At 41.6% G+C, this 107,103-nt stretch overlaps 3 protein-coding genes across 4 annotated transcripts; 1 reads left to right on the top strand and 2 right to left on the bottom strand.

The window, feature by feature from the left end:
• Window positions 1-8,005: 8,005 nt before the first annotated feature.
• Window positions 8,006-25,034, bottom strand: LOC119656156 (autophagy-related protein 9A). The gene is made up of 13 exons (XM_038062492.1): window positions 24,555-25,034; window positions 24,316-24,493; window positions 24,046-24,259; window positions 23,866-23,990; window positions 17,981-18,108; window positions 17,734-17,918; window positions 17,496-17,674; window positions 17,306-17,437; window positions 10,502-10,655; window positions 9,967-10,443; window positions 9,536-9,906; window positions 9,376-9,478; window positions 8,006-8,415 (listed from the first exon to the last, which is right to left on the bottom strand). The coding sequence occupies exons 1-13, from the start codon at window positions 24,706-24,708 to the stop codon at window positions 8,266-8,268; spliced, it is 2,550 nt and encodes an 849-aa protein (XP_037918420.1). The 5' UTR covers window positions 24,709-25,034; the 3' UTR covers window positions 8,006-8,265.
• Window positions 25,035-25,473: 439 nt separating this feature from the next.
• On the top strand, window positions 25,474-62,756 carry LOC119656157 (ceramide synthase 5). 2 transcript variants are annotated; one of them, XM_038062493.1, is made up of 7 exons: window positions 25,474-25,806; window positions 53,161-53,281; window positions 53,345-53,566; window positions 53,634-53,855; window positions 53,915-54,030; window positions 54,094-54,238; window positions 62,187-62,756. In XM_038062493.1, the coding sequence occupies exons 1-7, from the start codon at window positions 25,622-25,624 to the stop codon at window positions 62,343-62,345; spliced, it is 1,170 nt and encodes a 389-aa protein (XP_037918421.1). In that variant the 5' UTR covers window positions 25,474-25,621; the 3' UTR covers window positions 62,346-62,756. The 2 variants fall into 2 exon arrangements, with proteins under 2 accessions (XP_037918421.1, XP_037918422.1); XM_038062494.1 differs by lacking the exon at window positions 25,474-25,806 and adding an exon at window positions 53,042-53,061.
• A 9,079-nt stretch (window positions 62,757-71,835) lies between these two features.
• Window positions 71,836-72,916, bottom strand: LOC119653938. The gene is made up of 3 exons (XM_038059097.1): window positions 72,660-72,916; window positions 72,482-72,542; window positions 71,836-72,284 (listed from the first exon to the last, which is right to left on the bottom strand). The coding sequence occupies exons 1-3, from the start codon at window positions 72,684-72,686 to the stop codon at window positions 71,836-71,838; spliced, it is 537 nt and encodes a 178-aa protein (XP_037915025.1). The 5' UTR covers window positions 72,687-72,916.
• Window positions 72,917-107,103: the final 34,187 nt, after the last annotated feature.

The following is a 107,103-nucleotide window of genomic DNA, read 5'->3' as shown; positions in this document are numbered from 1 at the left end:
GGAGTTGAACCATCTTTGGTTAGGGCAGCTGAGATTTAATTTCCCTCTACACCATAGTGATAAAGTACAAGAAAAGTTCCACCGTATTGAATTTAGAAATAGAATTTGATCGCCTCCTACTTCCCTAAACAATTTTCGGTGTAATCAAAGGATTACCAAACGTCCTAGTCGCTACAGATTGCGATGCCTTTCAACCGCTCGTGAATCACCCAGGTTGCCGCCCTGAGGATACAATTCAGCCTGGAAAACTATTGCATATTTTCCCAAACGAAAAGCCCACTTCTCGTTTTTACTCGTCGGGTAAACTTCGGCTACAGACCTCTGTTCCATTTTTGAGGCGTCGTTGTAGAAGACTTCCATATATCCGGCCACACATTCCTCTGGGACTTCCCAGTTCTCTCTATGTTTCAGGGTAAATTCATACCAAGCAGATGTATGGGGATGCGATAATCGAAAGGCATTGTAAGAACTGCTCTCATTCTGGTGCTTTGAATAAATACCTGGGGCTGCAAGTGGCACCGGTAATATCCAGCGACACAGTTCCTTGCAGCGTGGCTAGTTTACAGAGAAAACTCTTGTGTTTCATCTTAACCCACAACACCAGGAATGCATAGGCGAACACCGGCCTAATGTGTGAGACCTCGTTCCATCTTTACCTGTACAAGAAACTTCTTGTTAGAATAACTCCCAGATATTTTACTTCTTGAGAAAGTTGAAGGGTTGTACCCCTCATCTCTGGAAGGCGAAAACCATTCAGTTTCCTCCTTTTTGTACATAATACCTCCTTTTGTACATAATGGTTTTATTTGGCTTTACTGAAAGTCCATGCCTGAGGCACCAATTGTCAATCAAATCAACAGGGCGTTGTATATTTCTCCACGTCATCCGCATAAGCGATCAACACCCACGTCAGCACACAAAGTTCATCAATACCATGCTCTCTGGTGGCATCACAAAGCTTTTGGAAGGGCGCACAGTCAAGCGTCCCTTCAATGTCCATCGCGTACTCGCCTTTCAGAGTTGCGTGCTCTATCTTTGAAACCAAAGAGTAAAAGCAGACTCACAAGACTTTCCACGCTGGTATGCTTGTTGGTTTTCATTTAGTGGGTGCAACTTTACCGTTTTCTCGCAGATGTCAAGCTCAACCAGTCTCTCCAGACATTTCAGCGAAAATAATGTTAAGCTGATTTGTCTGAAGTTCTTTGGATTTGAATAGTCATCTTTCCCAATCTTAGGTATGAAGACTATAAGTTGTAAAAAAGAACTAAGTTTTTTTTTTTATCCTGTAAATATTTTTATTTTTTCCCGCATACAATCGTTTCGGAGACCACGTGCCTCCTTCTTCAGTGCCAATACCTAATTATTAGGAAAAAACCTAGTTCTTTTTTCAACTTATATACCAACTGTAAAAAAAACATGGACACTAATTTCAACTTATGAAACGGCTCGTAAATTTATTCCAAGATTTTCGAAATAAATGTACGTAGGCTTTTTCATATACTTATCCATGATATAAATATAAACGGTCAACAACAATTTCTGTTTAACACCCGCCAATTTATTTCTGGACAGAAATGTGAAATGTAAACGCACCTTAATTCTCCAATAGAATTACAGAGGATGACATCTATATATATAAAAGAAAGTGGTGTTAGTTACACTATTTATAACTCATGAATGGCTGAACCGATTTGGCTGAAAATTGGTGGAAAGGTAGCTTAGAAGCAGGAGACGGACATACGATACTTTTTATCCCGCCCGACCGCGTTTCCATGAAGTCCCTATAAAACGTGGTATAACAAAGACGCATCTGACATGGAATAGCAAAACGCAATTAACAGTTAAACGTAATTTTGTCTATGGTTAAGTAGAAATAATAAAAATTGATAATATAAATTTTGTCAGAAATATATAATCATCAGTAATTTGTATTCTCTTTGAATCATTATTAACAATACCGCGATCAAGACGGTCGAATCTTTCCCGACAACGCCGTAATGCAAGAAGGATATGAAACATTGCAAATAAAGTGACTGAAGAAGCACAAGGAATTGCCCTGAAGAGCGCCGCGTTAGTATGGCTCGACTTCGTGCTTCTCCATCACAAGAGCAAAGCGAGGCAGCCCGTGAAACAGCTCGGTTGGCAATGTGAAATCGTCGAGCGAATAACAGAGTAGATACTTTTGACCCACAAGAAGAGATTTATCAAGTGCTAATTTGAATCGAGCAGCATTTCGACATGATCGACGGCAAGTGTTCCAAACGATAACCACGGAAATTAACGGCGGAGACCGTCACTGGTAACGATGGTTATCCACTGCATCGCCGTCGATCACCCGATGATAACGGTCGAACTGTCATAACAAAAGTGAAAAGAATCGATTTCGTTGTCGACAACAGTTGGATTGTTCCATATTCGCCACTTATTTCCAAAACGATCAAGACACATTGCAACGTTGAGTATTGCAATTCAGTAAAGTCCATAAAATACATTTGCAAATATGTCACGAAAGACAACGATATGGCAATTTTTGGCATCCAATCCTCCAATACCAACGATGAAATTGCGCGCTATCAAGTTGGCCGTTGTGCGAACTGCAATGAAACGATTTGGCGTATATTCGCATTCCCTATTCACGAACGTCATCCTATTGTTGTGCATTTGGCGGTGCATCTGGAGAATGGTCAACGAGTATATTTCACGCCTTCGAATGTTGTTCAACGTGCTGAAACACCTCCAGCGACAACATTGACCAGTTTCTTTGCGATCCGCCAAAGCGATCCGTTTGCACGAACGTAGCTTTACTGGGAGGTGCCACGTTATTACACTTGGAATTCTTCATCGAGGAATTTTCAACGACGGAAGCAAGGCTATACGGCTCCTGGTTATCCGGATGTGCGTTCTACTGATGCTCTTGGTCGTATGTATACAGTTGATCCAAAGAATGATGAATGCTTCTATTTGCAGTCGTTGCTGGTAAATGTGAGTGGGCCAACGTCATCTGAGTGACTACGGACTGTTAATGGTAGAATATTCCCAATATATCGTGCTGCAAGTGAAAAATTCAATTTACTAGAAAACGATGCCCATTGGGATACGACAATCGTTGAAGCCATTATCTCTGCATCTTCAAGTCAGATAGGCACATTGTTTGCAATCATCATTTCGACAAGCTTTCCATCGAACCCATCTAACCTGTGGCATAAATACAAGGATAATATGTCAGAAGATATTTGACATCAAATACGTGTCAGTTCCAGAAATCCCGATCTTGAGATGAATGAGGAGATACATATTCGGACTTTACTCTTGATCGAAGACATGTGTTACCTTATGTGTGGTAATTTATTAGTCAGGTTAGAAATGCCAGCGCCAAATCGCGAAATGAATGACGCATTTAATCGAGAATTGGAACGAGAACGTGAATATGATCACCAGGAATTAGATTTAGTAGCTCAAACGAATGTACCACTGGTGAATCCCCAACAAAAGGAAGTTTATGAGACATTAATGAAGGCAATTGATGATGGAAATGATAGTTTATATTTCCTGGATGCCCCTGGTGGAACTGGCAAGATATTCCTCATGTCAGTAGTTTTAGCGACTGTTACAACATTGCGCTTGCAGTTGCTTCTTCTGGAATAGCAGCCACATTGTTAGAAGGACGCCGTACCGTTCATTCAGCATTAAAATTGCCGTTAAATCTTCAAACTATTGAAGAACGAAAATGTAATATTTCAAAAAACTCCGCAATGGCCAAAGTTTAATCAGCATCGAAAAACATCATCTGGGACGAATGCATAATGGCGCATAAACGTGCATTAGAAGCCACCTAATGTGCTGAAGATTTCTCTGACCAATTGCTGATTATCGGTAATGGTCGAATCGAGCGGATTGACTTTATTTCCTCAGAATTTCTGTAACTTTGCCTCATCGAAAGACGAACTTATTAACAAAGTATTCCCAAACATCATTACTAACTACAAAAATAATGAATCGTTGAGTTAGCGAGCAATTTTAGTGGCTAAGAATAAAGATGTATCATAGATGACCTTAACTACATATTTCAGAATGATATCATTGGAACAATGCATCCATTCAAATCCATTGACTTTGTAACAAATAAAGATGAAGCCACACACTCCAATTGAATTTTTAAACTCCTTGGATGTGCCTAGCTTGCCACCGCACAATTTACGCCTAAAGGTTGGCTCCGTAGTAATCATGATTCGAAACATAAACCCACCAAAACTTTGCAATGGTACGCGTTTGGTGGTGAGTAAATTGTTGAACAATGTGATTTACGCGACGATACTCAAAGAAAAATTCGAAGTTGAGGAAGTTCTCATTCCGAGGATCCCGATGATCTCAACCGATATGCCGTTTGAGTTTAAAAGACTGCAATTTCTGATCCGTCTTGCATTCGCCATGACCATTAACAAATCACAAGGTAAATCTGCAAAATCAATGTTTTTCACCTGGTCAATTGCGGCATGTTCATGGATCGGAAGACCATCTGCGTTGTTTGTTCTTGCGCCTGATAACAGAACAAAAAATGTCGTGTATCACAAGGTGCTTAACTAAAGAGTGCAACCTATTAAAACATCATTGAAATACTTGATAAATAAAAAAATTAACTTAATAAAATCAAAAATGTGGTTAGTTTTTGCCTCTAAGGCGGAGCAAAGTTCGCAGTGTCAGCTAGTACATATATAAAGGAGGCTGCAAAACTGCGACGGGCGTTATTCACATGTTGCAGCAGTGTAAACTTGCAATCAATAATGAGCTTGGCCCTTTCAAGTGGCAAATGTTGGATTGCTGTGACGGTTTCAACTTCCCTGCATGAAATGCAGTGTAATTAAAAGGCACGTACATAAGTATATGTATTTTATTGATGATTGGGGAACTTGCCAAGCAGGGCATGTTGCATGTTCGTCATAGGTATGCCAAAAAATTAGATAGTGTTAATGTGTATCCTTCGCAATGACAACAAAATTTACTCTGATAGCGGCGAAGATAAAGAAACCAGTAATCAAAACATTTGATAACATGAAATACATACAGTGGACGAACTAAGGTTAGCCACACTTACATTTTCAGATTTCAGATTTTCAGATTTTCAGATTTTCAGATTTTTATGTTTTCTTTTTTTATAATTTTATTAGAGACTATTTCAATTCATATTGCAAAAAGATTTGTCCAAAAAAAATTCTAGGTGTTGATTTTTTGCAGGTTTGTCGATTTTTTACATGCTGCAAGTGCGAACTAAGGTTAACCGCACTTACTATTTTGGATCAAAAATATTAATTTTCGTATTGGTTTTTAATCAATACTTGGTCCATTTGCCTCTGGCATCATGTAAAGCGATGATTCGGGGCGGAAGACTGCCATGTAGTGATCGGATTTTGTCATGAGGAATGTTTGCCCAGGCCACTCTGATAGCTTCTTTGAGTTTATCTTTATTGCTGTATTGCCGGCCATTTTCATAAACTTTTCGTGCCAAAATCTACCATACGTTCTCGATAATGTTCATATCTGGTGACTTCGATGGCCAATTGTCAAAACGCCGTATGCCACGTTGCTAAAAATAACCCAAAGTTGATCTGGCCACATGTATTGGTGCATTGTCTTGCTGAAATTGTCTGTCCATCACACGCATTTTTCTCGGAGATAGTTGTAGCGATTGGCACCAAACTTGGTAGAAAGGTGGGAACTGTGAACGCTCACGCATATAGTGAGTTACATCCTGTTACGTTGAATTTAAGGGGGGCTCCCCATACATGCAAAAGGGGGGTGTACAATTTTTTTTCATCAAATATAGTCATGTGGGGTATCAAATTAAAGGTCTCGGTTAGTACTTCCGGTTTTAGTTTTGACATTTGGTGGAGAGGTGGGGAGTGCGGGGGGTTGAAAGTGATCATTTCTTTAACGAACCCATTCTCAGAAACTACCAAACCGAAAAATCTGAAAAGAAATCTGAAAAAAATCAGGGGGCTGCTACTTTATGGTGCCTAGGCTCCGAAATACCCTCCATACCGATAATTGTTCAAATAAAGTTAATAATAGTACATTACTATAATTTTTAGTAATTGACAGAAAAACCCACCTTAAGTTCACCCTAGAATTACAAAATTTTGCAGCGATGTAGACTACAGTATAGAGCATGATCCTGCCAAATTTGGTGAAAAACGCACAATTACTAACAAAGTTATGCTGGGTCGAAACTGTCGCTTCTCTGCAAATTCGAGGCTATGATGTCAATATCACTTGAAAGTGGAAATTTTCACATAATATATGCATATTTTACGTGCTACATGCTAATGGGACAAATGCACATTCAAATCTCTCTATAAAAGAAATACACAAAACCTTTCATATCTGAAGAGTCTAGCTTCCGGTTTCCCGACTTGTTTTGTATTTCAAGTAGCTGCAACCGCTTAAAATCTTTTGTGTACGTCGAACACCAATGGGTAAATTATTATTCAAATTGATATCACGAGCAGACTTGTTGTTGTTGCCTGCAGATCATCTCTAATGCCGTTTTTGTGCTGGAGATATCATCGATGGCCGGTCTGCCACATAAGTTTTGCCGTAATTTTCACGATTTCGAACAACTTTTTCACTCCGATTAATTTCCTTTGCAATTTTCCGGTTTGACATGTTCATGTAGTCTTTAAGTGTCGCAATTTTCCCTTTTTCCGTTTCGGTCAGTGATTTTCCATGACCCATGGTGATTCGCTTGAATTACAAACGACAACTGCATGTGAAATCACACAAAGTGTTAAGAGAATGTGCATAACGGTAAATCAAGTCAAAACAAAACATAAACATTGCATAGCATTGTTTATTTTGCTCAAAACAGTGAGTGCGGCTAACCTTAGTTCGCACTTGCAGCATGTAAAAAATCAACACCCAGAATTTTTTTGAATAAATCTTTTTCTAATATGACTTGAAATAGTCTCTAATACAATTATAAACAAGTCGGGAAACCAGAAGCTGGGCGCTTCAGGTAAGAAAGGTTTTGTTTGCTTTTTCTGTGAGTATATTTGAGTGTAGAACTACCCCATTCGTACGTAGTCCGTTATTAACATGTCTGACTATCCACTTTAGTGTGATATTGATATTTAGTTGCAGTAAATTTACACGGTAAAGACAACTTTGAGCTACTGTAACTTTGTTACTAATAGCATGATTTCGATCAAACTTAGGGATAATATGCTTCATACTATGTTTTATACTGCTACCAACTTTTATAACTCTGGAATAAACTTAAGGGGGGTTTTACTCAATTTTTCCAAAAATATGGTAATGTACTATATATGGAGAGCATTTTTACGCCTGGGCACCATATAGAGGCAGCTTCATGATTTTCTTCAGATTTTTCGGTTGGGTACCAATCGAGACCTTTCATTTGATACCCCACATGACTATATTCGGTGAAAAAAATGTTTACACTCCCATTTTACATGTATGGAGGCCGTCCCTAAATCTCAACATAGAAGGATATCACTCACTGCATATCTGGGAGTTCTCAGTTCCCACCTTCTCACCGCATTTCGTGTCAATCGGTACAGCAGTTTCTGAGAAAAGTGCGTATGACAGACAGACAGACAGACAGACAGGCAGACTGAACATTGAACTGATTTTAATAAGGTTTTGTTTTGCAAACAAAACCTTAAAAAGTAAACATAAAACTCTTTTTTTTTTCTCAAAATCTTGGAAAATGTAAGTACGGCTAACCTTAGTTCGTGCACTGTATACAAATGGATATGTTTGATAAAATTTACACCCACTGCGATGTAACACGTAATCGTGGCCGGTTCTCTATTTAAGGCAAATGTACGATTCTATTGTGATCTAAGCAAAAACTACTACTACTTTCCAAAAACAAGGTGATAATATTGTGCCTAACAACAGGTAACAAATCGGATTGACAAATTCTTCCCACGCAATTGCTTTATTTTCTATTTATGAGGAATTTATAAGTGAAAAAAAATACAAAACATTTCAGATTAATGTCGATAATAATGTCTCACTTTTATTTCACTTTCACAATTTGTTTTAAATCCTATTTTTTACATCTTTCTTTATATTCATTTATAAAGTATGAAAATTATATTTAAGACAAATACAATTAAAAGTTATCTGAACTAAAAGGACTAGAATCTTATATTACATTTTTACAGTTGGCGGAGTTTCGTTTGAACCTGCATTCTTGTCCACGCAGCGTATTTTTTCCATTAACTACACCCACTCCGCTCTTTGCTATGACCGCTTCTGGCCGAGCAGGGGTGTACTTTCCGCAATATTAGTAGTAACTGTCCGAGTTGGCGCTGAGGCTTGTAAGTCTTGTTGATGAGGGCGCTGCCATAGTTGCCGTTGACTTTGTTCTAAACGTATACCTCTTCGTTGCATCTGAAAGAAGTACAGCATGAGGATCATAGAAAACAAGGCCTGTCCATAAAGGTAATGCTCATACGTAAAGCAAAGGTCTAAATTTCTAAACTTTTAGCAGTGGAGAGGTCTAGTAAATAGTTGCACGACCGAGTTGAGGGCCCAAGGTGCCAGGTGGTGTGTACTAGACCCCTTTGGCCTCCAAGGTACATGTTTCCTAGGTTTTTAAAAGACAGCATACCAGTTGAGCTATTCAGGAATGATGGGGAAAAACTAATTGAACCACTCCATGAGTTGCGTACAAAAACTTAACGTCAATCGGCGAAATGGAATCGTATCCCGATAAAATCATTGAAGATTATCAAGCTGGTTTTAGTAGGGCTTGTTTTGAAAAAGCTAGGAGTTTAATAAATTCAAACCTCTACCAACTATTTGAAGACTAAAAACAATGCGGTGAAGAAAGCTGCGTACCTTGTAGAAAACCCAAGGTCAGTCTTATAAGAATGGTAATGTGTTATGATAGTGAAGATATAACACTAAGACACCTTCAAAAAAGTTTTTGAGAAAAATATATGGTAATGGTGAAATACACTGATCCACTTGACAGAACCACAAACATATCAGCATATCAGCACATTTGAAAACTAATGCGAATAAGAGGAGTTGTTCACGTATAAAGATGTAACCAGAGTGGAATCGCGAATCACGATTTAGATGAAAAGAAAAAATGTCAGACAAGAACTAGCGGGAAGATGTCGAAAATTGAGTTCGAGTTGAGGAAGGCAATGCCTAGATATGAGCTGTAGCCATCGAGAAGAAGACCAATCTAAAGTTCACTTAAACGAGGACTTCTATCTTGTAAGTTGAAAACATATTGTAGTAAACTAGTAAAGTGAATACGACCTTGATCAACAGAATCTTCTTGGTTCATTGTTTCAAATAGAGAAGATATCCTCATTCAATGCCAAATATAACTCTTACCTTTCTGTGATGTACTTCATGCAAGAATAATGCACTAAAGCACATATCTGCTGTTGTAGTCTCATGAGGATCCCCAGGCATTTGTGGGTGTTGTCCATAAAGGCTGGAAGTAAGGAAAGATATTACATTCAATCAAAATTGAACAATCTCATCCACTTACCTATACAAAAGTCCTTCGGTAGATCCTTCAATTTTTCCCTCGATCTTTGAAGCACCTTTCCGTATACTTTTCTCCATGCTGCGAGTCATAGAAGTGCTCATTGGGTGAGCATATTGCATATTGTCTGAGTCCCTAGCATCGTCTTCCACTTCCCCTTCTTGAATATTATGTAAAATACTCGGTGTTGGCATCGTAGATACATCATACAAATTCTGATGTAGCATCTGTTCGAAGCCATATGGATGATTGCTTGCATGACCTAGTGGTAGGTCGGTAACTTGATTGATATTAACGCGTCTCTGTTGCATGGTCGCTTGTGCTGGCAAACCGAAACTATGGTTTTGCAACACTGAATGAACAATCGAAGTGTACTGTGGGAAGGCAGATAGTCGAATTAAAAACACTTCATTCAATTTAGTCTCATCAAATACCTCATTATTCATATTTCCAAAGGAGAGAAGGCTTTGCTCCATAACCGTGGCATTTGTTGCGGCTCCCATTCCAAACTTCAATTTGTTCAGGTCTTGTAATGCATGCCTGCGAATACTTTGTAGGTAATGCTTCGTCTGCGCTGGCATTTTCCACTCAGGATTTGTCAATGTGAAATGAATTAATGACAATTCAGTTTTTCCGTGTTCTCCCTGTGTGTATTGATTGGTATCGCAAGTGAATTTGGCTTCCTTTTCTGCAGGAATTTCATCGTCCTCTGAGCTTTGTGTTATTTGCCAGTCCGGATTGCCATGTTTACGAACATCTAATTGAGCAAATGAGCAGACATCGCCAACTCCAACAACTGAAACTGTGAAATTACGGAAAAAGTCGACAATGTCTATAGCTCTTGGTCGAAAAGAGTACATAAGTATAAAAGGAGTTACGAATGGACTGAGAAGTTCTGTTAGCAGATATACCTACATAGGAAGAAATTATTTAAAGGGTTATCTTCTTTGGTTGAAATGATTTGCTTACCGCTTTCAGTTGGAAGAAACGTTCAAACTCAGAACGAACATTTTCGGTATGTGCGAGTCCTCGCCAAGCTACTGGTAAGTAGTGAACATGGGCCAAGACGGTCGTTAAAAGTTGCTCTGGGCACCATATCATGTTTTCATTAGGAATAAAAATTCTGGAACAGAGAAAATATTTATTTTCGCTCATTTTTCTTTCTTTTCGGTAAAAAGAGTATAAGACTTTATTTATTTCGTGTTAACTTTGAAATTATTAAATGAAAGGGTTTCGCTCAAAGCTCCAAAGGCTGGCTTACGTGTGTATCAGTGGGGCAATGAGGACACGCCCAACGGCATCCCTGGAGGTCCTTCTGGGATTAACCCCTCTCCATCTGCACATACAGGTGCAGGCAAGACGGGCAATATTCAGGATGGCCGCGAGTATCAGTGAGGCGGGGGCTGCCTCAGCCGAATTCTTATATATATTTTTTCTAGGCGGTATCCGGAATTACTGATACCAAGGGATAACATGACAACGAGGTTTCACTTCAATAAGAAGTTTGAAACACGTTGGAGTAACAAGGCAAACTGGGAGAGCGTGGCTGCGACATACGGCTTAAACCAGCAACTGATTACTTGGTACACTGGCGGATTCCTCACAATAGAGAGAGCGGGTGCCGGTGTCATTAGTCCAAGGAAAAGGTACTTTGAGCCTATGGGCAGGTACACTAGCATATTCCAGGTTGAACTATATACCATAGACAAAGGTGTCTCCTTTAATCTGCAAAGGAACTGCAGGGTGCAGAACATATCTATTCTCACCGATAGCCAAGCAGCGATCAAGGCACTTAAGTCCAACTAGGTATACTCTAAACTGGAATGCCTTGAGAGACTGAATTCACTCGGCTCGTTCAACAAAGTCTGGATACTTTGGGTTCCAGGCCATGCTGCCAAGAAGGGAGCAGGGACGCCTTTACACGGGCCAGAACTCTTCTGTGGAATCGCAAACGGTTTCATGACTATGACTCTAAGAACTGATGAGGAACGGTTGAGGGAACTATGCTGTGCGGGCCTACCAGGGATGTAGCAGTCCAGGATGCTTATTGGAAGGCACGAACCCATGCGCACAAAGGATTGCTTAAACCTCACCAAAAAACCTCCGAATCATAGGGGGAATTCTCACTGGCCATTGTCGGGTGAACTATCACCTAGAGAAGCTAGGGATATCTACGGACACTGCCTGCAGGTTTTGTGAGGAGTATGACGAAACCTCTATACGCGTCCTGGGACAGTGTCCGGCACTTGTGTAAAGTAGGTCGAGGCATCTGGGAGAACACTTAATACCAGATGCAAAGCTGAAAGATTTGGAAGTTAGGAACATACTAAAGTTCCTGATGGTTATAGGCCTGCTTGAGATACTATGATCAATAGGTACACTATACCCAGTAAAAGGGCACAATAGTTCTTTAAGGACGCGGTGCGACTTTCCATGAACAGAATAATAATAATTCGATCAACTACATTATGCGTACGCCGCCGATTATATATTAAATTTTGAATGAAATGAATGCACATATAAAGATAACATTGCAATCTTAATAAAGAATCTGAATGCGTCTGTTTGACAATATCTTTATGAGATGAGATACCGCGATAATGCCGAATAGACCAAACAGTGACAATTAAACCTTGGTTTCCGCTGAACCTCTTCCTCAAATTATCTAGTAATTGCTTTTGAACAAACTTTTTCTATCCATTTTTTATTTTACTATTTTGTCTTCGATGCACTGAAGCTCTACTCTTAATTAGACACTGGCGTCGTCTATCAGGACCCAAGCAGAAATGCATAGATGGTCCCAAGCCTGTTTGAAAGAGAAAATTCACCCTGAATGGCCCTCCAACACCAAGGTGCCTTAGGAAGCAGATGAGGTACACTACACCCGGGCTAATAGTATTTACTATTAAGTTGGAAAGTCAGCACTTCGATAAGATGTGACTCTCCTGTGAGATGGGGGATTTAGAATTCATTTAAAGTATTCCCTGCTTCTCGTAAAAAGCTGCTTAAAGAAATAGAGATAACTAGCAACCTGCAATCCTTGAATTTCATTATGCTTCGGGAAAAGCTACCATGCAGATTCATTCATTTAAGCAGAGTCTTCCTAAAGATAACATTGCGGAATGATCCGAATGTCAAGGTGGGCTCTGACAACACCTTGCTTCAACATGTGGAAATACGGTCTTGTGAATCTTAATGACAATGTTCAGAGGTTTCCGGGTTTCTGCCGCTTTCACTACTTCGTCATTGGCGGCATATTGTTCGAGCATTGAGCCTGCGAAACCAATTGCCATTTTTAATCAAATCTGCAAGACATCAGTTTGACCACATTGCGATGGAGCTAACAAGAGAGGTGCTGACATTGGCCTCGAAACAAATCATTATTTATCGTTTACATTTTGCGTCTGGCAAACAGCTGCGACCCCGCAAGTTCAACGTCGACCACATATATGATCCGGCTGTCGTTCGCCGCGTTGCTTAACTGACGGCAAATACCTTGAATAGTTCACCTGAGAATATTAATGAACATTGGCCACCATTAAAAAGGCTCATTTTTCGGGTGCGATTCAGGTCGTTGACCACAACAAATGGAAGAGATTGAAGGCTTTATTATTCGCCCCGAGTGATGACGAGCGTGACCGCCTTGAGCTCCGATATCGCGCGAAATCCCGTAATTTGTTATTGTGCTGATCAAGGAAGCAGAAACTGCCCCAAAAAGAAATATTTCAGAACCGAATAAGGTATCACAAAACATCTGGTATGTGGTCGCGAACTTTTCGATGGTTCTGTATGGAACGTTAACGTTCGACTTCTCATTCACAATGATCAGTACTTGACGAGTTGGAAGGGGCATTTCATCACGATTCTCAACCGTATCATATCCGATGAAATTCCGATTGTCGTGGGTAAAGTGGCTAATCATCGTAATATGCGAATATGGACTGATCCTCCAAACAAAAGTAAAATCATCTCGTCCATTAATTCACTTTAACGTTTGACGGTCTCCTCGTAGAGCTATCCATTGGTGTTTCTCGAGTTTATGCAGAGCTACTACTTTCACTTATACGGAAATCTTGGGAATCGGAAACCTTTCCCAGAGAATGTAATGAATATTAAGATTCCGAAAAAGAACATGCGTTTGGAGTGCAACAATTGAAGGAGATTTTGCGTGCATTCTGCTATCGCATCACATAGAATTATAGCTAGCTGGGTCCCGCTCTAAATCCTCCTAAACTGATTTCGGATCATTTTTGAATAGGGAACATAGTTCGGAGTCCAGAACACCGCTCCATTTGCCGTTCATCGATGGCGAGAAGCCTTTCGATATCATAAACAGGAAGTATATATGGAATGCTCTATGAAAGATTGCAATTCCAGTGAAACTAAAAACTGTTGTCGGAGCGACATATAAGAACCCGAAATGTCACGTGATGCATTGAGGTAAAATTTCGGAGGAATTTTAAACCAAAGTGAAGTCCGACAAGGTTTCATACTATCGCCGATAATATTCCTTCTTGTTATCAATGGCGTTGTCTACATTACCTTGCCTGGAGGATGTGGAGGGGCTTATTGCATCATGATATCTGTTGGATCTTTTATTGAGGCATAGAAAACTCTAAGACTTCGCTAACAACTGTCTCTGCTATGAGATTGATGCACTCTATCCGACACAATCTCAAATGAAGAGCTACTGGGGTAACGATAGAGGTTTCAATTAGAAGGGGGGAAGGAGGCGAGTGAATAGCGCGCGAACCGTGCTATAAGCTGAAGCTGTCTTCAGACTACTCGCCCGTCATTATAAAACTTTCGACCTTACTTCCTGTAACAGGCGATGCAAATAGGAAATTAACAACGAAATCAACGAACTGATTAAATTTCCGTAAGTATATAAGTAATAATGATCGTTGGCGCAACAATCCATATTGGATCAGGGCCCTGAAGTATGTTAGAGCACTTCATTCAGGACCGTAACGGTGCACTATAGGATTACAGTATCCTACAAGAGGCAATGTGATCAGCATTGGGCTCGCCCTAAGTATATAAGTACTAACCTTCAAATAAATACTTCCGTGAAGACCAGAGGTGGAATAGACAAAGTCCTGTTTAAATTCAATGAAATAACAACCCTGCTTGCACATCTCTCTACAGCTGGTCCAAGTAAAGTGGAAGTTGAGAAGACAATGGTAGGCTAACAAATCTCCAGGTCTAAAAAACAATTGGCCAGAGCAAGTCGATCGTTCCATGAAGCCATTAAGGATCAACGGGAAATAGAGCTACAAAGTTACTTACGAGGTTTATCACTTACTGCATCAACTGATTTTTCCTGTGGAAAGCAATAAGAAAGAGACCTGCTCAATGCCAGTCGGTACTGACATCAGCAGATGGCATCTGGGCAAGAAGCGATACCGAAAAAGGGCCGGATTTTTTGCAAAACAAATTAAAAAAATTGTTCCTGCCCCATTTACCAGAGATGAACCCAAGACTTCCAAAAATATTCACAGCTACATCGAAGGGAAGTTTCTTATTTAGAGCCAAACAAGTCTTTAGAGAATAAATGGAACCAAAGAAAGCTCCAGGATATGACATAATCACGTGAAAAACGTGGAAGGAACTTTCAGGTATCATAATCACTCACGTGACTCACATATTCAACGCAATTCTACGGCTCACCTATTTCCCTCAAGGCTTACAAGGTTTCTGAAAATACAACGATTCCTAAATATGTTAAGGACCAAAAGCAAGTTGCATCCTACAGGCCCATAAGTCTGTTACCTATTCTCTCAAATATGTTCCAAAAACGACTACTTTAAAAAATCTCACTTCTAGCGGAAAGCAAAATAATTCTTCATCCATCATCCATCCATCCATCCATCATTCATCAAAGTAATCCTTCGAGAGAAGGATGGTACAATCAAAGAATAGAAAGTATTGATCAGCGGTCTTTTTGGATATTGCATAAGGTGTGGCACGAGGGACCGTTTTTAAAAATAAAGCAGCTGCTTCCAGTACATTTTCTTAGAATTTTCAAATCTTTTCTTTTTGGAACGCAAATTCAGGGTGAAATACAAAGGCTTTGGGTCTCATGAGAATAACATCCAAGCTTGTGTCCCGCAAAGTAGCCTCTTTGGACACTCTGCCTCATCTACACCTCGGATCTACCAACTGATCCTAACCTGTTAACCTCAACGTTTGTGGATGAGACTGCAATTTTAAGTATTTACACCGCTTCTAAATAAAACTCCGAGCTGGGACTCTTGTAAAAAGTTTGATCTAGTAAATCGTAATAATGTCAATACGAACTTGGGGAATTTAGCTGTTAGGTTCAGCGTGCATATCTAATATCAAATAACTACAGAGAACCATGTCACAGGATACTACGGATGACCACTGAGGCATCTAGAAATATCAAACATCCGCAAAGACTTAAGGTAACGAGGTACAAAGGAAGGTTAGCTTTCCATCCTAACCTCTTAGTCAGGAGACCCCAGCCTAGTGTCAATGAATAACACATGGCACATCAAAGTAATTCTATTTGAAAGCAGCTGTAGTAAGTAACAAGAAAGAAAAAGGATATGAGCGCAATGGAAAAAAACGGGCATTTTTATTCCTTTAAGAGGGACATAATGAAGATAAACTAGGGAAAAGTCTACGAAATTAGATTATTAAGTAATGAGACTGATTTTATTGCCGCGCTTGTGGAAATCCTGCAACATTCAAATTCCCTTCCCCTCTCCATTGATATATTCACCATCGCTCTAGCTTGTTTAGTTCGCCTGCTGTGTCGTGTTGAGTAGACGTGTGTTGATGGTGCTCGTCACGAAAATGGAGAAACGCGTTGCGATAAAAATTTGCGCTAGATTGAGCGAAACAGCTTCGGAAACGTACGCTAACATTGTAAAAGTGCATGATGATAGTGCTCTTAGTCGTGCCCAGGTGTTTCGATGGCATAAAGAGTTTAAGGAGGGGCGTGAAAGCGAGGAAGCCGGGCGCGGAGCGAGAGACCAGTCGAGGTGCGGACTAACGTGAATGCGCAGCGTGTGTGCGCGCTAATCCGTGAAGATTGAGGTTTAGCAGTTCGAATATTGGCGTCGGAACTGGGTATGAACCGTGAAACAGTCAGACAAATTTTAACAGATGATTTCGGGATGAAAAAATTGTGCGCGAAGATGGTTCCAAAGAACCTTTCTGAGGAGCAAAAGCAGAATCGAATGATAGTCGCAGAAAACTGTTCGGAACAAGTGGAAAACGATCCCACGCTGCTTGATCGATATGATATGTCACCCTGTGACTTTTTTTGTTCCCTAGAACAAAATCGGTGGTCAAAGGAAGCCACTTTGAGTCAATTATGGACATCCAAGCGACCGTGATGAGAGTACTCGCGGACATCCCAGTCGAAGCGTTCCAGAAATGTTACGAAGGGTGGAAAACGCGCTGGAATCGCTATATAGCTGCCCAAGGGGACTACTTTGAAGGGGATGGCAGAGTTGTAGAATAATTTTTAAAAATACGATTTTTATGGAATCAGTCTCCTTGTCTAACCTCGTGCGATCTTGCGGCTACAGTCTGTCGCATGCGAAAAGTTTGTAGCCTGGAGCAGCGAACACTTTTTAGTGGATAAAAATCCCTCACGTAGAGTGTACAGGAAAGAATCTTTTGAAGATTTCCACCTCTTTTGAAAATTTCCTTCATTTTTTTTTCAGTTTCAAAAGAAATGTAGCAAGGAATGCTACAAATTTGACATGAAATAAAGTAAAATGACAATGCAATACATACCTGGCTCCAACACCAACTACAGTAAGAACTGAAGCTATTGTAAGTACATGTTCCACCTGCATAACATGTTCGCTATAAATAGTTAATCCGATAATCAATGCTAAGATTCCACCGCATATAAAGAGAATATTCCTAAAAGAAGTAAACATGTTAGAACTATTGAAGTTTGCTCTTAGGACACTGAACTTACTTAGCTATCACTGTCATTATTGGCGATGAAAATGAACTTATATATCTATCAGCTGGTTCGTAAGCTCTATTCAGTCGTGCGTCCAATTCATGATCCAATTCGTTGAAATGTCGTAAATACAACCTGCCGTATTGTGACCAACAGCGACTACCCAGAACTCCAGGCTCTTTTCTTAGCAGCTGGTAGAAAACGAGACAGTTGTAAATTATGTTGAAATCAAATAGCATTTAATACGTACCGCCGCATAGCTAAACGAAATATAGGTGACTTGCCAGAAAAATATAAACGGAGCTAGAATTAAGTTTGCTATTGCCACCCACATTATCTGCCTGGATAATTGTCGAGCCAGTTCAATCCTTTTATTTGTCCGTTTGAATTCTTCGCGTAGATGCCAGTTGTTTTCAAAAGGTGACCATGGGCCGTCTAGAAAGTAATAACGTTTCAGTTTGCCAATGTCCACAGTCAAATATTGAGTTGTAACTCACGAAATAAAATTAATTCAATATTGAAGCGCAGCCCACGGCTAAGGCATCCACACGAGCCTATAATTGGTAGCGACATTCTTGTTGGAAGCACATTTTTATTCATCATTGCTACTGTGTAATTCTTAAATCTGAAATTAAACAAAAATATTGGAAAAAATTAATCTTTTGCTCGTTGAAATTCATAATTCGCTTTGAGTGAGTGGTGAGTGTCGAATTAGGAACATATTGCTTCGATGTGGGTATATAACAATAACCTGCATAGTTATTTTTGTCTCGTGGATAGTCAAAGGTGTTATTAGCAAGATTAAAGACCCTGCACATGTGAAGAATAATGACAGAATATCAGATTATATTTTATCAATGTTGTCAATTCTATTGCTGGCTTAAAAATCTAAGCCGATGGAATTACAGCCGAATTAGTTAAATATGGAGGCGACAAATTACACCAAGTGATTCATCAACTTGTGCTCAAGGTGTGGTACAGCGAATCAATGCCTCACGACTGGCAAAGAGGCATTATCTATCTCATACATAAAAAGGGAGATATCACACAGTGCAGCAATTATAGAGGTATCACGTTGCTGAGTACCATCTATAAGATATTCTCCTCTATCTTGCTAGCCGGGATAGCCCCATATGCCCAGAACACCATTGGCCCATACCAAAGAAGCTTCACTCCAGGCAAATCAGCAACACATCAGATTTTCTCTGTGCGCGATGGAAAAACTGTTGAAATATGGAAATCAATTGCACCATCTCTTCATCGACTTTAAAGCCGCTTATGATAGCGTAGCCAGAGTAAAAGTGTACACGGCCATGAGAGAATTCGGTATCCCGACGAAATTAATAAAACTACTAGGCTGACCCTGACCAAAGTGCGAGGCCAGATAAAAGCAGCAGGATCACTCTCAAGACCATTCGACATCAACAACCGTCTACGACAAGGGGATGCCCTATCATGCCTCCTATTTAACCTGGCCCTGGAGAAAGTGATCCGTCATGCTGAGGTAAATGCAAGAGGTACGATCCTCTTTAAGTCCACCCAACTACTGGCCTATGCTGGCGATATTGACAGCATGGGAAGAACCACCCGAGACGTATAGACTGCCTTTATCCAGATCGAGCAGGCGACAATCGGCGCGAGATCTTGGGCTGCACATCAATGAGGGCAAGACAAAGTATATGATGGCAACGTCAGCACCAAAAACCAACAACATCAAACCGCACTGGTCAAACGGAAAGAATAAAGATAGGAGACTACAACTTTGAGACCGTTGATAGTTTCTCCTATCTACGGTCGAAAATCACAACCGACAACAGCTACGATGATGAAATCCGCGCACGGTTGTTGGCAGCCAACAGAGCCGATTTTAGCTTACAAAACCTGTTCCACTCGAAACGTCTCACCATAGGGTTAAAGCTCTTGCTGTATAAGACTATAATCTTGCCATCCTCATGTATACCTCGGAAACTTGGGTTCTTAGCAAGAAAAATTGGGAACTCTTGGCCGCGTTCGAGACAACAATCCTCTGTAGAATTTTTGGCCCCCTACATGAGGATGGACGATTCCGTAGCCTACATAACGACTAAATCTATAAGCGATACCATGACCCTCAGGTGATGGTATCCGGCTCTATAGGTTACGGTGGGCGGGTCACTTAATCCGTATGGATGAGGATGATCCAGCCCGGGAAGTCTATAAGGGTAATATCTACGGTAGAGAAAGATGAGGCAGACCCTGCTTGAGATGGAGCGATGAAGTAGGTCAGGACGGCAGACAGCTTTTAGGGATATCGAATTAGTGGACTTCGACGCAAAACCGGGATGTCTGGAGTTCCTCATTAAGGCAGGCCTAGACCGGATTCCGGTTGTTGCGCCGTTGATGATAATTATGCGAACGATTATCATAAAAAGAATGACAGTCTCGTGGTATGGTTGTCTTCAAGTCCTGCAAATCCGAGAACTTTTTCGAAATGATTGGCAGTCATTGTGCTATGGCTCTAATAAGTAACATTTCACGCTTTTCATAAATTCTACTTCTTTGAAACTTTAAAAAAAAAATATGTCTAAAGTATGGTTGGGACTATCGTGCGTATTTACAGATATCATGGAGTCTGCTTCCATTTGAGAATGTCCATCTTCTAAATAATTTTGCTGAATTATGTTTTGAGTCATGGAAAGATTTAGCAATGAATTCGCCAATGTGACATTCCTATTTTGAGCTGTACAACCATCACTATAGATAATGGCTTCCCGATTTTCAAATGAAGAGAGCGAAAGGATTTCGGTAATCAAAGAGTTGACTAAAATGTAGCGAGGCATTCAATACAGCGTGCATATCAACGCAGAAAACAATAGTGTTCCCTGACTTGTTTTTGCCTTTCTCTGGACAAGCTTCTTTTTTCCTTTGGATACGAGTTTATAAATTGTCATCTATATACCCAAGATAATGAGGATGACAAAGATTACATTTATCCTTTTATGGTCGAAATAACACAAGGTTTTAGTTATTCATGGTATTATCATGTGTAGCTGTTGAGAGTGGGGACAAATTTCGCAATGAGCATCAATCAAAAACGTAAAATCTTTTTGTTTTGTTTGCAGCGGATTTCCAACTTAACATGGATGATTTTCCAATGCCGAAGGTGTTCAGAAAAATAGTTTTACATAACGTCGTTTTACAGGCAGTACAGTAACTAGACTGTCAATACAAGTTCGTTCTTTGGCCAGTTTCTTGATTTTATTCTTCCAAAATATCGCCTTTCTTTTTAAAAGATTTGCAAAATTTTTAACTGTCCCAAGCACTTTTGTCAACGTATGTCATGGCCTTTGTTACTTTGGTTTATTAGTTACATTTTTATCAATCTCATTTAAAGCAGAAACATTTTTGCATACGTTTGCTTCTTCTGAATCAGAATGATGGAAACAGGGAACCAATTGCACCATTACGGGGCCAATCATTTGATTAAGCGTAAGATAGTTCAATTTGATCCGCATCTTCGTCAGTAGATGCCTGTTCGGAGCTTAGTGGTAGTCATGAATAAATTGCAGGATTATCGTACTACTGCGCTTACAAAAGTTGGTAGCTCGCTTGTTGGTTTCCTAGAAACTAGCATCACCATTGTCTGAGCTCGAGAAGATTTATTTATCTACGAGTTAGGTGGCGTTAATTAACCACCCAAACGCTCCTTTACGTTGGAATAGTTGTATCGGTAAGGGGTTATATCTGTTTAGGATCCCCCCCAAATAGGGTTTTTCTAGATCTCATGGAACGTGGGCACCCTGTACAGAGCCATCTCTGCCAAGCAGCTAGCCGATACCCCAACCGATGTCCCAATATAAGGCTGACGTAACAGCATTGCAGGAGATGCGTTGGACAGGGACCGGTTTCCTGGAGAAGAGCCACTACACCATATATTATAGCGGTCATCCAGTAAATCATGTGCTCGGAGTAGGTTTCTTAGTCAAAAAATGAAACCTGCTGTTATCGGCTTTGAAAAGATAAGCGAACGGCTATGCACTCCGCACTTGCGAGGCAAGTTTAGAAATATAAGCCTCATTAACGTTCACGCCCCTACAGAGGAGACTGCAGAGTCGGAGAAGGATACCATAGCTTAGATAGGGATACCAATGATAACGGACTGCGGATTATTCAGTTAGCAGTATCGCACGAAATGGTTGTTGCAGGTACTTGCGTGGGCCTCTCCAGACTGGATCACTTTCAACCAAATTGACCACGTGCTGATTGAACGCCGCCACCTCTCAGCCCTAATGAATGTCAGAACATATAGAGGGGCCAATATATTATAGACTCGGATCACTATCTCGTTGGCAGCCATTCACAACACAGCCCTCCGTAACACCTATAAGGGGGAAATGGATGCCGCAATAACTGCAGTTAACAGATGTGCTGGAGATGAAGCATCAACAAATGATCTTCACAACCACCTCAAGAGCGTTATCATTGATACGGCCCCAGCCGCAAAAAAAGTCGGAACGGCTGGCTTGACAATGAATATGATATAAGCTACTATCGGAAGGGAAGAATGCTGCATACCGAGTAATGTTGCATTCTCAAAAAACGCGGGCATGAGATATTCATCAGAATCCGATATCAGAGATATCAGAGTCAATGAGACATTATCTGTCCCCTACATCAAAAGAGGGATATCACGCAGTGCAGCAATTATAGAGGTATCACTTTGCTGAGTACCATCTATAAGATATTCTCCTCTACCTTGCTAGGCCGGATAGCTCCATACGCCCAGAACATCATTGGCCCATACCAAAGTGGCTTCATTCCAGGCAAATCAGCAACAGTTAAGGATTTTTCTCTGCGGCAAGCGATGGAAAACCTGTTGGAATATGGACAACAGTTGCACCATCTATTCAACGACTTTAAAGCCGCCTATGATAGCATAGCCATGGTAAAACTGTACACGGCCATGAGAGAATTCGGTATCCCAACGAAATTGATAAGACTGACTATGCAAACCCTGACTAATGTGCGAGGCCAAATAAAAGCAGCAGGATCACTCTCGAAATCATTCAATATCAACAACGGTCTAAAACAAGGGGATGCCCTATCAGGCGTCCTCTTCAACCTTGCTCTGGAGAAAGTGATTCGCGATGCAGACGTAAATGCGGGAGGCACCATCCTCTGTCTGCCTTCATCCAGATTGAGCAGGCGGCGCGAGATATCGGGCTGCACATTAATGAAAGCAAGGCGAAGTACATAGTGCCAACCTCATCGCCAAAAACCAAAGAACCAACAACGAATCGCACTGGTCAAACGAAAACAATGAAGATAGGGGACTACAACTTTGAGACCGTTGAAAATATCTCCGATCTAGGGTCGAAAATCACAACCAATATCAGCTGTGACGATGAAAACCGCACACGGTTGTTGGCAGAAAACAGCCTATTTCACCTTACAAAAACTGTTTCGCTCGAAACTCGAAACCTCGCCATAGGGTTAAATCTCTTGCTATACAAGACTATGATCTTGCCAGTCCTTATGTATTCGTCGAAAACTTTTGGCCCCCTACATGAGGATGGACGATTCGGTAGCCTACATAACGACAAAATCTATGTGCGATACCACGACCGTCTGGTTGTGGATAAAATCCGGCTCAATAGGTTGTGGTCACTTAATCCGCATGGATGAGGATGATCCAGCCTGGAAAGTCTATAAGGGCAATGGCAATGGTAGAAAAAGAAGACAAGGCAGATCCTGCCCGAGATGGAGCGATGGCGTAGACCAGGATACCAGACAGTTTTTAGGGATATCAAATTGATGGACCTCGACGCAAACCCGTGATGTCGGGAGTTCCTTATTAAGGCAGGACTAGACCGGATATCGGTTGTTACGCCTTTGATGATGTAATGTTGCGTCCAGACTCTTGACCATTTTGAAAAGTGAATGTTTCGCGGCTTTAATGTTTGCTTTCTTCTTACGAGTTACTGGGATGTTTTAGCGTATTTTAAGTCAATAAAAAATTCCAAACAGATATAACCCCTTAAAGTTATCAGGTATTTGTGGTTGGTTCAATGCGTCTTTGAGTTTTCTTTCATAATCATATAAAAAATGTATTTTGTCAAAAAGGGGTGTTAGCCAGTCTGCAAATTAGGCCGACGATATGTTCAGTGAAATACAATCCAGAGTACTTTGTTTTGTGAGGCACAGCTGAGCTGCGCTCTGAGTATTACACAAAAAGGGCTTTTTGAAATCAGGCGGATTCGTTGCGAATCCAGGTCATGCGTAGTACTGACGCTCGATGCAACTAGCTGAACTTAGGAAACTGATAAAATTTCAGCATAGAAGCTCTACTGGCCATACAACTGAGATGGACGAACGCATTTAGGAGAAATTAAAGATAACTTACCGTAAAATCCTATGATAGATATCCAATTCAGTTAACTGTTCCTTGTGAATGCACATTTGTTGCTCGGATTGCACTTCCCGCACCCTTTTCTGCACTTCATGCCATGTGAGGTTATCCAGCTCAGCCTGAAACTATAACAATAAGAGATCTTTCGCTCTAACTACCGCAAATCGTCCTTACGTCCTCAATTTTGAGTGCAGTGTTGAAGAACTTTTTGATGTCCCAGAACTGCGCGATGTGGTAGCAGACCCGGACCAATCTGAAGAAGAGCAAGATCCCCGTCATGATCAGAGTGAACCAGGTCAAGGCACCGAAGCTCCTCATGCACTCGCCGCCCGGTACGATCACGTCAGGTATCGTGACTTTCGAGGAATTCGTAATGGGCGGAACGTCCCTGCAAGCAAAGAAAGGCTTAAAGTGAGGCCGGCTGCGATGATCGCTACAACTTACCCGAATAACACTGGATAACGGATGCAGTGCGTCGCGAAGATCACAAGCCACACGACGAAGGCGAACTGTCCAAGCTGGAACACCTCGTCCAGCGTAATCACATAGAACCCATGCTTCTGGTGGTACGCGTACATCCGCGTGAAGAACGAATCGAGGTCCTCGATGTGGTTCCAGCGGGCTGGGTGGAAGATCAACGCAACTAGTCAGTGAGCGGCCCAGATCGGATGCGTAATACTCACCTTTGCTCGTCTCCGGGACGATGTGAATCATGACGCCGCTGTTGCGCGGGGTGTCCTCATTGTCCTCGTTGTCCGTGGAGTGCGCCTCCTCGCGGAACGGGTTCTTCTCGTTCACCAACGCGCTGTAATTCGGTTCGGGCCTTGGCGCCGACATTGCTCGTCTCAGTGTTTTTCTCGCGGCCTCACCGTGCTCTGCTTTCCAACGTACACAAGCAAACCAGCTGATAGTCAATGACAGCAGCAGACATCAACCTGCTACCAAACAAAGAGCTATTTGTGTCGCAAAATTCCCGTCTCCTAGCTCACTTTCGGCGCACATTCCATGCTGCCACCCTCCCGCGAATTAGCGATCTTCGGCGTCAACGCACTACGAGACAAATTAAACTAGACTAGTCGAACGCAATACAGGATTACTAATGAATTTTCGGAAGGACCTGACGCGAGAGGTACGCAGAACTCTTTACTCGGAACCAGTTTTCATTTCGACGTTTGTGATTGTGTCAATCGTTGAAGTGGGTGTTCACAATGGTGTTTTGATTACGAATGGCCGGTCGAGATCTTCGAAAAATGACAATCTGAAGAAACGGCAGAACGGATTCATGATTTACTTAAAATTATTTATCATTGTAGCTATGGGTAGAGGTGTGTATTATTCTTCATTAGGGAGCAGAACAAAAAAAAATTGCATCTGTATAATTTGAGAAACTTCGAAACATTTTTATCCTCACAAAGTTAACATTATGGCACTTTATATTTTCATATAGAAAAGGGTTGCATCTCGTCATTCTTTCCAGCAGTTTGATCTGCGAACAGTTAAGACCGAACGAAACCCACCTTCTAGACATTGAACGCATCGGGTCATGATTGGCATGTGGGTCTCATGCAGGTGCAACAAATGACAGTTGTTGCGAGTAGGTCGCGCGATCGGTCGGTGTTCGTATTGGACGGTGCGGTGGATTCTTATTCGTGCGTTAAAATATGATCGGAGGAACCTAGACTAGAGGCGGACTGTACTTTTTACTACGACATAGTGATATTAGTGTTTTGAGTTGAACGCCGCGCGGACAATGGGTCTCCTGCAGAGCATTACGCAGACCTTCTGGACTCCGCTGGTGTGGTTGCCGCCGAACACCACCTGGGATGACATAGCTCCCGGCTCTAGACCGGACGTGAATCACGCCGATTACAGGGACCTGATATGGCCTTTGCCCATGGCCGTCGCGGTGATTTTGCTGCGATATACGTTGGAAAGGTGAGCAGGAATAGAATAAAATAAAGCGACACATAACCTCACACCCACCAACGCCCTACAGCGCTGGATTGCAGGCTGCATGGTGCAATCTGAGTTGGGAAACAACTTTCATTAGAATTCATAGCGAGTGTGTCAGGGACGGTGATTGTCGGGTTCAAATCCGAGATTTCGTGAGGTGCCGTGGGCTCGAAAATATAGTTGACAGGTGGGCCGGTCAGCGGGTACGGGTGCAAGCCGTCCGCTGACTTTTGGTTGCGGGTCGAGTGCAAGTGGCTGCCGCTAAGTGGGCAGTGGGCGGCGAGTGACACTTACGCGTGACATAAAATTCTCAACAGCGCGCTCAGCGTATTACTGCGCAATTTAATTGACCACGAGTGAGGTCTCCCTAGAAGTAAATTGTCGAAGTGTGCCCGGAGCGGAGCTAATGGCCCCGAAGCAATGAACAATGTGAAATTGCCTCCCGCTGCGGCGAGTGAATGCAGTGCGCTACGTCTGTGGTCCGGCGCATCGGATGCTAGTCAAGTTTCGCATTAACCTTGAGATGAGCGTGCAACATTCCATCCGCTTTGTTTGGTCTACGCGATCTTATCAGCAATGATTAGCGCGAACGTGAAATAGACGCCCTGGGCCTATGCGGATCCATCCCGTTTCGCGGGAACACATCAGATTGATGCGCTTGAATGACTGACTGCGGGGGCAAAGGGCTCGTGGGCTATCGCCCCTGGTTTATTTGCGGTTTGAGTCAGAACACCAATTAAATTTTGCCTGAAAATGATCGTTTGAATGTTGTCTCGTCTCAGATTTTCTGAAGCTACACGGTAATTAGTGGTTGCATTTTTTGTGAGAATCTACTAAGCCCCCCGGCAAACAGCGAGAACGTGTACACATATTGCGACTGTGAAGGTTGAAATCATTGAGAATTGCTTTTCGCGCCTAGTCTAGTTATGACCATAGTTTACGAAACCTTGAAAGGCTTTTAGGCATGATCAATTGACCCCCTTTCTGCAACTTGAGTCATAAAGCACTAAAATCATTTAGTACGCTAAGTGTCAATCATGGACAACGAAACGAAACAATGTCACCATTTTTTTTTAGGAGAAAATTTAGAGAAACTTTGCTTGGCTTACGAATTTTAGTTAAATAATTAGCAGAAAACCTTGGAGTACACTTTTACAAGAAGTAAAATTTCAAACGACTCTAACTCTTATGAAAATTAACTCTATTTGCCAAAATAAGCACCACCACATTAGAGACACTTCTCCTAAAGAGATACAAGAGCACTTATGCCAGTTTCCGGCTTTCTAGCGTGACGAAGTTCTTCGCAGACAACTTTAGTGGTTGGTTCGTTGCTAAATTGTTTCCCTTCCAGTTTTTTGTAATCCAAATGGTTAAAAAAATGAAAGTCAGTTGACGAAATGTCGGCTGAATAATTCAAGCCATTATTCTAGATATTTTACTGTGTTCAAAAGGTAAAGTGAATTTTGCTAGAAAATGAAAAACCTTTATTTATTCATCAGAATCAATTAGATAGATAGATAGACACTCATTGGAAAGACCGAGGAAGCTCGTAAGAACCCTTCGAAAAGGCGCGTTGATATCTTTGCAAGAAACTCGATGGTCTGGGGCCAAAAGATGCCACATAAAACGCGAATTCGGTAAAAATGGCTGTAAACGTCTATTCTTTGGTAGCCTACATACTCAATACGCTGTTGACATTGCCATCTTAGAGGGTTTCCGTGATGCCATTGCAGAAGTCGAATGATTTGAAGACCGGCGATGAAGCTCATCATTATATCAGCTGATCGCACTATTCACTGCTTTACCGCGTACGCAACACATGCAAGTCTAGTCGAGAAAAAAACCTATAACGTGCTCGCTGATGACTATATCATCATTGCAGGCGACCTTAATTGTCATGCTGGTGAAAAGACAGACGGCCGTAGGTGCCATGGGGGAAAAGGACTTGGAGCCCGCAATGAGGCTGGCAAGCGTATAGTCGATTTTGGGCTGGCCATGACCTTGTAATTATGAATACATGTTTCATCAAACGATTATCACATCTTCCTATAGTTTATAGTGGGGACAGTAAAATAGAAATCGACTATCTCCTCATAAGACGTAGACGTTCGCTATGAAACCATCGCACCTCAACATCAACCGTTTATTGCCGTCTTGCGAATCGAGCCAAAGATAAAATAGCGTGAGGAACGCAATAGTCCGCGGTGCACTAAATGATGGCGATTTCGTGGGAAGAAAGAAGTAATGATCTCACTCACGCAATTATTAACTATTACGAATCTGAACGAATCGTAGATCCAAGTTAAAGACACGATCTCCAAGGCGGCCTATGCAGTCGTCGGGGTTACTAAGCAAGATAAGCGGTTCATTAACCGAGATACCTATCTAAGTAGTTTTAAGTTTATCAGCGATAAAACGCTGGCCAATTGGCAACTCTACAAGAATGCCAACTGAGAAGCCAAAAAACAATCGCTGCCACCAGAGCGGTCAATTACCAAGATCTATACGATAAACTGGACACTCGGGATGGCGAGAGACATTTGTACCGACACGAACGCACACAGGATATCGTACACTTCTGTTGCATTATTGACAAGAACGGCGGTTTGCTTACGCGCCATCTCACCCCTTTTTAAGGTTTTGTGTAAACACGAAACATTATTAAAATCAGTTTGTTGTCTGTCTGTCTGTCCGTCACACGCATTTTTCTCAGAGACGGCTATAGCGATTATCTTCAAATTTGGTGAAAAGGTGGAAATTGTGAACGCACGCACATATAAGCTATATTCTCCTATGTAGAATTTAATTTCACCAAATATATTCATGTGTATCAAATGTATCAAATGAAAGGTCTCGGTTCGTACTTTCCGAAGCCGGTGACAGTTTTGACATTTATTGAAAGGATGAGGAGTACACCCCCCATTCTCAGAAACTACTCAACCGGGAAATCTGAAAAAATCAAGACGATGCCACTATATGGTGCCTAGGCTTCGAAATACCCTCCGTACCGATACCTGTTCAAATAAAGTTAGTAATAGTATGTTACTATAATTTGTAGTAATTGGCTGCGAAACCCTCCTTAAGTTCTTTGTAGAATCACACAATTTTGCAGCAATGCAGGCTATAGTATGGACCATGATCTTGCCACTATTAATAACAAAGTTGTAACAGGTCAAAGTTACCGCTTCTGTGCAAATTTAATACTTTGAATGTAAATATCACACGAAAGTGGATATTCTCACATAATATATGCATATATTACGTGCTAGGTTCTAATGCGACAAATGCACACTCAAATCTCTTTATAAAAGAAATACACAAAACCTTTCATACCTGAAGCGTCCAGCTTCCGGTTTCCCGACTTGTTTCTTGTTATGGACACCGTCGCACGAGACATCCATCGTCCAGCGCCCCATACACTGCTTTATCCAGATGATGTTTTACTAACGTCTAATAGCAAAAATGATGTGGAGTATCTTGTCCAAAAATGGAATGATCCCTCCTACAATATGATTTCAGATTGAATCTGAATAAAAGTTAATTATTGACGACCGATCCCCGTGAAAAAATCACTACCAGCAGCATCCGAAATTAGGATATTCGGATGCAATATGAGGTTGCACCGATCGTGGAAAAATTGCGAGATAGTCGTCCCCGATGGTATGATCATATAATTCGCGCTAACGAAAATTCACTTGCCAAGATTGGTGTGAACATCGAAGTCAATGGTGATGGAAACAACGATGGCTTGATACCCTGGGTAGTGATTTGAAAGCCACAACTGCATCCAAATCAGGCCTTGGATAAAATAAAATGGCGCAACCGATCCCGTTTGTGAACGGGGCAAAGGCTAAAGGAAAAGAAGAATAAATTCCATTCTATTGAAAATAATCCTCCTACGTTTCCATATCAGAGGGTGTTAATAAATTGTTTCTCGATATAGTCTTCAAAGTGCACAGCGATTCACGTTGAATTTCTTCAATAGTTTCAAAGCGGTGATCCCAGAACAGCCAGAAGTCAAGTGAAAAAGACGGTTGCGGAACGATATTAGTGAAGAGAAAAATAATCAATGGCGTGTGATGCGGGGCATTATGTTGATGCGAAAACCACAACTTGTCTTTCCATAAATCCGGCCTCTTCTTGCGAATAACTTTACGAAGGCTTTCCTTGTAGACAGTTTGGTCCAGTTGAAAATCAGAATGCACAACACCACAATAGACGAAGAAAACCGTGAGCATAACCTTCGTTTTTAAGCGATTACTTTGCTGTTGCCTCGCCTTTGATACTATATCCACTCGATAGGTTATCATGGGATCATGGGTTTTTTTTCGAGCAAATTGTTACTTTTTGGGATCGAACCAGAAGCAAATGACTTATAAACGCTTTTTTGCGACATAGTCGGAAGGCCTTTTGAAACATTCCGCAGCCGAAAATTCATTTGCTAAACAACATTTCATTGTATTTCTTTACTTTACAAAATTAAACTTTACAGTGCCCAACAAAAAATAGTTCGCACTGCTAGTGTGAAAGAAAATCCCATTCAAAGGGGGTTTTTCGGGTTTATCATGAAAAAATCATTGGCGCAACAATCCACATTGGATCAGAGCCTTGAAGTGTATTAGAGCACTTCATTCAAGACCATACCGTACACTACAGTACACTGTAGGAGGCAATGTGGCATTGCGCTCGCCCGAGATTATTACCCTGATTTGACTCAGTTACTCATTCACAGTTGGGTCGACTGGTAGCCGACATCCAGTCACTATAACAAACCCCTCTGCCACTAGTGAGATTTAAACCGAGACCTTCCAATACGGCAGCCCTGCGCTCTAATCACTTGAGCCATCCAAGGACTTACAAGTAGAGTACAAAAAAATGTCGAAAATAAACATATACACAAACAATTTGTCAAACGTTGTTTTTTCATGAAAGTACACTGACACTCATACTTATAAACGCGCTGCATTATTCGTGCGCGAATCGCATCTGTATAGCTATTATCGGTTGTAATTTCGACCTTAGATAAGAGAAATTATCAACGGTTTCAATGTTGTATTCTCCTATCTTTATTGATTTCACTTGACCAGTCCTATTTGATGTTGTTGTTGCTTTGCTTTTTTTACGCTGGCTTTTCGAACATTTCTTATTACTAGTGTAAGAAACTTCCAATTACCTTGCACTTGTTAACCCATTTATCCTGAAATTTTTCCTTAAATCGGGTAATTGTATCACCTACAGCATTTATTTGTTTCAAGTTAGTTTTTGGTCGTTTCTATGATTTTAGAGCGAAGATTTTGGGAAGAAAAAGTGCGGTAAATGAATATGAAAGGGGCCTCTCCAGCTGTGAAAGTGCTGATCATTTGACCTTAAGCCATGATATTATCAAAAATTATCTAAAGCGGAATATTTTTAATTTCGCGTCAAATACAAGAAAGGACTGTCCAGGCTCCGTAGCGAATTTGCGCCTAACGTTGACGTGACAGTTTGGAAATCGCTTGGCGAACCTCTATCACATGCGAAAGCTTAATAAAGAGGTGTTAAAACCGTACTATCACTTTATATGCTTCGACTGGTCGGATGAAAAAAGGTTGGCACCAGCATGCCGACAATAAAGTACTTAGTTTACATTGACCTTCCTGACTTGAATCTAATAGAAAGGCTATAGGATATCATGGTTCAGGATATTCACGACGATTGTCACCATTTTAACAACATTGAAAAATTGAAAAGGCAATCAAGGATGCCTAGGTCAAAATTGAGCCTTGGCGTTGGTGTTTTTTTGTACCAATTAGTTAAAAGGAACGTTGGCAACCAATTCAATATTAAAATGGTTTATTATTGCTTTCCTCATAATTTCAATAAAACTTAAAAAAGGCATCGTATATGAACGAAAGAAACTAATGCTATAAGTGATAGGATTAACAGATTAAAAACAAATCGGAATAGATGCGTTATCTATGTCAGTACTTTCGGAAAAAAATTCAAGACAATTGAACAGTTCTAACAGTAATTATAAGAAGTGTTCAAAAAAAATACAGTGGGTCTATCATTTATGAACGCACTGTATCTAACCTTGCCTTCATTAATGTGCAACTTAAAGCCTCGCGCCGCTTGCTCGACCTGGTAGTTTGTACAGGTTATTCTTCCCATTATGTCGATATTGTTAGCATAGCATAGCACCGGTTGCGTGGACTTGATTCTGGCCTCTCGCATTTACATCAGAACCACGAATCACGTTTTCCAAGGCCAAGCTAATATAGAATCTCCCTGTTTACACAGTTGTTGATGGTGAAAAGTCTCGAGAGTGATGCCCTTATTTTTATCCGTCCTCGCACGTTGGCCAGGGTCAGCCTAGTTAGTCTTGTCAATTTAGTCGAAATTCCGAATTCCCCCATGGCTATGCGCAGTTTTACCCTGCCATGCTATCATATTTGGCCTTGAAACGGCCAGATGAATCCTCAGTTTGAAAAAAATGTAAATTGGAGAAAAACGCGTTTAAAGTTTTTTTTACCCTTTATTGAGTGTCCGAATGGCGCAAGTGGTCAGGAGAACCGAACCACACACTGCATTGCCGCCAGTGCGTCGCATTGAACGCACTCTCCATCGATGCACTAAACCACAGGCGACACATCTGTTCTTCACCACCGGTTGAAGTAAACCTGGCAACTGTTGAGCTTCTTTTCTAAACAGTTAAATCCAGCTCACGGCAACTACAGCGTCTACGATGGTGGGCTTACCGCGTACCTCTCCACTAAATATTTCCGTTTCTCCCTTGAGGGCAGGCCGGTCACTGTGTTCACGGGCCGCAAGTCCCTTACGTTCGTGCTTAAACAAGATCCCGACAAAGCGTATTCTCGCCAACTTCGGCGACTGAGCTTCATCAGCCAGTTCACTTCCGATATCAAACACTTTTTGAAAAGGACAAGGTAGTTTCAGACGCTTTGTCATGAATCTCGGACGTTACAGGCCCCGCGGTTTATTATACGCCAATCGCCGAGGCGCATAAGGATGACGTAGAGCCTGAGGGCAAACTCAAAGTTCAAGGAGTTTCCTATCTTCGGCTCAAACGAATACTTATTCTGCGAGACCTTTCACAAGGGACCTTGGCCATTTATTCCCACTGAATTTTGAAAAGAAGAAAGGCGTAAACTTCTAGGCCAGACAGTGCATCGCACGCCAGAAGTGTGAGATCAACAAGCTCGTAAAAAAGGAAGGCGTATTTCCTCAGTCGACCAAGTGCTTTCATATCATCCACCTGGACATCATTGGCCCTTTGCGAGACTCGCACGGTGATAAGTATTGTCTCAAAATTATCGACAGGTTTACTCAGTAGCCTGAAGCAATACCTCTGGTTGACATTACTGCACAATCATGTGTCAGGGCCAGCCATAATTATCACGAACCAGGGAATGCAATTTGAATCTTTCCTTTTCTCGGAGTTAGGCAAGCTACTGGGTTTCAAAAGCACAGGACCACTGCACATCAGCCGTATTCTAATGGGATGCTGGAACGATGGCAACGGACGCTGAAAGTTGTCCTAATGGCTCGCGTCGACACCGCCAGGGACCTTGAGACATGCTCCATCCTCTTCACTAGGGTGGATACTTCTCGGAAGCCGCTGCACCCACCATATGAGGACGCCTTTAAAGTCTTGGAACGACGGGAGCACTCCTACAAGCTCGATGTCCAAGGCGGGCCCAAATGGGTATCCTTGTAGAGACTGTAACAGTTCGCCAAACTGAGAGACGCTTCGACAAAGCGTCCGCGAAGCGTCAGATTCCCCGGCAACGCAGTTGCCAGGTTTTAGCTGGGACAGAGTAATGTGGCGTCACAGCGGAGATACAAACCACGCACTTCATTTTTGGCAGTGCGTCACATTGGGCGCACCCTCCGCCGATGCACTGAAGCATAGTCGACAAATCTTGCGGTCTAACATGCGGCCGGCGCAGAGCGGTACTTTCTTTTCTTGCCGTAACTGCCGCCGGGAGCAGCCGCATGTAGACAAAAGCTGCTTTACCGCCATACGCATTTGATAAATTGCATATTCAAACCAAATCGGTTGATTTGTTTTCGTTATCGGTTGCGCAGCTTTGTTTTCATAGAACCTGAATAAACCCTATAAAAACCAGGAAAATTAAGTTCAAATAAAAGAAAAGTGACGTGCATAGTTTCAAGTTTATATGCCATGCATTTGTAGAACCCATATCGCACACCTGAACGTTGCGATTGACCATCTTCACGACTCTCTTTTAGGCGAACAGATATCACTGTTTTATTGTAAACCATAGTCGTCGTTTTATATTTTATATTTGTTCTGTCTTGAACCCTTAGAACAAAGGTGTGATATTGTTGAAGATAAAATAAGGGCCATGTACCTTTCTTTTAGTCGATGCCTGAAACTTACGAGGTACCTCTTCTTTGTTTTTTTTTCATAATATGGAAAGCTATCAATAAGGCCGGGCCTACCGATATCGACCATATCGTATCAGGAAAATAGTCGGTTTTTAGAATATGAATGCTCGTTCTCTACAACTTAAGCGTGAGTTTCAACGTTAACAGCTGGACATTCTGGAGTTAAAGTTAACCTAGGGAGATCGAGTAATCGTTTGAGTAAATTTTATTGAGATTGAGTGGTGTTCGTTTGTAATCTAAGGAGTATTCAGAAGTTTTGCAAGCCTTTAGGGGGTTTGTCAACCACCCCTATTCGTAATCGTTGTCGTGTGTGTTTCTCCCCCTACTAGAACTACTTGGGAAGCGTGCTGTTCTCCTTTATAACCAAGATGGTTTCAAATTCATTTGGAAGGGAAGTCTTTATCAGCATGTCACGGTGGCTTGCCATTTCATCCATCAGGGGAGCTTTGCCCGCTTTTATGCAATTGATTATTATGTGTCCTTCCTGCCTCATACCGTTTCTCAGTATTTCAATTTCTATTTTGCTCTAATTTTTCACAGTCCACATTTATATATATGACCCATATCGGGGGGAGTCAGCTTTTCATTAGAAACGGGTTACTTCGCACTCTACTTTTAGTGAAGAGCGATTGATAGATCCTTATAAGATGTTTAATCCTGAATTTGTCATAGCAGCTACTAGACTAACAGTCTTCAATTTTCTAGTCAGGTATCGACTATTTTTCGTTTCGCTGTACAGGGGCAATAAACACTTTACGAGGACAACAGCATCAAATTGTTTCATTAAATCTTGTTAACAATTAAAAACCCTTGAATAACCGAATCGAGAAGGATGGTTTCACTATGGCCGAGCCTGGACTGTGCTTGTTAGCCAATCTTTTAAATTCAAACAATTGAAGATTATTGTTGCCAAAACAATACTAAATAATTGAAGAACATTGCTACAAAATATGGCGATCAAAAAAATGATTATTTCGAGGTTTCTCATTTCTTTGTTGCTCTTTTTTTTTTTGAGGACTTCAATCACCATAATTTTACAATGCAGATTATGTTTTTAGCTAGACAGAGTAGTATTTTCTTCCCACGGTTTGCGTGCCCCATTGATAGATTATGTAAGTAGATTTGTTGGCCCACCAAAGTGTAAAATGTATTTGCTGCAGGTGAATGGACGGGTTTAGGATTGGAATGAGATTCCATGACGTCTACATAGGCTATTTGCGTTTAGAAGGCCTTTAAAAGTTGGTTTATGTATTCGACTAATAATGAATGTTTTTATTACTAAAATATCTCGTTTTCATGAAAAAATGGCATTGAGGCCGGCATACTTAACTGCTATTATTCTCTTTTGTTTTCCTTCTTCGTTTTTATATTTCGTTGTTGAAGGGTATAGTCCTAATACGAAGCACTTTTCCATTCAAATTAAACATCAATCCTCAGACTTTCCTATATCTTGTTCTCAGAGCTAGGAAGTAGCGTCTATTAATTATTTTCAAAATCTCGGACATTCTGGTATGAAGTCTTGCTGATATGGGCTAATCATATTCTGGCCATATGCTACTCCTGTCTCCTTTCATATGCCTATGCACCAATTGTCGGGCGTTGATTCGTTGCTCTACTTTCAAGATTAATTGATAAATCGCCTGATCAAATTGGTATATTGCTATTGGTCATTTGCGGTTTTTGAATATATGGTTTGCATGAATGGTTTGCTCTGTAGTTTGATGGCAATATTAGTAGTCCATCGATTCGGTTAGCAGGATCTCTAACTCAGCAGGCTGATTGTCAAGTATTTCAATAAGATGTTCTATACATCTCCGGAAATTCGCTGGGATATTAGATTGCCTTCTTATCACGACAAGAAGCGCAATCTGGCCTATACTGTCACGTCTTGTTTACGCTTTGCTAAAACATCCGCGTCTGAAACGGCTGCTTTCTGTGTTTATTGGATTCATAGATTGATCGATTTTTCAAAGCCCTCTTCCGCTGTCAGTGAAGTTGCTTTCCAGCACGTCGAAGTTCTCGAGGAGAAAAATCCATAAAGGATTTTTATGGGTTTTTCTCCTTTTTTTCTGGCTTTAGTCCCAGGGTAAATTGTGATTGCTGCATCCAATGCGTTTCTGTGGTTATTGCGTTGTTCGTAATGTGCCCCGTCTGTATTAACCCTAATCTAGCTTGAAATCTCACATCAATAGGATAATGACCCGAGTGAATATTGACTTCCTACATTTTTTTATGTTCAAGAGGTTTGAGACGGGGCGGCGTGGACATCAATGTTTCGTTTGGGCTCCTTGAGAGCAGGGTGTCCGTGTGGGAATCCAGCTGTCATGAAGAGACTTAAGTCTTGACAATGGCATGCGCAACTTTGGGATTTTGTCGATTATCATTGTGGATTTTTTGTTGGTTGGTAGAAGAGTGAGAGGTTGACTCTTCGATCGAAAAATCTGAAAAAACATGGAGATGGAGAATCTAGATTTTAAAACACATCTCATAACGATTCCTCTTCAAATAAAGTTAATAATAGTATATTGCTAATATAAAAAGCGAATATGGCTTCACCGTTTCGTACCAGGGCAGAGGCAAGTGGTCAGATGCTCTCTCACCTCTGCCCTGAGAGCAGCGTGACCGAAGCGTTTCGCAGATGTTAATTGCTCCAATATATTGGGTTGGGGAAAAAGAAATGTCGTATTTTTTTCAATAGATGGCGACACTTAAAGATATCTTGTGTTGTACTTATCGGATCGGGTCATATATATACCATTTGAAGACGACAACCTGCGTTACAAGTGTCTCTGACAGTGTTGTGATCGTACATTTCAGTCTCAAGTTATAGTGCGTCAAAAATGCAGTCCAGCAATCAAGAAATTCGTCATATTTTACGTTTTTATTACCTGAGAGGCAAAAATGCAACGAAGGCGGCCGAAAAAATTTGTGAGGGTTATGGGCCTAACACTGTAACGATTCCCACAGCGCAGCGTTGGTTCGATCGATTTCGTTCTGGTGCAGTGGATGTCAAAGATACACCCCGTACTGGTAGGCCAATCGTCGTAGAAACCGATAAAATCGTCGAAATCATCCAAGTAGACCGGCATGTGAGTATTCGCTCGATTGGCCTGGAACTGGGTATGGACCATAAAACCGTTTGGAACCATTTGCACACGAGTTGACGCAAAAAAATCTCTTGGACCGAATCAACGCCTGCGATGCACTGCTGAAACGGAACGAATTTGACCCATTTTTGAAGCGGATGGTGACTGATGATGAAAAGTATAATAGATCACGTACGAGAATCTCAAGCGAAAAAGATCGTGGTCAATGCGCGGCGAGCCGGCCCAAACCATCGCCAAGCCCGGATTGAGGGCCAGGAAGGTTTTGCTGTGTGTTTGGTGGAATTGGAAGGGAATCATCCACTATGAGCTGTTCAACTATGGCCAGACCCCCAATTCGGTCCTCTAATGTGAGCAACTCGACCGTTTGAAGCAGGCGATTGACCAGAAGCGGCCAGAATTGGTCAATAGGAATGGTGTTGTGTTCCACCAGGACAACGCTCGGCCTCACACATCTTTGATGACCCGCCAGGAGCTACGGGAGCTCGGATGGGATGTCCTATCGCACCTACCGTGTAGTCCGGACCTGGCACCAAGTGATTACCATCTCTTTCGGTCCATACAAAACGCTCTTGGTGCTAATAAGTTGGCCTCAAAAGAGGCTTGTGAAAACTGGCTGAGTTTTTTGCAAATAAGGAGAGGGGGGGGGGGGGCTATAAGAGGGGCATAATGAAGTTTGCGAACAAAACGGCCCATATTTGACTTAAATCGGATAATTCTAAGTATGTTAAATGAAGCGTCAATCGTTCGATCACAAATATGACATTACTTTTTCCCCAACCCAATATAATTCGCAGAGTATGACATGACTACGAATGTGTGTAGATCCGTCCATACTTTGGGCGAAAGCTTGGCCAGAGCTGAAATATTTTGTTTGAGGATTGAGGGATCCTAAGTCCGCATCCACTCGATGTCCGCCCCAACCAAATGAGGAGCAACTTACTCTCACTTTTTTTAGTCCACGGATCTCTCAATCCTCAAACAAAATATTTCAGCTTTGGCTTACAGTTTTTGAAATTTCTATCTGGGACATTATTTGAGAAGCGTGCACTTCTCTCCCATTGTTCTCTTCGCATAGTTCTAGAGAGATCCACTTATCGATCATTGTACGATTTGATGCCAACTTTTCTGGTATCGTTATTTCAGAGCGCTTAAAATTGAAAATTTCTGTATTTAAGTAAGAGAAAGTGCCTAGGATGCCGTCGTCTCAGTTTATTTTGACGGTCTTTATTATTTATAGCATTTTCACCTGAAATGAACGACATTCCAGATGAAATTAACAATTTTCCAAATCTAATTTACGGTTCTCACGATGAAGCAAACATTTTTCCGAATGAAATTCACGACTTTTCAAGTGAAATTGACATTTTTCTCAAACAAATTAAAGACTTTCCAAATGAAATTTTTCAAATCAATTTAACGTCTTCAAATTATTACGCAATCTAAAAAATATGATTAGAAGGTGACTTCATTCGAATTGCAACATACTTTATGTTATATGAAACGTGTGAGACTTATTAATGTAATTCTTCTCCAGTCGGTGCAGATATAAATAATTAGATGCAGCATAATTTCAAATTTAGTCCTGCAAGTTTTAATATCTTTCTGATTTCGTTGCCTCAGTGAATTTAAGCATTCTCCATTATGATTAATGCTTCTTCCCATGACGAATCTAATTTGGAATTTGGATCCAACTCTGGTAAAAATATATTGTTGGAATTGCAACTAGCGTCCAGGTGTTTCGCGCAAAATTACAATCTAACTAGTATTTCCTACGCAGATTTAAAATGAGGAGGAGCCGAGCAGTAATAATAAACTACGAGTTGCTAACTCAATGCTGTTTTAATTTGGCCTTATAAGTATCTAGAATTGATCCAACTAGACTTCCCTAAAAACACTTTTAATTGAAGAAATCTTTAACTTTTTATTATTTGCTGGTGTCGTTGCCAAGTTAACTAGTTTGGTATCATTCTAGATTCTAGTAGGGCACATGTGGAATTAAATTTGACCCACTATATCTTTCTTAATAACATTACACTTTCCAGTATGTTGCTCCATATTAACCTATATTACCACAAACTTTTACGGATCTAGGATGAACTTAAGGCGGTATTCTCAGTAAATTCAATTAAAAAAAATCAATTTCATTTGAGCAGATATAATGGAGTATCGGGTGGGTATTTTCTGAGAAGTAATTGACCTTTTCGGATCCTTGCACTCCTCCCATTTGTAACAAAAGTCAAAACTAATATCTTTTCGGAATGTACTAATCGAGACCTTTCATTTGATACCTTACAAAGCTATATTTAATGAAAAAAAATTACATTCCTCTTGTATGGTGTATTTAATAATATAATTATAAATTCCAGAATATTTTTGACATTCTTGCTTCGGAAAGAGGCCACAATTTGAATGATATTTGCAATGACTTCATTCGGAGATTTGAAGCAGTTCTTTATGGTGTTGATAAATGAAAGTGAAAAAAATATCAACCGAAAAATCCGGTTCGATTATAAAATTGGTGACAGTCTGATGCTTTTTATTACTTGGCAAAAAAAACTAACCAAAACAGATCCATTAAAATAACAAGAGCTGCTACGCTGGGAATTAAATTCTGCTGGAAATTTGCTATCAATTAATCAAAGATGTTGCCAAGGAATTTTAATAGCAAATGTAACATTATTTAGGTCATGCGTTGGGTTCATTTGTACAAAGTCTCACCGACAATAATTTGCTGATTTTAAAATCTAATCACGAAATCAACAATTAGAGCATTGGAGTTAACTGAAGTATTTATAAATTACGATTGAAGTGCTTTTTGGTTACATGCGTTCGATTGGGAATCAGATAAAAATCATAAAATTTGTTGAGTATTTGAAGGTGTTTCTGAACACCAGGTGCTTGGAAGCAATGGTAAACGTAGCACTCATTCTCTTAGCTGTTATCAAATACTGATAATACTTTGGGAGAGATAAGAACTAAATCGCAAGTTGGAATTACAACAAAAAGGAAGATTACTGGCAACAACGGTGAAATGAGATGGGGCGAATAGTATAATGCGTAGGTTGTGAAGACATTGACCGCGTAAATTATGAGGTAATTTTAATGCGAGTCACAAAAGCAAACAGGAAAAAATAATTTGATAATTTGAATATAGAATCTGAACCATAGGCATCAGACGATCATTCACATTTTCTTTTAAATTGCATCGTGGTCGCTACGATTTATTTTGAAAAGTAGAGATTGGGTATTTGGTCGAAAGCTTACACAGAAAGTATTCTCTACCAAATTGTTTTTTCGATAATTTGATGGGAATATGAGAAGTGCGCGTCAAAAATAAGCTATCCATTTTTTACGACGAAATCAAAAATTCAGAGAAAGGTAGGATTATTTGGCTGGGATGGGGATTTTCGTCCAACGGAATTATTTCATTTTTATGGCATTCAAATAATTCAGGAGAACTTTAATGTTTGTCTTAAGACTTTATCTAATTGGGTAATTAGTTTATCTTTTTCTCTTCTCTGATAATTTCACATTCAAAAAAATTCTGGTATTTCTGTGATTATTATTGCTGAAATTTTGATCGTACACAGAGTTTTACAATGAATGGGACGGATAACAATCTGGTTGTACATGATGCGGGGACCTGAGCAATACGGGATTTTCTTTTTAAAGGTTTTGTGAGAAACAAAACGAGAATTCACGAAAGTCACGAAAATTGGTAAGAGTGTATAATCTGTTGTTTCCTTTATATACAGCAAGTGGCGCCATTTTGTGTTAAGTTTAAGGGGGCCTCCCCATACATGTGAATGGAGGGTGCAAATTTTTTTTTCATAAAATGTGGCCATGTGGGGTATCAAATGAAAGGGCTCAATTAGTACTTTCCGAAACTAGTTCCATATTTGATATCGGGTGAAACGTAGAGGAGTGGGGGCTCAAAATATGACCCCCAAAAAGTGAAACGGGTCTCGTTCTTAGAACCTATCCAACCGAAAAATCTGAAAAAAATCACAGTGGTGTACGAAATCTAGGCTTCAAATAGACCCGGTTCCGATATCTGCACAAATAAAGTTGATAACAGTATATTTCCACATTTTAGAAATTTGCCCGGCAGCCCTCTTTATGTCTATCCTAGAAGTACATAGCATGGGTGTAAGGGATAATATAATGCATAATTTGGTCAAGTTTGAAGAAAATCCAACTATTATTAACAAAGTTATAGGGGGTGAAACTTTGCCATTTTTTGTGAATTTCGTGCATTCTACAACCTGTATGACGTCATCATCACATATCAATTCATCAATACACAACGAAATGAGTTCTTATGAATGGAGTCATATGTATATGCGTGCTAATGAAGTTTACGGCTAGTGTCTAATTCATTCAGATAGATATATTTGTACATTAAACCATATACGTACTATACGTACTATATGTGTACATATGTATGCTTTTGATCACGAAGTAAATCGGAAATATGGATACGACCAATTTATATACGAGCATATATATGTCCAGTATTCGGAAATAGGCAGTTCGTTTGTTTAAGGTGAGGATAATATCTGTGGCTGTAATATGTACGTATGTCTTGTAGTTTGGAAAAATATGAAGGATTATGTTGGATTTGTGGCTATATACAGATAGAAAAATGTGCGTTGAAGTTTCTTACATAACATGACCACAAAACCTTTCTACCCAAAGCCCGAGCTTCCGGTATTCCAACTTGTTTCACTTTTCCCAAAGCCTCAATTTAGCTGCCAGTCTTCTGGAGCAGGCTTATCTGACTGCCTGGTATTTGCCCAATTGTTTACGATCACTTCTGGACGATCACCGAATCTAGTCGGCTAGTCTATGTTTTTATACAGTCGACGTTGTCATAAAACTTTTCTTATTACTGGTTATGAGTCTTTTCATTCAATGCAGTGCGTCTGATAAATTTCTTTTAGATTATAAGGAACCTAGAATTGAATTATTTTCATAGCTGACTTACGTTTATGTTGAACCCATGCGTATCCTTCTTCCTTTTATCTTACATATAGTTTTAATTTGATTATCTAATTTATTAGTTCGCACACTCAATTTGATGACTTTGAAGAAGTCAAAGGACTTGATGACCGGCTGACCATTTCAACTGATACTTTCTGGCAATTACTCGTCGGAAAGATTTGTAATATGCCTCCCAATGGTTATTTCATTTTTGCACTTGCAAAAACAACCTGCCTTATGGAAAGCTTTACACCAATATTACCCGTTGATTGTTGTCTTGCGCCTCAAATATCTGTTGAAATTACTTGAGGTGCGCACCAATTAAATAATATCGAAGTGAAACCGTTCATGGTAATTATCGAACATCATGAGGTTCGAAAAAACATGGAAGTCAGCTAGGAATACTATCAAAAAAGTGGGATTCATATGCAACCTTCGGAGTCATCAGGCCTCTCAAACGGTTAATCAAGCGGGGAACTTGGTTTTGGAATGACAATGTCCAAATTAAGACTCGTGAAAATTTAAATGAGGTGGTATTCTATAATTGACGTCGTTTGCGATCGATATATTAATGAATGTTTCAAATGCAAAGTCTACTGATGTTGGTTGATTATGAAACAGTGTACGTCGCTTCGCGATTATTGAGATGAAGATGTACTGGATTAGGGAAATGAGGACATTGGCGATGGATATGGCGTTGCATTTATCGTGGAGAAAATACGAAAAGATGCCTTCTATGATGTGGCTGTGTTATCCGCGCCACAATAGCTCAATATGAAATTTTATTTAACAATTGAGGGAGTTTATTGTTGAGTATGCTGGAAGTCCCGAGTCCATTTGGTGACGGACCGGACCACTTGCGAAGCTACTTACTTCCCCTTAACCCAAAAAAGAGGAGCCCGTGGACAACAAAATAGGAAGTAAGTTGCTTCCCAAGTGGTCCGGGCCGTCACTAAGTGGGTGCGGACTCAGGACTCCCAGGATGCTGGTTGTTTAGGTTCTGAACTTATGACGGGTTTCACTTAAATATAATTCGTACCCATTACGTGTTTCCGATTGTATTTAAATGGAACGATTACCATCAGTCATTACTTTCGGTCACGTTGCTCCTAGGGCAGAGGTGAGGCAGCGTGTTATGAGTTGTCTCTGTCCTGGACGAAACCGTCAGTCAGTTGGTTCGTTCTTAATGGATGGAGCCCTAAATAATTAAATAAATAAACTTGATGATAAATCGGCCCAATTGGAGAGAAACTGTTTCCCACATTTTGGTTCGCGGATTCCCGGTTTTGAGCAGCGCATTTTTTCTTCCTTCCAAGAATGAAAACTAACAGTTTCGTCCAGAGCACGGGGAACCCATCTGATGCTGCCTCACCTCTGCCAGTGCGAACCAAAATGGTTTCCAAGCATTGTTCACCCCCTCATATGTATTCACCACCACAATAACCTGGACGAAAACCTAGCTCAAGCCAAAGTAGAAATATCGATATGCTCGACTTGTTTAGCATCGATTAGTATTTATCGATATTCTTTCAAACTGAAGTCGTTAACCTAAATAGAATGTAACCCAGATCTTTTGAAATTTTATCATAATCTTTTTCTCCGATAATGTTCCCCAATGGATAATTTATTAATATGAGCTATACATTTTTATTGTGCAATAATTGCCAAGGACTAATTTGATCTGTTGAGTCATTGAAAAACAAAATACAATCAATGCGCTCCGGTTAATATTTCGGTATCGTGTTTCACGTGTGTTTATGTCTCTTCAACACGCTTTCCTAGTTTTTTTGTGAGAAGTGGCATTTTGTCTAAAAGAATGCAAGGAGAACTTTTCAAAGTTCTAATAGTTTTTACTAAGTAAAAATAGAAAAGGGCAAATAAGCGCGAAAAGAGTCCTGAAACTGATATTAAGTAGAGCTATCATTTTCTCAACATAGGGATCGTGAGGATAACGTTGAAGCAATTCAACTTTCGAAATGAAATAGAAACAAGTCGAAAAACAGAAACTCGGTAATTCAAGTATGAACGCTTTTGTGTATTTCCCGTATAAGAATATTTGGGAGTAAATCTGCTCCATTTGTATACTTAGCTCCTATTTTTTATGCATTTAGTATGTCAGATTATTCACTTTAATGTAATACAGTTGAACCTTGATAATTCGAACTCGGATAATTTGAACTTTTCTTTTGCTCCCTTGCTATAGCAATTATGTTAAAGAATCGTGGATAATTCGAAAGCTTTTTGAATAATTCTAAGTATGTTAGAAAATATTTCAACTTTGAATTTTATTTGGAGTTTGTATGAAAAGGATTCCAAAAAATTCGAAAAACTGGATTTTCTTGAGATCTTTTCGTTCAAATGTTTAGCTTATTTTAAATTTTTTTAGGTTGTGCATTTGTCCATAGCCCAAAGCGATTAGGTTATAGAATGCCAACTTTAGAGGAAAAGTCGCATATGCCTTCTCCCTGCGGCAACGTGAAAACTATTCGACGTTTTCTGCTTAAAATCAAATTGAAATTTAAGCGCGATGGAACAGGTGAAAATATACGATAAAGTAAAGTATGCAAAGTGTTATGCCATTAGATAAATTATCTACTATGAGTAATCTTTATAGTACGTAAACTTATCTATTATCAGTATATCTAAATATATCCATATACAGTCGTTGAAACGCATAAGTGGACAAAGAGTGGTTCACGTTTTGAGCATGTTTTCTTGTACCAATTTATCAATTTTTTTTAAATTTATATGCATCTTTTAGATAATGAACAGATCTTTCAAGAGAAGTATATAACATAATATATATTTACTAAAATTCCCTATAAAAAACGTAACAAAACATAAGTAAAAATTTAAGTCAAACAAATAATCGAACAAACGCTTCAAAAACGGGATTCTTATATTTTGAAGCATTTCTTTTTGCTTTTATCACTACTTCTAAGCGCCGGGGTAGCGAGCGAATGAGATTTGCACAAAATTTTGAAGAAATATTCCTTAACAGCCTCCTTAAACTTCTCTACTTTTTTAAATCTTAATTTCGGTGTCAATTTTTCCCAAGCGTGTTCAATAACCTTCAGAACTGGGGACGGCGAAGATGTTTTCAGAAATTTCGGGCAATTATAGATGAGCAACATTTCAGGAACATAGGAAATGTGCCTCGGATCATCGTCCTGATAGAAGGCTCCTCAGCACTTTGCCTCACATTTGGTTATAAAGTGTGTACATATTGAAATCTATCCATTTTACCGTCTATAAAATATTAGGTTGTTGCACATCAAATGGCCGATTTGGCAATCAAGTGAAGTTAGTTGCGATTTTGCTGTATCAAACCACCACCAGTTGGTGCTGTTGGTGTCGGATAATGAAATATAAATACTGCTACATTTAATCAAGGAGTCATTTCAGTTTTGACCATCGTTGTGATAACAGTGAATAAAAACGAACAAGTCGGGAAACCGGAAGCTGGATGCTTCAGGTACGAAAGGTTTTGTGTATTTCTTAGTACGTAGCACGTAATATATCCGTATATTATGTGAGAGTATCCACTTTCGGGTGATATTGACATTCATAATCTTCAATTTTCAAAGAAGCAACAAATTTGAGGTATTATAACTTTGTTAGTAATAGTGCGATTTCCACCAAACTTGGCAAGATCATGCTCTATATTATAGCCTATATCACTGCAAAATTTCATGGTACTAGGATGAACATAAGGGAGGTTTCTAACCAATTACAAAAAAATTCTAGTAATATACTATTATTAACTTTATTTAAACAGATATCGGCATGGAAGGTATTTCGGAGCTCAGGTACCATATAGTGGCACCCTCCTGATTTTTTTCAGATTTTTCGGTACGGTAGTTTCTGAGAATGGCCCCCTTAAAGAAGTGATCACTTTCAAGCCCCCGCGCTCCCCACTCTTCCAACGAATGTCAAAACTAAGGTCGGCTTTGAAAAGTACTAATCAAGACCTTTAATTTGATACCCGACATGACTATATTTGATGAAAAAAAATTGTACACCCCCCTTTTGCATGTATGGGGACCCCCCCTTAAATTCAACGTAAAAGGATGTAATTCACTGTATGCGTGAGCGTTCATAGTTCCCACCTTTCTATCAAATTTGGTGTCAATCAATATAACCGTCTCCGAGAAAAATGCGTGTGACGGACAGACAGTAAACCGATTTTAATAAGGTTTTGTGTTTACACAAAACCTTAAAAACTTATAATTTAATACAAATAAGCATGTGCAAAACAAAGAGCACTCTTTGCCCCATTACTTGTTTGACTATTATTACTTCCGAAATTTGAATTTGAATAATACCAAGTTTCCCATTGGCCCCTTCGATCCCGGCTGTACTTCAGTTCGACTTTACTAACATTGAGTCTTTGATTGCCGCAAATTTGCACAAAATTGACAATGTTGACCTTTTATAACTTTGCTGGTAACAGTACGATTCCCACCAAACTCCATCATACCCAATATCATAGACAATATTACTGCAAAACTTTATGATTCTAGAAAGAATTTAAGGGGTTTTCCCATAAATTTCTAAAAAATGTACTAATATATTATTATTAACTTTATTTAAACAGTATGCCAGTATAAAAAATATTTTGAGGCCTTTTCTGGTTTTTTCGGTTAAGTAGTTTTTGGGAACGGGATGATGAAAGAAATGATAGTTTCCCAGCTCCGCAATGCACCCTTTTGCTTGAAATGTCAGAATTGAGGCCGGTTTTTGGAAAGTTTCACTTGATGCCCCACATAATTATATTCGGTGAACCCAATTAACCTCAACGTAGAACGGTCTTACTCACCGCATGCGAGGAGATTCAGAGTTCCCATCTTTTCATCAAAATCCATATCAATAGGACGAACAGAGTAAATAAAGTTTTGTTTTACACAGTAGTCATATGAGGTAACAAATGAAACGCCTCCATTAGTACTTTCTGAAGCAGGTCTAAGTTTTGACGTTGATTGTAAAGGGAGGGACGGAAAAGTTAAAAAGCGTTTATCTAAGTGGGAGTCCATTCTCAGGAGCTCAGAAAATCATGATGATAGCATAGCGTACTTTAGCATACTTTTATTTGTTGCACGATGTGCAATACATCTTCATTATTATCTAGTCACTCCATAATTTAAGTATTATTTTATTAAAGAAAATCCATCCTTTTTCAGATATATGACTGGGTCCCCATTCTACATGAACCCACTGTTCATGTCTAATGAGTACGTTTATGTATCAAATATGAACGGAATTCATTTTTCAAAAAATGGAATGCTAGGAGTGGGTGAGCAGGTATCTTCTACAGTTGCCTAGGAAAGTGATGATCCCAACATCAATCCTCTTATGTCTATTTGATGAAATCATGACCGAGAGATAGGCAGATGTCTCTGTTGAGCAAAGAACCATTGCAAATTGTTTGACCATGGAGGAGGTGAATCCCATTGAAGTTTTGCGACGCTTATGAGCACAGTACGACCAAAAACCATAGCGAACGACAATCGCTTTTCAGTCGTACAGATTGCAAATTTGTAAACGGCGAACGACAGAGGAAACTGCGTCGAATTTGGGGTTGTGTCGTTCAGAATGACTATTTTGGGTCGCGTGACCATTCTCTAATTTACTTGGATTCAATAGATGGCCCAAATTCAAGGAATTCACTTTCAAAATGTAAAAGGGTTCTCTCCACAATATCTGATTGTTTTCCGGAACTGTGAAAGAAACTCAAAAGGTGGAGAACTTGGGAATGCGCGTACAGCAGAAATGAGTAAAACAGACTTTTTTAAAAATCATGAAATGAAAATTCAAAGAAAAAAGAAAAATTATATGACAATATATTTAACCCAGAATGCCAAAGACAGGCGAAAACTTGGGAAGCAATTTTTCAATTAGTTGAGTGAGGCTGTGGTTTTTCTTGTTACATTTTTTTAAACTGGTTGGCATGATTGTGAAAAATCTATCCGTTCGATTTGGCTTAAATTTTGAGAGATTGTTGTACCAGGATTATGCATTTTTCTTTTTCTTTTTTGGTTTTTTTTCACCTGATATTCGGGATTCTAGTATGGGCTAAAGCGGCTATCTTATACTTAAATATTCACTTTGAATATCCTTTTCCAAAGCTCCAAGAACTAAAAAGTAACAGCCGAATTACCACCATGTCGAGGATAACGAATTAGATTTTTTTGTATGATTCAATATGTACACTTTCTCGTCTGAAAAGAATTTAAGGTGCAAATAAATGTTTCTATCAAAAAAACGCTTAAGGGGGTCATCCCGTATGTCGGATTCGCGCAGTCGAATTTTTTTTTGGCACCAATTGTATCTAGATATAGTGCAGAATATGTGAGTGATTTTTTGATATTCGGAGTCGGTCGGAAATTATAGTGTTAAACACGTGATAACTCACATGTCAGATTTATGTCGATCGCCGTAATAAAGCTCGTATTTATCGATCCGAATGGCTTCGATAAAAGGACAGAAATTGAAGCCAAGACTGTACATGTGTTTCTTGAAGAAACCTAAGGTTTATGGATTAGGTATAGCAGATTAATGGTCAGTTAAGGTTTTATGGCTAAAAATCGCATTCTGCTTTTTAAATGCGTTTTTCTCGAAACTGCATGTTGAAAATCGGCTGGCACCATAGCCCAAAATCTATCCAACGAAATTCTTTGAAATTTTCACGACTTATTCAGAACATATTTCTACGGTTCGCAAACTGAGATAATTGCGATTCGTTCAGTAGTTTTTTTTATTCATTGAAGAGGCCGTGAAAATAACACCAAAATTCACAAAAAAAAGTTCAACGCGGCACCAAAAATTTAGTTTTTAATATTTTTTAATAATCCTAGTTTGCGGACTGTAGTTAAGTCTGTACGTTAAAATGAGATCGGGGTGAAAAATATTACTATGCACGCTCAAGAAATTAATAAATCTATGGTGAATAATTCGTATTTGTATCTTTATCCAATAAAAGCCAAAAAAAAAACGACCTTCATACGGGATGACCCCCTTAAAAATTTGTTAAAAAATACCAGACGGTCCCCTTAAGTCAAGTTACGACTCTCGTAAACGGTACTAATTTGTTCATGATTGTATTTTCTATGATTACTCCTCCCAAAAAGGTCCCTGTCTATGCCGCGGCTTTGTGTATTCAGTCTTATTTTTCCTAGGATATCATGCTGCATCTTCAGCATGGTGTAAATGCCCGATAATGTTTTTCGTCACTGTTTCAAAATCCAATGCATAAAAAATTCTCTATAACTCTTTCTGATCAGCACCACAACTGTCTTTTCGATTACGATTTTCACATAATCCTAGTTTGGTGATCACTTTGTAGATGTGCAGTTTCGTCTTCCAATGTATGGGAGAACCGAGTAGTAGTTTTGTTCGTCAGCTGGATTCTTGTCTTTATTTCGTGAATTTCATTTGCGGCTTTTGATATCTCACTTCACAGATATGTGAAATTATCAGCGTTTTAAAAATTGTATTCACCAATAATAATACTTACTTGTGTTATAACATTTGTTTTCGTTTCCACATATGCGATGTCTAGTTTGCTTCCCTGCCATAGTAACGCCTACCAGTGTCGCTTTTGTATCAAGAAAAGATTGAGACAATGCTAATATTATCGGGCTTAAATACTAGCGCCCCTCTGGTATCGATGAAAATTTTTCATCTTTAATTATTCAAGTGAATGATTGAAAACCAAGGCCCTCAGCCAATACTCTTGTTTTAACCCTATTTGAGTGAAATACAGGGTGCGGCAGCATAACTTCCTTTTTTCAAAACTCAATAAAAACTATTGTATGCATCGGCAAATATTTATTTATTTTTTATAATGTAGGTACATGTCTGAAGTTTTTATTTACATTGTTTTGAAGATCAAATCTGTTAGGTGACGTCCCCCATTCTCCATATATTGCGTAAACCGATTTTCGGCGTTTGTCATGACTCTTGTTAGCATAGCAGGTGTTACGTTGGCAATTTCTTCTTGGATGTTGGTCTTCAAATCTTGTAGGCTTCTTGGAGGGTTCACATAAACATGGGATTTCAAAAAATCACAAGGGGACAGATCGGGAGAGCGTGCCGGCCATTCGAAATCGCCTCTAATTGAGATAAGGCGCTCTGGAAAGTGTTCCTTCAAAAAAGCCATCGATGCTCTTGAAGTGTGTGCTGTTACACCGTCTTGTTGGAACCAAGTGTCCCCCAAATCCAAATTTTCTAGTCGTGGGAAAAAAAATTCTGTAGCATGTTTACATACCGGTCCGAATTCACTGTCACTGTAACCTCATTTTCCTCAAAAAACCAGGGACCAATAATTCCAGCTGAGGAAATTGCACACCACACTGTGACTTTGGGTGAATGCAAAAGCTTTTGATGCAATTCTCGAGGGTTGGTGTCAGCCCAGTAGCGCATGTTTTGTTTGTTAATCGACCCACACAAATGAAAATGGGCTTCATCGCTAAAAAAAACAATAGCACCCTCGGGAACGACATCAAGAAGAAGCTCACACGCGTTCATCCGAGAATTGAAGTCACGTTCTGAAAGTTCCTGCACTATCGCCATCTTATAGGGATGAAAATGAAGATCATCATGAAGAATCCTTCTCACTGAACGATCGGATAGTCCAAGGGCAGATGCGTGTTTGCGCGCAGAACGCCGTGGCGATCGCAACATTGACGCTCTCACTGCTTCAATGTTCTCAGGTGATCTAACGGGCCGAGGGACTCCAGTTCTTCCTTTTGTCGCACTTGCAGTTTGTCTGAATGTAGTGACCCATGTAACAATTGATTTGCGGTCTGGGACGGGAGCCAACGGGGCTAAATTAAAGCGATTCCGAAATGCACGCTGTGTTGCAATAACCGAACATCCGCTTGAAAAGTAAACCTGAACGGCAAAGGCACGCTTCTCACTATTCCAACGCATGATGGCGACTGAACCGTGTCGGGACGAAACTTTACAGTACGAACAAGACCACTAGCGCTCCGCTATGACATCAACTAACTGAGTGGCGCGCACTTTAAAAAAGGAAGTTATGCTGCCGCACCCTGTAGATTAGAGTGTTTTCAACCCGTCCTTGAGCCATTGTGGCTGTGATCGTCGATTTTATGTATCGAACTAGCTTCACTTGATATTCGCCAACCAGATTTTCAGTGTAAGGTCTGCGAGTCTTCTCCCAAATTTCCGGCGATGAAAACCATTGTGCACACTCACTCGTCTGATATTGTTCGCCGCAAAGTAATTGAGAGTCTTTCTTCTTCTTTTACTTTAAAAAAATCTATTGGCTTCCCACGTTAGGTCATAGCATTTGCCTTTCTTCGCCCTGGAAGACCTTTGTATTTGCCGGAAGGATTTTACCGCTATGAGTTCATTCTGGAGACGACCGGTGTCGATATATTTGACAGTGTTGGTCTTTTTATCCATGATTTGGTTAGAGGTCTTGTTATCCGGTGATGTCCAAACAATATCTAAACTTCATTCTGGAACAGCGAATCTATAATTGCTTCGTATCTATCATCTGTTAAACTTGATTAGCCAGACTTTAAAAAATTTAGTGCTTATTTCGAGCGCTTACAATAGTTCGTTGATGGGTTTGTGAGCTAAAACTTAGGGTTTCCGTTTTCTTGTCAACTATAAGTTCAACTTCAAACTTCGAGTTTCCCCATATTTTTTCCACTCTTGAAGACTGTATTCGATTTCACATTACGGGGCCTTGTATTAGGTTTCTCAAAAGTGGTTTTTTATGATGACGAGTTTTTGGCCCGACGACCAACCTGCAACCTGGACGAATAGGTCGACATTTTGTTAACTTCTTTGCAATGATAGTATTAGATATCTTGTCTCAAGATAGTATTAGATATCTTGTCTCAAATTCTCACGCTTTACCTGCGTTTGGACCAGCAGGCTGCATGCACAGTATGGCAAAGCTATATAAATGAGCGCCTATTCCATTGCAAATAGATTTCAGGTACTTTAATTTAAATTTTACTTTCGCTTCAGTGTTACTATCATCAGTCCATGTTTCTATATTTTGTTGAATTCTTAATTTTCTGTATACTGTAAGCGGTTCGGAATTTCACACTGATATCGATTGCAGCTATACAAATAAATATAAATTACATTGTAGAAACGAAGTGTTTTGCAATTATCTAACACGTCGTGATAAATATCTAAGCATAAAATAATCTACGTTATCAACTTTAACAGGAAAAAAAATCATAAAGTTCTCGCTGAGTCATAATGAATCACAACTTCCTACCTACAATCGGAGACTCATAATTTACCTAGTTCCATATTTCACCTGTCAGTATTTTATTTTTCCTAAATCTTTTTCAAAGATAAGGATAGCAACGATGTTGACTCACTCACATGTTTGGATTTAACATTTGACTTAATCTATTTCACCCATAAGTAATTAAAATGTGTCTTATTATTTTTGTGGTTATTTGGGTAGACCGTCAATAGATTTGATTCGAAAGATCTATTTAGTGCGAAAATTACGGGAACAGGCAATAAATTGTTACATTCGACTTCGTCTTATTATTGAGTGTCAAATAAAAACAATGGCAGTTTTAGTACGCTACCCATTGAATTTATTTTCAGTTCGCCGCGCGAAGATATATACCATATTTGACGCCTCAGAAGTATTATTGATTGCCTGCTCAAGCGGCAAATTCCGAATTTCTTGAATCTACGCACACGACCAAAGAATAAGTCTCAGATAAATGGGGTAAACTAATAGAATGTCTTTTTCAATAGATAATGAAAAATAACGAAGTCAAAAACCAATTGATCATTTTTCTGACTAATATTTCTTTTTCTTTTTCAGATTTTGGTTAGCACCAATCGGAAAATCATTGGGAATTCGAAGCTCACGTCCAAAAAAGGCGGCCACCAATCCAATATTGGAAGCTGCCTATACTAAAAAGAGTAGACTGAATCACAAAACAGTGAGTGTTTGCGCACTTTCTGCCATGTCCAATGCACTCATGCAATTTCTCTAATTTCCGTAGCTAGTAGCCTTGACTAAACAAGTAGATTTGACCGAGCGGCAAATTGAACGCTGGTGGCGTTTGAGGCGCGCTCAAGACAAACCTTCTACGTTGATTAAGTTTTGTGAGAACTCATGGAGGTGCATTTACTACACATACAGTTTTATGTATGGTGTGATAGTTCTATGGGATAAACCATGGTTTTGGGACATAAAAAATTGTTGGTATGGATATCCACACCAGGTAATTTAACGCTCGTAATTCATTTCAGCAGTATCCGAATAAAATATTTATTTCACTATATTTCAAGTCTGTGGAAAGCGGGATCTGGTGGTACTACATGATTTCAATGTCCTTCTACTGGTCTTTGACGGCTTCACAATTTCTTGACGTTAAAAGGAAGGACTTCTGGCAAATGTTTATTCATCACGTTGTTACACTGCTTTTGTTAGCACTGAGTTGGGTTTGCAACCTGCACAGGGTGGGATCATTAGTTTTGGTTGTTCACGACTGTGCCGATATATTCCTCGAGGTGAAATGAACTTGATTTTATTGTTAGGCATTCATATTTAATAAGTGATTTCCTTTCAGGGGACCAAAATCATGAAATATGCAAACTATCAAAAAGTTTGTGATACTATGTTGGTGATTTTCACCATTGTATGGATAATTACAAGGTTAGGTTACTATCCTAGAATTATATACAGGTAAGGTGTCCGCAGCTAATAAGAAGTTCATCAGAAGTTAATGATGGATTTTTTCGATTTCAGCTCATCAGTTGAGGCTCCTCGCATATTACCTATGTTCCCGGCGTACTACATATTCAACAGTTTACTGATATTGTTGTTAGTTCTACATATTATATGGACCTACTTTATTTTACAAGTAGCCTATACTGCGTTTAAGGCGGGACAGGTAAGTCTAATTTACATAGTTTTAAATGATAGAAACTAAGGAAATTATGTGAGAATATAATGGGGAGGCTATCATAAGACATAGTTAGTCTGATTGAGCGATAGTTCACTTCATAAAAGCTACAGCAATTAATACATTTCTATTTGAAAATAATTTGAATGCCCGGAAGGCTGAGGTTTTGGTTTGATATTCATGATTTTCAAGTTACAGGAAATATAGCATAGTTTGCATTATTTTTTTCTAATAGGTTAGTTTTGATTCTACTTGCAAAGAGCAAGCATCAATATCTACAATAATAATAATAATCGTTGGCACAACAATCTATACTGAATCAGGGCCTTGAAGTGTATTAGAGCACTTAATTTTAGACCGTAACAGTACACCACAGTACACTGTAGGAGGCAATGTGGTCAGCATCTCCTGAGATTATTACCCTGATTTAACTCAGGTACTCATTCATAGCTGAGTCCACTGGTATCCGACATCCAATCATGATAATAAATCCCTCTGCCACCACAGATTTCAATCGCGAGCTTCCGCTACGACAGCCCTTGCGCTCTAACTACTAGAACCATTTGGAACTACAATTTTAGTATTGGGTGCAGAAAAGATTAAGAAAAATGTGGCAATTTAACGAAAATAGGACGAAAAGACAGTGTTACAAAAATTGAAGGAAATATTGATAAATATCAAAACGTCATCAACCAACAACTAACAATAGCAAAACCCACAAATCGTTTTGAGATATATGGTTACTAATTGCACCTATTACACGCTGATGTAGTTCTTCGTTCGAGATAATGTACGGTACGGTTTGACACGGCACAGGCAAGTGTTCACCAAGGCTTGAATTTTTCGTGTATCGATGACGGTCACTTTCTGTATGTTGCTGCCATATACTATGACAGGAAAACATTGTGCTGGAGTAACCTCAACTTGATGTTTGTGGCAAGGTATCTGCAGATCTTGAACTAAACAGCGAAGGCAGACTTAGTACTGAGAATGTGTGGGATAACATCGAGTACAATGCCATCTCCAGCAGAAACAACGCTTTCTAAATACACAAATTGTTCAACGTTCTCAATATTTTGCCAAATAATGCAAAAATAAGGGTGCGATAACCAGTCAGATTGACAATCTTGATTTTGTTGGTATTTATCTTCAGTCCTACTTTGTTTGTTCCCTCCTAGAGCCATTTGGCAAATGTCAATGACTCGATGAAGCAGCGAACAGATGTCATTAGCAAGGCAGCATTAAGGGCACTACCGGTAATAAGAAGGAATTAAAGTGCCAGAATGCGATCTTGGCGGACTTCGTTTCAGACTTCATATTCTTCCGAGATTTTACTTGAATCCATTGATAATAACTATAAGTTTTACCAGAATGTCCCTGTGTGCCGACTCGGTTTATGATAGCGTCAGACCAGCATAGTCCAATGATACGACGCAGACAGGTATTGACGAATGCTTGGAGTTCTTGAGTAACAGTGAGGTAACCTTCGTTAGCGTTAAGGGGGGTAACATTAAGTTCCGTGCACAAATTGATCAACGCCTTCGATGCTCTGACTACTAATACAAATAGGTAGAGTGCTAAGAAGCTAAAAACAATAATTGTTTTTGGAATGTTTATCAAAGTCATCATTTCCACAAAGGAAGGAAGTGTGCATCTAAGCCCAACATCTTATTTTACTTGGAGTAAAGTGATTGTCTGTTCTTGGAATTCTTGTTTAAACTGGAGAAAAAAATGAGAATTCAAGGAACGTCAATATCGTCGTCGGAGAGCATATACCTTTTCCAAAACCAATATTTGTCTTCGTATAATTGTCATAATTCATAGGATCTGTATCAATCGGTTCAAGAAAAGCGCGTTCTATAAAATTTATATAAACATCAAAAAGCGAAGCAGGCTAACGGTTTCGTCCAAGCAGCAGAGGCTACTCATCAGACGTCTACCTAATTATACAAAGGAGCATTTAACATCTACAAATCGCTTCGGTCAGGCCACTCTTAATACAAAGGTGAGGCAACGTTTGATAAGTTGCCTCTCCATTGAACGAAACCGCTAGTTGTTTTCGTTTTTTACTTTTTTAACTTTTGGAATGCTATGCCCAAAAAGAGGGATCGCGGCACCACAAAAATGGTCCCGACAGCAAGTGGATGCGGACTTAGGATGAACAGAAATTTTATAGAATCGTTTTACTTCACATTTAATTACCGCGTACCGTTCTAGCTCTGGAACTAGACTAATTCTGGAGGCCGATATCCGGCCCTTTTATAGCTAGTGGAATATTCCAGAAAATTGTATGAACATTTTGTTAGAAAACTACTTTACCACTTTGAAATGGACTTTTATAATGAAATTCGTCTCGCTTGTTATAAAGTATTCTAACTAAATATTTTCTCTACTAGTAATGATTGTCATTGGTGCAACAATCCATTTGGATCAGGGTCTTGAAGTGTGTCAGAGCACTGCATTCAAGATCACAACGGTGCACTACAGTCCACTGCAGGAGGCAATGTGGTCAGCATTGCGTTCGTCCGAGATTATTACCCTGATTTGATTCAGGTACTCATTGAACACTGAGTCGACTGGTATCCGACATCCACTCACGATAACAAACCCCTCTGTTATCAGTGAGATTTGAACCGCAAATTTCCGCTACGACAGCCCAGCGTGCTCACCACTTGAGCCATCCAGACATCTGTCATTCACATTACTACGATTTTAATTGGCGTCATATATATTTTTTCAATCATTTTTGTTACGTTATTATATACTGCCATTTAGTTTGACAGCCCGAAGATTGATTTTGTTTGACGTCTGCCTCTCGATCTTGTTGCCTCAGAATTCTCATCCCGGCTGCCATGCATGTTTGTGTTCGTTTCTGTGCCTGTCTCGCTGCTGTAAGCTTTTCACTTACATAGTATTAAATGTTGTAATGAAACTAAAGCAGTCTCATTGAAAATAAAAAGGGTTAAAATGGCTATAACAATTTAGTGACTGTGCGGATGCACTATACTTGACAAAGGAGAGAGCAGGAGACATACAATTAGCTTCCAATGCAGAGAACTCACCATATCAGTGAAATGTTTGGTGTATCGATACTTTCAATGATTCGTCCCTTTTTATTTTTAAATTGCACTTTTGTCTTTTTTTTTCATACTGATGTTGATAGCCGCATTAGTTACTGAAAATTAGCTACATTAGTGCCGTGAAAATTCAACTGGGGGTGAATTACTTGGAGTAAAATTTCTGAGGGTTCTGAACACCTTAGTAACCTTGATAATTCATACTTTTCTCTTAGTCCCTTTAATTTCCGATAGTAATGATATTGAAAACTCGTGGATAATTCGAAATGTTTTAGAAAATATTTTAATATTGAACTTGATTTGTTTGGATTTCGTACCAAAAGGTTTCAAAAAATTCGAAAAATTAAACTCTCACGATATCTTTTAGTTCAAATATACAGATCATTTTAAAAACTCGTGGATTATGCGTTGCGTTGAGGCCAAAACAATCAAATTATACAAATAGAACGGTAACTTTAGAGGTGAAGGCGTATGTAATTCACGCGGTAGGTGGCAGGGACACTCATGACCATCAGTCTTTAGACGAGGAAACCACATCCGAAGACAAACTACTTCCATGAGGTTCAGAAGCTGTAGAGTGCATGCTCATCTAATATTTGCATATCTGTATCCAATAATATCCAATACACATGTACCCATGTAGCTAATTTTGTATAATTTAAATTTTAGAAAATTCGAAATTTCTCATTAGTCCCTTTGATTTCGAATTAACCGGTGCGGCTGTACTTAACAAGAAGTCTGATTGTATATTTTTAGTATTGTTCCACATGTAATAGAATACGAACAAGACTAATAATGAAGCATGTCCAAGCAACTAAATTTGACTTTGGCACAGTGTTTTGTAAATAAAGTTGATTTTTGATGCTGTAGTAGTTTTACCATAGTAGCCAATTTCGAGGTGCAACAGCTATTCTTTCGAATATACCAGCAGTGGTTGTATTGAGACTTCTTCGCTTTGATCACTATCTCTATGGCAATAATAGGATTTTAAACGCATGGACATTATTGAGCATTTGGTAGCTATCGATTTATACCTTTGTTGAACATACGCAGGCAACACATCTCCCAGGTCCAGCAGAAATTCATTTTAAACATCCCTAGCGTTTTTCTGATAGGGGAACAAGTTATTCAATAAAATGACAAATGGAGTCGCCGTAAGCCGCGTCTTCGGTAATGAAGCTATTTATTTTGCGGTTTAAACTGCGGATGATGTAAACAAATAGTAGGGTTGTAAATACAAGACTTAACAACAAATCTGCGATTAATAATCCAATATTTCCGTATCAGGCAGCACACCACCAAGAAAAGTGTTCTGCTGTTTGTCTTATGATGGGCCTAGTAAGTTTACTAGATTTCGCCACATCTAATTATTAAAATGTCGTTTTGTTAAATTGAGCTCTGTATGTTTTAATCGACACCGACATATTATGCCACATGCAGCCAGATAAGTTATCAAAGGCATGAGTTGACTCGGTACAGAAATTTTGATGTGATTTTGATTGAATTTATTCCGGTATCGATATTAGCACTCCCAGTGAATATGCCAAGGAGGCGCTTCAGTCATTTCACCGGAGTGCATGATTAGTCGTTTCTTAGGATGGGTGCTATTAGAGTATGCATGTGGTCCGTCGAGTTTGTCAATATCACTAAACCATTTCAAAAGATTTAGTGACGGTCAACAGCTTTGTAGGAAAATCATTTATGTTTCGATTAAGGTTGTGTTGTTATTGACTTCATTGGTTCTTACTCTTTTGCCATCGCCATCATATCCTCTTTGGTAGCCCGTGATAACTGGTATATAATGCCATTGTCCAGTCCATGCCACTAATCTGGCAATTTAATAGGGCCAAATAAGTAGCTTATCCACAATTTTTTCCTCCAAATCCTCGTCTCCTCGTCCTCGATGCGCATTCAGGGTCTAGAAAGTATCTGGTGTCTTTGATGAATCTTTCAAGTCATATAGACTGTGCAAATGATTCAACAGGATCGCCACCCACGATGGCATTCTGATGCATACCCAACGTCTGCACCCAGAAGCTCGTCCTGTGATACGAGATATTGGTTCACCTAATGTTAATATCTGCAAATAGTTACGAATTCATGATCTGTTATGTCGCATTGAGGACGTGACCGCATCAAATATGAGACATTGACTCCCATGCCTAGTGTGGTGTTAGAGTTCAAACTTGCTCTGCCTCGTGTATACGTTGAAATTGATGGGTCAATGCCTTCAATTTGTATCTCGTACCCATTGGTACGAATATTCAGGTTATTAAAGAATTATGTATAGGCGAAACTTATGTTAGACTTGAATCACAAAGTAACCTGCATCGATGTCGATTGCCAAGTCTATTAGCGATATTAGGCTATATTATGTATTGATAACAAACGTCCTAATAAGATTATTCTGTTATATATAGTGATTCTACGGTGCTTTGTCAATTCTAGATGATTTGTATGTATCCTCCATTATTAGTGTTTTGCCAGGTGAGAGAAATGCAGATTAGGCAGTCGTTAGGGATGCGCCTGATGACACATCAGTTGTTGATGAGAAGTGTATGATTGATTCCGCAATTGACTCATTGACATGCCTTTGTTGCATGGCCACCTCGTAAGCAATTTGAATGCTTTAGTTTATAACATCTCTCAGCCTCGGATAAATTCAACAGCGAGGGGTAGCTTCCAATTTTGTGATATGCATTGTACCTTACACGCAAGTAGTGTCACAGTGAGGTTAGATTTGAACTAGCGAGGCGTCTCCACGAATCCCAACAACTGTTCCAGCCTATGGATATCGCACGTTGTTGAACTCATATCCCAGTCCTGGCGTATCGATTGTGGCAGCCAATTATGTACTCCTTCCCCAAAAGTAGGAAGAATCACTGCATAGCGATCGAGTGGATTTAGCGCTGTCGCCATGCAATTTTGCCGCTAAACATCGGAATTTGTTGGAACTTATATTGATTACCCTTGCTATGTAAACTAAGTTATAAAGATCCCTATAGATTTTACACCACAATCAAAAATACAAAATGTCCAGTCCAACTGTCAATCTATTCAAGAGTGGTCAATCTGTATTTTGAGAGTAGTGGAACTGATTGAAAAGTGCCGCCAAATTGGCAAAACGAAGTATGAATTCATTTTCCATGAGTTACTTATATTGCTGTAAAACAAAGTCGGATAACGTGAAAATTTGTCGCGAGGCGAATGTGCTTGGATCTATGGGTGGGTATCGTACACCCAATGTTTACTGGTAAGAAACTACCCTAAAAATTCAAGGGTATTAAATTGTTGTAATAATCTGCATTGTTGCTGTCCTTTTGGGTTTGTGTTATTCTTTCCTGCAAATTGTTATATTCAAATGAATGAAAGCTTTACACATGGCGGCGTTAATTTACTGGCCCCAAAAAATATTTGTGTAAGCAGTTAAATTTCGTTAGTGATCGTTGCCACGAAACGGCATTCAATCTCGCTAAAAATCCTGAGCACAGACGATATCTGGCTGTTTTCTGGATGTTGGCTCTGATGACGAGGGAAATAATGTGGTCCGTGCTGCACTCTGGCTGTTTTGACGGCCTCATTAAAATAAGAGAGCCACCGATTGAGGTTGCAGTTCGTCGAGGATCTTCTCTATCGATTGCAGCAATTAGGTCAAGAGTTTTTTTTGTACTTGTACTACGTTTTGTAGGTAAAGGACACGCGATAAATGACGTGAGAGTGTCCAAAGCACCAACGCTCCATTTCTCACCCTCCACTGAATTCCCTGGCTTAGCCAGTACATATGCGTGCAAATATGTGTCAACGGGACACTTCAGAGCTGCACTTAAGTCCTGACGAACCTACACGTTCAAATTCACTACTGCTATAATTTGGGATTTCTGTGGACCCATAACTGACATGATTAAGCCTAATGGTCGTGATCGGTAAGAATTACGTTCAATATCGAGAAAACATCCTCTCTATATTTTGACAATTTGCCGTCTATATTATTCTATACATGAATTGCTTGATTGCTACTACTGGTTCGATCACCCATTAGCACGAATCTAGTCATTTTATTGCCGCCTGTTTGCTTCGTGACTACTCGATAGTGAAGCCTGTCAAGTATCAAACGATATCTCATCCTATTCTTCTTGTTCCGCTTGGAAAACATGTCAGTGTCCTTACTTGCAAGAATGTGTATGTGTACCGTGCATACATATTCTACTGTTATTAATTTTCAGGATAGCTGCGAAGGACCTTTTTTGTTGATTTAAAGACTTTTACTTTGTATGAAATTGAAGTCCGTTAAAATATAAATAAATAAATATGAAAGACGTAGACTGGATATGATGTGATTTCCCCTTATAGTAATTTAAAAAATCCCAGATGACATGGCAACTTAAACAATCTTTTTCTTAAGGTACTAGGCGAAGTTTGGATTAAAAGTTCGAAAAATCGATCCTTTTTTCAGTCGTTTTGTGGTGAATTCTCATACAGAATATGTTAACAAATAAAATGCAGTATATTTAGTCAAATCGATTGAGAATATGCTCATATTAACTAACTGCCGCTTGAAAAAATGTAATTTCGAGAAAAATGCATTAAAAGTTTTTTACGTTTTATTTATTGAATATTTTGAAAGAGGGGATACAAAATCGAGGCCAGGAGATCCCGAGAGGAGCTGTGAAGCCCCGAAAACGCGCTGAGGTTGGAATTTTTCGTTCCAGAAAAATGCAAAAGCAAAAAATAGATTTTTTTAAATTTGTAATATAGACTAATACCTTAAAGAAGAAGAACCCGTTCAGAAGCCTTTAGTCTGGGAACATCATGCTTGCTCAACAAACTGTTTGTCTAATAATATCAATACATTTTTGCAGATGGAAGGCGATGTACGTTCAAGTACAAGCGAGATATCGGACAGCTCGGAAACTTCACGTGCCGTCGCGAACGGTACATCGAAAAGGAAGAAAACTCCTTCAACGCCCGGAACACCAAAACTCGAAAGTGAACTTAAATCAAAATCCAAAGCAAATTAACTCATTTGGGGATAGTTTTTTAATGTATACACAATCACACAAAACATATTTTTTTCATTCCAAATATGGCTAAAGTTTATCGTTAACTTCTAACGTAAAGGACGGATAACGTATTTATTTCAAATGTAAATGTCACGATGGTTTTTTCTGTCTTCAAAAACGAGTGTTGGATTTTAAGCTACATTCATACTTACAATTGATATATATAGAAATGCAATAACATTTAAGCGAAAAGTCTTAATTTAAAACAGTGTTTGTTTTTGTAAGTTTGTACTCTTACCAAATATTGTTATCATTTGTATTATATATCACAGTGGAATTTTTATTTAGTAAAAATATTTAGAAGCTACTTGTTTCTTAGTGTACTGAATTTAATTTAAATAAAACAATTGCTTATTTTGCATCAATCAATGCTGGTTTGTTACAAACACTGTTTTTTCAATTTTCTGCGTGGCTACGGGCCGGCATTGTTTCTCATAATTAGCTAGCTTCCAATCCTGGACTGTTACTGACCCGTTCAGTATACACTTTTGAATGCTACTGAATGAATATGCGACAACTCTAACTATGAGTTTCATTTTGGCGTTTATGATTTAGGAAATATAAAATTTGATTAATGAAGAGATTTCTCCTTTTTCAGGTGTCGAATAAAGTTGCGTGTAGTGAGTAGCGATCTTTTTGTGATACATATTTTTGAGCGAAAATGTCAATGCGCTAAAATGATGGTTCTTAATAGAATGCGTTCCACAGCTATCGAGCCACCTCTAATTTCGCTAGTTGAATCTTCATCTGTAATTTAGTAAAAGAAATTTTGTGTGTTTGACACTTTTGTGAATTGCAACCGGTCATTCAAAACGATATAAGATTTTGTACAATCGAAATCTCGGAATCTTTTCGACTTTGTCTTTCGTCACTTTACAATTCTGAATTCACATATGTTCGATTTTGTGTGTGAAATTTCGAAGCCTCTAACAATCCACGCACTTGGTTTTGCAGTAGGCTTTTTGATGACTGATGATTGGTTTCTGGAATGTCCACATACCTCCCACAATGGTGTCGACAGTTTCCAGAATGCTCACTTCTTCCAACTAGAGCGACCATTTCAGTGATACATACTGGACATTCTGTGCCCAAGCAGAGTGAAATCGTGGAACTCTGGAGAGTACTTCTATCTCACTTGGTAGCGAACGCGAATTCGGTATCTGACTATTGTTGACGACTACCCCCGCTTTACTTAGCGACTGGTTTCTGACAGGATTTTGACTGCAAGATTCTGGTCTAGGTTAAGGGACATTATAATTGTGTAGTGCTACGCGTCAACGGGGATCACTGATATGATAGATGCCTGAACATTGTGATGGTGATACGTGGTCTGATTGGCAACAACACGTGGCTAATCCTCCAGTTGTTGAGTTTAGGCTGAGCGAAAAACAACATTTATCAAATCGACCATGTCGCATTGCGATCAGTAGGAATTGACTTCTGAATATGCGTAACAAAAGAGGTGCTGTATAGAGGCCATCTTCAGGATCTGCGTGTCTTCCTAAAGTGGGAAAGCTTACCTGCCACGTAAACGTCGCAAATACTAAACAACAGTCTCGAGGCCTAAAAAGGCATAAAACCCAGCTCAGTGCGGAAACATGGAGGCAGATTGATTAACATAAGGAACTAAAAGCAGTGACGATGTTTGCGAACGGTGGTGAACGCGACGCGCTGGATCTCCGTTCCGTGAAAAATTACGAAAGGTGTAACGTAGGGTACGCCATGATGAAAGGAACTCTCCCATTTCGCTAATGGAGGATGAATAAGCAAGCGTAACAACAATGTTAGCACTAAAGAAGAACACATGTGTCCGAAACACGTGTATGTGAGACTTTGAGGCCATTGATCAATTTATATTTTTAAGAAGCTTGTTTCTGCGGATGGCCGCACCGAACTTAATGTCGCCCGACGCACTAACAGCGGTAAATTGGCTGTCGTTCTTTCGTCCAAAATTTATAAATACAACTATCTCGACATTTGCATCAAGTTGAGACGGTTCTGCGCCAGTGTTTTCTCTGTGTTATTATATGGGGGTAATATATATGGAAAGTTACCATCACTGCCACTCAAAATGCCATTGTATGTTTTCTTTTACCAATTCCGGCCTAAAATAATAATTAATGAAGAACTTGCCCAGCACACGGGCCAAGTGTTCGTATACGCGTCGATCTGAAAGCGAAAGTGGCAGTGAATAGGTCACACCTTAAAGAAGTGTGTTAACTCTATTACGGTGATGCCATGCAATAGAAACCCCTATCCCAGAATGGGCAACGGGCTCGTCACCATAGAATTACATAGTCTCGAAGATCGAAGGACATACAAAGATCATGGAGGGTGCTGGAGAACATTGCCAGAAACTGACAGCGATGGCACAGAGTTGCCGTGGTTCCACTGTGCTCCACAGAGAGTTTATGGCAAGCATATTCTGATGTTCGGTCTTTTAGGTTACAGACAATAATCTAACCATTTCTAGGTGATATATTCCGTTCACTGAGTCATGTTACCTACTCTACCGTTTTTTTGGTAGGGTAGGCAATTTGTTTATCTACAGATTGTTCCACTCCCGCCGCCGTTCTTCACGGGCAACCACCTCCCTTAAGTCTTCTCTTTGCCAAGAGCATCAGACTGCGTTGTATTCATAAGAAAACGTCACCTACTAGATACAGGACCTTCAATGCCTTCCATTTGTTGACTCAAGGCCAAAACTCCTGCTAAAGCTGTGTCCGCCGCTGCTTTGAATTGTTCGAAATAGCTCATCTTTGCCAGTCCAAGGTAGGTAGGTAGGTAGGTATCAGTGGCCGCTCCGAGGAGCCCAATTAGCGCTTTGGTGCGCCGTTTTGATGCCACAAACTCCTAAGACCGTAACTGTTGTTATAGGAACAGGGAAGCGGAGTCCAGCTGGCTCGGATCTTCAGAGCAGCATTCACGAAGGAAAGCAGCTCTCCGACCCTGTAACTAGAAATCTCACTGAGGTCCCCAAAGAATGGTTTACCCAGTGTCCGCAGCCTGACTCGAGCCAGAGCCGGGCAATCGCAGAGAAAGTGCATGAGGGTTTCCCTTCCTTCTCCGCAGCTTCGGCAATGCGAGTTGTAGGGTAAGCCGAACCTAGCGGCATGGTCCCCTATGGGCCAGTGCCCCGTGCAGACCGCCGTAATCTTGAATGCATTTGCACGCGTCTGGCACAGGAGCTCTCGTGATCGGGCTATGTTATAAGCGGGCCAAATTCTCCTTGATTTGGCACAGCTTGTAAGCCTTCGCCATCTCAGGCCCGCGGCTGCTAGGTAGTGCGAGTAGACTCGGCCCCCGACAGCCGCCAGCGGAACACCGACTGTGTTCCCCGAGGGACTGCCAAGAGCAGAGCCTTGCCTGGCCAATCCGTCAGCCCGCTCATTCCCTTCTATGTTCCTATGCCCGGGAACCCAGAGGAGAGTGATCTTGAGCGTGCCGCCCAGATGGTTGAGCGTGTCTCTGCACTGCCCCACCAACCGGGAAGATGTCGTCGTTGAGTACAAGGCCTTGATGGCCGCTTGGCTGTCGGTCAGAATGGCTATGTTACGCTTGGGACTCGAATCACGCTCCAGCCATCGACAGACTTCCAATATCGCCAGTACTTCCGCCTGGAATACACTGGCGAAACCTGGGAGACCATACGACTTGGATACACCGTGTGTATGCGAGAAAACCCCCGCGCCGACTCCATAGGCCATCTTTGATCCGTCCGTAAAGAATACCGTGTCATAGTCTTGCAACACGCCGCCGGTCTTCCACTTTGCCCTGGTTGGAAGGTCCACAGCAAAGTTTCTCGTGAAGTTCAGCTTGCGTGTGACATAGTCCGTGGGGGATGCCCAGATTTCTCGAGGTATTTCATCTAGAATGTTGCTGTGGCCGTAGGACTTCGCTGCCCAGCATCCGGACTCACGCAGTCTTACGGCACTGCACGCTGCAACATATTTGATGTGGAGGTCAAGGGGGAGGAGATGCAGGAGTACATTGAGAGCATCTGCCGGGCAAGACTGCAGAGCCCCCGTAGCACCTGCACACGAGGTTCTTTGAATCCTATTAAGCTTCGTTCTATTGTATTTCTTCTTCAAAGCCTGCCACCATACAATAGATCTGTACGTCAGGATCGGACGCACTACAGCGGTGTACATCCAGAGAACCATCCTCGGCTGGAGACCCCATTTCTTGGCAAAGGTTCTCTTACAGGCATAGATGGCTATACAGGCCTTCTTAACCCTCAGTTCTATGTTCAACCTCCAATTTAGCTTAGGATCCAGGATTACACCCAAATACTTCACATTAGAGGAAAGAACCAATCTTTGTTCATTCAGCCGTGGTAGATGGAATTCAGGTATCCTTGTCTTGGTGGTGAATAGCATCAGTTGCGTTTTGGTTGGGTTTATGCTGAGTCCGCATCTTGCGGCCCACAGGCACACCTTTCGCAACGCTCCTTCCATGATGTCGCTCATAATGGACAGAAACATCCCAGATACTAGTATCACCAAGTCGTCGGCATACGCCACCACCTTCACCCCGCTGCTGTCTAAAGTACGTAAAATTTTGTCCATTACTATTAACCAGAGCACCGGTGAGATAGCACCACCCTGGGGCGTGCCTCTGTTCACAGCTCTGGTCAAGTGGTTGCCTCCCAGATCGGATTGGATTATCCTGGTACTCAGCATGAATATAATCCAATGCGTGAGATACCCCTCCAATCCAATACCGGTCAAGGCTTCCTTGATGGCGTTGGTACTGACGTTGTTGAAGGCTCCTTCTATATCCAAGAAGGCAGCAAGGGTATACTGCTTGTACTGCAGCGACCGCTCAACCGTGCCAATTACCTCGTGGAGGGCGGTTTCTGTGGATTTTCCTTTGAGGTAGGCATGCTGGGACTTAGAGAAAGGCGTTCTCTCCATAATCGTCCTTAAGTGAATGTCCAGGACGCGTTCTAGGGTCTTCAGCACGAAAGAGGTCAGGCTGATTGGTCGAAAGTCCTTCGCGGACTCATGACCGCGCCTGCCCGCTTTCGGTATGAAAACCACCCGTGCGCGCCTCCAGGACTGCGGTACGTATCCTAAAGTGATGCAGCTCCGGTAAATCTCAACAAGCCACGGCACAACCCTTTCCTGCTGCTTCTGTAGCATGACTGGCATTATGCCATCTGGGCCCGGAGATTTGTATGCGGAGAAGCTGTTTATAGCCCAGCCGATCCTATCCCCGGTAATTACCGATTTGATAGTCTCGCACAGCTGGGGTTGCCGCAAACCCTCCAAGCGAGGTTCTGACTCACAGTCCTCCTCGCTGGAGGGAAAGTGCGTTTGCACCAGCAGCTCCAAGGTTTCACTAGAAGATTCCGTCCAGGAGCCTTCCGACTTTTTAAGGAAGGATGGACTCTTATGTTGCTTGGACAGAATCTTATTGAGCCTCGCGGATTCACTAGTGCTTTCAATGTTCTGACAATAGTCTAGCCAAGACCGCCTCTTGGCGGTCCTGATGGCCGACTTGTACTTCTTTAGGCAGTCCTTGTATGGCTGCCAGTATTTTTGCCTGTAGCAGATGTTGAAGATTTCTCTGGTCAACTTCCTGAGACTAGAGAGATCTTCGTTCCACCACGGTGGCAGGGTCTTTTTGCTGTACTTAGCAGGGCACGAGACTTTGAAGGCGGTATCAAAAGCCTTCTCCAGAGCCCCGACCTTTGACTCCAGTTCGTCTGTCGTGCCAATCCTACCAATTTGCTCACCGGAGAGTTTGTTCTTAATTACCTGACCAAACTTTCTCCAGTCGATCCTCCTGGGGTCTCTAAAGGGCTTGGAGACCTCTGCGGCGAGATCTAGACTGAAGAGTATCCAACTGTGGTCAGAGAAGGATCTCTGGTCAGACACTCTCCAGTCCTCCACCCTAAGAATCCCGTTGTCGGTTATTAGGGTGATATCAAGGACCTCTTCCCAACCGTCACAGTTCTCCGAGCAGGGGAAATGAAAGGTTGGTGTACTGCCCCTGTTACACACCGATAAATTTGAAGTAGTAATAAAATCAAAGAATGACTCACCCCTTTCGTTGATTTCAGAGCTGCCCCAAAGCGTATGCCTTGCATTTGCGTCGCAGCCTATCAGCAGGTTGGCTTTCTTTGGTGTTATGGTGTTCATCAGATGTTGTAGTTCTTGTGGCGGAGCTGATCGGTCGTGAGCCATGTACGCCGAGGAAATATACACGTTCTCTGCCCCCACCTGCTCCAGCTTGACCACAACTAGGTCACTGGAACTCAGGTCCGGGCACAGAAAAGCGTGCAGACTCTTCCTCGCAAGGATACATGCTCTAGGTTTAGCCTGATCAGCGTCTCCTGTGCTGTGGAATAGATTAAAATATTTGTTTTGGAGCCCTTTGATGGTTCGGTCGCTTCCGACCCAGGGCTCCTGTATTAATGCGATGTCGATGTCTTCCTCTAAGAGGAAGACGAGCAGATTAGCCGAGGCACACTTCGAGTGCTGCAGATTTATCTGCGTTACCCTCAGCATGATCTGCTTGCGTGGGGAGTTCGACAGCCCCCGTCGGACCGTCGATCGTCATCTCCTCCAACAGCTCGTTGGCGGCGTCGATTGGATCAAGGTCGTCGTCCGGTTTTGCAGAGCGGAACACTTTTACTTTGGCATTCCTGACTCCGAACCACACTTTGTAATCGGCCTTTTTCAGTGCCTCCAGGCACTCCTCGTTTATGCGGAGTAGTACGGGCTGGCTGTTTATCTGAGGTTTCTCCTCCTTTATAACAACCCAGTCGTCCATGGGAATCCCGGGGTTGTGAAGGCGCAGGAAATGGACCAGCTTGTCCTTCTCCATGCGGATCTTCGGCAACCAAATGCGAGCGACCGGTCTCCTGGGAATCTCGTCGTAAGGGATATTCTTGAGCTTAACGCCCTTCCAAGCGTCGCTGATCTTAGCGACGCACGAGCCGAGAAAGTCCTTAGAGAACTGGTCCATGCAAGCTATTACGTGGAACCCACGGACCACATGAGATGAATCAAAGTGGGGAGTGAGTCCCGGGTGTTTGCCTCCGGTTTCCACGAGATGTTCATAGACCATGCCCGACAGCCTAGCCTCAACACTGGTCCACACCTCCAGCGTTAGTTTGCCGCTAGCAGAGTTGCCATCCGCCAGCGCCACCCATAAGTGACTCCTGGCCACATCGCTGAAGGTCTTCGCAGTACGTGGCCCGCCGGCTGACGGTTGCTGAACAATTTCCCTCGTATGTTGCTTGGCGTCTGCGCTCTTGCCCACTCTACTCCGCTTTTTATCTTGTTCGACCTCGTCTTGAGATCGGTTGCGTTTTAGAGCGATGGGCTTCGCCTTCTGCTCGTCAGCCCGGCGTTTGCTGTTGTATTCATCAACAATCGCCTGGTATTTAGCGAGGTCTTTTTCATCCCGCTCGTCGACAGTACCGGCCTCCTTATTCTTGGCAATCTTGCCGAGAATATGCATGGCCTTCTGGTACTGACTCTTGAGCAGGACACCCGTGGACCTTCGCTTCTTAGCCGGTTTCCGGCGATTCTTGTCGGTTTTCGCTTTCGAGGGATCCCCCGACGCTGAGGGCTTCGGGTCAGGAGTACTATGTCTGGTACTCGCTACACCCACCCTGACGGCAGTGGATTCCAGGCTAGAAGCCACTAGTCCGTCTGACGCCTCGCTCCGGGAGGTCCCTGCGGTTGGTTTCAGCATAACGGTGCTACGGCTGGCACCGAGTGTACTGCTCTCGACGGCCACTGTCTCCTGGCTGGAGGCCAGCAGCTCGTCCTCCGATGATGCGCCTGGCATCATCGCCTCCTCTTCTATCGTCATTTTGGTTTTTTTATTATTAATTGAGTCCATGTCTTGGTCCCACGAGTAGTCCGGGAAAAATGTCCACCCTGGCTGGCCCGGCCACCAGGGTAAGGGTCTTATTTGAAACTGAAGGTGCCCAAGTTATTCAGAGTTCGCATACTAAAGACCAAGCTCCCCATTGGCCACGCAGCCCTCGGCGTATGCTGTTCCACCTTGGCTTGGGGTCCTATTAGCACCTTCTCCGGTGCAGGGAGGACGATCCCCGGGCTGTTACTTCAGTCCATCCCCCCGCCAGATCTACTTGCCCCTAACACATGACCAGCAGACAAGCAGATCCTCGTCAGTTGGATGAGCCTACTCCCAGCCCGGCCCTACACACTCTTGGCCCGCCCGAAGACGGTTTCCAGCGGCCACCACGCGGAGGTCGTGTGAGGACTTGCCTAATTACGCAACTTTAACCTGAAGCATAATCAGACCAGGCCGCCCAGTCCAAGGTACTTAACAAAATTTTGACTTGATTATCAACGTAGGGTTTAGATTATGTTTTTAGTCGGGATTGCTCTTTTGGTTTTTCCAGTGCAAGGCTGGAACCATGAGCAGTCCGCTTATCCGCTTATCTTTCTTCCAATATGCAAAATCTGCTTCGCGCCTATTGAAAAATGCGTATGGACACAAGTATCGTAGTATCATCTGACCCCGAGAATTCGCAGAGGACTTTGTTTACCTCTGGACATTCGCGTTTGGTGGTCCCTTCTATTTCGATGTTATCTGTGAGACAGTCGGAGAGCACTTGGGTTCTAGACTAGGAACTAGAATTTCTCTCCTGGTAGCCCCTTGGCTGGATTACACAACCTACCTTTGTTTGTTATCTGCAGAGAGAACTCTGCCACCCTTCATTTCACGTATGGGGTACTTCCATTCCACTATCTTTCGGCTTGATTTTATAGCGGATCTTGCTGAGGGCTTCCCCAAAGGTCTTATCTTTCGTCGATTTAATAAGCAGAGCTGGTGGTCTAGTACTCCTTCGTCTCACTACTTTTTCTTTTGGTGCTTCAGCGTTCGTGTCCGCTTTCACAGTTTGTTTTTTTCGCCTACCTCTATTTGCCAAGAAGAGGCAACTGTGCTTTAACTCAGCTTATATCCAAACCCATCTGCTCAGTTTCAGCGATTTCCTTTGCGTCTCTTTCCGGAACAGCAGCACTGCAGGGTACTGAAGCTGTCGCCCCCGCCTCGGGTGTCACATCAGTTTGTCAGTCTTCCCCTTTATTCGGCTGTGCCCATCCGCTACCTTGTTGGGTATTTCCCAACCCTTGCTTCCTCCTACGCTGGCTGCTACCTCCTCAGTTTTATAATTTATTCCCCGTCTATAGTGGAACAGACAAAGTGAATCAATAGTTTCAGGGAGTGAACAATAGAGGCAGCAGTTTAAAATGCCTTACGAAGCAATCCCCCAACGGTAGTATCTCACATTGGATAAATGTTTAACATACGAAAAAAGTAGACAACCAGAAGGATTTACAATGATTTTAGCGAGGTTCGGCTTCTGCATCGTGTATGATTTCGTCAAGTTTTTAGTAGAGTCTTCCTTCCCATATAAGACCAAAGAAACGACGATATTTATAAAATTCCATAATATTTATTGGTGCCAAGGTTGATTTAAAATGTGCGATATTCTTGTGAAGGAATCCTTTATGTGCGTTGACAAAAGGGAATCAAAATGGCCAGCAATGCCTACAAAATGAACGATTTGCTCCGGATCGATTGTGGGGTTGGTGGTATTATTATTGCTGTTTGTATCGTTGTTATTATTAGTTTGGCTCTGAGAATCTTTATTTCGCTGTGGCGCCCTCTTTAAGCGGTTTCCGCCGTTTGCATCCACGTGTTTGTTTCGAATTTCATTGGCACTCGTTACAGGGATGATTGGAGCCTCCGTCGAAATTAATTTCTTAAATGAACTGTTTTGCGAGTCGAACTTCCGCTTTTCGGTAATATAGAGCTTAAGCTGTTTTGAGTAAGGAGCGCCTGCAGTTGATATGCCATTGTATGTTTTCACCGAGTTTGGTCGCTTAAACGCACTTTTTTCAACTGAAAATTTTCAAAAAAAAATTGGTATTATTAAATGGTTTTAGTTTAAATTTTGTGTATAAGAAAACAACTCTGTAGTCACTTGGCTAATGATTAGAATCTTCACAGATATCACCACGACACAGATAACATTATAAAACAATTTTAATGCCCTATAAACTGTATAAATATTGTTAAGAGTTTCTTAAGACTTTTACCAGAATTTCCACTGAACACATTGTTGACTAGGAAGAAACCGTTAACACAAACGCTGATTGCCTACAAGAAAAATAGAATTTTAGATACAACAGCACAGATAATTATTGGATATTTGAATATTATGAATATGGACAATTTAAAATCTTTAATAGTCAAAAATTATTTAGAATCACGCACCAAAAAAAGTAGCACAAACTTAAGCATGGTTCACTGACGATGCTGCCGCAAATTGCACTCGGAAAATCTACTTTCTTTCTCGCATGGCAAGAGAAATAGCAGAAAATTGCAGCGCTGTATATCTGATGGTACGGAAAGTGGCATTGAAAGATTGTTTACAGGAAAATTTGAATATTTCCCTGCATAGACACTTTTTTGTCGGCAGAAGAAAGTGAAAAGTGCAAAATGCTGCACTTAAATTTACGCAAAACAACCTGTTCCCCTCGTGCCATGGTGATGAACTATTTATGTTATCTTTAGATGAAACACTGCATACGGGTTGAAATTATTTAAAAATGACTGATTATTTGCTGTGTTGTCTTGAATTATCATAGGTAAAGGAGTGAGTGATATACGTTTACCATCAGTAAATAAGAAGAAAATTCGAAAGGCTAGAGTCCGTAATGGTTTCAGTTGAACACAAAGTCAGTTTGTAATAAATTAGTTACAGTAGTATTTTTTCACATCCCGATCTGTATTTAGAACTTCGAACCTATCTCGGAAATATGCATATTCTATCGGTCAGATTGTTATCTTTATTTCATAGAAACCATAGGACTGATGTCTTTGATAGTAGAAAGAATGTCTGTAGACAGAAGAATCGTGTGATTTACAGAGTCGAAGGTCTTGAAAGAGTCAACGTAAATAATGTAAATAAAGTAAAGATTTGGCCATAACGTTGGTGAAATTGGTCAAAGGGCAAATATAATCAAGCTGGACAAAACGGCATGAACAGCTGTAGAATCAAAATCGACCTAACCAAGTTTCGCGCTGTGAACTGCTAATACATCTGATAGATGCGTAATTGAATCCTCTTAAAAATTACGTCACGTCATGTCAAATTTCTTTCCCTATTCTAATCCTAGCACTGAGGAACGCATATCTGCAAAAAATAATGGTTTCAGATTTTTATTTGAACTATTATCGCTTAGCGGTCAAAGGTCCCAGGGCAAAACGTGGATTGGTACCCACGATGGAGCATAAAACCTGGGAAATGCCTGCCGAACCAACACCAACAGCTCTACTACCAAACCCTATCTCCACCTCCACGTGGTGACCGCTGGGAGCTCTTTCATAACGAAAAGCTGCAGACGGAGAAGGATGAAGGCGAGTCTCCCGCGCCTAAAAACGGGACAAATTATACCAACTGGTCCTCCAGGGGGTTGGGTAGTGCTGACAACCCTACACGGAAAACCGATGTTACGAAGCCACGAAAGGAGCCTCAGACAGGATGGATCTTACAACGACGAACCCGGCAACGACAACGGATTAACGATTTGCGCATTTTCTCATGGAACGTGCGCTCCCTGTACAGAGATAAAGCTGATGAGCAGCTAGCCGATACCCTGTCTCAATATAGAGCTGATATAACAGCGTTACAAGAGATGCGATGGACAGGGACCGGTTTCCTGGAGAAGAGCCACTACACCATATATTATAGCGACCATCCAGTAAACCATGTGCTCGGAGTAGGTTTCTTAGTCAGCCAAAAAATGAAACCTGCTGTTATCGGCTTTGAAAACATAAGCGAACGGCTATGCACTCTGCGCTTGCGAGGCAAGTTTAGAAATATAAACGTCATTAACGTTCACGCCCCTACAGAGGAGACTGCAGAGTCGGAGAAGGATACCTTCTACTAGGTAGTAGAACGAACCCTCGAAGCCTGTCGATATGATTTTGGTTAATCCAATTTAGTTTCATGAATATTAAGTTACAATATACACAAATATTTTATTATTCGTTAAATTACAATTATTTTAATTTATTAATTATTAAGTTACGATATATATATTCGATTATGTAATTAACCTGACGGCTGACGGAAGACTCCGCACTATTTTTTTTTATTTTTTTACATTACTCTGCCGCCTACTTATCGAGAGCGCTCTCCACTCCTGCGGAGAGCTCTAAAAAAATGTGTGGAGAGCTCCGGCGCGTCATCTGAGCGCTCACATTCGCAACATTCGAAATAAATTTCGAATGCCGCGAATCCTGCCGCGCCACATGATATCAAAATCATACTTGGGGATTTTAATAGCCAAGGAGGGAAGGAATCCGTATTCAGGCGATACGCTGGCTACCATAGCTTACATCAAAATACAAATGATAACGGACTACGGATTATTCAATTAACAATGTCACACGAAATGGTTATTGGAAGTACCTGGTTTCCGCTAGAAGCGGTCCACAAACATACGTGGGCCTCTCCCGACGGGACCACTTTCAACCAAATTGACCACGTGTTGATCTAACGCCGCCACCTCTCAACCTTGATGAATGTCAGAACATATAGGGGGGCCAATATAGACTCGGATCACTATCTCGTTGGCATACTGCTCCCAGCTCGAACAACAACACCACCCAGAATCCCCTCTGAAAATCAGGTGAGAGTTAACACTGAAGCCATCCATAACACAGCCCTCCGCGACACCTATAAGTGGAAAATGGATGTCGTAATAACCGCAGTCAACAGAGGTCCTGGAGATGAAGCATCAACAAATGATCTTTACAACCACCTGAAAGACGTTATGGTTGATACGGCCACAAAGATACTTGGCCCCAGCCGCAAAAGAAGTTGGAACGGCTGGTTTGACGATGAATGCAAGCTAGCAACGGAACGGAAGAATGCCGCATACCGAGTAATGTTGCATTCTGAAAGAACGAACAAGTTTGGGAGCTAGAAAAGTACAGGGAGCAACCGCACCAGGCGCGGAAGTTTTACCTACAAGTCAGCAGGATGATGCCTTATACACCTGCCGAGACAAAGAGGGAAATCTGATTTCCGACAGAACGGGAATATTGGAGCAATGGGTTGAGTACTTTGATGAGCTACCGAACAACCAGAATATCGGCGAGTTGGAGGTCCCGCCAACTGAAGACAACGGACAAATGTTGCCACCACGAAGTATAGGAGAAACCGTCCGTGCAACTCATCGGCTAAAAAATCATAAGTCGCCAGGAGCCGATGGAATTACAGACGAATTGGTTAAATATGGAGGCAACCAGTTACACTAAGTGGTTCATCAACTTATGCTCAAGGTATGGGACAGCGAATCAATGCCTGACGATTGCCAACCAGGCATTATCTATCTCATACATATAAAGGTAGATATCACACAGTGCAGCAATTATAGAGGTATCACTTTGCTGAGTACCATCTATAAGATATTCTCCTCTATCTTGCTAGGCCGAATAGCGCCATATGTCGAGAACTTCATTGGCCTATACCAAAGAGGCTTTACTCCAGGCAAATCCAGGTTTTGATATGCCTGCCACATATTGAACTATACTTTTCTGGTCTTGGTAGAGCAATTTAACCCAGCGCACGAATTCTTCTGGTACTAAGTGTTGTAGAATATACCAAATGCGTTCGTATAATACACGGTCAAGTGCTTTCTCTAGATCCAGAAATGCAATATAAAGAGTTCGATGTTCCGCCATGAGTAACCGTGTCGCATGTATTACGCCAGTGGTTTCGTATTTTTTAACAAATCCGGCTCGAACCACAGTTGCTTGAACAATGTCGCGAATGCGATTGTTAAGAACCAGCACAGTAACCGGATCGGATGGTAATTTAAATACTTTGCTTCACAATCTTTTTTTCTCCATATTGGAAAGGTTGTGCTTGCTTGCCAGTCAGACGGTGTTCTATCTTCCTCAAAAACTCAATTGAAGGAATCCCTGAGCTACAGTGTTGGGTCGCAGCTCTTTGTTTTCCGCTCGGATCCTGTTGCTTTCTCTGATTTCATTCAGACCGATGGAATTGGCTCAAATGTGGAGAGTGCTTGTGGAAGTGGAAGATGAAAAAATTCTTCCATTGAAATCGTCGCGGCTCGTTGATTGGTAAGCAAAGTACCTTCCTTGCTATTAATGCAACAAAAGTGTTCAATATCCTGTGTGCGTTGTTGTCGGCTTCTGACAAGTCGATACCGATCTCTCTCACCGTCCCAAGCGTCAAATTTATTGTAAAGATCTTTGTAATGGACTACTCGGGTAACAGTGGTCACTTTTTTTACTTTCCGATTGGGGGTAAGTGAGATCATTTCTTCCTTTTTCCTCACGAAATCACCACCATTTAATGATCAGTGGGCCAGTGCGTTCTTCACGCTGTTTTATCGGTAGCTTAATTCGCAGGACGCAAATCAACGGCCGATTTTGAGATGCGAGGGTTTGATAGGGAACGGTTTGGCAGTTACGGACGGTGATAAAATATTGGCCTCTTATGAGGATATAATCGATTTGTCGTTTTACTGTTGCCAGAAGGCATCTTTCTCGTCATAAGGTCGACTTGTCTGTAGTGCGTATGCAGTGAAGGATTGAATTGTGTAATCAGCTGACATAATGGTGAGTTTCATCAGTCGGTCATCAAATCGTTCAAATTCTTTAATGGCATCACAGAAACCCTAAGAAATGGAAATACCAACATCGCATTGAGTGTGTCGGCTATCAAAATAGAGAAGTTTATAATCATTTTTACCGCGTTTACGTTTTACATCACACCATCGAGCATTTTGTAAAACGCAAATATCAATACGCCTTTTTCGGAAGGCTCTTGGGGGTTCCTTCGTCTTTCCAGTAAGGGTACTAATCTTGAACGTGCAGACACGTATTTGTTTTGCTGGGACTAATTTTCTTGCGTCCTAATGCCGTCCATGTGTCAAGAACCCTTGCTGATTTCTCGACAGGACCGGGCCCTATCCCACCTAGTCGACTGAGGAGAACGCCCTAGAATTTCTCAGAGGTTTTGAATTCAACACATTTTCTTGATCGGTCTATCGCGGGGCCTATCACAAAGAGAGATCAGGTAGGATTTAACATAGTGGAGTAATTCCAACTATACTTTATTTCGTTTTAGGAATGATGGGGTCCTAAGTCCGCATCAACTTAATGCTGGACCGGACCAAATGGGAAGCAACTTACTCCCTCCCCTCCCTCCCTCCCATTTGGCCCGGTCCAGCATTAAGTTGATGCGGACTTAGGACCCCATCATTACCAAAACGAATATTTCAGCTCTGGTCAAGCTCTGGTCAATAAGGCGGATTTGCGCTCAATATAATTCGTAGTCATGTCGTGTTCAACGAATTATATAAAGGAGCACTCAACATCTGCGAGCCGCTACGGTCACGCTGCTCCCAGGGCAGAGGTGAGGCAGCGTCTGACGATTTGCCTCTGCCCTGGTAAGAAACCGTAAAGCCACCATCGCTTCACTTTTTTATACTTTATTTATTTATTTCTCGATCTCAGCACCTTATTTTTGTTTTACTGAGGGAAGTACGTTACTCAATCCCTCCTCCTTTATCTGCATGCTGCATGCTATATAAATAAATGATTCCTGGTGAAGTTGAAACGGGGAGTAGCAAATCATTCATCATCATCATCAACGGCGCAACAACCGATATCCGGTCTAGGTATGCCTTAATAAGAAACTCCAGACATCCGGGTTTTGCGCCGAAATCCACCAATTCGATATCCCTAAAAGCTGTCTGGCGTCCTGACCTTCGCCATGGCTCCATCTTAGGCAAGATCTGCCTCGTCTTCTTTTTCTACCATAGATATTGCCCTTATAGACTTTCCGGACTGGATCGTCCTAATTCATACGGATTAAGTGACCCGCCCACCGTAACCCATTGAACCGGATTTTATCCACAACCGGACGGTCATGGTATCGCTCATAGATTTTGTCGTTATGTAGACTACGGAATCGTCCATCCTCATGTAGGGGGCCAAAAATTCTTTAGAGGATTCTTCTCTCGAACGCGACCAAGAGTTCGCAATTTTTCTTGCCAAGAACCCAAGTTTCCGAGGTATACATGAGGACTGGTCTTGTACAGTAAGAGCTTTGACCCTTTGGTGAGACGTTTCGAGCGGAACAGTTTTTGTAAGCTGTTTTTTTTTGTGTATATACGGAGGTGGAAAATCTTAGAAAGACACGTCCGCCGCAGCTCCGCCGCCCGAACGGCGGAACAACAGCGGGCGCGTGTGGGATTCACACCCACTAAAAACCACCCCCGGTCTCTCCAGCCCCAGCCCCGCGGGACCACCATTGAGGTATTACTTCGCGGGGTAGGTTTGCTCTTAGGCACTCATCCTTCTCCTATTTGCAGCTTTCCTCCTTCTTTGTTCCTTCTGCAACTCCTCCTGCATTTGGATGATTGCGGAGCCAACCGCAAGCCACTTCTCCTCGGACTCCAGCATCTCAGTAACCAAGCTCTCCGGGGTCCCGTTCCTCCCCTGCACCTGGTTTAAGCTCCTTCTCTCTATCGCAAATCGTGGGCAGTGAAACATCACATGCTCTGGATCCTCTGGTATGCCATCGCATCTGGGACAGTTCGGAAAATTATCCAACCCAAAGCGGTGCAGATACTGCCTGTAGCAACCACCGTGTCCCGTGAGGAACTGGGTAATGTGGTAGTTGGTATCCCCATGTTTTCGCTCAAGCCACACCCTAATGTTGGGAATGAGCCTGTGCGTCCACCGACCTTTCGCAGACTCGTCCCATCTGCGTTGCCAGAGATCAAGCGACTCTGACCTTGCCGCATTTCTACGCTGTGCATGCCCCTCCATATGTCTTGCATTGTACAGGACACTCATTTCTTTGGCCAGAATGTCAACCGGGATCATGCCTGCCACCACTGCAAACCCTCAAAGCCATCCGCCGGTAAACCGAGTTCACCTGCTTCCGTCTCTGAGAGTTTGCAAGCGCCTCCGCCCACACAGGCGACGAGTAGAGCAGGATGGAGCGCACCACTCCGGCTAGTACCAACCTCCGGCAATGTTTCGGTCCACCAATATTTGGCAACATTTTTGCCAGCGCCGTGGTGGCACTGGCTGCCTTTTGGCATGCATACTCTAGGTGTTCCCTAAAACTCAATTTGGTGTCAATTATTACCCCCAGGTATTTGATAGCCGGCTTTGATACGACCGTATGTCCACTGACCTCCACTTTTACAGTGTTATTTTTCCTGCGTTTCGTTATCAAGACCGCTTCCGTTTTCGCGTCCGCCAAGGTCAGCCCGGCCTTTTCTAGCCAGGACTTTACCGCTCTCACTGTTTCCGTTGCGTAAACCTCCACATCTTCTGGGTGTTTTGCTGCAACAACCACAGCTAGGTCATCAGCAAAGCCGACAATCGTAGTCCCCTCTGGGACGGGAAGAGCAAGCACCCCATTATACATGATATTCCACGACAGGGGACTAAGTACCGATCCCTGTGGTACCCCGGCTGTGACAATGTACTCTTTGGGGCCCTCATCTGTCCCGTACCAGAGAGTCCTCTCTGAGAGGTAGTTTTCCACCAAATTCGCTAAGTATTCGGAGACACCTATGTCAGCCAACGCCCGTTTAATTCTATTCCAGTTGGCCGAGTTGAATGCGTTTTTGACATCCAACGCCACCACGGCACAGCAGCCGCCAGAAATCATTGCACCTTTTGCCAGGTTTACCACCATGCCAATTGCGTCCACCGTGGAGTGGGCGCGTCGGAAACCAAACTGGCGTTCCGACAAACCATTGCTGGCTTCGACAATGGGTAGGAGTCTGTTGTAGATGACTCTCTCCATCATCTTCCCCATTGTATCCAACAGGCAGATAGGACGATAAGACGCTGGGTCTCCAAGTGACTTGCCAGGCTTCGGAAGCAACACCAACTTTTGCTTTTTCCACTGGGCAGGGAATATTCCTTCTTTTAGGCATGCCTCGAAGGTGTTGGCGAAAAGTTCGGGCCTAGTCTTCCCTGCCAGTTTCAAAGCTCGGTTGGGGATGCCATCCAAACCTGGGGCCTTGTTGTCACCGAACCTACCACATATTTCCCGCAGCTCCTCCACAGTTACAGGCGGTATTATGCCGTCATTTGGCTGGACAAAAATTTGCCTTCCCCTATTTGCGTGGTGAGGGAACAGAGTGGTAACAATCTGTTTCAGGAGGCGCGGACAGGTCACCTGGGGTGATTTCCGCAGCCTTTTCATCACCTCTCTGTAAGCCTCGCCCCAAGGGTTTATGTCGGCATGGTCGCACAGCTGTTTGAAGCAGTTCTTTTTGCTCCTCCGAATGGCTTCCTTTAGGCGGCCACGCAATTGCTTGTGTACCTCCTCTCGACCGTCGCCACCGGGTTTTCCCCTGATCCTCTGGCAAAGCCTCCTTGCCCGAAAACATGCGGCTCGCAAACTTGCGATTTCGTTGTTCCACCAGTAGTTGGGTTGCCTACGCATGCTTCCGTCACCCATCGAGTGATCTGGGTGGCTTTCTCTCCAGCCGTACCATTCAGGGATATGTCGGATTTGAGCACCGCGGAAAACGTGTCCCCCTCGAACGCTTTCACTGTCCAGCCAAGCATACCACCCGGCATTTTGCGAAAACTCTTTTTCGAGCTCGATCCGTCCTTGATCTCTATGCAGATTGCCTGGTGGTCGCTGTGAGTATAGTCCTCACTGACATGCCAAGCGATTCTACTGGCTAAAGTGGCACTCACGTATGTCAGGTCCACTATAGACCTCAGGCCCCTTCCCCGGAAAGTGTACGAAGACCCAACATTCACCAGTACCACGTCCAGCTCCGCGAATGCTTCGAGGAGAACACGTCCCCTGACATTAGTTATCCGGCTGCCCCATTCAAGAGCCCACGCATTGAAATCGCCTCCTATTATGATCGGCCAACGTCCTCTTGCATCCAAAACAAGAGCAGCAAGCATCCGCTCATACTCGACGAGTGTAGCGCTGGGTGGAGCATAGCAGCTGTAGATGTGGATGCCCTTCACCTTCGCTCTGATGAAGCCCTCCTCCGGGTGCTCCATTATTTCCTGGAAGGCTTGTTCTCCACAAGTCCATAGCGCTGCTTGGCCCGTTTTTGTAAGCTGAAACAGGCTCTGTTGGCTGATAACAACCTTGCGCGGATTTCCTCATCGTAGCTGTTATCGGTTGTGATTTTCGACCGTAGATAGGAGAAACTGTCAACGGTCTCAAGTTGTATTCTCCTATCCTTATTCTTCCCGTTTGGCCAGTGCGGTTCGATGTTGTTGATTGGTTGGTTTTCGGTGCTGACGTTGCCACTATATACTTTGTCTTGTCTTCATTGATGTACAACCCAAAATCTCACGCCGCCTGCTCGATCATTACAAATAGTTAAACGAAGATTGAGGAAAATTACAGTTAGAGAATATATATAGTGATTGTATACATAAGAGCGGCTGAGGGAGAGAAAAATATACGCAGGATATAAGTAAGAGACTTGCGTTGGGTAGAGAAATACCTAAGGTGACAGAATTGTATGGAGAAAATGGGAAGGAAAAGATGGGTTTGGCATGAATGGACTTCCTCAACAGTTAAGTTGCCTAATCTAGTGCAGTATTACCATTTGGAAAGTCCTCGCTGAAAGCTCCAGACACTTGTATGTAGTAATAGGATATGTAGTAGTAGGAAAGAATCACCCATACTGCTTCGCTCTGAGTATTGACACGCCCACTTAAACCACGCCCACCAGCTTTCACCATGTGCTTCGACGTAACATTCCTACCAGCTGCGCCAAATTTTGTTATGTACTGTAAACATGCATCTTGGGATTTTTTTCTCAAAGTGCAGGAGTACATTTATTTTTGCTAATTTCTCTAGCTTAAATGTTTGTACGGGTAGCCCCCAGTGTTGTCTGGGTCTTACACCGTACGTTGTCGCTGCTCCTAAGCCATTTAAAAGAAAAACGTAATTTTCTATTAGTCTTAATTACATATACCGTTCAAACTCAAGAGTTCTATTGGATGAAGGCATAACAACTACCCTCGGTTCAATGTCAACTGGAGTTGCTACACTTTCCTTAACATAGAGCCTTAGGCATGAATCCAGCAGAACTCTATTTCTAAAGAGTGTCAGGCGCAGCTTCAAGAAAACTAATGATCAATCTGCTTATCATAGAGTAGAAACTAAGACAGACACTTTCCATATCTTCGACTTTTATTTAATTTTGTTTTTGCTACAATTGGCAAAAGTCCATGATTCCCGATTCTGCAATTGAATACGAAAAGTTCAGCCATCAATCTTTCGTAGCAATAAAAGACACAATTCATTAATATGCAAGAAGTTCATAAAAATGCGTATATAAGAAACAACGATTACTCGAAGTACATGGTGAGAAGAGGTGAGACTTTTGGCGGCGACTTTCCATATAGAAACAGTAATCTTGGCCACCGTACAAGACTGCGAGGAACCCGGAATTCTAGATATTGACATTCAGTCAAATTTCGAAAAAGCGGATAGTATAGTGTTGGCATCTGCATATTTAAATGAAGTAGGAAAATGTGAGATTACTTCATTCCAGTAAGTAGTAAAGCTATGATAGTTTAGTTGCCTTCTTCTTCTTTTTTAGCCTTTGCCTCTTTTTTCACTTCTCGGACGCAGACCTGATCTGAGTGAGAGTCCCTTGAATCACCATCTAGTTTGTCAGGCCATCATTGTTTCGGTCGCCATTTTGGTTATTTCCCATCGACATCGATCTTATCTAGTGAGCATCCGGCAATTCGGAGACGGGTGTAACCCCTCATTGATCACAAATGCCGTCGTTCCGGATGTGGACATGATTTGTTACGTTACTAATCCAATACAACAATTTCATCTCCATTACCGCGAAGCGACATTATTATTCGGCCACCATGTTGATCCATAGGGGCCAACAGCGTGGACGCCGCTGCGGTAAATTTTGGATTAACGTTCGTTGATGTGTTAGTCACAGGTAGATACTATACAGCTACCATACTCCCCCTTGTCCCTTCAAGAAAGGAAATCAATGCCAGTACGCACGATTTTAAATTGCTCTGCCCTTGAGCATGAGCGAGATATAACGAAAATCGGATCAGCGGTATTTGACATGCCACCCGGACTTGCTTATAATTGGTGAGATTGGCACGTTTTTGTCTGCATAAGTGAATACGTGAAACTACTTTTGGTTATATGGGTGAGCACGCATTAGTGCCAGAATAGCAAAAGCTCATCGAATGAATTATACGATATGACCAAATGGGTGGGTATGTTTCCTTTGTTTACTTTTTATGAATGAAACGTACACTTCAAATTGTCAACTTTTGGAACGAAATTCTCGCGGTGCACGGATTTCATGAATGAAACTATCGCATCGGCAGCTTCGAAATATAGTTTGCTTGAGGCCACGCAAGACGGATACCATTCAAATGCGTTTTAGTGTGGGTACTGCCTATTGGATATACTGTGGTGTCAGTCACAAATAATGCCTGTAGTGAAATGCCACTTCATCCAAATTGGGCGGATGCTTGAAGCAATTTCATCGTGCAGTTCACCGTTGGTTGATGACATTCATTGGAGATACGTAAAAAGTTCAGTTTTGGGCAGGTCGCTGCCATTGACAGTGATAGTGCCTCTTCTATTACAGTCAGTAGTCAACAAATTTGAATTCTTCGGATTTGGTCGGATATCGTGCTGCCTGCCTAAGGCGGCTATTCCATTTTTAAACAAATTGTTCGAGATCAGCTTTGTTGTGAGACATGACAACATGATTTACATAGATCAGTATGTGGGGTGCAAAAGAAGTGTTCGATTTCGACGCAGGTCTTTCTCGCGACCCGAATGTCCAGTTCACCGTAAAGATGTTTGTAATGGACCGCTCGGGTAACAGTGATGGCTTTCTCTGCTTTCCAGTTCGCATTTTTGTAAATATGCCAATTGGCAAGTGTTTTATCAACGAGAAACTTACGATAGAGACATTTCTTTTCGCGAACCTTCATTTGGACATTGTACTTCAAAGTCAAGTACCTTTGTTGGTTAATCGCATACCAGGCGCCTTAACCCACAGGGTTAGATAGGTTACTTTATGGATCGTGTCTTCAGTTTGATTCCACATTTGTTCGACGTTCATCATCATCATCAACGACGCAACAACCGGTATCCGGTCTAGGCCTGCCTTAATAAGGAACTCCAGACATCCCGGTTTTGCGCCGAGGTCCACCAATTCGATATCCCTAAAAGCTGTCTGGCGTCCTGGCCCACGCCATCGCTCCATCTTAGGCAGGGTCTGTCTCGTCTTCTTTTTCTACCATAGATATTGCCCTTATAGACTTTCCGGGTGGGATCATCCTCATCCATACGGATTAAGTGACCCGCCCAACGTAACCTATTGAGCCGGATTTTATCCACAACCTGACGGTCATGGTATCGCTCATAGATTTCGTCATTGTGTAGGCTACGGAATCGTCCATCCTCATGTAGGGGGCCAAAAATTCTTGGGAGGATTCTTCTCTCGAACGCGGCCAAGAGTTCGCAATTTTTCTTGCTAAGAACCCAAGTTTCCGAGGAATACATGAGGACTGGCAAGATCATAGTCTTGTACAGTAAGAGCTTTGACCCTATGGTGAGACGTTCGACGTTCATAATGGTCGATAATCGCGTCAGTGAGATGGTTTCTTTTCTTTTGTTACGAAATCATACCCATTAACATATGCAATGGGATCATAAGGAACGGCTGTGCAGTCAGTGACGGTGAGAAAATGGAGGCGCCTTATGAGAATATGATCGATTTGGGTTTTACTCTTCCCAATGAAAATGAAATTGGCAAACAGAAGATTTATTGTGTGTTCCAAAGCCTTTGTTACCATGGCGTCTTTCTCGTCACCTGGCTTTGTTCATTATTAGTATTAACATAATAATTTGACATTTCAATTTATTGTTAAAAAACTTTTGATTGATTGACTATTGATATTTGAGGCAAGCACATATGTATGTATCTCTAAAAACATAAAGGTTAGTCATGCCAAAGCCTCTTAATATTATATTTTGGGCGTACTATATATCGAAGCAGCCTCTTTCATTGTTTTCTGCAGTAATAACTAAATCGTCTACCCTCTTCGATCCACCTATTTTTTTCATTATATGAGTTGGGGTTTAAGGATTCACTCAAAGTCTTCCTCGCTAGCCGTAAAAGGCGACTAAAAGAAATTTGTGGACTAACAATCTGCAAATTTCGAAATTTTACTGATACCGAAACTTTAGCAGCGCCTTGGATAGAGACTGACTTCACGACTATCAAAAATGGACTATGATTGGTTTCTGGAATGCGCGCACGCTTCTCGACAGCTGTACCGACGCTTCTCAAAATGCTTGCTTTCTCCAACAATTTGCTCGGACATGTGATGCGGAAACACGGTCTTGGCGAAAGCAACGATAATGTTAGGAGGATCATGGATTTCTGCATCTTCCACCGCCTCGCTTGTCATAAGATGAGTTGGGTTTTAACTGACTGACACCGTACGAGCAATCTCATTGACCACTTGGCGGTCAGCAGAAGATTTAGGAGTTGTCCTCTCAGTGTGCGTAATAAGCGAGACGCTGTCTACGACCTCAAAAGGGATCATCATCTAAGGGTCGCTTACATTCATTTGCGTGTTTCGTCCAAAAATTCTCGCAGGGCGCAGAACTGCGATCATTCAAATTCAGCATGGACTGCTTGTATGATCCAACTTTCGCTCGACACTGGGAGATCTATTTTGCTTATCGAAGCCAGATGCACTGAGTAATTTGCCTGAGACCACCATCAAGAATGTTCTTTTCCCTGGTGCTACGCAGGTTGTCGGCCACTCAACGAAAGGGCACCACAAAATCTAACTGACTGCGAAATCATGTGAGCGGATCAATTAAAGTAACTCCTTTCCGTCGCAAGGATAATAGCTAAAATTATCCTGGAACACAAGAAAGAACATCTTGAAGGCTTAATGGACAAAGAGCAGGTTGGTTTGCCTTCTGATCGGACCCTACGGAATCCTCGCCGGGTCATGGACCTTGACCAAATAGCTCTGGATTTGGAAAAACCGGCAAGTAGAGTCGGACTGAAGATAAACACCAACAAAACTAAGGCTTTCAATCTAACGGGCCATCGCACTCCGCACTATCTGCATCGAAGGAGTTGTTCAATTTGTGTATCTAAAAAGCGTGATATCCACAAAAGCCAACGCCGGCATCAGACTTAATGTCGCTCGACGCATTAACAGCGGGAGGTCCGCTTTTGCTGCCTTGTCTCAAATCTGGAAATGCAGCCATCTCAGCACCAAGATTAGGTTGAAATTGTTCTTTGGTAATGTTCCTTATGTGTTGATGTATGGGAGTAGAACATAAAAAATGATATCCACTGCTACTCACATGAACCAAGCCTTCGTGAACACTTGTCTGTCATGTCATCGGAGCACTCTGAAGAACTTGGTCGCCGCATAGGTTAGTTACTCATTGGCGAGCTGACAAGAAAGCGGAAGTGGCAATGGATAAGGTACATATTATGGAGGGGTGACAATTCTATTGCTGGTTATGCTCTGCCGTGTAACTCACCCTCAAGATGGCCGAGAAGCGGGTTGCCACAGAACTATTTGGAGCAAAATAGTAGAAGAGGAGTCAGGGTTCTTGGGAAGTCCTGAAAGAATTTGAAGCGCATTTCAGCGAATCGCGTAAAATGCCGCGCTATGTACCACCAAGAGGTGAATGGGAACCAAATATATTTTCTGCTCCGTACATTTATTTGAAGTTAGACTGCGGCAAAAAAAAAACGTAGCTTAAAAGATTTAATATTTCTTTAATTTTTTATGCATTACAATAAATTAGATTTGTAATTTATATTCTAGTCGCGTGCCATCCGCAGCGTCCTGGGGCAGGATTCAAATAACAATAAACAGCGCTGTGGTGTAAGTGGCATAATATCTCTCATTTGCTGCAAAAAAGTAAAACAAATGGATTAATTTGGAATGTTTTTATATTTAGATATATAAAAAACAGCAAATACAAGCACTTTACTACATAAATAATTTGCACTACTTCAGTGTAATGAATCAGGAACTATAAAATCTTATATTAAAGAAGGCGTCTATCTGAGATATCAAGCTATGGGGCTCATCCGTTTTTGTCTGTTATCTCCTTGACTGGGTGTTTGAGTCAGTTTTATTAGGAAACTGTTGTCGTTTTCATGAGTACTTGAAGGTATTATTTCCAAGGGCGGAGATGGATATTCGCGTGTAAACCGAGAGTCACCACTCCTTGCAAGTTGGTCTTCGATCAACTTTTGAATGTATAAGCGAGCGTCTGCCCTTTGCGTTTCTTCAGATTCAACTAGTTCTGTTCCGGAACCTTCAGCATTGAGAAAATCGTTATGTGAATAAACCACTGATTTCATATAGTCCCGAAATGTATTGTCAGTCCTGAGTTGACTTGGCTCGACCAGTTCCACTAAGCTATCATCCCCATGGGAATCATGATAATGCTGTTGGGATCTGGCTTCTGATGTTGGAATGGATATACTGATTGCCTCTGAGGTCACAGGCATTTGCTTAACATAATGACCCGAAGATGTTTTAACAGTTACTGATTGAGGTTCACATAGAAGTTCGTAAGGAGCAGAATGTGATCCCTTTCGATTAGATGCGCAACAGGTGAAACATTGTCCGGGCTGCAGGTTGGAAGACAGCACCTCTGGGAAGTATTGTATAACTTCCGGATATTTGTATTGCTTTTTAAAGTTGGATGCAGATTCTTCAATTAAACTTCCTCTAGCGATTTGTCTTTTTTGTATCTTATGCTTTCGAGATTTATCCGATCGTTTCGATTTATCGCTTTTCAGCAGTTTACCGAAAGCGTGCTTTTTTTGGTGGATTTTCTTTTTATGAATGCTTCTCCTACTGCGCATGGAGTGCGATAAGAATCCCCCATCAGAGGGTATAAAATTTATACCGTACCTCGCAATGTGATTATGTCGCAATCCACAGGCCCGAGCAGGGATCACTGGGCAGGGAGCGACCAAGCCTGCAGCCACTGCCTTTTTGTTCGTACATGTGCAGTCGGTGTTGACAACCTTTGCAGATCCTGAAAACATGGAGGGTTCATTAATGGTCTGTGAGGTAAAAATAATCTAAATAGCACTTACCGGTGTCGACCAAAATTTTATCCACCCTCGCGAATAAGTCGGTTAGTGGAATGTTAACTTGCCTGGCTTCAACAGGAATTTCAACGTTGTAGTCGAATATATATTTAACTTGAGTATTTCCCGGACTTATTCTGTACCGAGGTGCACTGCAGCCACCTGAACCGAAACCTCTTCCTGGAGATATGCTGCCATAACCATAGCCCTGTAAAACACCGTGTTCGCAACCCTCTTTCTGCTCCCGTCCAGCACATGGACAATCCCCTCCTCTGTAGATGATCTCGATAGGTTTGCTCAGCGCATTTTGAATAAGGAATGCGAAATAAAACCCTAAAAGGCAGAAGGCAAGACTCGCTTTCATCGCTTAATGTTGTAGGTAATTTGCTTGGAGTTGGTTTAATGAAAAATCGCAACTGCTTTTAACTTTTATAATTTGATGGAATTATTTGCGTTACTTGATTTCAAGGCTTTAAACCATTTTCTGAAAATTGTGGAGGAAAACACCAGACAATGTGCATCAGCGGTTGTGGTTCTCTTGGCGCGAGTTTAACTACTCAGAACTAAAACAATAACTACGAGTGCACTTGATATGCGTTTCAAGGGTGCAGTAATGATCATGACCTCAACTCGGGTGTTTGTAGTCAGCAAGATTGCAGTTTTGTTTTGTCCAGTGGAATTTTGATTTGAGAACCACAAAATATTAATATGGTAGTTCGGAAAGTATTTTAATTTTTGTTTTTCTAGAGAAAATGAAAGATGATTTTTTACAGTGTATAAATATTTTTTGAATTATATGCTTTTCCAATACTTTTTATCGGTTTTCTGACAGTAGCGTCATTTAACGCTCAAAATACCATCAATTCTTGCTGGCTGTTTCAAGTCCTTTTCGACGGCCACATTTGAAATAAAGACTTTGATAGAGAAAGCAGGTAATAACGCGAAGTTGCTAGATCTGAAGAACATAGTGGGGTTCCTGTACATCCCTCCAAACCCTCCACCATAGAGAGTTATAAAACGTGCAACTATTGTCCAGCTTGGTTATTTTTCATCATCATCATCAACGGCGCAACAACCGGTGTCCGGTCTAGACCTGCCTTAATAAGGAACTCCAGACATCCTGGTTTTGCGCCGAGATCCACCAATTCGATATTCCTAAAAGCTGTCTCACGTCCTGGCCTACGCCATCGCTCCATCTTAGACAGACCCTGTCGTCGTCTTCTTTTTCTACCATAGATATTGTCTTCTTTTTCGACCATAGATATTGCCCTTATAGACTTTCCGGGTGAGATCATCCTCATCCATACGGATTAAGTGACCCGCCCAGCGTAACCTTTTAAGGCGGATTTTATCGACAACCGGACGGTCATGGTATCGCTCATAGATTTCGTCATTGAGTAGACTACGGAATCGTCCATCCTCATGTAGGGGGCCAAAAATTCTTGGGAGGATTCTTCTCTCCAACGCGGACAAAAGTTCGCAACTTTTCTTGCTAAGAACCCAAGGCTCCGAGGAATACATGAGGACTGGCAAGATCATAGTCTTGTACAGTAAGAGCTTTGACCCTATGGTGAGACGTTTCGAGCGGAACAAAAATGCTCTGTTGGCTGACAGCAACCGTGCGTAGATTTCATCATCGTAGCTGTTATCAGTTGTGATTTTCGACCCTAGATAAAAGAAATTGTCAACGGTCTCAAAGCTGTATTCTCCTATCCTTATTCTTCCTGTTTAACCAGTGCCTTTTGATGTTGTTGGTTGGTTCGTCTTCGGTGCTGACGTTGCCACTATATATTTTGTCTTGCCTTCATTGATGTGCAGCCCATGATGAAGGCAGTTTGTACGTCTCGGGTGGTTCTTCCCATGATGTCAATATCGTCAGCATAGGCCAGTAGTTGGGTGGACTTAAAGAGGATCGTACCTCTTTCATTTACGTCAGCATAACGAATCACTTTCTCGAGGGCCAGGTTAAAGAGGACGCATGATAGGGCATCTCCTTGTCTTAGGTGGCTTTGCAAATATAATGAAGCTGGACAAAACTGCATGAACAGCTGTAGAATCAAAATCGACCTAACCAAGTTTCGCACTGTGAACTGCTAATACATTCTAATCCTAGCACTGAGGAACGCATATCAGCAAAAAATAATGGTTTCAGATTTTTATTTGAACTATTATCGCTTAGCGGTCAAAGGACCCAAGGCGAAACGTGGATTGGTACCCACGATGGACCTTAAAACCTGGGAAACGCCTGCCGAACCTACACCAACAACTCGACTACCAAACCCCATCTCCACCTCCACGTGGTGATCGCTGGAAGTTCTTTCTTTATGAAAAGCTGCAGACGGAGAAGGATGATAAGGATAAAATGTACCAACTGGTCGTTCAGGTTGGGGGTTGGGTAGGGCTAACAACCCTACACGGAAAACCGATGTTACGAAGCCACGAAAGGAGCCTCGGACAGGATGGATCTTATAACAACGAACCCGGTAACGGCAACGGATTAAAGATTTGCGCATTTTCTCATGGAACGTGCGCTCCCTCTACAGACCGAATGCTGCTGCGCAGCTCGCCGATACCCTGTCCCAATATAGGGCTGATGTAACAGCGTTACAAGAGATGCGATGGACAGGGACCGGTTTCCTGGAGAAGAGCCGCTACACCATATATTATAGCGGCCTAGTTTAGAAATATAAGCCTCATAAACGTTCACGCCCCTACAGAGGAGACTGAAGAGTCGGAGAAAGATACCTTCTACGAGGCAGTTGAGCGGACCCTCGAAGCCTGTCCCAAGTATGATGTCAAAATCATGCTTGGAGATTTCAACAGTCGAGTAGGGACGGAGCCAGTATTCAGGCGATACGTCGGCTCCCATAGCTTACATAGGGATACCAATGATAACGGATTGCAGCTTATCCACTTAGCATCATCACACGAAATGGTTGTTGGGAGTACCTGGTTTGCGCCGAAAGCGGTCTCTTTGGCAGGATGCTCCGAGCTCGAATTACGACATCATCTACAATCCCCTTTGACAATCAGGTGTGAGTGAATTCTGAAGCCATCCACAACACAATCCTTCGCGACACCTATAAGAGGGAAATAGATACCGCAATAACTGCAGTCAACAGAGGTCCAGGAGATAAAGCATTAACAAATGATCTTCACAACCACTTAAAGAACGTTATCATTGATACGGCAACAAACATACTTGGCCCCAGCCGCAAAAGATGTCGGAACGGCTGGTTTGACGATGAATGTAAGCTAGCAACGGAACGGAAGAATGCCGCATACCGAGTAATGTTGCATTCTCAGAGAACGCGGGCACGCGCGGAAACTTATCACGAACTCCGTCGAGCGGAGAAGCGACTTCACAGACGGAAAAAAGAAGCCTGGGAAAACCAACAAGTCTGTGAACTCGAAAAGTACAGGGAGCAACCGCACCAGGCGCACAAGTTTTACCAACAAGTCAGCAGGATGAAGCCTTATACACCTCGATGCTCATCCTGCCGAGACAAAGAGGGAAATCTGATTTCCGACAGAATGGGCATACTGGAGCGATGGGTTGAGTACTTTGATGAGCTACTGAATAACCAGAACATCGGCGAGTTGGAGGTTCCGCCAACTGTAGACGACCGACAAATACTGCCACCACCAAGTATAGGAGAAACAGTCCGTGCAATTCATCGGCTTAAAAATCATAAGTCGCCAGGAGTCGATGGAATTAGTTATATATGGAGCGACCAGGCATTAATTTTCATTGCCAAAAGACATCTGCCGTCGCAAAGCTTGATCATATCCACAGTCTACGGATCATTTTCAAACAGTGCGCTTCACTCGCTCTTCATTGATTTTGAGAAAACTTTCAACAGTGTGAACAGGGCGTGCTCTATGCAGGAGGGGCAGAGAAACTAATATTATAGTTATTATCAAAGTGGCATACGAAGGCGCAAAATATGACATGCGGAGTCCAAGTTTGCATCTTTTCACTAATATTATTTATTCTTTTTATCGGTGAGATTCTTCATGCTGCACTATCCAAAGGACCCGGAGGAGTTCAATGATGGACAATGATATCTTTCCTCGAACACCTCGACTACGCTGATGATATCTGTTCATTCTCATACCGAGTGATGCACCTTCGCTAAATGGCTCTCAGAAATGTATACCGCATCATGAAAGAGCTTGCATGTGGTCGCAAATCTTTCGATGGTCCTGTGAAGAACGTTAGCTTTAATCTGTAACGGTCGACTTCTCATCCACGATGATCAACAACTGAAGAGGTGGAATGTAGACTTCCTGGTTCTTAACCGTATCACACCCGGTGAAATTCCTTCTCTTGTGGATGAAATGGCTACTCACAAGCGTGAAGCTGGATCTCCCCTCAGAGTTATTTATCGCTGCACCTGCAGTTACTACAGATCTACTGCTTCCAATGGTACGGAAATCTTTGGAATCCGAGGACTTCCGCAAAGAGTGAAAGAAGGAGATGATCGTTAAGATCCCAAAGACGGTTACCCGTTTTTAGTGTACCAATTGAAGGGGTATCTGCGTTCTTCCTGCCGTTGCAAAGAACATCTCGTAGGCTTGATTGACAGAAAGCAGGCTGGTTTTCGCTCAGGATCCTCTTGCATCAACCACATGAACATACTACGGATCATTTTGGGACAATGCGCGGAATTTAGATCTTCGCTTCAGCTGCTCTTCACCGATTTTTAGAAAGCCTTCGATAGCGTGAACAGATAATCTATCTGGAGTGTTCCACGCAGGAGGAGCATTCCGTAGAAACTAATCGTTATTAGCAACATATGATGGCGTAAAATGTCAACTCCAACAAATGAACTCCACTGTTACGCAAAAGCTTTCGTAAATTCCTGTTTGTATCGTATCATCACATTATCTCAAACGAAGAACTTGGTCGGCGCAAAGACGAAGCACTCTTACGCACTGTGATCGAAAGGCGGAAGTGGCAGTGGACACTTTAAGGAGGGGCGGAAATTGCATTGCGAGTTTTGCCATGCGGTGGAATCCACTCTCCCTAGAGGGCCGACAAGTGCGTCGCCCCAAGGGCACTTGGCGCAGAACAGTAAAGGAGGAGTGCGAGCGTCACGGTAGGTTATGGGTGGAGCTGAAAACATTTTAGGTAACTGCGAGCGATGGCGCGTAGGTGTCATCTATGCGGTGTACCTCACCTAGAGGCGAATGGCAACCAAAATATATAAGATCAACTTGAGACTATTCTGTGCTAGTGTCCTTTCTGTGTTGCTATATGGGAGTAGCGTGTGAAAGGTGATTCCCACTGTTACTTGAAAGCTCCAGGCTTTCGTCGACGCTTGGCTGTGTGGTATCATCGGAGTACACTGGCCTGGTAGTATTACAAAAGAAGAAATCAGTTGAGGAATCCACTCTCCAAAAATGGCCGACGAGTGATTGGCTCCAAGGGCACTTGGCGCAGAGCAAAATAGGAGCCGTGCCGGCCTCGGGAAGTCGTGAGGGGAGCTGAAGCACATTTCAGGTAACGGCAAACGGTGGTGGGTGTGGTTAATGCACTATACCCTACCAAGGGGTGAATGGCAACCATATATCTACGGTAGCCGACGTATCAGCTGAATAGACTTACTACATACTTTTCTCCGTAGAAGGTTTTGTCTCGAAATTTTGCTTCACAAACGCAAAGCACATAACCATTTGCTTATGTTTTTGAAGCGGAGAACTGGGTATTCTATTTCTTGGCTACATGGGTGCAAAAATATATAGTATCAGTGTCCATCGTATGTCTTGCAACGCGTGACATCAGCCTTCATCGCCTTTTATCTTATTCAGAGAGTGTACGCTCTATGAAAAAATGCGAAAATCGTTTGTGTTTTTTAATTTGTTGATCTGGCATTGTGTTGTCAGTCTAGTTCGAGGCGTCTTCTGTAGCTTCGTAACAGTCGTTTTTCATTTAGGATTATCAACTCTAACCCTAACGTAGAGGTCTAGTTGTCACAGTTTGGCCCGTTTTTAGGTATAGAAACTCGTTTTCATGCTTCTCCGTTTGCAGTTTTTTGATAAGAACTAAGTGAAGGAATAGGATTTGGTAGCGGAGCCGTTGGTGTTAATTCAGCAGGTAGGTGTCTCCCCGATATTGGCCCGGGTACTAATCCACGTTTTCACCCTGGGATGCTTGTTCGCTGGCTACCGGCAGCTAGTACCCTTGTTGGTCCTTATTCCCCAGGGGACGCCCGATGTGGATAGTTTCTACTAGTCTCTTTTAGAGTGCAAGAGGGATGGTCCCTGGATTGTTGCTTCGGTTCATCTACCGCCAGATTCCCTTGCTCCTAACACACGACAAGCAGCAAAGACATCACCCGTCCGAAGATAGTTTCCAGCGGCTACTGCGAGGAAGTCATTAAGAGCTTGCCCAATTATCCAACCTTAACCTGAAGCATAACCGTTCAGTCGATTCATCCAAATTACCCAACGCCTAGGTCTTCGGTTGCTTCTGGTTGACGTCATCACCGCTAAAGTCTCCAAAGACGAGCGGCTACTCTGGTGCTGTTGATCTTGTACCTCCCCCATTTTTTCCCATGAATAATGGGAAAGTAAAAAGCAAAGAGAGCCGCTCTAATAAGGTGTAATGTGTAGCTGACTCAGTGGGTCATCCGCAATCCACGGCATGCGCTACCTCAGCTCAATTACCAATACACCTGATTCCGTACAGCCGGAATAAACACAAGCACGTGTTACAGCATCGGAATAAATACAAAGCACATTTGGTATCCTTTTTAAGGTTTTGTGTAAACACAAAACCTTATTAAAATCGGTTTACTGTCTCTCTGTCTGTCCGTCCGCCTGTCTGTCTGTCTGTCCGTCACACGCATTTTTATCGGAGACGGTTGTAGCGATTGACACTAAATTTGGTGGTAAGGTGGGAACCGTGAACGCTCACGCATACAGCGAGTTACATCCTTCTACGTTGAATTTAAGGGGGGTCCCCATACATGCAAAAGGGGGGTGTTATTTTTTTTTTCATCAAATATAGTTATGTGGGGTATCAAATTAAAGGTCTCGGTTAGTACTTTTCGAAGCCGGTCTTAATTTCAACATTTGTTGTAAAGGTGGGGAGTGCGGGGGGTTCAAAGTGATCATTTTTTTAACGAACCCATTCTCAGAAACTACCCAACCGAAAAATCTGAAAAAGTCAGAGGGCTGTCACTATACGGTGCCTACGCTTCGAAATACCGTCCATACCGATACATAAATTTTGTAATAATGTAGGTTACATTATGGAGCATCATCCTTCCATTTTCCGAAAATCGAACTATTACTAACAAAGTTATAATAGGTCAAAGCTGTCGCTTCAGTGCAAAATCAAGACTTTTAATTGAAATAATAAAACTTGTTGTTTCTTTTTCGTTGGTGTGGGTATTTATTCTTGCAAATACCGATATTTCGGGAACCACTTGTTCCCTTCATCAGTGCAAACAAGTTGTACAAGTTGTTGAACTTGTTTGCACTGATGAAGGGAACAAGTGGTTCCCGAAATATCGGTATTTGCAAGAATAAATACCCACACCAACGAAAAAGAAACAACAAGTTTTATTATTTCAATTAATTAATCGTTGGAAACACCGCATAATTTCACTCTGAAGACTTTTAATGCCAATATCACTTGAAAGTGGGTGTATACATATATTACGTGCTACATGCTAATGGGACAAATGCACACTCAAATCTCTATATAACAAAAATACACAAAACCTTTCATACCTGAAGCGTCTAGCTTCCGGTTTCCCGACTTGTTTGTTTCGTAAATGGTTTCAAAAGGGCAACGACTTGAAACACCGCAGCTGACTACGCACGGAATGGAAACACAGATATGAATGCGATTATGCGGCTAACGTCTTATCTTTGACGGCAGCACGCGCAAAGGACGTTTAGCCTTGTAGGAAAACGGTACTAATTGGACTTTCTGTTAGTATAACGCGTCTTAGCACACACTCTTGTGATACTAAACATTATAATGACTCGTAGTGAGAGAGAGTAGAATAATGTCGTTCCAAAGGCGACAATTAATCCGTAGTTATGAGAACGAATCAATACCAGGTCTTTGGTTCACATGTGGGGAAGGTGAGACAATTCCTAAAAGTTCAGATGGCATAACCTTTCAGTCTGTGGCAAAGTCCGTATTCCAGAAAGAAAGGGGGCTCCTTTGCAAGACCTAAAGCCTCAAATACGACACCAAACAAAATGCTCCGGGAGACGGGAACTGAGGTCAAGTTCCTCTCAGTGTCATGGTTTAGTACGAGGAGATCCGTTTTGGAAAAGCGAATCCTGCCGCACTTCCTCGTGCAGATAAGCCCGGAGAGCCGGGGAAGCGATCTGATCGGCATCAGGTCGCTTAATTACCAGGCCATTCGTTTTGAGCGCCTCCTAAGGGGCGAAATAGTCCAGTGTCGAAGATGCCAGCGCTATGGTCACTCGGCAGTGAACTGTCAAATGACCTTACGATGTGTAAAGTGCGGGAAAGACCATACCGCAGCTGAATGTTCGCTGACTGAAGCAGATGGCAAGGAAAAAACTTTCTGTGTTAACTGCGGAAGCGGAGGGCATCCGGCTTCGTACCGTGGATGTCCTGCATACCGCAATGTTAAGGTCACAAAGCAGCAGGCTCCGAGATCGGCCCAAAGAACGAAGTTGTCAGCGGCGTTGGACAGTACCGTCCTTCCGGCACCAATCGTCTCGGGGATCCCATTTGCAGAAGTAGTTCGACAAGGGGGAGCTAAGAAGCCCCAACAAGATGCAAGTGGCGGGATGAACACTATCCTCAATAAAATACTAACCATGTGTGAAAACATGCAGCATACGCTACACGTACACAATACAAAAATAAATAGCATAACAGAATATTTACACAAACAGCATGCCCGCTGCTAGGTCTGCAGTCACAGCGGTACCACTGGATGGTCTCCGGATCATCGCGATTAATGTGAATTCCATCGTAGGAATCCATCGAAGAGCGGAGCTCCTTGATTTCGCTGCCAGACAACAGCCTGACATAGTCTTGATTTCAGAAACCCACCTCAATCCGAGGCATTCGATAACATTCAAGGATTTTGAATTCGTGAGGAACGATAGACGAAATTGTGATGGGGGAGGTGGTACTGGAATACTTGTGGGTCGCCAATATCGTTTCAGGCATATTAATAGGCCTGAATTTGAAACCTTTGAGTGTATCGAAGTCTCATGTATTCTTTTTTCATTGCCTAGAGGAGGGAATTTATACATTCTGTCAGTCTATGCAGTGGGAAACAACCGAGCCAAGTTCAGGGAGGAATTCCATTCTCTGTTTACGATACTCGAACTGAATAGGCTGCATAATTACTATATCATAGCTGGCGACTTGAATGCTAAGCATACCTCGTGGCTAAACGCCACAAACAATCCCAGAGGGGTATTCCTCAAATCTTGGATAGAGCAATACCAGATAGAGTATAAATGCGAATTATATGGGTCAGAGAGTCCAACCTGGCCCAGGGCAAATTCCTATCTGGATTTGTACATTGCTGACGCGCGCTTGAACTTTAATTTTAGGAATCCTCAACGGAAACTACAGACTCTTCCTTACGATAGCGACCATAACGCTATTCTTATTGAAGTTCTGTTTGATGGACGAAGAGTTCGCCTTCTGCCGATGGACAGTGGCGTCCACAGGCTGAACTTTAAACAAACAAATTGGAAGAAATTCCAAGAGAGGTTTATTCGGGGATATCGAGAGGAATGCCCACCTCTTGATGGGGAAAACGATAGTACAATTGCACCAGGTGACAGGAACTTGAGCAACGAGGAAATACTTCAGTATCTTCTCAAGCTGGAGAACTTGACGCTGGAAACAATTGAACAAGTCGTCCCTAAGATTAAACCTCGCAATAATATGGAAGGATATGAAACTGCAGCCATAAAACAGTTGAAAAAAGTGAAAAGCCTTCTGCTCACTCGCATCAACAAAATCTATCGAAGATATGGGGACTATCATCATCCCATATTGGTTGAGTTCAAATCACTTCTAAAGATCGCGCGGGATCTTATCCGTCAGCATTACGTAAATGAAGTGAACTTCCAATGGAGGGAGAAGTTAAAGGGTATTTCACCAAGCGATCTAGATTCCATGTTTACTAAGATAAATACGTTATTCCGGAAGAAGTCACGAATAACTGTACCGAGAATTAAAGTCGGTGGCAGCGAGATACAACACCTTATTGACTCAGGTATAGACACGAATAGTGTAACTGCTGATGCGCAAGGCAATTACATCGCGATGGATGATGCTCTGAAACTCGAACTTATAGGGGAGCACTTTGAATCGGTGCATCGGCCCAGAACGGACTTAGAGCCAACGCGACTTTCAGAAATTGTAGAACGAGATGTCCACAATTTCAAATATAGCCTGAACGGCACCACAGTTCTCCAATTTAGCTCTGCGTTGCAGGCTGATCTCATACCGAGTGATAATCTGCTTGATTACTTTGTCTCATGTGTAGAGTTAACTTCCATATTCAGAAGAGTAAACAATAAGAGATCATCCGGTATGGATGGCATTCCCAACGTGGTCCTCAGGCATTTACCAGACATTGCCATTCGTAATTATTGCATTTTGTTCAATCATTTATTGAACAATTCCTTCTTTCCAGGACAATGGAAGAAAGCCCGAGTATTCCCGATTTTAAAGAGAGGGAAGGATTCATCCAGCCCTCAAAGCTACCGCCCAATCAGTTTGCTGCCTAACATCAGCAAGGTGTTTGAGGTTTTGGTATTGAAAGCCTTGAACGGGCATATCAAGAAGAAGGAATTATTGCCGAACGCGCAATTCGGATTTCAATCTGGACACTCGACAATACATGCAATAACGAAGGTAACGTCTGATATTTGCTGGCGGATTAACAATGGTGCGTAGGCGCTTGCCTTATAGACATGGAGAAAGCCTTTGATACCGTCTGGTTGGATGGACTGATTTTCAGGCTCCTGAAGAATGAGTTTCCCAGTCACCTCGTAGCGATGATGTGTAGTATGCTGTATGGCAAGTGCTTTGTCATTACGGACGGAAATCTCACTACTAACAGAGAATTTCATGTTCTGAATGGATTACAGCAAGGGACAGTGACTGCGCCTACACTTTTTGCGGTATTTACCGGCGAATTACTCAACTCTTTCGATTTTAATAAATCTCCTAAAAGGTCGTTGGTTGCCTTTGCTGACGATCTGATAGCCTACACAGCGCACAAGAAGGTAACTGAGGTGCAAGTTGAACTTCAGAAGATGTTCAATGATATTAAGTTCTTCACGAACAGTTGGCGGATGAAAATCAATGCGCAAAAGTGTGAAACGATTCTGTTTCTAAATTCCTTGGCGTATGCCAGTAGGAACTTGAAAAGGAATTGGAGTGATTTCCACATTGTCGCGAACGAGGATAGTTCTGAGCGCATTCCTCATAAGAAGTGCGTTAGATACCTGGGTGTGCATCTTGACGAGCGTCTCCAATTTAACGAGCACGTTAAAGTCGCGCTAGAGAGCGCTCGCAAGGCATTCATGTCTCTCCGAAGACTCTTTTATGCTCCACATCTTAGCCGGAAGGTTAAGATTATTTGCTATCTTACTTTGGTTAGACCGGTGCTCACCTACGGGTGTGCTATCTAGTTTAATTTGAGTGCTAGCCAAATGGAGAAAATAAGGATCTTTGAAAGGAAATGTCTGCGTGCTTGCACGGGGCTTAATAGGACTGCTTCGTCAAACTATGAGCACTATGTAACTAATGAAGTGAAATGATGGGTATTTCGAGAAAACTCTCACGACAGGCTTCATTCCTCCCAAAGCTTTCGTGTATCTTGACAGGAATTGTCTAATTCTTGATTCTGCCGGTGATCCGGTTATGTATCATATACATAGACGGGCCACGGACAAAAGGATAGAATACCCCCCGAATTTGACAGTGGGGGCTCCGGGATTCGACTGGAGATACTCCAGAGCGAGAGCAATTGATATTAAGCGGGATGAAAAAGAGAAATCTTGGTACTGGTGGCTGCGGGGTGCCGATTAGCGGTGGCCGTGCTCAGTTCTGCCATTTATTTCTTGATGGGGCTTTGTAAATATGTACACATTGAACGGGTGCTGATTTCGTCTCCAGTTGTAACTTATAAATACATACGTTATTATTCTTTGTTTTTTTTGTATGGATGTATTGTAAAAAAAAAGAAAAAATGTGTAATATAAAATATATAATTATGATAGTTTTAAAAACAATAATTTAAGTTAAAAGTATTTTTTTGAAGGGATCAAATATTTATTATTACTTTTATATTTCTTTATTTGCCACTAAGGCCAAGTGAATTCTGTCGGGTTTTTGACCATTTCCCGACAATTTATTGTAAAATTAGATTTTTATTTCTTACTGTTCTCTCTGTCTGTAAATTGTTATTAGAAAACTTTGAGAGCCCACAGTGGCCATTAGATTTAAGTTATTTTTGTTATTTTAAAGGATTGTTTTTTTATTGTTCATTTTTCCAATCTATATACTATTGTTACCTATTTCTTAAAAATAAAAATGATTTTAAAAGAACCAAAAAAAACTAAATTAATTTCAGCGACTCTGTCAATGGTAAGGGATCAATAGTATATTGCCCGTGAGCTGCTTCTGAAATGTGTCCCGCAGATTCCATCGGACAACGTGTATCGCAATGAGCAAACCCTGATTCACTCTTGATCTGCTTGCCAATTGTTTGACGGTCACTGTGAGCCTAGTGCTCAATGATTCTCCTTGCTAATGTGGCACTCACATACATCTCATCGTCCAAAAGTATTTGTGGAATTTTCATCCTAGTCTTATTATTCTTCTTCATTCAGGCCCAGAATATCCAGTCCGTAATGCACCCTCTCTGAAGTTGCGTCGAAGATCAAGTTCACATTCCTCATTTGCTATTTCGTAATTTACAAATTTGACCGTATTTTAAGCTAACTAGGCCACTCTTTCAGTAGCTGTTTGACAATAAACCAACAGTACTTTGATCGATTCCTTATGGATTGGGCATATTGGAGCGATGGGTGGAGTATTGTTATGAACTGCTAAACAACCAGGACATCGGTGAGTTAGAGGTCCCGTCAAGTGAAGATGATGGACAAATACTGCCACCGCCAAGTCGCTACTACCGAATTTAGTAGTAGCCAAATGAAACTTATCTTCTTTAGGTGGGGTGAAACATGACATTGATTGTAGCATCAAAGTCAGCATGATCCCTTTTCCTGTTTGGAATTTTTATCTATATTTAAGACAGTGTTTATCAGAAACTAAAATGAAATTTGGAATGAGCCTACTGAGAGAGTAGGGGAGGTGATTCCCTGGAATCAGAGTTTCTCTCTATAGCTCTGAATATGAAATTAATATCCATTAAAAACAGTTATCATGATTTTATGCTATTTGCTCTCTAATCATACACGATTTGTAATTCGCTCTGTGATATGATCTAAATGATAAATATTATGGGTAAATTCCAGCTAATGTAATACGAGTGTTTAGTAGGTATTTTACCTGCAAAATTTTGCCATATTATCGATTCTCGAAAAACACTAGTTCCGAAAATACCCAGGTTCTAACAACTCTTGTGTCAGTGAATTCAGAAGCTTCATTGAACATTTTTCCTTGGACCCTAGTGGATATACTTGTCTACTGCTCGGTACTTTCTCTTATATGCATGCAGGTGTTCCATTTGAATATACATTTTTGCCAAGAAAGTGTTACGTAAGCACAAGGAGAAAGTCTGGAATAACACCGAGTTTTTTATTGGGGTTATAAGTTCGTTCGTCAGCAAAAAACTGGAACCATGTGTTACTCCTTTGTTTACGAAGGTCGCTATTGTTTGTGATCTAGATTGATTAATTATTACACTGGGCTAGATCAATGAATGTTGCCTCACAGGCGATTTTTATGGCACAGCATTATTGGGAAACTCATATATCATACATATATGTATATAATACATGTATTCAAATATTAATGAATCTAGTTCGGTGACCACGTGATATTCAAAGCATATTCATTGAATGTGATAGTCGGATAATGGGAAATGTCGATCTTGGGGATTCAATCTATTATTTATGGCCCCATGCTCCAGACTGTCCCAGAGTTGTAGGCTCAACATTACACCATTTACCCTGCGCTTATAAACGACTATTTTATGCATTCCCAATAGGTAGGTAAGTATAGCAAAGCAATACACAATGTACATTTCAGCCTCCGATAGTAACTTACTCGAAAAGTTCCTACAGTCTAAAATTACACGAAACTATTAGTTGCTTCAAAAAGCAGGTAAGGAAAACGAAAGTGCAGCTTAAATTTTATTCAAATATGTAAAGAAAAGTACCGAAAGTTACACTACAAATTTTGGTTAGTGTAGTAGCATTTCTAGATAATTAGGCTTTCTTCGAACCAGTGATCTTTCAGATTGCAATTTCAAGCATCTCTAAAATACAAACTTATTCTAGTTGGAGAAAGGAAATTTCCCTATGCAATTGCGCTCCCTAAACTGAACTGCTAATCAGCTCTATTGTTGTTTGATGTAGGAATGTGAACACTGACCACCTCTCCCACCAGATGAATAATCCTAACCTCCCCTTGAACACCATCTTATCGCCCATAATAGTTCGCCACTACACTAACGCTGTCTAGAACATGAATATGGCAGCAAAGGTCCATGACCAGGCGAGAGAGTAAACAGATGTTATCGGCGTATTTGAGGAAAGGTGTCATCGCACAGCAAAGTCCTCTGTAGAAATAATATCGGTGTAATGATGCAATCCTGCTGAACTCCAAATTCACCTCAGATTTTACCTCGGTGCACCACGTGATATTTTGCGTCATCATATTTCGCTCTGACAATAGCTTAGTTAACCTCCCTCCTGCGTAGAGTACCCCAGATACACTCCCCGCTTACAATATTGAAAGCTTTCTCGAAATCGATGAAAGCAGATGAAGCAAATATGTAAACTACGTGTACTGTTCCAAAATAATCCGAAAGGAGTTGATGTGGTCAATGCAGGAGAATCAGGAGAGAAAATCAGCCTGCTCTCTGTTGATGAAGTTCTCGAGATGTTCTTTGATGTTCTAGGATTTTTTAAGGTTCTGTGTGAGAAAAACTCCTTCTCTCTTCCCCGAGGAACCGCCGTAAAGCGGTTTTTCGCAAGGTGGATACGCTTTAAGCGACCAAGTTTTCCGTTCTTCGCGGCCTCCTCGCGCGCCGCTTTTACTAGTTCCTGTAGTATGCTTTTGATTGCGGAGGTCACCGTGCAGCAGAATCTTCCCGCAATAACCGCTCCGTCGTCTTACCTTGTTTTGTTCCGCAAGATCAAGCTGAACATTCTCCAGCCATGCTTTTATGGCGCTAATCATTTCGTTAGCGAACGCTCCAGGTTTTTTCCGGCAAAAATCATAGCTAGACCATCTACGAAACCGATTATCGTGGCCCCTTTTGACAAAGGAAGGACAAGGACCCCATTTTACATCACATTCCACAGGGGAGGATTCCAACACTGAGCCCTGTGGTACCCCTGCGGTGACGGTGTACCGCTTGGAGCGAGCTTTTAATCCACTACCAGTTGGCGGAATTTCCTAATCTGAGAAAACGGCTTTCACAACTAGGAGTTCACGCCAGAAAGGTACTAGAAGACTGACAAAAAAAACAAGCTGAATCTACTGGATCGCAGCGTTAATGCAGAAAACGGCGGCCACATGGTCATCTGAGTCGATTATCAAATATGTAGGACGACCATCAACGGCCCCACATCACAGTCGTCTCAGGGAAGTACATATAATTCTAACCAAAACGCAGAATTGGATTCAACAAAAGGCTTTATTACTATATATAAAATACATTTTATATAATCACAAGTCATTGCCACCGTGCTCTCTATATGACCGTCTGATTTAAAAATGGCACTTCCACACCATTTCACTTTCTCTTAATGCAGGTTTGCATTCATTCGACCGAACAGCCATTCTAATCAAGTCCCAATCTACGGTCAAAGCTTTTGGCACTGGCGGAACTGGTTTTTGCATTCCTTTGAATTCGTCCGAATTGAGAATATTTTGTAGTAAATTATTATTGATGGTGCATACCACAGGCCTTGCCGGAACCATGTGTTTTACTTTTTCTGGCTGAGGTAAGTAACAGTTCTCCTATATTTTGTATTATCTCGACTACAAGCTCATTGGCGAGTATATCGTACGCTTCAACGTCTTAAGGTTTTCTCCCGACGAAAACAATAGCTAAATCATCTACCAAACCGATTATCGTGGCCCCTTTTGGCAACACAGGAGCGGATTCCAACACTGAGCCCTGTGGTACCCCTGCGGTGACAGTGTAATGCTTGGATATTGTGATTCGTATCGCTCCAAAGTGTCCTCCCCGAGAGGAGGAGCTTAGTCAAATAACTAGGACCACCCGTTTTAGCCAGTGAGCATTTTATCCACTGCCAGCTGAGAAGACGGTTTTCACAACTAGGAGTTCACGCCATGGAGGTACTAGAAGACAAGAAAAAAGCTGGATCTACTGGATCCTAGGAAACGAATTGTGTTAAGGGGGTCATCCCGTGTGAAGGCCGTTTTTTTTGCCCTTTTTTGAAAAATTATTTTGAAGGACTGGATAAAGATAGAAACGTGATTTTCTCAGCATATGTTTATTGATATCTCTAGTATATGTGACAAATTTTTCAGCTTGATTTCGTAGCTAGTTTTCGGAATAGGAGTTAATTTATGCACCCATCTCCAAAAAAAGGTGTTTTTCTGCTGCCACGCTGGAGGGCGCTGTGTTCATCTGAGGGAAAAGAACTAAACGGCATTTTAATGTGGACAATATTCCACGGTCCGCAAACTAGGATAATTAGAAAATGTTAAAAGGTAAATTTTTGGCGGACTTTTAAACTTAATTTTTTGAATTTTGGTGTTTTTTTAAGGCTTTTTTTATGAATAAAAAAAAAACTACCCGCCCGATTGCAATTATCCTAGTTTGCGGACCGTAGAAATATGTACTAAAGAAGCCGTGAAAATTTCAAAGAATTTGGTTGGACAGATTTTGAGCTATGGTGGCAGCCGATTTTCAAGATGCGGTTTTGAGAAAAACGCGTTTGAAAATTTAACTGTGATTATCAACAGTAAAATTTTAGCTCACCATTAATCTGCTATACCTGGTCCATAGAGGGCACCCTCCGTTTCTTCAAAAAAGTCTTGCAAGGCCGATTGTTGCTCTCTGGTGTCAATTGTGGCTCTTTTAGCGAGGTCAGTCGATCGTCGTTCGGACCGCCAAATTCGCGCTTCATTACGGCGGTCGACATAAACCTGACATATGTGACCAACTTGACATCCCATTGTTACTAGGATTTTGAGAAAGCCATTGAATCCTTCATTGAAAATAATTACAGCCAGAAAAGTGGCTATTTCTACGACCTTGGCCCCAGAATGAAGGTGTTTAGGAGCGAAAGTTCAGATCAATGCATTTAACGACTCATTGTTATTCTGGGTCTCTGCTCCTAAACATCTGTTCAAGAGACCATCTCGTGACAAATCTTCGTAGATTGGTTTTGATGGCTGTTTGAACTTCTTCAGTCAAAGGTGCCTTCTCGTGGTGAAAACTATCCAGCTCTCCTTTAGCTTCCGCTTTGCGCCGTTTGCACCAACTGTCCTCGCCTGCTGGACAATTTTGATGCTGAGGATTTTCGTCTGTAGAACATTTATGGAAGAAAGTTTCCCAAATTTCTTGCTTCATTCCTTCTATCGAGTTCGCGTGTCGACGAATAGCTAGCCCAGAAATTGTAGTGAGGTCCTTATCAGTAAGTTTTCCAGCCCCTTTTCGACCAATGCCTTTGTGATTCTTCTTTGCATTTCTAAGCCGCTTTCCCATTCTTTTCTCGACATGTCCTACGTATTCCTTTTTTACTACTACGTATATTTTATTATTTGCAGAAATTTGCAGAAATACCAGAGAAAACTCCAGCAAAATCCAATATACAAAACTTGTCGCAATTGGAACATCCATGTTCATGCTTGCTAAAAGTTTTTGTTTGCTGATGTTGATGCGAAGTCCTTTTTCTTCTCTGATAACTATCGATTCCCATGAAATACTCGTTTTTTAGTGCGAGCATGACGTTGAACGTTAAAACGATCTCCCTTCGTACGATCCATTTAAAAAAATCACTGAACACACAAACAGGACAATACTTACAACAAAATATAACTGAGTATGGTTTGAACGCCTTTCAGTGCTCACTCTAGACTGGATTATCCTTTTTATTCAAAACAGCAAATAAGTTTAGACAATTGATTGGTTTTTTATCTTTTTATATTTATACCTGTGTTCAAATTGATAAGGCTCAGGTAAAAAACTAACAGGTAAAAAAAGATTCGGTGCTCTTTCTCGTCGAGTACTCTAGCCGCGGCTGCAAACTCCTTATCTGTTTAACCCTGTAATTTCTGAAGGACTCGGAATATCGGA

This window comes from Hermetia illucens, chromosome 4, assembly GCF_905115235.1.
Source record: "Hermetia illucens chromosome 4, iHerIll2.2.curated.20191125, whole genome shotgun sequence".
Lineage (NCBI taxonomy): Eukaryota > Metazoa > Arthropoda > Insecta > Diptera > Stratiomyidae > Hermetia > Hermetia illucens.
Note: the sequence above shows the minus strand (reverse complement) of the source record. Positions and strands in the feature narration are given on the sequence as shown.

Excerpts from the sequence above, each read along its gene's own strand:
- LOC119656156 (XM_038062492.1), bottom strand. The coding sequence starts at position 24,708 with ATGTCGGCGCCAAGGCCCGAACCGAATTACAGCGCGTTGGTGAACGAG. Across the intron at positions 24,260-24,315 it reads CGTTATCCAGTGTTATTCGG|GGACGTTCCGCCCATTACGA; the intron begins GTAAGTTGTAGC and ends CTTTGCTTGCAG. Across the intron at positions 8,416-9,375 it reads ATGAAGTACATCACAGAAAG|ATGCAACGAAGAGGTATACG; the intron begins GTAAGAGTTATA and ends TACTTCTTTCAG.
- LOC119656157 (XM_038062493.1), top strand. The coding sequence starts at position 25,622 with ATGGGTCTCCTGCAGAGCATTACGCAGACCTTCTGGACTCCGCTGGTG. Across the intron at positions 53,282-53,344 it reads GTAGACTGAATCACAAAACA|CTAGTAGCCTTGACTAAACA; the intron begins GTGAGTGTTTGC and ends TAATTTCCGTAG. Across the intron at positions 53,856-53,914 it reads GTGCCGATATATTCCTCGAG|GGGACCAAAATCATGAAATA; the intron begins GTGAAATGAACT and ends ATTTCCTTTCAG.
- LOC119653938 (XM_038059097.1), bottom strand. The coding sequence starts at position 72,686 with ATGCTTAAGTTTGTGCTACTTTTTTTG. Across the intron at positions 72,543-72,659 it reads AGTTTGTGCTACTTTTTTTG|GCAATCAGCGTTTGTGTTAA; the intron begins GTGCGTGATTCT and ends TTTTTCTTGTAG. Across the intron at positions 72,285-72,481 it reads TGTGTTCAGTGGAAATTCTG|TTGAAAAAAGTGCGTTTAAG; the intron begins GTAAAAGTCTTA and ends GAAAATTTTCAG.